The 140,703-nt window shown below is 50.1% G+C and overlaps 4 protein-coding genes, 1 long non-coding RNA gene and 1 other non-coding gene across 16 annotated transcripts; 1 reads left to right on the top strand and 5 right to left on the bottom strand.

Annotated features, from left to right (window-relative positions):
• Nucleotides 1-235: 235 nt before the first annotated feature.
• Nucleotides 236-30,818, bottom strand: SDCBP2 (syndecan binding protein 2). 9 transcript variants are annotated; one of them, XM_047852306.1, is made up of 9 exons: nt 30,454-30,818; nt 10,960-11,032; nt 10,253-10,307; nt 9,463-9,563; nt 4,220-4,378; nt 3,461-3,636; nt 3,242-3,383; nt 959-1,050; nt 236-720 (listed from the first exon to the last, which is right to left on the bottom strand). In XM_047852306.1, exons 1-9 carry the CDS (start codon nt 30,483-30,485, stop codon nt 666-668), a joined length of 885 nt encoding a protein of 294 aa, XP_047708262.1. In that variant the 5' UTR covers nt 30,486-30,818; the 3' UTR covers nt 236-665. The 9 variants fall into 9 exon arrangements, with proteins under 9 accessions (XP_047708262.1, XP_047708260.1, XP_047708267.1 ...); XM_047852304.1 differs by having other exon boundaries at nt 3,212-3,383; XM_047852311.1 differs by lacking the exon at nt 30,454-30,818 and adding an exon at nt 21,495-21,565 and having other exon boundaries at nt 3,212-3,383.
• Nucleotides 30,819-35,081: 4,263 nt separating this feature from the next.
• Nucleotides 35,082-35,154, bottom strand: TRNAK-CUU (transfer RNA lysine (anticodon CUU)). The gene has a single exon. It is a non-coding gene; the product is annotated as a tRNA-Lys (tRNA).
• Nucleotides 35,155-45,274: 10,120 nt separating this feature from the next.
• Nucleotides 45,275-71,304, bottom strand: FKBP1A (FKBP prolyl isomerase 1A). Its single transcript, XM_047851812.1, has 5 exons — nt 71,130-71,304; nt 70,999-71,046; nt 51,664-51,776; nt 48,291-48,460; nt 45,275-46,401 (listed from the first exon to the last, which is right to left on the bottom strand). Exons 1-4 carry the CDS (start codon nt 71,164-71,166, stop codon nt 48,332-48,334), a joined length of 327 nt encoding a protein of 108 aa, XP_047707768.1. The 5' UTR covers nt 71,167-71,304; the 3' UTR covers nt 45,275-46,401; nt 48,291-48,331.
• Nucleotides 71,305-71,404: 100 nt separating this feature from the next.
• On the top strand, nt 71,405-77,697 carry LOC125161764 (uncharacterized). 2 transcript variants are annotated; one of them, XR_007150740.1, is made up of 2 exons: nt 71,405-71,734; nt 77,454-77,697. It is a non-coding gene; the product is annotated as an uncharacterized LOC125161764 (long non-coding RNA). The 2 variants fall into 2 exon arrangements; XR_007150739.1 differs by having other exon boundaries at nt 71,405-71,693.
• Nucleotides 77,698-89,107: 11,410 nt separating this feature from the next.
• NSFL1C (NSFL1 cofactor) lies at nt 89,108-111,816 on the bottom strand. 2 transcript variants are annotated; one of them, XM_047851810.1, is made up of 10 exons: nt 111,664-111,816; nt 109,051-109,148; nt 102,884-102,958; nt 101,006-101,011; nt 100,231-100,396; nt 99,523-99,615; nt 98,073-98,182; nt 97,098-97,235; nt 90,542-90,706; nt 89,108-89,506 (listed from the first exon to the last, which is right to left on the bottom strand). In XM_047851810.1, exons 1-10 carry the CDS (start codon nt 111,766-111,768, stop codon nt 89,344-89,346), a joined length of 1,119 nt encoding a protein of 372 aa, XP_047707766.1. In that variant the 5' UTR covers nt 111,769-111,816; the 3' UTR covers nt 89,108-89,343. The 2 variants fall into 2 exon arrangements, with proteins under 2 accessions (XP_047707766.1, XP_047707767.1); XM_047851811.1 differs by lacking the exon at nt 101,006-101,011.
• A 4,898-nt stretch (nt 111,817-116,714) lies between these two features.
• SIRPB2 (signal regulatory protein beta 2) lies at nt 116,715-130,331 on the bottom strand. The gene is made up of 5 exons (XM_047854648.1): nt 130,136-130,331; nt 122,604-122,969; nt 121,075-121,416; nt 120,479-120,547; nt 116,715-119,216 (listed from the first exon to the last, which is right to left on the bottom strand). The coding sequence occupies exons 1-5, from the start codon at nt 130,329-130,331 to the stop codon at nt 119,086-119,088; spliced, it is 1,104 nt and encodes a 367-aa protein (XP_047710604.1). The 3' UTR covers nt 116,715-119,085.
• Nucleotides 130,332-140,703: the final 10,372 nt, after the last annotated feature.

Consider the following 140,703-nt stretch of genomic DNA (forward strand, 5'->3'; position numbering starts at 1 on the left):
ACACAGGCTGAGCAGGAGTGCTCCGAAGCCGGTGCCCCTCCTCCAGAGCCGCGCACCGCTCCCTGGCTCCAGTCACCCCTGCCTCGGCCCGCAGGCAGCACGTGACGGTGGCAGGCTCTCAGAGAACTGTGTGTCTTGAAAAAGCGGCGGTCTCACCACTGCTTAGAAGAAAACCAGGCCTGGTGGGTCACGGGACCAAGGATTCTGGAATTTTCAATTACTTTTGAAGAAGGGCTTCTGTTTAAAATCAAATCTTTATTCAAAAGAAGTGAAGGATTAGGACTCTGGCCAGTTTGTGACACACGGCAAGTACAGGAAAAAGAAAAAATCCTCTCAAAGAATGTAGTTCTGTTCTCTCAAAACGTGGAACTGTGTCTCTGGTGGAGGCGAAAATCTTGCAAGGGCCCCAGCTGCAACTTTAAGAAGTGTTGCGCCGACCTGCCTACGTGTCCGGCATCTAAACCCGCACAGAGGATCCCCGCCTGTGGGCCTCAGTCCAGCTCACGGAGGCCCCGAGTATCGGTGGCTGCCCCACGTGACCCTGCGTGGAACACGCCCCCTCCAGACGGCCCCGCCCCCGGCAGCAGGCCCCTGGAACCCGGAGGACGAAGGACGCTGCTCTCCTCTGCAGGAGGGTGGGAGGGCTGCGCTGCCCTCTCTTGGCGTCAGGCATCTGGGATCGAGTGGTCCATGGTGTGGTGGAGCACGGTCGGGGACAACCTAGATACAGCAACAATGACAGTCGCCCAAACCGGCAGCACCTTCTCCTCCCCACTAGCCCATACATCCCCCATGGGGTCCTTCATTTCCATTTCTGAGACTTTCAAATCGCCAGAAGCCACCAGCCCCTGGAAGGGAGGGCAGGGGAGGGCAGGCCGGGAGCCTTGAGGAGGCTGAGGAGGTTGGTGTGGCTGTGGGCAGGGGGGTGAGGGGGCAGGCATGAGGGGGGCAGCCTTACTTTTTGACCATGTGCTCGTAGATCACGGTGGGGATGATGGTCAAGGTGACAACGCTCCCGGCCGTGGCCAGAATCTCTGTGACCTCTTTGTCCTGGGGAGGAGGTGAGTGAGCAGTCACCCCCGGGGGCAGAGGAGGGGTCAGCGCGGCCCCAGCCGGAGGACCTGCTGCCTCTAGGTGAGAATCCCAGGCAGACACCCAGGACAGGCCCGGTGACTGAGGCCTGCTGACCTGAGGCCCACTGACCTGAGGACCCCTGCCCACCCTCACCCTGAAGGCCAGTCCTGTGGGCCTGAACATACCAGGGTGTCAGCACTGCTCGCCCCTCCCACCAGAGAGCTCCCAGAGCCCACATTTTCTATCCCATCTCCCTGACTCAGTCACACTCGGGTTCTGGCCCCAAGGCACAAGGAAAATTACCACGCGCGGGGACCACTAGGTGCACCCGTCCACCCAGTGGGCTCCTGGTGGCCAGCCAGCTGAGCCGAGCCCTCGCGGGACCTCTTCCTCTTACATCCGGTTGACCAGTAAAAAGAAAGGCCTACAGATACCATTCAGACCATGGAGAACAAGAAAGGACAAGCCTCCATGCAAAGCGGGCCAGACAGATCAAACTCTAAAGCTACGGCCACAGAAGAGCTTCGGCTCTCACTCTGAGACCGCTGACCTTTCACATACATCGAACCTGGCTGTGCACTTAGTTGTCGCGGGACAAGTGGAGAAGACATGTGAGATCAGACTGGTGACAGCCACAGGGTGGAACTAGCTCAGCTTTGAGAAGCAAACCATCTCAAAAAGCATAGCGACCTGGGGCCCTTCATGAAACAGACAGACCCAGTCCTCAGAGCAACCAGCACCATGGTCTGCCAGGATAACTAACAAGTTCATGACGATGCCTTGAGCCTCTGGCGAGGAAGAATTTGCCGCACATTTTAGACTGACTGTTCTCCAGAACAGTGAAGATCAAAGAACTGGAAGGCCTGGAAAGGAGTGGACCCGAGAGCAACGGCCACTCGCAATCCTTACTGGTGTAGTCAATTTTGGGGGCATAAGGCCTGACCCCCAAGGGAGGGGAGAATATGCAGTGGGGGGCATCTTAGACCCACATCAGGAAGAACTTCCTGGCCACATGCTTATGAGCCAAGAGAGCAAGCCTCCAAAGAACGGGGAGACTGTCAAGCGTGGAAAGCACATAAGGGACGGGATGGCCTGAGACGACGGCCCTTGACAGGGGCCAAGAACGGGCTGAAAAGCTTGTGCCCGCTGTGGAGTGAGAAGCCGCTGCTCAGGCCACTTCTGCCGGGGGCGGGGGCTTGGGGAGGTTGGAGCTCTGGCCTCGGGTGAGGAAGGGACCCTCACTCTAAATCACACCTGCGACAGAACTGCTCTCGGTCGAGGTGCAGTGAGTCAGGATCAAACCACTATTCAGGGTGACCTGTTCAAGCCACATGACTCACCATCTCTGTGCTCTGTTCCCTGAAGGTGCCCACCCCTCAGTCCGTGTCCACTAGACCCTAGACCCCTGCTCCTTCTTGCTTTTTAAAGTGATTTTTTTTAGAGAGAGAAAGAGAGTACAAGTGGGGGAAGGGGGGGGAGAGAGGGAGAGGGAGAGAGAGGGAGAGAGAGGGAGAGAGAGGGAGAGAGAGAGAGAGAGAGAGAGAGAGAGAGAACGAGAACGCATCCCAAGCAGGCTCCATCCTGCCAGTGCAGAGCCCAACCCGGGCTCAATCCCGCAAACCGTGAGATCATGACCTCAACCGAAATCAAGAGTCAAGACACTTAACCGACAGAGGCAGCCAGGCACCCCTCCTTCTTGCTTTTTAAAGATGAAACTCACCACACACACCCTCAAAAGATGAACAGAGGTCAGAGTGTATTTCCGAACAGTCATTTTCTAAAGCGTTCCTATTACTGACCGTGAGCCAGTGTGCAAGCAGAAGTGCCGAGGAGGGAGGTGCCCACGCAAGCAGCTGCCCAGCCCGGCGTCCTGTCCTGCACGTGCCCTCTTGCCCTCTCGCCCCTCCTTCGGCCTCTCCTCTGGCCTCCACGTGGTAGTGACAACAGGAATATTTACTGAGCACTTAGCCCGTGCCTGGCACTGTGCTCAGAGCTCTACCTTCCTTGTCTTACTGAACCGTCGCAGCAGCCTCAGGATGAGGAAACGGAGGCTCGGACGGGGCAGCAGCCTGCCCACAGACACAAGCCTCCCCTCCACCCGGCATCCTCCCGGCCCCTCCAGTCCCGTGTGGCCCACCTTCAGCCCGATGACGTTCTGCCCGTTCACCTCGCACACGGAGTGGTTGGTGAGGAGCCCGTTGCGGGCTGCGGAGCTCCCTCTGACCACAGAGACGACCTTTCCCTTCTTGATGACGAAGCCAACGTGGCCCGTGCTGTCCTTGTGCATGGTGACGGTCCGCTGGAACGGCCTGGCGGGCAGAGACAATGAGCTGCCTGGGACGTGGCTGGGGGCAGACAGAGAGGCTCCGGGGGCCAGGCCACTCACCTGTCCCGAACGACCATGACGATCTTCTCGGCCGATGCCCTCTTCAACACCCGGTGGGCTCTGTCTGTGCTCCAGCCGGCACAGTCACACCCGTCAATCTGCAGGATCTGATCTCCAAAGCGCAGCCCCACGAGAGACGCAGGGCTGTTGGCCTTCACCAGCTGCACAAAGAGCCCCTGGGGGAGGCGGGGCTCCACAGTCAGCTCCCTGGCCCAGTCTGTGCCCAGGTCCCTGTGCTGCTGTTCTCCTCCCGACCGCCTAGGAGCTACGGGGCACGGGGACCACAGTTCTGCGTGGGCAGGGCAGCAATTTTCCTGGGGAAACACTTTCCTGGGGAAGAAACGCTCCAGGCCGCGTAGCCAGGGAGCAACTTTCAACCCTGGCTGGAGGCTCTACCCCCAACCCCCGGACCGCATGGCTTCTTGTGATGGCATCGGCACCCCTGGCTTCCGCTGTGTACAGACAGCTGCCTGGAAGCCAGATCCCTGTGATGGAGGGGAGGGAGGGCTGGAGGTTCTGAGCAGCAGGAGCCCAGGAGGGACGGGTGTCCCTGCTGCTGGAACCCAGTGTCAGCCCTAGGGCCTTGCAGGATGGAGACTGAGAAGGAAGAGCCTGGGCTTGGGGTTGGGTGCGCCTCGGCTCCCCTGCCTGCTCTGTACCTTCCTTACCGCGGACAGGGCCCCGCGCTGCCCCATCTTGGGCCGGTGGCTGATGCATTCAGGGATGCCCCCTTCTCTCCTGCCCAGCCCCCAGCCCTACCTGGTCGATGGCCCTGAGCCGCAGGCCCGTCTTGCCATGCTCGTCCTTGCACAGGTGGATCTCACGCATTCCAGGCTTGATCTCTGCACGCCGCGCACCTTGGCTGTTCCCAGACACCGGTGCCACCAGCTGGCCCAGCAAGGGGCCAGAGCCCACCATCTGCACACACCAGGGTGGGGTCAGCTGGCCCCCGGGGCCTCATAAGGATGGGGAAAGGAAGATGTAGTGGTCCCTGGGCCCTATCCTATCCCCAGACCACACTCCTCTGTGAGGGCCGCTAAGGGACATGGCTCCATGAAGCCACTAGGGGGCATCAAAGTCTACACCGCTGAAAAACAGCCAGGGAAATGAGAGACAGAGAGAGGATGAGTATACAGAAAGGGGACCCTCATTTTGCAAGGTACATTGGCATCAGGAGAGGACCCCTTTAAAATCCACCTAAAAATAAAAGAAAATTTCACAGCAAATAGTGAGCAACTGGGGGTGTGTGGGGGGGAGGGGGGGAAGGCTCAATTTGGTTTTTGTCTTGAAAAAAATTTAAGCAAAAAGTATAAAAATGAACGCTTTCCCCCTAGGCCCAGAACCAGGCCGGATGCCCACTCTCACCACTACTGTTAAATACGGTACTCAAACAACTGGCCAGAAGAATAAGGCAAGAAAAGGAAATGAAGGCATACAGATTGGAAAAGAAATAAAATGGTCCCTATTTGCAAATGCTATGTTGGTCTACTAGGAAATTCCCAGGAATCTACAAATAAACTCCTAGAACTCATCACTGAGTTCAGAAAAGTCACAGGATACGAGATCAACACACAAAAATCAACTATATTTTTTATATACTAGCAGTGAACGCATGGAAACTCAAAAGTTCAATACCAGGGCGCCTAGGTGGTTCAGTCGGTTGAGCGTCTAACTCTTGGTTTTGGCTCAGGTCATGATCTCACAGTTTCATGAGTTCAAGCCCCATATCAGGGCTTGGGTTTCTCTCTATCTCCCTCTCTCCCTGCCCCTGCCCCACTCATGCTGTCTCTCTCTCAAAATAAATAAAAACTTTTTAAAAAGTACAATACCAACTATAAGCACTCAAAAATAAAAAACAGGAGCAGATCCAACAAAACATATGTAAGAACTGTATACTGAAAACAAAAACCAAGAAATGACTGATAAAACATATCAAAGCAGATCTAAATAAATGGAAAGGTATTTTCTATTCATGGATCAGAAGAACAAAAATATGAACCCTGACCTAAGCCTCACACCTTACACAAAAATTAACTCAAATTTAGATAGACCAGAAAGGCCTGATCAATGAAAGAAAAAATCCACAAATTGAACATCATCAAAATTAAAAAACTTTTGTTCTGCTAGAGATCCTTTTAATAGCTTGAAAAGAGAAGCTACATTTGAGAGAAAATTGTTACACAGACATGTCTGATGAAGGACTCTAGAATAAAGCGCTCTCCAAACTTGACTTAAAAAAACGAACAATCCTTTGAGAAAAGTGAACAAAACCTATGAACAGCATTTTACTGAAAAGAATTTATGGCTTGTAAACAGCACAGGAAAAGATGTTGAGCATCACGAGCCATCAAGGAAATGCAAACTAAGACCGTGATGAGACATCACTGCACACCTGTCATAACAGCTAAAATTACTGATGATGCTGGTGAGGAAGAGCCAGAGTGACACGTGTTGCTGGCAGGAAAATAAAATGGTACAGCCACTACGGTCACTCTCAAGATAGTTCAGAAGTTTCTTTTAAAAATGTAAACATGGGGCGCCTGGGTGGCTCAGTGGGTTAAGCGGCTGACTTTGGCTCAGGTCATGATCTCGTGGTCCGTGAGTTCGAGCCCCACGTCGGGCTCTGGGCTGATGGCTCAGAGCCTGGAGCCTGTTTCCGATTCTGTGTCTCCCTCTCTCTCTGACCCTCCCCCGTTCATGCTCTGTCTCTCTCTGTCTCAAAAATAAATAAACGTTAAAAAAATAAAAATATAGGGGCGCCTGGGTGGCACAGTCGGTTAAGCGTCCGACTTCAGCCAGGTCACGATCTCGCGGTCTGTGAGTTCGAGCCCCGCATCAGGCTCTGGGCTGATGGCTCGGAGCCTGGAGCCTGTTTCCGATTCTGTGTCTCCCTCTCTCTCTGCCCCTCCCCCGTTCATGCTCTGTCTCTCTCTGTCCCAAAAATAAATAAACGTTGAAAAAAAAAAAATTTTTTTTTAAAATATAAATATAAATAAATAAATAAATAAAAATGTAAACATGCACTTATAGGGGCGCCTGGGTGGCTCAGTTGGCTAAGCGTCCGGCTTCGGCTCAGGTCATGATCTCACAGCTCGTGAGTTCTAAGCCCCGTGTCGGGCTCTGTGCTGACAGCTCAGAGCCTGGAACCTGCTTTGGATTCTGTGTCTCCCTCTCTCTCCACCCCACCCCTGCTTGTGCTCTATCTCTCTCTGTCTTTCAAAAATGAATAAACAGTAAAAAAAAAAAAATTTTTTTAATGTAAACATGCACTTATACACCCTAGCAACTGCACTCCCGGACATTTATCCCGGAGAAATGAAAACGTATGTCTGCACAAAACACTGTATACAAATACCCACGATAACTTAGTCTATAATAGCCCCAAACTGGAAACCACTAAAACGACCCTCAATGGGTTAAACAAACCTCAGTGCCTCCATACCGTGGAATACTACTCAGCAACAAAATGGGGTGAACTAGGGGAGGTGGGTGGGGGGCAGGGGTATAGGTGATGGGGAAGAAGGAGTACAATTGTCGTGATGAACACAGGGTGATGTATATGGAACTGCCTGCTGAATCACTGTACTGTATGCCTGGAACTAATATCACACTGTAAGTTAACTACACTGGAATTAAAATGAAATGAAATGAAATGAAATGAAAGCAAACAGGGAGCCTGGGTGGCTCAGTCAGTTAAGCATCTCTTGACTTCGGCTCAGGTCATGATCTCACAGATTTGCGAGATCAAGCCCCATGTGGGGCTCCATGCTGACAACTCAGAGCCTGCTTAAGATTCTCTCTCTCCCTCTCTCTCTCTGCCCCTCCTCTGCTCATACACACATACATGCTCTCTCTCTCTCAAAATAAGCAAACATTTTAAAAAATAAAAACAGGGGCGTCTGGGTGGCTCAGTCGGTTAAGCATCCGACTTCGGCTCAGGTCATGATCTCATAGTTCATGGGTTCGAGCTCGGCATTGGGATCTGTGCTGACAGCTCGGAGCCTGGAGCCTGCTTCAGACTCTGTATCTCCCTCTCTCCTTCTGCCCCTCCCCTGCTTGTGCTCTGTCTTTGTCTCTCAAAAATAAATAAACATTAAAAAAATTAAAAGAAATAAAGAAATAAAAACAAATAAGTAAAATGGGATGAGCTATTAATACAGTCAATAACCTGGAAACATTTCAAGGGCATTATGCTGAGTGGAAAAAACCAATCTGGAAAGGATTCCATTTATATAACATTCTGAAACAAAATTATCGAGGCAGAAAACAGACTAGTGGCAGCCAGGGATGAGGGATGGTGAGGGGGAGAAGGTGGGCATGATTATGAAGGGTCAGCCCAAGGGAGACCTTTGTCTGTGAAATAGTCTGTGCCTCGGCTGCACTGGTACTTACGTGAGTCTATCTATGCAGGTGATAACAGTGACATCCCACTGCAGACACTCACTGTAGCAACACAAAAGACCCCCTTTCTTTATCCTGTAGTTATGCAGCCACTTCCCACATAACCACTGGGAAAACTGGAGGGAGGGTACAATCTTCTGTACCCTTCTCTGTGCTATCTTTGTGACTTCCCATGAATCTATGATTATTTAAAGATACAAAGTTTTAGGGGCGCCTGGGTGGCTCAGTCAGTTGGGCGTCCGACTTTGGCTCAGGTCATGATCTCACAGTCTGTGAGTTCGAGCTCCACATCGGGCTCTGTGGCTGACAGCTCAGAGCCTGGAGCCTGCTTCGGATTCTGTGTCTCCCCCTCTCTCTGCCCCTCCCCTGCTCATGCTCCGTCTCTCTCTGTCTCAAAAATAAATAAAGACATTTAAAAAAACCTTTTTTAGGGGCGCCTGGGTGGCGCAGTCGGTTAAGCGTCCGACTTCAGCCAGGTCACAATCTCGCGGTCCGTGAGTTCGAGCCCCGCGTCAGGCTCTGGGCTGATGGCTCAGAGCCTGGAGCCTGCTTCCGATTCTGTGTCTCCCTCTCTCTCTGCCCCTCCCCCGTTCATGCTCTGTCTCTCTCTGTCCCAAAAATAAATAAACGTTGAAAAAAAAATTTTTTTTAAAAAAACCACCTTTTTTAAGTAAAAATAATAATAGATTAAAAGTTTTAAAAAATTATAAAAATGAATTCATTTGTCATATTTTTATCAATATTTAGGTGAAACACACTCATGTCCTAATTACTGGTAACAGAGAGGAATCAAATCAAAGGCTTCAAACTGAAGTTTATAGAACATGACTTTCCTTGCTTCATGTCTGTACTTCACAGCATGACTGTCAAGGGTCACTGGGCAGAAACACCCAGGTGTCACCAGTTTTGCTCAGGGCCCCACACGCCCTCATCCTTATGGGTTTTCTCCCATGAGGCCCTCATTCGCCAGTGGCTGTGTGTGTGGCCGCAGCGGTTCCCATCATGGTTCTGCCACTGACTTTCACCAGTTCAGGGATGGACAGCAGACAAGCACACTGACCAAGGCCCAAGGAGATGCTGGAGCTCCTTGGGAGGGGGTTTCAGTGAGGACTGAGTCTCTAAGTGAACCTATTTTCAGGAGTGAACATTTCTGTGTCAAGGTTTCTCTTGCTCCCTAAAACCATGGAGAGAAGGAATCAAGCAAGCATTATGGTTTATTTGGGGACCGGAGCTGGGTGACCAGCTACTTGTCCCTCGGCTCTGCCGTCCATGCACCTGCTCTCAAGGCACAGGCAGCTCCTTCATTCGAAGCCTGCAGGCTTGGGCTGGGTTTAATGCCCTGCCCTCCCTTCTCATCCAGCGGGCTCAGGCCAGCAGCCTGAAGCCACAGGTCAAAGGGCAGGCAGTGGCCCTCTAGCACCCAGGTCTGCAGGAAACCCCACAGCACTTTTAATAATGGTTCAAAATGAAAAGTGCTATCAAGAAACAGAGCCACAGGCATGCTGGGGAAGAGGAGATTCCAGTTGGTTTGAATGCCAGACCAACAAGGAGGAAGAGTTGGGAGATTCTGTGCCGACATTAGGCAAGAGACAAATACCTACACTAGCACCTTCTGGAATCTGAAGCAGGTTCTGCTGGACTTCTTGGCTGGAGAGGGAAAGACCCATATAATTTTCCAATTCCGCCAGGCTTGGGTACAAAACTGACGGGAAAGGAAGGGAAGGAAGAGGAAAGGTGTTACTCAAGAGTGTGAGCTTGGCCACACCTGCCTGGCTCCCATGTGGTCACTCGTTTGTATTAAGAAACAGGGCCTGGGGATGCTTTTTACTTCCAAGAATGCACAGAACACTTGCTGGTGATGTGGGTTCTCCCCTCAGAAGGGCTGAGGGGCAGGGGTCTCCCCAGGAGCAGCCTGGGACACAGAATCCCTCATAGATCACTTTGCTGTTCAACTCAATGGACTTCCTTTGGCACTAGCTGGACATCCGACGCAGGGGTGGTGCTGGGGCTGTGACACCCCAGCTTCTAGGAAATCCACGGGCTGTGGGGGCTGTGGGAGGCCGGTGTGGGACCCCAGGGCAGCTCCAGGGAAACCGCACGGTGGCCAGGAGGGAGACAGTGGCCTGAAGTCAACTGAGCTGCTACAGGACCTAAATCACGACTTCCACCAACAACTCAAAGGACCACCACAAACATCTTGGTCTCCTCACTCGGCCACAGAAGGTAGCCCCAAATCAGGGGAGTTAGTGGCCTACGGGTCCCCCTCAAAGGGTTCTGGTGGGAGTAAATGTGCAGGAAGCCCACAGCACAGCGACAGACAAGAGGCAAGTGCCTGGAAGTGGCCACAAGAGGTCACTGTCAGTCAGGAACACCCCTGCCCCTCTCACTCACCTGAAGGCTGGGAGACTGGCAGGGCAGGCATCCTGGGCGCAGCTCTGGCCTGGGCCTGGGGACAGGTGGGGAGCACTGGTCAGCTGTGGCCTGGGGCTCCCTGAGGCTGAGGGTCAGGGCATTGGTTATGCTGGTGGGCCTAAGGTGGGGTGTCCATGAACCTGGGAGGTATGTAGATGCGGTCTCTCTAGGTGTTCCTGTTTCTGGGGGAGGTTCTCCCCACAGCCTGTGACCCGCCAACTGTCAGGTCCCACGTACTACCTGGGACAGCCAGAACAACTGAGGCCCCTCCCAACCGAATTCTCAGTCAAGAAGTCCCAAATTCCCAAAACCCACTGGAACCACAGGTGGATAGAAAGGAGCTTCTGTGGATGAGCTGGCAAAATGCCAGACCCCTGGGGTTTACTCTGGAAGCCTGTCTACAGTATGGAGTCTACCTGTACCCAATTGGAGGAAGCACTGGGACAGAGTGGGCACAAGAGAGGCCTGTCTGCTGCAGCTGCTTGGACTCTTCCATTCCTGCTGTAACTCCATTCCCTTAACCTCTGGACACCTGTCCACCAGCAGGCCCTACAGTGGCGACCTGCATGCCCAGGGGCCCTCAACACACAACGCCTTCCAAGACAAGCAAGCCTCCCTTACTTACCTTGGGGCAGTCACAAAGGCCCCATCAGGGAGCCTAGGCTAACACGCGCCCGGTGGCTTACCTGAATGGCTTGGTCCATCTTTAGGTCCTCCAGAGATGGGTACAGCGTGGACATGGCTGCTCCTTGGAACACTCTACAGGGCACAGAGGGTGAGGAGGGGTGACAGGAAGCATGGGCATCTACCTCCCATCCATGTGTACCACTCAGGACTCTCAGGATGAGAAAGATGATCGGGAAGGCATTGTCCCCGTTTTAGAGATGGGGGAGCTGAGTTTGAACCCAAGTCTGTTTTGTTCCCAAGCCCGTGATCGCTGCCCTTGCAAAATTCCATCCCACCATGTTCACCTGACTCTGGGCTATATTGGCCAGGAAGAGGAGGACTAGGGGCCAAGTCCTTCCCAGTCATGTCTCAAAGGTCAGGCGGGCTTATGAGGTCTGATCACTCAGGATCCAAGTTCAATCTGGCAGGTTCATAGCGAGTACCTTCTGCATACCTGGCCTTTGTTAGGGGTGTGCACAACACCATCCCACAGCTACACAGAATTCAGTCCAGGGTTAAAGTAGGTGGGGTCTTAGTTACAACACAAAGGCAACAGGGTACTTGAGAATCCCTCCCCCACCCTCCACACCCCTCTTCACCTCTAGGTAGTTGAGCTCCTACTGTATACAACCCATTTCCAGCCTTGATCTTAGCCTGGGCTTCCACTCTTCTCCTTGTAAACCTCTGATCTCATGAAATGCAGTGTCTTGAGTTTTGCACTTAGGCAGTAGCCCAATTTGAATGTATGAAGTACTCTGCAAGGTCAAATAAAATCTGTTTGCATCTGGCCTGTGAGCTACCAGTTCCAACCTCTGGAGGAATCAGAAGTCCATGTGGGCCACTTCAGGGAATGTGGGCTAGATACTGAGAGCAGTGGGGAGCCACCAGGGGGCTTGAAGCAGGGGTAAGACATCCCAGGCTCACGCAGAAGGCCTATTGGCTGCTATGTGGAGAACAACCAGAGAGGAGGCAAGGCCCACTGGCAGATGTTGTAGCCCCTGGGGAGAGGCGGGAAGGTGGGGAGGTCTGCACAACAGCCTGGGGCTTAGGGGTGGGATGTGGGAGAGAAGGGATTTGATACCAAATTAGAAGGAATGGTGTGCGTGAAGGGTCAAGGCAGCAGGTGCAGAAAGAGAAGGAGCAGTGATGCATGAGGATGACCTTGGCCCCTGTGGGTCACTCAGGGAAGATGCCCAGAGGATTTGCACCCGGGCAGGCGGGACTGGTGTCCCATCACCCCTGGCACACAGCCCACTCAGTTCCTGTGACCACCCCAGGCACCCCTTTACTGTGTACAGCTGTTCTGATGTCCTGATGACACCACCTTCCTAGGATGGACATGAAGACCAGGGGTCCCAAATATGTTTCGCTCACCTCTCAGTCTCGTTTTTTGTTTTTTCAAGTTTGAGCTAGGGCCGACCTTTTAAAGTCTGGGAAAATAAGATTCTTCACTTCTAATTTGTATTGAAAAAAAAAAAAATCAAAAACAGCTGGCAACGTGAGAGCAGAGATCGTGCATGGCGACGCCCAGTCCAGGCCGCATTGCAATCTCTGCCTCTTAGACGGGGCTGCCTGTATATTCTTGGTTCCCAAAGTTTCCAGCTGGCAATTTACACTTCCTGCTTGGCTCCTGAAGGCAGGCTGCTCCAGACCCTTGCCCTAGTCTAGTCTTTGGAGCAGAAATGATACCCTCAAAAGGAACAGGGATTGTCCCAGGGGGAGAAGGAGACTGGCTCTGCACCCCTTTAGACCCACTGGGGGAACAGACCCCTTTGTCTGTGGCCTTCCCCTGCACACACTCGGGGAGATTTTTATCTTGGGACAGTCCTCAGCAGGTACCATCTGTCAAAAACAAGTCACTGTTTCCAGGATCATGCATGAAGAGCAGATATGAAAGTAAGAGGCCAACCCTGCCCTGCTTTTTCTAACACTGAAGCAGCACAGCAGTTATATTTTTAGCGGCTGCCCTCTGGGAGAGCAGAATTGGAGATCCACTTCCTGGAAGTCACCCCCAGGCCAGGACCACACAACACTTTCTCTGCGTCTGGGACCTTTGCCACTGCCACCTTCTACGAGCCCCACCTCAGTTTTGGGCTCTGGGCAGAACCGAGAAGCAGCTATTCCCCCAACTTTTAACAGTTTATGATACAGCGGGGAATGGCTCCTAGCCAGCAAATAGGCTGGGTCTCATTCAATCATCCCTCTATCCACTGACAGCATTTGGGTATCTACGGCGTGCCGGGGACCCTGGGCCTGTTTTAATCGTCCTGGTCCCTCTGCTTGGCACACCACCCTTTCCTACGTGGTGGTCTTTAAAGGCTTAGCTCCAATGCTGTTTCTTAGGTTGTCTTTTTCAGGCCATCGGACCCCCTGCTAGTTGGCTGGGTCTCCATGTGTTCCTAATCCTGACCTGTGCTGCCTCTATCATCAAGCTATTTATCATATAACACGATTAACATCTGGGTATTTTCTCATACTAGACCCCGCCTCACGAGGGCAGGGGCTGTGTCTGTTCACCACACTGTGCCTCCCCACCACACATGCATGGTGGCAAAAACTGTTATTTGAATAACTCAGTGGTTTTCCAAGAACAGATTGGAAATTTGTGTGGGGATTTGGGGTGTCACAAGACTGAGGGGACACTAATAACATTTAAGACACAGCGAGCAGACACCTGGACCTCTTGTAAGGCACAGAATGGTTCACCATAAAAAACTGTCCTCCGTCCTGCGCAATTTTCCCAGTGTCCTTCCAAACCTTCATGTGGGCAAAAAAGCCTGCTTGCAACCTATCTTAGATGAGTTTTGGCGTGCCCGAGTGGCTCAGTTGGTTAGGTGACCGACTCTTGATTTCGGCTCAGGTCATGATCTCAGGGTTTGGGAGTTCAAGCCCCACATCAGGCTTTACACTGACAGTGCAGAGCCTGCTTGGGATTCTCTCTCTCTCCCTCTCTCTCTCTGCCCTTCCCCCACTTGCTGTCTCAAAAATAAAAACTTAAAAAAAAATACAGTGAGTTTTTCCTGGTTTTAATATGCAATATGTTATCCAGAAATGCATACACCAGGCTAATCAAGGGAGGTCGTACTCTGTTTTGTTCACCATTTTGGAAAATCAGTGTCAGTCCTTCTCACCACCGGTGAGCCACCAGAACACGCCCATGTGTGTCTGCATTGTGGCTGTCATCCGAATTACACATTTGTATACAAGTATCTAGCCTTTGACTCGAGAAGTCAAATACAAACTGTCGGCAAAATTCAAGTCCAAACTTACTCCTTTTACGTTAGGCACAAACATCACCTGGTGTAATCCAGTTCCAGCCTTTACAAAGTGAGGTGCATAGTCTTGTACTATGAATTACTTTCACTGCCCGTGTGTCGCCTTTATAACACATACGGGGCATTATTTTTTTCACCCCCGGGGAACCACCGTTCCGGACGAATCCGCCTCCTCTCTCAGACTCAATTTCCCCGACTTCCGCAGGTAGGTACAATCTCCACGCACTGGGGACCGGTGAAGGCCCCGCTGGTCGCGAGGGACTGTTCTTCACCCCAGCCTCAGTTTCCCAATCTGTCACACCGCTCAAACATCTCCAAACTACTCCCACGCGGCCGCACCATTCGCTTCAAACCGGGCCGGAAGCGACGCCTCGCGGCCGCTGTGGGCTACCGCGCCTGCGCAGAGACCCCGCCAGGCCGCGAAGGCTCGCTGCGGCTTCTAGAACGCATGCGCCTCACCCACCCAGGCCCGCGCGCCGCTCGCGATGGCTCCCAGATTGCCCCGCGGTAGCGGGGTGGAAAATGGCGGCCTCCTCTCTCTGCGCGGGTGGTAAGCTGGCTGGGCTGCTAGAATCCAGCCGGCCTCTCGCCTTATCCAGGTGCTCATGGCTGGCGCCAGCACCCACAAAAAGAAATCAGGTAAAGCTGCAGAGGAAGGGATGGGAAGGCTCGATCGGGCCCCTTGACCCCTCTTTACTGGACTGGAGGCTGCGCGGCTCAAATCGAGCTTTTAAAAGGAGCGCGCGTACCCCACGCCGCTGACCCCAAAGGGCCATTCACGGCCTCCAGAGGAGGGAGGAGGCGGTCGATCCGTTTCCTGCTGAGAAGATTCTGTTCTAAGGCAGCTGTGGGAGGGGAGAAAAGGGTAAAGACACTCCTGCGCTCCGCGCTCCCCGCTCCTCGCTGCCTGTTGCTGGAGAAGAAGGTCCCTCTTGTTCGCCAAGGCTGCCGAAGCAGTTCTCGAGTATTTCCTACCTGTTGTGACATCGTCGGCCCTCCCACTCTTTCTCTCGCCGTTTATTTGTTTTGTTGTTTTGTTTTTTCCTTGCCTGGCGCTGACTTCTGACCAGGTGCTTAGCTGCAGGTGTCCCCCCACCCCTACGCAGATTCACCTTGGGATCCCACCCGATAGTGGCTGAGTGAGCCCCGCTACCCAGGATAGGGGTTTGTGCTTGGCCGGGCAGATCACTTCCCACTGCCGAATTGGACCCACTGCTTCTTATAAGGGATTCGGGCAGTTTGGCTTATGGGATGCAGGACAAAAGGCTAAGGCAACCAGGAAAGCCCGATGGTTTGGGATGAATGATGAATAGGTGAATATGAGATTCTGTGGTCTAGAGAAGAGAGGTTTGCCTAATTCTGTGCGTGTGGGGGGATTTGGGGCAAAGCTTAGAATTGGGGGAACAGAAAGTTTAGAATTGAAGTTCACCAGAGGAACAAGGGGCAGGGAGAAGGCATGAATGGCATTCAAGACAGGGAACAGCACCTGAGAAGGCATGGAGGCATGAACTAGCAGAGTGAGTTTTAGTATCAGAAGGCAGTCTGGAATGAATGAAATGCAGCGTGAGTGTGGAAAGTGAGGAGGGGTGACTACAGATGGTACCAAGAGTCAGGTCATGGAGATGTGAATTCCACGTTGAAATTTAGAGATTTATCCTGAGGGCAGGAGTTGGGTATGGCTCCCAAGCGCAGAAGCTGAGGTGAACTCACACCAGATTTCTGGCTCAGGCCATGAAGTGGATTTGGTAGCCAGCTGTAGAGGGCAGCAAAGCTAGGAAAAAATGAGGTAGTAAAGATCTGGAAGGCAGCTGGACCCTTAGGTCTGGGCCTCCCTATCCCTGGAGTCCACTTCCACCCTCTTGAACCAACTTCCTACCTCCCTCCCTTCCCTCTTTCCTCCCTCCCTCCTGGATTGGATTTGTGCTGTGCTGTATTTGCCTATCTCCCTCCCCAGTGCCTGGCACACAGCAGGCATCCAGCTACTGTTTCTTAAAGGAATGGAAAAGACAGAGGGGGAAGAGAAAGCCCAAAAAAGTCCTTTGAAGAGAAACCCTGGGCCTAGAAAGGGAGGAAAAAAAAAAAAAAAACAACAACAAACCAGTGCCCTGATGAGGTAGATTGAAAGGCTGCCTCCTACGATCTGACAGTGCTCAGTTCAGTACTGGCTTCCTGCAATTAATTGGCTCCTCTGAAAGGAAAATAACCCATCTCTCTCAAAGGAATTTTCCTTCCCCCTGCGCTTCACAGAATTTCCATCCCTGAGTTTCTGTGCTTTTTTTGGATATAAGCAATACCACCACCCACAACAGTCCAGCAGTCAGGTCCTTGGAGATCAAGAGGGCTGACAAGGGTGTCAGCTTCCATCTTTGGACTTTGGGATGAGAACACTCCTTTGGCACGCCTTGTTCCAACCAGCTGAAACTACAGGACTCCTACTTGTTCCTGTGGACAGCTCATCCACCCTTCAGAAGACAGTGTGTGCGGGAGGGAAGCGTGGGTTAGTGTCAGAGGAATAGCTCCTAGAAGGCCAGATTAGCCCGGGGATGTGGGGAGTTAGAAAGGAAGAGGCTGTTGCTAGGCCACCAGCAGGTACCCTCCTCCCCCTCAGGGCTGTACCGAATGCTGGAGAAAAGCTGTGAACGTCTACAGGGAATGCAGGTGCTCCCGAATGCAGGCCCCGGAGAGGCAGAGCAGGAGCAAATCCTGGGAGGCAGGCAGGACTGGATTCAGACTGCTGCCTCTCGCTGGTGCAAATAAGCACGGACAAGTCCCTTTTGAGTGTCCTTTTGTGGTACAGGTAACAGGGTGACAGTACTTGCATCACAGAGTTGTCGTGGGGACGTAAAGATCCTTAAAAAGAGGGGCGCCTGGGTGGTTCGGTCGGTTAAGCGTCCGACTTCGGCTCAGGTCATGATCTCGCTGTCCGTGAGTTCGAGCCCTGCGTCGGGCTCTGGGCTGACAGCTCAGAGCCTGGACCCTGCTTTGGATTCTGTGTCTCCCTCTCTCTCTCTGCCCCTCCCCTGTTGCGCTCTGTCTCTCAAGAATAAATAAATGTTAAAAAAAATTAAAGATCCTTAAAAAGAGAGATCTGTATAGAGTGCAACTTGGCACGTAAAGGGCATGCAGTCATCATTAGCTATTCATTCAGGACCTTTACTGAGTAGCTACGTCCTTGGGCTGTTTTAGGTACTGAGGCAGGGAGCAAAAGGAAAATCTGTCCTTGAGGAGGGTTTCTTTCTAGCTGGATAAGTGTGTTTGCTGTGGTAGGAAGTGATGGGGAGAAAGATAAAGCAGGATGGAGGGTGGAGTGTCCAGAAGGGCCTCACTGCCAGGTGGGGGTGACAAGTGACTTGTGTAAAAGCCTAAAGGGGTAGGGAAGAGCAGGAAGAGTGACGAGGTGGAGGGCGTGGCCACTGGGGCAGTGGCCCTGAGGTGGGCGTGCCTGTTGTTTCCAGGTCATCTGGCTGGTGAGACTGGAGTCCGTCGTTCGGAGGGGGAGCAGTGATGAAGAGGTCACAGGAGGAGTGAGCAGGCCAGTTCCCCAGGATTTACCATTTACTCTGCTGAGATGGGAGCCACTGGAAAACGTTGAGCAGCAGAGGGACATGGTCCAACTTAAATTTTAACAGGCCCCCCTCTTGTCGACGTTTGGAGAACAGACCAGAGGGGCAGGGGTGGACGCAGGGAGCCCCGGTAAGCAGCGATGGTGCTGTCAGAATCGTTACTGGTTTGGAAATCAACATTTTTAGACAAAGAAAAACTAGGTAAAAACAAAAAAGAATTGTTTTAGTTTGGGCCGCCCCAGGTAACGAGCCAGTGTGGCAGCCTCGCCTGAAGCACCATTTTCTGAGACTGTGCTGTGCGGAGGGCACAGACTCTCCCCTCTCGGCCATGAGCTCATTCAGTTCTCCCAACGGTGTGGGGGGTGGGGGGTTCCCAGTCTCCACAGGAAGAAACCAGTTCTGAGAAGGTCAGGCCTAGCTCCCCAGCAGCTTTTTCCTTGCCGTGGTAGGGAAGTTGCTAGAAACCGCTTCAGACAGAGAAAACAAGTAACAGAAACCGAGGCCTGCACTCCCAGTGCCTTGTGGAAACCCACTCTTTGCCTGGCCTTCCAAAAGCGCACTTCAAGGAACAGGGCGGGGGGGGGTCCCATCTCTCGAACACTGGCACAGGCCGTCAGAAGGAGCCCGCAGCCCTCACCGTGTCTGGATAAAGATCACTGGGCCCTCGAACTGACCCAGGGCTGGGGTGAGAGAAGGAGACGCCAATTCACACTGTGCTCCCAGAGGGAGGCACCTTGAAAGGAAGCTGCCTGGGAACCCAGGAGGGTCAGGATAGCGGGAGAGCAAGCCTGACTCGGTCCCAGTCAGTACGGGCCCCCCGCTCTTACCTGCCGGCCAGATGCTGCCGAACGTCCTTTTCCAGCTACTGCCAAGAGTCTGTTCCCCTCCCTGGAGGGTGGTGGCCCTTGTCCCAGCCAGGTTCTGGCTCTGGGAAGGGTGGTGCCCGCCCCGCCCCCTGTCAGCTGACTCAGCCGGGTGAACCCAGGTAAGAGCCCCATGAGCCTGTGAACCAGGCAGGTCACAAGGCCCAGAGCACGGCTTGGGCCTTAGTGCAGATGTGGAGGCGGGGTCAGGGGCACACAGCTGCTGTTGGGAGGGGTAGGAACCGAGACTTCTGGGCCTTGAGGAAATCGGAATCGGATTGGACGCCCGTCCTGCTGAACATGAAGACGGTTTGATGGGTATCCGGGGTCTTAAAAAATGGCCATAAGTTGTGACCCAGCGTTTCCCCTCTAGGAATGTGTTATAATAAACTAGGCATTGAGGTCCCATCACCACACTGCTTATCACAGGGAAATTTGGAAATCCCAAATGCCCATCCCTGGGGTCTGGTTAAACACATCCATGCTTTCAGAAGCTCACAAAACTGTTAATGTCATTTAAGGGAAGACAGCAAGGAAATGTTCCTGAGACACTGGCAAGATATTGAGAAATCAATGTGTTTGGTTTTCGGTTTTGTTTTGTTTTGTTTTTTTAAAGCGGATATGCGTTGCCAACAGTCTGGGAGGACATGTCCTAAAATGCTAGAAAGTCTGGATGGCGGGGTATGTGTTCCAAGGTGCTAAGGGTGGGGTGGGTTTGCTTTTAAAGTTAGTTTTTGCTTTGAATGCTCATGATTTTTGTAAGGCGGGGAGCAAATTAAGTTTGTTTTTAAAAAAGTATTTAGGGACGCCTGGGTGGCTCAGTCAGTTAAGCCTCCACCTTCAGCTCAGGTCATGATCTCATGGTTCACATGTTCGAGCCCCGCGTCGGGCTCTGTGCTGGCAGCTCAGAGCCTGGAACCTGCTTCGGATTCTGTATCTCCCTCTCTCTCTGCCCCCTCTCGCTCGCGCTCTGTCTCTGTCAAAACTGAATAAACATAAGAAAAACATTTTTAAACAATAAACTTTTCAAAATAATAAAAATAAAAAGGAATTTAGATAGGTTGTCTCCAGAAAGAGCAACAAAAGCCATGTGCTGGGGTGGGAGGGGATTTTTTCTAGTACATTCTTTGGTACCTCTTAAATTTGGAAAGATCCGACTGTATTACCTATCCCCCCAAACAGTCAAATAAAATCACATAGCAAAGTGGGAGGAAATTAATTCAGGTCCTATTGGGTTTGGTTGGACACAGGTGCCTGTCACATTTGGTGCCTGGAGAGGGCCTGGGGACCTGCGTGCTGGGCAGTCCCGTGAGGAATGACGCAGGGCACCCACCCAGGGTGGGGTGAGTATCGAGACCGCTCACAGGACAGGCAGGCTCACGTCACAGTCCCCATGACGGGCCTGGGCAGAGCTGCACTAGCCTTGGGCGTCTGTCACATCCTGACTGGGGACCCAGCTGGTGTTCAGCCCCACAGAGGAGACACCACCAGCCTCTGGGGGGCTTACAGCCAAGAGTCCTACACAGGAAACAGAACAGGAACCGGAGCAAGAAAGGCAGTTGCCACTAATCGAGCACTTACTGCCCCCTGCGTTTTAAAGGCATCGTCTCAATGGCTCATATCCTCCCTGCTAAGTAGGTGTGACAGGCAAAGTGCCTCTCAAGTTACACAGCTGGAAAATGGCTCCAAGGTCATGTTTTCTCTTCAGTGAGACAAATGCCACTTGAAGCTGAGGCGTGGACATACCTGAGGGCTGAGCCATATGGGTCTGAAGCAATAAGCCATGGGGGATGGACCAGGCCAGGTCTTCAAGGCAAAGAAAAGTAGGAAATAGGGAGTCTAAATGAACCACGTGACCGCCCCCCCAACACACACACACACACACACACACACACACACCTCAGTTCAGTCGGTCACAGTCTGAAAGGGTCTTTGAGAGGAAGCCAACCCAGAGGGTAAGGGACTTGCCTGTGGTCACACAGCACGTCAGCACAGAGCTGGGGCAAGAACTCGGGTCCCCTCACCCCCACCTGCGTGCAGGGGCTTCGTTCCGCTCCGCGGTGTCCTGGCCACCCCCCTTTCCCACGTCTCCCCACATCCAGCTACCCAGGAGGATCTCTCGGGGTCATGCCCCTGCCCACAGTCTTCAGTGGCTCCCTACCAAAGGATCAAGACTGAACTCCCAGACCGGACATGGGGCCTCCACGGCCTGTCCCGTTACTGCCTTTTCAGGCAGAATCCCCGCCCCCATCTCACGTGCACTTCACACGTCCGTACCTGTGCCTGCCTGCTACTTCTGGAACGCCTCCCCTGCCCCACCAGACCACTCCTCTTCCAGGAGGGCACCCTGGTCACCCGCATCCGTGGGGCCTTCCCAGCCTCTGAGCTCCAGGTCAGACTCTTCCTGTGTACGTCAGGCTGCCAGTTGAACCCAAAGCTCCCTGAGGACAGGGCCTAGTTACTAGATCTATAGCGGCTGTTTTCAGGATAAAAATGGGAACTTGTGCTCCGGCCAGGATACAGTTCTGCTGTTACACATGCGTGTGAACAGTCTTCAAAAGTCTAAGACACGGGTATCCCAATATGCAGCTGTACGCTCAGAAACCCCCTAACAGCGCCCTGCGGGCCGTTCCCGCGGAGCCTAGACGTCGCAGACAGCCACTGCCACCTGGATTTAGCCTGTGGGGTGAAACCTCTGTGCCGTCTGGAATGGGCACTCCAGGAGGGCAGGGGCCCGGCCTGTGGGGCTCTTGTCCCTAGGGCCCAGCACTGGGCCTGGCGCACGGTAGGCTCTTTGAAGTATTTGCCGAATGAACGAATGCCCCCTCCATCAGTTACAAATGCAGTGGCTCACCCTTATTTAGCAGATGGGCTGCCTTGGGGCATCTGATCCAAGGCCCAGATCTGTGACGTTGAGCACGTAGTACACTTGTCTCAGCTTCGGTTTCCACATCTACCGATAAAAGTAGCGGTACCTGCTTTACAGGCTCATCCTGAAGGTTAGATGTTGCCAGCCTAAGACCCAGCTCCCTCCGCACATGTTAAGTTTCTGACTTCCTCGTGGGATCGGTCTGGCTGTAAGTTACCGGAACACAAGTCATCTGGCTCAAGTGAAAAGGCAGGTGCTCTCTCTTCCTGGAAGAAGGAGGAATGGCTGCTGAGCAGACAGAAGCACCAGCTGTGGGCCCCTACCCTCTGCGTGGACTCCGGATGGTGGCGCCCCGCCGCTGCACCCACGCCACTGAATGCTGGCTGCCAGAGATGTCTGTGGAGCTCCTCTGCATGTTGGGCATCTCCGATTCTTCCCAGCGGCCCCCAGATTTAGAGAGCGAAGTACCTTGCCCAGGGCCACACAGCCTGAGTGGTAAGGCCAGACCTTGGCTGTGAACTGAAGAAAGCTGCCTGGTCTCAGAGTCTCCCATTCCTGCGCAACTGGCCATAGATGTTCGAGGTGGTAGCTGGCGGTCCTAGGGAGTCAGAGGTCCAGGAGGCTGATGTCCCACACTCCCTCGCACTTGTACCCCGCTTGGTCCCACCCACCATTTCAGCCCCTTTCCTGGAAACACAGGCACCTGCCGGAGACCCCAACCTCTAACGCCCTCACAATACCCCAAGGTGATATCTTATTGTATGGATGCAGAATCCCACTCTGCCTGGGTTTAAATCCCTACTTGGGCCACGTGACCTTACACAAGTGACTTTACCTCTCTGGGCCTCGGTTTCCCCACCTGAGAGATGAGGAGAAAAATTTCACCTTGTATTTATTAGCATAGATAAAGTACTTGCATAATGCCTGGCTCATGGGAAGGGCTAACTAAACTTGGACTATTCTAGTATCTATGTTATCGGATTACTGCCTTGCTGAAGTGAGAAAAGGATCCATTACTGTTGTAAATGTGATCAAAGATGAACCCTGCAGAGGGGCGCCTGGGTGGCGCAGTCGGTTAAGCGTCCGACTTCAGCCAGGTCACGATCTCGCGGTCCGTGAGTTCGAGCCCCATGTCGGGCTCTGGGCTGATGGCTCAGAGCCTGGAGCCTGTTTCCGATTCTGTGTCTCCCTCTCTCTCTGCCCCTCCCCCGTTCATGCTCTGTCTCTCTCTGTCCCAAAAATAAAAATAAATGTTAAAAAAAAAAAAAATTACCAAAAAAAAAAAAAAAAAAAAAAGATGAACCCTGCAGAAACTCCCTGCATCCTTTCTGGAACATAAGTCCAAGTTGGACTCTGCCTGAGAAGGTTACTGTAGAAGCTTCTGGTGAGAGTGAAACCAATGTCAGGGGCCCCACTACTGTGTTGGCTCAGCCACATGGGCCCTCATCACCCTCCATTCTGCTTCCCAAGAACAGCGGCCCCCGCCACCGGCAGCACAGACCTCTAGGGGGGGACATGTGTTAAAAATACAGATCCCGGGGGCCCCTTCAGCCTCGCCACGTCCAACTCTGGGAGTGGGGTCCACGAATCTGCCTTTGACTCCCCTCTCAGGTGATTCTGACGTGAATTACACGAACGCTACCCTCTGCCACGTCTTCCTGACCCAGTTTCTTCTCAGTCCCATGCCAACAACACGCTGGGTGCGGGGCTTCCCTTCCCCGACCTCCTCTGACCCCCCAAATCTATCAAAAAGCGACCTCCAGAGTGTTGTAACAGGAAAGGAAACTAAGGCTCAGGGGTAGGCCGTGGAGCCAGGGTCACACCGTCGGAAAGTCACAGAACGGGGATTGGAACCCAGAACCTGCATGCTTTCCCCTTGCGAATGTGTATCCTTAAAAAAAATTTTTTTTAACGTTTATTTATTTTTGAGACAGAGAGAGACAGAGCATGAATGGGGGAGGGTCAGAGAGAGGGAGACACAGAATCTGAAACAGGCTCCAGGCTCTGAGCCGTCAGCACAGAGCCCGACGCTGGGCTCGAACTCACGGACCGTGAGATCGTGACCTGAGCTGAAGTCGGACGCTTAACCGACTGAGCCACCCAGGCGCCCCATCGAATGTGTATCCTTAAAGGTGCTAGTGCCAACCCTAGATCAGGGCCTGGGTCTCCTCTTGGGATTTCCCAGCAAAAGCTGGTTTTGCTCCAGCCAGGCTCTGGCTGGAGGCACAGAGAGAGCAACCAAACACACAGGGAGCTTGGGGTAAGGGAAGGCCAGCAATTCAGGGAAGAGCCTCAAAAGGGAGGGTCAGTACTTGGGCGCGGGGAGCAGAGCCAGCGGGGGTTTGTGGTTGCAGTCAGCAGCGACCGGCCGCGGGTTACATAAGCAGGAAAGGAACTTACCGAACACCACTGGGGAGCCAACGGGCTAGAAGAGTCAGAGGGCCCAGCTTGGAGTTCTCATGGCTTCAGCCCCCTGCGTGGGGCACTGACCGGGCAGCCCATCCCGCTGACACCCAGCCGTGGTCAGTCCCTGCAGACCTCTGTCCCTGATGACTCCAGAAACTGGACGGAGGCACCACCAGAATGGGCCTATGTGCCCCTGCCTGCTTGGGTCACGGATTCCTCCAAAGGTCTGTGCAGGGGACTGTGGCTGGTCGCACCTGGGTCATGTGCCCAGGCCCTCACCGCAAAGCATGCTGGTACACTGGGGCTCCTCTATTGGAAGCATCATTAGGTGGGGGACTCATCTGATACGGGAAGGGACTTTGAAAATAGGGCAGCCAATAAAAATGACAGGTGTCCACTAAGACCAGGGGTGGGGCTGACCCACCAGTCATTGAGGGCTTCTGTGCACCAGCCACTGCATTAAGTGGTTCACATCTGTTACTTTAATCCCTGTCTACAGGAATAATGCCCGGTTTACACATGAGAAAGCTCAGGCTCGTGCGAGTGACGGGTCACACTATTGACCCCAAGTCCATCAGACACGTGGCCAGGGCTCCTGACCACCCACGCATATGTCATTGCCTTGTGCCTCCTGGGACTGAGACTAGCCCACAAAGCCCGACTGCACGCTTGCCTGACCCCTGCCTCCAGCCCGCCTCCTCACACAGAGGAGGATGATCCCCCAGCACTCTGGGAGGGGCATGGGGCTGGTATTGCCCCATTTTATAGACGGGAAACCTGAGTACAGTTGGGGTGCTTATCTGGCTCACGGTGGAGTCAGTGCAGAGCTGGGGTCTCTCCCCACTGGGCAGCTCTCTCTGCCTCACATCCTGGCCTCCCTTCTGCAGGCTGCATGGAAACCCAGGTGGGGAAACCACCCCCTACAACGAATGTTTGCCTGGCAGAGCAGTAGCCCTGGGGATGGCTGTGGGGTGGAGGTCTGGGGGACTGGGGCAGAAATGAAGGTGAAGAAAGTTCTAGAAGGCATGTTCAGAGCCCCACTCCCCGGGCTGTCCAGTTGTTCTCCTTCATGGCTGGAGAAAATGATCCCAGTCCCCTCAACCTGCCCAGAGATCCCTCTTGTCAAGGCCCTTCTGTGACGTACCTGATACCGCGGGCCTTCTCTAGCTGGGCCCCAAACCACGTGAGACATGTGGCGCACCTTCCCGGGGAGTCCGTTTTTATAGGATGTTTTGTCAAGCATTCATCCTATGCCACGTCTCCCTGCCCTTCACAATTGTCACGCTCACTGCGTATGACCTACACTGTCCAGGACGGCGGCCAGTGCTGCGGACACGACAGCTACAGTCCAGCCTGCAGGAGGGAGGGGGAGGGACAAGAACGACACCTCCCGCTGGGTCAGCTTCCTACAGGAAGCCCACCTGGAAGCAGACCTCAACTTACTTAGGCAAGACTCTAGACGCACAGCCACACAGCTGCATGCGGATCTGGGAATGGAGTCTGCCGGCTGGGCACGCTGCCAGGTAACACTGGGGTTCTGTTATGAAGGAAAAGGGGGAACGTGGATATTGGGTGGGCAGCGATCTGTCTCAGCCGCTCATGCCCAACGTGCTAAGATCCAACAAAGGGCCAGCCCAGTGTCACCCCGGTCCCTGCTGGTCCTGGGGCACCACGTAGAGTCGGTTTGGGCATTTGGTATTCTAGACCCGCGCCAGACCTCCTCTCTCAGGCCTGTGAGCCCCAGGAGGCAGTATTCGTCTCCTCGATCACCCCAGAGCCAGCTATCAGGCAAACAGAGACCACCCATACAGCTCAGAGCCCCCCGAAATCATTCAAACTAGCCAATCCTAAACTGTCCGCCTTGCCCTGTCTTGCCTTTCCCACGGAAACCCCAATAAATGCCATGGCCCAAGCCACACCCCCTCCTGTCTTCTGCCTCCCGCCTACCCTGGTGTATTTCCACGAGGTCCTGCATGGCCTGTGTGCCTCCTGCCTCCTGTCTCTAGGACCTGTGAGTGTTAGAAACTCCTCTGGGGCGCCTGGCTGGCTCAGTCGGGAAAGCATGCAACTCTTGATCTTGGGGTTGTGAGTTCGAGCCCCACACTGGGTGTAGAGATTACTTTAAAAAATAATACTAATAAATAACAAGTCTCCTCTGTGTTCTCACCAGACTGACCATCTCGTGAAAGAACACAAAACAGGTCTTTAGGGACAGAATGTCCCCCACATCGTTTCTCACTTCCACTTTGGTTTTGCTTTCTGGAGATTTCTGCCAGTCTCGGTAGTCTGGGTCACACTGCACTAACAAACAGCCCCACATCCTAGTGGCTCCTAACACTAAGTATTTCTCATGCACATGGCATGTCCACATAGGGCTGGAGGGCTCTCACCCGCTTCCCATTCCGGGGCCCAGGGCAATGGAGCAGCCACCATCTCAAAAGCTGTCAGTAGTCACGGGGTCTCCACCTGGCAATAATGTCCCACCCTGAGGTGACAGATGTCACTTTTCACGCTTCCTTGGCCATGGCTAGTCACATGACCCCACCTAATCTCAGGGGACAGAAACGCGTAGTCCCACCACATGCATGAAGGGCAGAGCATGGGAAGGAGTATGGAGAATGACATTAACAAGGACCTCAGGCCTCCGTCTGGGGTGACTGCCAGGCAGCTGTGACCACCAGAGCTCGGGCAGGGGGAGCAGCTGTGCCCTGCGGTGCAGCACACAGCCCAGCTGAACCTACCTAGGGTGAGAGGGAGCTGGAGAGAAGGAAAGACACAACGTTCCAGAGCCCGGGGCTGTGGTGCCTGACAGTCCTACCTTCCAGTTCCAGCCACTTTTGCAAAAATCGGAACAGCATTTCCCAAAAGGTGGAATTTTAGTGAAGATCACATGGGGAAATGTGCCTTTATACTCCCAGCGGCTGTCCCTGGAAGGTGATACTTTTTTGGTGGAAGAACTTTTTGCCCTACTAAGCCCTTTGATGAATGAGGGTAAATGTGAGAACAGAAGCTCGGCTGAGAGTGGCTTGGGGGGAGGCATTATGGGGGGCAGTTACAAAAGCACAATATATTCCTAAGATTTCTTTGGGAGTGACTTTATTTGGGACGGCTTTGAAAGGGTTGATGGCGATTATGGGGGTATCCAAGTAACCCGCGCTGCCCCCATAGAAACTGGGAACAGATCAACCGTTCGGCATAACAGAGAGGGTTTGGGGGTTTCTGTGGCAGTCCACAAGACCAGGGGGCAGATAGAAAAGGGAGCAGGGGGTAGGAAGGCAGCAAGAGGGTACTCTAGGAACAGGTTTTGAAAGCCCCAATTCCTTCTCATTCCTTAAATCCCGAGTAAACTTCCTCTGTTGACGGGTGGCTCACTCCTGCACCATCAGCACTGAAAGCCATCCTGTGGCCACAGAAGCCCCTCTGCCTCCTGGGGCCGGGGCATGGGGAGAACCCATATCAAAAGCCAGCCGTGGTCCTGCCCAGTGCAGAGGGACAATCCTGAGGCTGGGGTTCCCCTTTGGAAGACCCAAATCGCCTTCTGAGCAGAGAAACGGGGCAGAGGGCAGCAGAAAGAGGCATCTCAAGATCAGGTGTTATCTGCTGAATCTGTGTGGGCACAACAATTTTGCAGAAAAGATAAACTGAGCCCAGGGGATCAAACTACTTTCCCGTGGTGCCCCAGGCAGCCAGAGGGGCAGCCAGGGTGGGGGGCCACACCTGTCCTCCCGTGCCATTAGAGGAGGGAGGCTGGGACTCAGAGAGGGAAGGCCTTGCTCAAGGTCACACAGCAATTCAGCAGCAGAGCCAGGATGCAAGGACTCCAGATCCTGGTCTCTGCCGGCTGCCAGCCTGGGAAAGCTGCCCAGCCCTTTCACCCACTTTTTGCCTTGTGCCGGGGAGAGGTTGAGCGGGGTTAGCAGAGGCAGGATATTCTGAGAAATTCACTCAGGCCCAGACACCAGGAGCTGCATCGGTCCCCCTTGCACCCTGGCGGGCGGGCGAGCAGCATTCTCAAAGTCCACGCGAGCAAGACAGTATCTGAGGACAGACGTGCTCAAGGTGGGGAGCCAGGCCAGGTGCCCGCCCGGTGCACCCGCGATCTCACTTAACCCGCGGGCGGCCCTGGAGGGTGGGCTTCTCCGCTGTTTTCCGGGTGACCAGAGACGCTGGGCCGAGTAGGACTGAGGCCCCAGGACTCGCAGTCCAGTGCTCTGTCCCCGGGCGCTGGCGGCGGGAGGGGCTTGGCGGAGCGCCCAGAACGGCGCGGGGAGGGCGCCCGGGCCGGATGCTCCCCTGCCCCGGCCCCGAGCTGCCCCCGGCGGCGGATCCGCAGAGCAGGAAGGCGCAACAATGGGGGGCCGACAGCGGCGGGGAGCCCCGGTTCCGGAGCCAGGGTGCGGCCCGCCCCGCCACCGGCACTCTGAGAACGGGGTCCCTGCTCAGGGGACGAAAGAGATTATCGGATGCCACCGTCTGAGCCCTTACTGTCTTCCGGGACCTGCCTCCACCGTACCTGGTTTATCTCATGGGATCCTCCTCTTACCCCTATGATTTAGCCCCAGTTTACAGATGAAGCAACGCAGGCACAGAGTTTTAAGTAAAATGCCCAAGGTAAGGAAGAGGTGAAAGTGAGATCTGAACCTAGACAATCTGGCTCCAGATGCTGAGCTCTTAGCTATTACCCGCGTGTGCGCGCACCCACACCCCCACCCACCCACCCACACCCCCACCCCCACACTCATGGTATATATACTTTCTCATATTTTTCCTTTTCACTTACATCATTGGCAGCTTTCTGTGCCATAAATACAGCCCTCAGCGATCCTTGTTCAAAGTCCTGACGTGCTAGGGAAGATCTCGTCCTGTACCCCGCCCCACCCCATCTTTCCCACCCGCCAAGGGACTTGGATTCCCACCACTGGCACCCTGTCATCGAGTTAAGGTAGGCTTCCTCTAGTCTAAATTGATGGTGACCATGGTGGCACCAAGGGGTGGACGGATGGGTGCTTAACCCCCTCCTCATGTCCATCAGGAAAGCCCTTCTGCCAGCCAAACAGATGCATCTTCTGGATAGAAGTTGCTTATTATGCAAAGGAGGCTTAAACGCAGGCCCCCTCCCGCACCCACATGAGATTGCTGCGCCCAAGCCCCTCCCCCAGAGGAGTTCTGGAGACAGCCTGGCTGGTAGGTTCATGCTCACCAGGTGTCCTGCTTTGAACACAATATGTGGACACACTGAAGGTTTCTTAGAATCGGGTCCGGCCCAGGGCCACGGAAAACCCGTAAAGGCCCAGCCTGGCTGGGTGGTGGGGGGCTCCAGAAGCTCCAGAAAGGATGGGACAGCTGGAGCTGGAAGAGGGGCTGTGCTTCCTGCATTTTACGTAAGATCAAGGGCTTAGATCAGCGTCGTCGATGACTGAGAATGCCTGAGCAAATCTAGGGCACTTCTCACCCTTCCATCTGAGGCAGACTGGGAGACCCCAGTGCCGTGGGGGTGGGGGGAGAGCAGGAGGCTTTTTATTTATTTTTCATTTACTTTTATTATTGTTATTTTTATTAATTTTTTTAACAGTTATTTATTGTTGAGAGAGCACAAACAGGGGAGGTGCAGAGAGGGAATCTGAAGCAGGCTCCAGGCTCTGAGCTGTCAGCACAGAGCCTGATGGGGGGCCTGAACCCACCAACCGCGAGACCATGACCTGAGCCGAAGTCGGATGCTTAACTGAGCCACCCAGGTGCCCCTGTTATTTTTATTTTAGAGAGAGAGTGTGCACGAGTTGGGGAAGAAGGGCAGAGGGAGAGAGAGACAGAGATAGAGATAGAGAGAGAGAGAGAGAGAGAGAGAGAGAGAGAATCTTCAGCAGGCTCCACACTCAGCACAGAGCCCAACTCAGGGCTGGATCTCACGACCCTGGGATCAAGAGTCTGATGCTCAACTGACTTGGCCATCCAGGTGCCCCAGGACACTTGTTAAAGACACTCCACTAAGGCTGCTGGGAGAAACTCTCGGGAGAGGTGGAGGGGCTTCTCATCCTAGAGTGATGAACCAGCTGAGGTCCCCTTCCAGAGCCCCCTTTGGCCCTCACAGGCCAGCTGGGAGCACTGGGTGTGGAACCAGGATACCTGAGATTTGTGTTCTGGTTTCATTCCCAACAATGGGCCGTCTTATGGCCTTGGACCAGTCCTTCCCCCCTCTAGCTTCCCAATCCTACCTCGGCAGGGACCTCCAAGGGCTCTTCCCGCTCTGATGGGGGCCCTGGCAGTGGTCCTTTTTCTTTCTGGGGTCACCTGAGCTGTCAGGGGGATGGTCGGGTAGAAGTCACCTCTCTGAAATTTCCTTTCACCGGTAATTACTGCCTTCCAAGGACGGCTGCTACTTGGGGGTCACCCAGCATCCACTTTCCCATCTTTAGGGTAGCAGCCCCCAAGTTTCCTTGGGAGGAGCCTCCCTCCTCCACCTCGGCCAGGTACAGTGAGTGGAGTGGACTCCATGCCTGAGTCCATTGGGAGGAAGGTGACCAGACGGGGCAATGCCTACCTTCCGTTCCCTGAGCTGTCCAGGGTAGTCATGTGACCCAATGCCAGCCAACGGCGTCAGGTTCAGGTTTGGTCCCAAATGCTGAGGAGTCTGGAAGCGTAAAACCTGGGAGGGTTGGCGGCTGGCGTCGCTGGCATCCGTTCTGCCTCCACGGGGACTGGAGCCGAGGCAGAGAAGACAGAGCTTGGGGGCCGAGAGATCTACCTGCTGCCGTTCGCTTCCTCCCGCCAGTCCAGCTGCGCCCGAAGCCAACTGCCCTGGGCTTTTCATGACCGGGAGCCAATACGCCTTTGCCACTTCCAGCCAGTTTGAAGTGGGTTTTCTGTTGCTCACAACCGGAAGCATCATGACTGCTTTGTTGGATTTTTCTTGACTCTATGGCGCCATCAATAGGAAGGTAATTTTTTCAAGGCAAATAGGATACCCATTTAAATAAGAGCTTTTTTGATGAAAAAAGCGTAACAAAGCCCTTCAAAGACTGACAGTAGTATGTTTTTATTTATGAAATCGTCTCCTTTGGTGATCGGATCAAAGTTCTTCACATCCGGAGTCTAAACTTTCTTTGGGTCCATTCGGCACGTGGTACTTCCAATTGCACTGCCTGCCTGGCGATAGCCTTCTGTATAGTTCATGGCCTTGTATTTCCATGCGGCATCAATTTAGAAGTCATGTCAAGTGACATCTAAGGATCCAATCTGGTAAAATTCCATCAGGCTTGACTGCAGCTCCCTGAACAACCCGACAGCAGACAGCGAAGTCCCCCGGTCACCCTCCGCCCGCTGACTCACATGTTCCTCGGGCATCAGTTGTGGGGCAACATCCTCATTCCAGAAACGTTAAGATGCCAGCGTGGGGCCCATGTGTCAGAACTAGTTCTGATGGAATTACCATTTCCTGCGGGACAGGCACCAAGCTAAGCAGGACAGAGATATGACCTTGGGCAAGTACTATCACCACTCTGGTTCTGTGTTGCCACATCTGTCAATGAGAATAACAACTTCACAGAGGTGCTGGGAAGATTTATTGAGAAACATCAGTGTAAAACTCTTAGCACAGCGTTGGCATATAAGGATTGTCCGATACGTATCAGCCATTGATATTTTAGTTCTCACAACTACCCTTGGAGGTCAACAGGATAATCCTACTTGGTGGTTTAGGACCCTGACATCAGAGGCAAGAAGAGGGCATGTCCTAGGTCACCTCCAAGGGTGTAGGCTGGGCTGGGCCAGGGGGACTTGGGGGCCCAGTTCTTAGACATGGGGCAGGGTAATGTCAAGCTCACTCACCAGCCAAGCCCACTGCCCAGACCACGCAGTGTCTTGGTCTGATTTGTGGAACCCTAGGCCTTTGAAAACTCCAGAGAGAAAACACCAAGGCCTCGGAAGAGATAGGACTTGTCCAAGGCCATGTAGCCAGGGAGTGACAGAGCTCAGGCTGGAAGTGCCCGTTCCCTGACTCTTCACATGTCCTCATGCTTCACTGCCCTCCCCTGTGGGCATCTCTCCTGCCACCGCATCCTCCGAGAAGCCGTCCCTGACCACCCACCTCCCCACACCTTGCTCCGGCAGGATCTCAACGTTTGCTGGCATTTCGGACGTGCACTTTGGAGTCAGGCCGACCTTGGGTTTGAATCCCCCTTCTGCCACTTAGCGTCCTCCCTTGTAAAACGGGCTACAAAAGCCCATCTCATGGGGTCAGCGTGAAGTTTCTGGAAAGGTCAGGGCTGATCACAACCTGGCACAGAGCCTTCGTGCAACAGCCATTTCCTCCCTCCCTTGCCCCTATGCGACATAATTATTGACCTTAATAATCACGAAATAAAATGAATAAGGAAAAAAGCAGAAAAAAAAAGCAGATTGTGATTTTTTATTGGACTTCACACATATATAATGGTGGCAGTCAAAAATAAACTAAATGCGGGGCACCTGGGTGGCTCAGTTGGTTGAGCGACCTACTTGGGCTCAGGTCATGATCTCATGGTTTGTGAATTTGAGCCCCGCGTCCGGAATTGAGGTTCCCTGTCCGGAACCTCTGCTCCCTTCCCAGTTTCAAGCTGATGGCTCTCCAACCCGCCGCCGCAGGGCTGTGGGAACACCGGATCCCCTGGAACAGCACACTGACTCAAACGTACACCCTAATTTCTACAGATTCAGCTAAGGGTAGATCTCGGGGAAGCAAGGTGGCCCCAGGGGAAGAGCAGGCACAGCAGGTGGTGGCCCCCCTTCGCCCTTTCCTTAGGGTTCTCGGTGGGGCCTCCCAGTTGCTACTTTCTCTGAGTAGGTAGGATCCTTCCAGAGCAGAGGAAAAAGGCCGAGTTCTTGCTGTGCTGGAAAGTCTTTTGTACTCAGGATTCGTTCCAGGAGAATGGACATCACCATGTAGGCAGTTCCTCAAAAGGAATGTTTACTGAAGTTGAATCCCCTGGTTCCTGAGGCTTCAGGACCTCTATTTCCAGCCCTCCGATGACCTAGATCTCTGTTTCCCCACCTCCCAAGGCATTGAAGGATTCTCCAGGTCTTTGTGCGGCTGGATAGCTCGTTTCTTTTTATTGGGGAATAATACTCCATTGCCTGTAGCAAAGTTTGTTGACCAACTCACCAATTGAGGAACATTTTGGCTGTTTCTGGTGAATGAAGAACCAGAATGAAGAAAGAATGAAGAACATTCATTCTTTCACGAAGTTGAAGTTTTTACTTTTTTTTTTTTAAGTTTATTTTTTGAGAGAGAGAAAGAGATCCTCTACGAGCAGGGCAGGAATAGAAAGACAGGGAGAGAAAGAATCCCAAGCAGGCTCCGGGCTGTCAGCGCAGAGCCCGACTCAGGGCTCGATCTCTCAAACTGAGATCATGACCTGAGCCAAAGTCAAGGTTTGGACACTTAACCCACTGAGCCACCCAGGTGCTCCTAGACTGGTGTTTTTCTTTCAACACTTTGAATATTTCATTCCACTCTCTTCTTGCTTGCATGGTTTCTGATGAGAAGTCTAATGTAATTCTCATCCTTGTTCCTCAATAGGTAAGGTGCGTTCCCCCCCCACCCCCAACTTTGGCTTCTTTCAAGATATTCTCTATGTTTTCCTGCAATTTGACTTTTCTTTTCTTTTTTTAACGTTTACTTTTCTGACTCTCCACACCCAATGTGGGGCTCAAACTCATGACCTTGAGATCAAGAATTGCATGCTTTTCTGACTGAGCCAGCCACACACCCTTCTTTTCCTGAAATTTGAATATGCTATGCTTAGGTGTAGATTTTTGGTACTTTCTTTTCTTTTTAATTTTTTAAATGTTTTATTTATTTTTTGAGAGCAAGAGACAGAGTGAGTGGGGGAGGGGCAGAGAGAGGGGTGACACAGAATTCAAAGCAGGCTCCAGGCTCTGAGCCGTCAGCACAGAGCCCAACGCGGGGCTCGAACCCACGAACTGTGAGATCATGACCCAAGCCGAAGTCTGACGCTTAATCGGCGAGCCACCCAGGTGCCCCTGCTTGGTACTTTCTGAGCTTTCTGGATTTGTGGTCTGGTATCTATCATTAATTTTGGAAAATGTAAGCCATTACAGTCTTCTGCTTTCTCTTCTAGTTTTCCTGTTTTGTGTACGTTACACCTTCTGTAAATGTCCCACAGTTCCTAGATACTCTGTTCTAGGTTTTTTTAACTTTTTACTTTTCACCTCATTTTCTTGTCCAGCTTTGCTGAGATATAATTGACATGTAGCAATGTGTAACCTTAAGGCGTACAGCGTGATGATTTGACATCCTTATACTTTGCAAATTGATTACCAACAATAGGGTTAGAAAACATCTCCATCGTTTTGCATAATTACTTTTTTTTTTTCTGGCTAGCGAAGAACATTTAAGATCTACTCTCTTAGCAGCTTTCAAGTACACAATACAGTATATTGTTAACGACAGTCACTATGCTGTAGGTTAGATCCCCCAAACTTACTCATAACTGGAAGTTTGTAACATTTGACCAAATATCTCTGTTTTCCTTCGTCCCCAACCTTGGAAACTCTGTCTCTTTGACTCTACTTGGCTGTTAGCGCACACTATTTTAGGATTTTTATGACTTCCTGGTTTGGGATTCACGCAGCTTCTTAAACCCGTAGGTTTATGTCTTTTGCCCAAAGTGGGAAGCTTTCAGCTATTATTTGAGTCTATTTTCTACACCGCACTCCTTCTCTTCTCCTTGTGGGATTCCAGTGACATACACGGATGTTGGTATTTTCCCACAGGCCCCTGAAGTTCTGTTCATTTTGTTCATTCGTGGTTTCTTTGCTCAAGTTGTAGAAGTTTTAGTGATCTATCTTCAAGGTCACTGCTTCTTTCCTCTGTCATCTCCGATGGCTCACAGTGTCCATCAGTAAGTTTGTTGGTCCTGTTACTGTATTTTTTAGTTTTACAATTTTCATCTGGTTTTTCTTTATATCTTCTTTTTCTTTGCTGAAATTTTCTATTTTCCCGTTTCTGGAATGCTCATGGTTGCTTGCTGAAGCTTTTCTTTTTCTCCCTTTCTCCTTCTCCTTTTTTGGGGCTAGCTACTTTAAAATCCTTGTCAGATAATCCCAACTTCTGTGTCATCTTGATGTTAGCATCTGGTTTTTGGTTTTGCTCTCATTAAACAGGCTCTACGCCCAACATGGGGCTCAAACTCATGACCCTGAGATCAAGAGTCACATGCTCTACCGACTGAGCCAGCCAGGCCCCTGATGTTAGCATCTGTTGACTGCCCTTTCTCATTCCAGTTCAGTCTTTTTCTGGCTTTTGGTATGATGCATAATATTTTATTTTATCCTGGACTTTTTGGGTATTATGTTCCCACTGGTTCCCTTTTGAATCTATTTTAGTACGCATTCAACTTGTTCAAGTTCAGAATGAACACCACGGCTCGCTCTTGTGGTCTGTGAGCTTGAATGTCAATGTCATACCAATGTAGTTTTGAATCGGCACTATTTTGGTCTGTCCTGCTGTGTGCTACCCAGAGGCCGATCTGGAACTGTACAGTATTCCACATTGTAATTCAGTTCTCAAAGCTTTTGCTGCTAATTCTGGGGGGGTTTCACTTGTGGGTATGCCCTGGACCTCAGACGCAAATTCAAAGGATCTCTTCCTACAGCTCCCCCTTCTCTGAAACCCGCCCCACACAATCTAGCTGTGTGGGGGTGGATACTGTCTCTTTGTTGGCTTTGCTTAGTGCTAAGCAAGGATAGCAACAGGGTTCCACCCTTCAGTCACAACACTCCCTTGGGGACGGGGAAGGAGGGCAGGGGATCCTCGCTGATCACATTTGTGCAGAATGGGGCTGACTGATGGACCTCCACATCACAGTCGTCACCGGTAAGGAGAGAGAGGACTACCTACCTGGTAGTGCACAGCAGGGGTGGTGGACAAGCCCCACACCAGTCTGTCTCCCCAAAGCCTGCTGGGAGAGGGAGGGCTGTGGCTTATTTCATGGTGTTCACCTGGAGAAAGGCAAACATTGTCAAAAGGAATGTCTCTCATTGCTGTCCCTCCCAGCCCTTTGACTCCGGAAGGCGGGCTTTCTTTGGGACTTTGTGCTTGGTAATGGTTTTCGGTTTCACCTTCTCTGGTGCTCAGGCTGGGATCTAGGAAGTAGTAAAGCCCATGAGGACTCCCAGCTAAGTCATCCCTTGAGACCCAAGTTGTCTCGCCAGTTCACCTCTTTTCCACCGTCAAAGGAGTCTGGTAGTTGCTTTCTATATATTGTCAAGTTTTGGGTTTTAAGTGGAAGCAACAGGGTGGAATCGACTGACTCATCGATTGGAAATGGAAGCCCTGTATATATTTTTTAAGTCAACTTTTTGAAGTATAATTTACATGCAATAAAATGTCTCCATTTGAAGTGTGCATTTCCATGAGTTTTAACAAAGGTGTGTGCCCATGTAACCACAGTCAAAATATAGAACATTCCCATCTCCCCAAAAGGTTCCCTTGTGTCCCTTCCCAATCAATTCCCCCATCCCAGGCCTCAGACAACTACTGATCTATGTCACTATGGATTACACTTATCTTTTCCAGAGCTTCAGATAAAATCGAACGTGTCAAAGAACGTATTCTTTGATAAAAGTCTGCCTTAAACAAATTTTTTTTTTAATGTTTATTTTTGAGAGAGAGAGAGACAGAGCGCAAGAGGGTGAGGGGCAGAGACAGAGGAAGACACAGAATCTGAAGCAGGCTCCAGGCTTTGAGCTGTCAGCACAGAGCCCGATGCGGGGCTGGAACCCACGAACCACGAGACTATGACCTGAGCTGAAGCTGGATGCTTCACCGACTGAGCCACCCAGGTGCCCCCCCCCTTATGTATTTATTTAAGTTTATTTATTTATTTGAGAGAGACAGAGGCAGCACGAGTGGGGACGGGGCAGAGAGAGAGAGGGAGAGAGAATCCCAAGCAGTCTCCACACTGCCCACGGAGAGCCCGATGCAGGGCTCAAACCCATGAAGCCTTGAGATCATGACCTGAGCCGAAACCAAGAGTCGAACGCTTAACCAACTTAGCCACCAGGAGCCCCTACATTTTTTTAAATGTTTATTTAGTTTTGAGATTCATCCTTATCACCAGGTGTAACGGCAGTTCATTCTTTTTATTGCTAGGTAGAAGTCCATTATATTTTTGTATGCTTTTGTTTGGGCTGTCGCCATGTTCTGCCCTTACCTGGCAAACCCCAAGAGCCAATGGACCGCAGTAGCTCCTGCCGTGTTTTCTGCTCTCAGAGCTCCTTCTCTTTGATCCAAGGGAAGACGAGATCCGTCACTTAGTACTCACTTCAAGGCATGGGTAGGGTACGATTTCAGAATAAAAGGATGGTCTCTTCTGGATCTACCTGCATCGATCTGTCGTGTACTTACTCATCACGTGCTCAGACCAAAGTACATGAAAACAGTCACTCGCCTGGCAGAGTTTAGGGGGTTCTAACTTCGGTCTTACATTGCTGTCTGTGTCCTCTGAATTAGTAATAGGAGTATGAATGTGCTCTCCATTTTATGCAAGAATAACTACCAGATCACAGGGATGCCTAACTAATGCCATCCCTCCGTGTTGAATTCCTGGTGCCTTGTGATGAGTTGGGTACCTCACCAATGCTCTTATCCACACCCTCATGTCTTCTGTCCAATCCATGCACTCATATCCTCGGTAGAAGACATTTGGTACTCCAGGTGGCTGATTCACTTTGTGATGGCAAGTGACACGCTGGCTATGGTGGGGAGGGGGGGGGGGTGACCTGACCTTACAGATTCTCTCCTGGCTAGTTAGTTACGTGTACAAAGTGGATTCATGATTTCTCTGACTGCTATCTTCACATACTCTATATTCAGACTCACAAATGAAGGGCTAAGTGGTTTTGATACAGGAATACAGAGCCAAGTTTTGTTTTCTACCAGTGCCAGGTTGGCAATATTTTTAATTTTTTAATGTTTATTTTATTTTTGAGACTGACAGAGAAATGCCACCCTTTTAATATGTTTTGGGAGAAAATATATTTGTGGAAAATTTAGCTCTCCAAGAAAGAATGCAAGAAAAACTTCCAGACTAAAGGACACATTTGCAGGTTAAAGTCATCTTCTTCGAGTGGCCTTGAAGTGACCTCCTCTCATCTTCTGGATTAGAGACCACAATGGAACTGAGACCACCATGCTGTGAAAGCTGGGCACATCTACTGGAGGATGAGGCCACATGAGAAAATATCTCAGAGTGAGGCATTAAGACACAGCGGTGTGATGTGAAATTCTTGGAGCAAGTTCATGGTGTTTCTATTGCCTTTTTCTTTAGAATTGTTTATATATTATTTATTTTATATATTTACTTTATGTGTTTTACTATATTTGTTTGCATATTATTATGTATTTAGGGCAGATTTTTTTGTATTTTGCAAATATTTTCTCTTCATTATGGCTTATCTTTTGTTTATGGTGTGTTTCAGGGTAGAGAAACTTTGGTTTTTTATTGCATTTCGAGGTGGTCACATCTGTTAATAATTTCCTTCGGGGTCCCTGGGTGGCTCAGTCGGTTAAGCATCCGACTTTGGCTCAGGTCATGATCTCGCGGTTCATGGGTTCGAGCCTTGCATTGGGCTCTGTGCTGACAGCCTGGACCTGCTTTGAATTCTCCTCCTCTCTCTCTGCCCCTCTCCCGCTTCTGCTTTGTCTCTCTCAAAAATAAACGTTTAAAAAATCTTTTTTCAATTTCCTTTGTGTTGATGTCTTTTTTTAAAAGAAGATTCTTTCAATTCAAAGACCTGATCTTATTTTCTTTCTCAAAAACAAAACAAAACAAAACAAAACAAAACAAAACAGGGGCGCTTGGGTGGCTCGGCCGGTTGGGCATCCGACTTCAGCTCAGGTCATGATCTCACGGTCCGTGGGTTCGAGCCCCTCGTCGGGCTCTGTGCTGGCAGCTCAGAGCCTGGAGCCTGCTTCGGATTCTGTGTCTCCCTCTCTCTCTGCCCCTCCCCTGCTCACACTCTGTCTCTCTCTGTCTCAAAAATAAATAAAAAGATTAAAAAAACAAAACAAAACAAAACAACCCTCCCCGAACCAATATAAGCAGTTGGTGCAATATGGCCCTCATTGTCAAAGAGAGAGCTAAGAGTTTTAAATAGTTGTCTCTAGGGAGCCGTCCGGAGTTAGGACAGCCAGGCAAGGAGACACACTGCTTTTCTACTGACTTTTCTCTCACAGTCCAGCCTCAAAGTTACACTGATAAAATGTGTCCTGAATCTAACTGCTTACTGTCTTCACTTCTAGCAGTCTCCATCATCTCTGGCCTAAACGACTCCAACAGCTGGCTCACTGGTGTGCTGTTTCCACCCTTGCCCCCATTTCCGTTATCCGCTGCTAGGAAATAAGCTACTTCAAGACCAATTTATTAAATCTTGCAATTCTTAGGTTTTCCTGAGCTGAGGGAGGTGGTTCTTCTAGTCATGCAATGTTGCTGGGGCCATGGGCATCTGTGGGCAGAAGGTCCAAGTGGCTCCCTCAGCCTGGCTGGTGGTTGGTGCTGGCGGTTGGCTGGGTTCTCATCTGGACTCTGGGCTGTAGGCCTCAATTCTCTACCATGTGGCCTCTCTGTGTAGACTGGGCCCAAGAGCTAGTGTTCCAAAAGGAAGGGAGTGGAAGCTGGCAGTTCTCTTAACGCCTGGGCTTCGAAGTCTCAGAACATCTTTTGCACTGTCTTCTATAGGTCAAAGCAGCCACGAGGCCAGCCCAGACTCCAGGCGAATGGAGGAATCACTGGGGGCCAGCTTTGGAGACTACCTACCATGACAACAGCCTTCAGTCTTTCTTCCACTTTCCAGAGACCTCTTTTAAAAACAAATAGGCATTACTCCCCTGCTGAAATCCACCAATGACACCCATCATACTCATGATACCTGTCACATTTAATGCCCTGCCTGACCTGGTTCCTGCCCAACCCCGCCCCTTACACTTACTGGTCCTTCCTACCTTCCCAGCACCCCTAACTCATCACTCCAAGCCTCACTGAGCTGCTTCACACTTTGGATATCTGACATTATTTATTTATTCACGTTTTGGGCTCTCCACTAGCATGTAAGGTCCTCGCCAGCAGTGCCCTTCTCTGTCCTAGCCTGTGTTTACTCCGGGCACCTAGAAAAACGTTAATCACAGGGCTGGCATACCATAAATCGATTCTGTGGTTAGCTGAATTTATATCCCTAAATCTTGGGCATGTGCTGCCTTGAGAAATGGATGAATTAATTTTAGAATAGGCAAAACTACAGTGGTAATTATCACACAGACGCAATAGTGTACCCGTTCCACAAACCCACTGGCAAACATTTCTACCTTCCTAATAAAGCAGACAGCTGTTTTTCCCTGTGTGCCCTGCCGGACAGCTGCTGCAAGCCCAGCCTCCGATGGGTCCGTCGTCAGTCTGCCCTATGCATGCATGGAACTCATCAGACACACTCTGGGCGGAAGCCAGGGGAGCGCTGCCCTTGGCATTTTTATTTTAATCCATTTTGGTGTCAGCTGTCCCTCACTAAGTCACCGAATTTAATTAGAGGGTTGAGTGAAAACCCCGAAACTATGGCTTCTTGGTGATTCCTAAGAAGCCACGGTAGTCCAACACCGTAATCAAAGTGAATCCACATATATCCAGGGAGTAGGCACGCGGTAAGGGAATTATTCTTACAGACACACATCCCACACGTGTCAAAGATAAATCTGGGTCCAAGACAGTATTAACAAAGCTGGTTTACACATAAACTTGCAGAGAGGACCCTTCTGCCCCCACCCTTGTTTCGGCAGGGGCTCAACGGTGTCAGGGAGTATGTTTTACTAAGAAGGAAATACTGTCTCCTTGAAAACTGATCTGCAAGGGTTAGGATTAGTGGGGTGAAGGGGCACTCGCTGGTCTTCCAGTACATTTGGCCATCCTCGGTTGGCTGCAAGGCGGGCCCGCGAGCAGTTGGGGGACATTTCAAAAGAGGAAAGGGCGGAGGGTTTTCTGTGGCCAGCAACTTCCTAGAACAAGTGGGGGTCGACAGAATGGTTTTTTGTAATCAAGCTGTCATCATGGTTATTGGGAGGGTGGGGGGTGGCTGCTTTCCTGCAGAAAGTTCCTCACACGATCAGCACATTTAAAATCATTACAATTGTAGAGTTGAAAGTGATCTTAAAATGCATCTGCTCGTTTTGACCCATCACCCCGTGGTCTTCACCCCAAGTGCATTCAGTGAATGGAAAACCTCAGAAACAGGGTGATCCGGTGTCTAAGCCTTAGCAATGGACAGAAGCAGAACTAGAAAGTCTTCCTGAATCCTAGCACCGTGGATAGAACCGCCACGCTTCTCAAAAATAAAACAAGAAGGGGGCGCCTGGGTGGCGCAGTCGGTTAAGCGTCCGACTTCAGCCAGGTCACGATCTCGCGGTCCGGGAGTTTGAGCCCCGCGTCAGGCTCTGGGCTGATGGCTCGGAGCCTGGAGCCTGTTTCCGATTCTGTGTCTCCCTCTCTCTCTGCCCCTCCCCCGTTCATGCTCTGTCTCTCTCTGTCCCAAAAATAAATAAAAAACGTTGACAAAAAAAATTAAAAAAAAAAAATAAAACAAGAAGGAAAACAATGAGAATATGGCCAGTAGCAGCCTAAACAAGCTCTGGCTGGGCCCAAAGGATACCCCCTGCTTCCTTACTAACAGAGTCCTGACCTCAGGGGCTCTCGGCTTGGGCGGGGGGGGGGGGGGGGGGGGGGGGGGAAGCGGTGGAGGGGCTGAGCCCTTCCCCAGTAAAGGGATGAGAGTCCTCAACTGGTCCAAATCAGCCAATTCTCCAGATTTCATTCTCACCAGTGAACATGAGGGAAAAGTGGGTGGCTGGGAGGGCATCTGGAAAAGAAAGTTTGAGGTTTTTTTTAGGAGCTGATGGAAGTGATATTTTCTGCTGTGGGACACGGGTGGGGTTTGTTTTCCATGTGTGGGAAAAAGGCTTATACAACTTGGCAACGGGAACTGAGAATCAAAATCTCTTTTGACCCTCTGATCTCCCTTCTAGTATGTTATCCTATAGAATCAAGGTTATTTAGGAAAGAAAAAAAATGAACACGTTCAAAGACATACTGGCTTTTTGTTTTAAGAACAGCAAAAAATTGGAACTACTCCAAGTATCCAAGAACAGGGTGTCAGGAAACACTGTGGCGAGACTTTGAAACAGGTCCCCCCTAACCCGTCTGCACTTAACGGGGTGTTCAACGTAGTCCCCACACTCTTTAAGCAACTTTATAATGATGTAAATTGAGGGAAACAGATCATGTAGATGACTCTTGTCCACACAGATACAAATTGTACACTCTGAAGTCCTAAATGTAACCGATTATTACTGTGTGGATATTGGCTGATTTTGCCAGTTTTGTGTCTACTAAGCAAATTCATTTCAGCATTCCTACTGGGCTTATTATATTTTTATTTCCTCTTTGGATTCCCCTTGGAACAATTAAAACATCTTACTAGTTCTCTCACTAATGAACAAGTTAAATAAAATCTTTAACATGTTTGTTTTGTACTTGAGTCATGATTTGACTTTCTAAAAAATAAATATCCTTTAGCAAGGTAGTTAAATTTAGTACATTCGTTTGATCTTACTTACAGCCCTCTTCAAAATAGTTATAAAGACCGTATGGCAACATGGACAAATCCTCTTAATAAAACAGTACGTGGAAGGAAAAAAAACCAGAATGCAAAATTTGTACTAGGCTGTGATTAGAACTAAAAATTCTAAGTGCCCAGGGAAATACTAAAAGGGAAGGAGAAAAAAACTAAAGTGTGATTTGTTAGGGTGGTAGGACCCTAGAGATTTGTTTTTTGAATCCTGACTTTTTATTATTCTGTTCTGTTATACATTAAAACTAAGAGAAGGGCACCTGGCTGGCTCAGTTGGTAGCACATGTGACTCTTGACCTTGGGGCTGTGAGTTCAAGTCCCATGATGGATGTAAAGATTACTTAAAAATAAAAATCTTTAAGGGGTGCCTGGGTGGCTCAGTCGGTTAAGCATCCAATTTCGGCTCAGGTCATGATCTTGTGGTGAGTTGGAGCCCCGCATCAGGCTCTGTGCTGACAGCTCGGAGCCTGGAGCCTGCTTTGATTCTGTGTCTCCCTCTCTTTCTGCCCCTCCCCCATGCACATTCTGTCTCTCCCTCTGTCTCTCCCTCAAAAATAAGTAAACATTTAGGGGCGCCTGGGTGGCGCAGTCGGTTAAGCGTCCGACTTCAGCCAGGTCACGATCTTGCGGTCCGTGAGTTCGAGCCCCGCGTCGGGCTCTGGGCTGATGGCTCAGAGCCTGGAGCCTATTTCCGATTCTGTGTCTCCCTCTCTCTCTGCCCTTCCCCCATTCATGCTCTGTCTCTCTCTGTCCCAAAAATAAATAAACGTTGAAAAAAAATAAAAAAAAAAAAAGTAAACATTTAAAAAAATTTTTTAAATTAAAAATCTTTAAAAAAAAGTTAAAAATAAAATTAAACTAAGAAAGAAAGGGCCCATTTGAATTTCGTATTGTTGCTGTAACAGATTACCACAAAGTTGGTGACTTAAAACGACACACATTTGGGGGTGCCTGGGTGGCTCAGTCAGTTAAGCATTTGACTTCAGCTCAGGTCATGATCTTGCATTCATGGGTTCAAGCCCTACGTCAGGCTCTGTGCTGACAGCTCAGAGCCTGGAGCCTGCTTCAGATTCTGTGGCTCCCTCTCTCTGTCCCCTTCCCTGCTCATGCTCTGTCTCTCTCTCTCTCAAAGATGAATAAATGTTAAAAAAAAAAAAAATACAACACACATTTATCATCTTAATACTTCTGGAGGTCATAAGTCCCAAATGGGTCTCATCGGGCTAACAGCAAAGTGCTATTAGCCAGGCTGGTTCCTTCCAGAGACCCCAGGGGAGAAAGGTCTCCTTGTGTTTTCCAGCTTCTAGAGACCACCACAGTCCTTGGCTTCTAGTCCCTTCTTCCATCCTCAAAGCCAGCAGGCAAGGCATCTTCAGATGTCTTTCCCCTGACTCCTCAAGACTCTGTGATTCTACTGACCCACCTACGTAATCCACGATAACCTCCCACCTCGGGTCCGGAGCATAAGCACATCTGCAAAGTCCCTTTCAGCTTGTAACCTTAGTGACAGGCCCCGCCTAACTAAGTTCCAGGTGAAGGGACGGCTTCCCTGTCGTTTCCAAGTGAGCGTACCACACTGAGTGCTGAGTACAAGAGCACACAGTGCAGGATCTCATTTAAACTGAATTCCCAACGGGCACTACTGTAATAGGAAAATAAAATGACAGTTGCCTCTTGAGGTAGGGTGGAGACTGAGAAAGGGCAAAAAGGAATTTCCTGAGATGACGGCCCTATTCTGCATCTTGATGGTGTTTCAAGGGACAAAAGTATAAACAGACGCTAAATTCTAATATGTATTTGGGGGAACTGTAGTGATGTCTGGCATTTATTCTGAAAGGTGATACGAAAGGATAGACTGGGAGAGGGACAGGGGGATGTGTGAGGAGTAGGTACAGTAAAGTGTTCATGGTAGAATCTTGGCGTGGGGGGGGGGGTATACAAAGGTTCACTATAAAAATCTCTCACTGTCGTTCGATGATTTTTATAAGGGAATTTTGGAAAAAACGAGCTGTGACCCCAAAATATTGCTCCAGTGACTTCAAACAAAGAGACAGATTTGGAAAATCGTCAGGCAACTCCTTGAACAAGCTCTCTCCAGAAAAATCTCTCAACCAGGGCACCTGCGGAAGGTGTTTATAAAGGTGTGGGAGTATTACCGATGGTCTCTGTCACAAGGGAGGAGGGGGGTGTTGCTCATACACACAGGGTAGGGGCCGGGGAAGCTAGCAGCCAGCCTCCCACCATGACAAAGAACCTCCACCCCAATGTCACCAAGGAACACCAATTCAAAGCCCCGGTCTTCCCTTCGTCACCCTCCATCACTTTGCTGCAGCACATCCTCAACTGGGTGGTGGCTCATCTCCTGACAGCTGGTCGCCGCCTCCCACTTCTTGGTAACTCCAGAGAACCCGGCTGAGCACTCTACTCAGAACACATATTGGGTAAGACATTTGAGGGTGTGCAGCAGGGGGAGGAGGGCGCTCCCTGATAGTTCTCTCCACCAGTGGAGTTACAAACGTACCACTGCCCCCCTACCCCCAGAGGGGCCAACAGGGAAGGACATCCCTGCGGCAGTCCTTCTGCCAAAACACAACCTCCAACACGACATCCCCGCTGTCACAGCCCCTACCCCACCCCCTGGACCAAACGGCCCGAGGAGGCACTTGAAAGTAACCGCCATCACACAGCGCTGAGAAAAGCCAGCATAAAGCACTTTTATTGCAATAATAAAACTTGAAACTTATACATAGTGCAGGGAGGTGGGGGTGGGGGATAGGCAGCAATAATTTCTCTCACCAAATCACTACACAGGACAGCAAAGGGGTGAGAGGGGGGGAGGAAAAGGCAGGAAACTCTGAGATCAGCAGGGGGAGCTGAACATCAATGCTGCACATCAAAAACCAGGAGATGCTGAAGCTGTGATGACCAGCATCATTTTTCTCAAGACAACACTCAAGGGTTTGTCATGATGGCTGGGCTTTCATCGGGTGTTAAGTGTCTACAAACAGCACCTTCAATTTAAACTTTCGATTAAAGTTTCTTAAAATTTAGGAAGTGGAGCTTGGATAGCTATGAGATTACAAAAGTCCTGAATATCCGTTAGAAAAACCACAGGATGGAGGGGCAGGGGGGGCGGGGGGGAAGCCAGGCCACGAAGAAGGCTTCAGAGGTCCCTGCTGGCCTGGGGACAGATACCTGTAGTGTCCAACATCGCAGTGAGAACCATCTGCTTCCAAAAGGCAGAGGGTTTAAGGGGAGGGTGGGGCAGGGCAGTGGAGGCAAAGGCTCTCCTCCCCCTCCCCATTTCAGTTTTGGGTAGGGCTTTTAATTCAACCCAAGGACATCTCTCAACTTGGAGATAATTCGGCCCTCGACAGCGCCTCAAATCTGCTATGGCTTTGCAGCGCAGCAGCAAGAATGTTTAATATATAATAGATAAAAATTTCATCCAAAAAAAAAAATAAAATAAAATAAAGATTCTTGCAACCCCCCCCACCCCCACCAATTCCTATTCTAAAATTAACCCATTACTTGTGCTGTTAATACTTGACTAATACTTAAGTGGAAACCTAGATCCAAAAGACTGAAACTGAACCTTCACCCCAAAACGAAAACGAAATAAAATGAGTAACTTGAGGTTTATGGCATATAGTTTAGGTCAACACACATACGAGGAGAAAGGGAAAGAGCGAAGCCGGGTGACAACACATTCAGTCGGGGTCGATGTTTATACAAAGAGTGTAGTGGAACATCAGGAGAAGCTCCATACGGATTCGCGTGTGCGCATCTGGAGGCGCCACATCCCTCCACGGCACATCTGTTGGGGACAGAAAACCTGTCAGTTCCAGCAGCACACTGTCCTGCGTGCGCGGCGGGGGCGGACTCGAGGCTGTCTGCCATGGCAGGTCCCTTCCCCCAAGAGTTCCCAGGTCTCCCTTTGAATGAGCCACTTCCGCTCTGGCCGGGCTTGGCCGGGCTTGGGCTGGATTCCCAGGTGAGCAGTCTCCTTCCTGCCTCAATTGGCAGTTTTTTTGTTTTGTTTTGTTTTTAACCTAAGCTTATGTTTACCTGCTGAGGAGAGCAGTGACTGTACAGTTCCCCAAGGTCACTGGGTCTCCAAGCCGGACACATACAAGAATCACTTGGGGGACTTTAAAAAACTGCCAGTAATTGTGGTTAAGTGGCCGAAGGTGTGGCCTGGGCATCAGGAGGCTTCCCAGATGACTTCCGTGTGTACAACCCCACGTTGGTATATCCTTCATGTTGAAGGGATGTAGACAATGTCTGCAGTCTTTATTCATCTACTCCAACCTATAACTTTCCAGATCTGCCCTTGGGCTTTCCATCAAGAGCTTTGCAAGAGGGTCTGAGATGTTCTTTGGCTGTGTGTGGGGAGGTGTAGGCCAGGGTGACTCACAGCCCTCTCTCCCCTCCTTCCCCTCCCTCCATTCGACCAGATTTATAGAACGCTGGTATCCAAATCAAGATAATGCCAAGGCTCTCCTCAAATACTTTTACGTCCAAAGGGCTTAACTCTCAGAGAACAGGAAAGAGGGTTTAGATTAGGTATAGACCTTTGGGCAGACAGAGGCTCTGTAAGGAGTTCCTTCCTGGTAAGAATGACAAGTACAGAAGCCAAGGCCAGCAAACTGGCCCGGGTCTGTATGACCCAGGTGTAGGGCTCAAAGCACAGGGAGAGGAAAAGAGCTAAGAATTTCAAAAGCCCTTGTGCTTAACGGAGTCCACAGCAGGACAAGGTTAGACCGTAACAGACAGGCTGGCAGCCACCTATGACCACTTTCGAACGAAGGCATTCTCCCTCAGGCCCCAGTTGTGGTCCTCTGGCTCCAAGGGCCAGGAAGGGGGCAAAAGTAGAGGTCTGGGGCCAGCTGGAAAGATGACACCATTCGTGTGTTTTATGATCCTAAAACCCACATGAAAAGTTATGAGTCATTACGACATGGAGTTTGGCTTCCTAGAAATGAGGGTAAAGGAAGGAAAACAAGCCCAGGAAGGGGTTCTGGTGCTAGTCTGCCACGGTCTGGAAGTGACCTCAAGTAAGGTCTTTCTCTCCAGGCCTCGGTTTCCTCACCTGTGACGCAGGAAGGCTGATCGGTCCCTAAGGTCCTTTCCTAGGAGTGTCTGGGAGTGTCCTCTACATTTCAAAAGCACGCCCTGGCCTCAGCTTCCCATGCACGGAAAATGAGCTGGCCTGTGCACTCCAGGGTCCCGGACTTGCCCCTGAGGCAGCTGGCTCGGGCGACAGTGCCTCTCTCACACCCCCTGACAGGCAGTGACCACACTCTACATGGCGAGGGGGCTGCACACACTAGGGCGGGGTGTGTAGTCCTCAACGGTCTTACTTCTACAGAACCAAAATGCTAGCGTTATAAATTTGGCCGTATTTCCGGTTCCCAGCTCGGTTTTAGTTTGCAAATTATATACAAAAACATACTTTATTTCAACAGCTACTATCAGCGGCCCCGTCCCAGTGAGTCTGCTCGACAGCACGTGCCTTTCCTTTCCCCAGGACGACCAGCTGTGGCATCTGAGGTGTATACCAGTAACTAAAATCGAAACACTACCCAATAGAGCAAGAACGTAGGGGGAAAACCCATGGCCTTTTTGGTTCTGCTACCCAGCAAACAGCCGGTAAACGGGGGGGTGCCAAGGCGGTAGGAGGCCCTTGGGCACTCAGCTCCTCACCCAAGAACGGGGCGCAGGGGGCTCGAGGGGGGCTGTCCCTGTCATTCCAGTTTCAGAAGCTCCACGTCAAAGACGAGGGTGGCATTCGGTGGGATGATGCCTGGGTGGCCGGTGGCACCGTAGGCGTAGTCTGGGGAGATGGTCAGTTTGGCTCTCTGACCCACACTCATCTGTAAAAAGAACAAAGAGAGAGACTCAGTTGGACACCCTCCCCAGCTGTCCCTGTAAGAAGCAGGGCCGTTTACCGGGGTGTGCTGGTACAGCATAGCGGGACGAGGACAGCGACCGTGCGGAACATGGAGGCTGACAGGCTGCGCGATCTCTGCATCTGGCTCTCAGGGGCCCAATGGCAGATAAAAACCACCTTTCTGCCCAGGGCTTACTGACCCGGCTCTGGGCAGCCAGCGCCACAGAAGTGTCACCACTCAGTCCTTTGGTGGCCTGTCACCCAAAGCATATATGTGTGGCACCTACACTCTTAAAAAAGTATTCTGATCAAAACTCCGCTTTAAAAGAAAACACATACACACAGAAGGTAATATATGGGGTAGTCTACTTTTTCTGTACTTTATTGATACTTCTAGTCAGACATATAGAAAACTTTTTAAAAAACATGATTTTACAAAGAAGCATGTATGGCATGTTACCAATAGTGTAAAAAGAGGGAAATATTTATATACTCGTATCTTGCCTAGATAAACAGAAAACACCTTTGGAAGGACACAAATAATACCAGGTTTTTCATGGGGAGGAGACAGTACAGTGGCCAGGGTGGAGGGAAATTTTTCACTTTAAAAAATACATTTGGGGGCACCTGGGTGGCTCAGTCGGTTGAGCGTCCGACTTCGGCTCAGGTCATGATCTCACAGTCTGTGAGTTCAAGCCCCGCATCGGGCTCTGTGTTGACGGCTCAGAGCCTAGAACCTGCTTCGGATTCTGTGTCTCCCTCTCTCTCTGCCCCTCCCCTACTCTCACTCTGTCTTTCTCAAAAATAAATAAACATTAAAAAAAGAATACATTTGTCCTTTTTCATTTCCAAATCAAAACTTACATTAAGTGAGTTTCAATATATATTTTCTGAACGGTGAGCAGGCTCTCCGCTCTGCCCACCTTTCCAGCACTCTCCGCTAAGCCCTCCATTGTGCACTCCTGGCTCCCTGACCCAGCCCAGGAGACAGCAACTAAGGACAGAGCTGCAGGCTGCGCTCCTCTGACACAACTCAGAAACCGTGTTCCCGTCTCCTTTGGCAAACAAGGACAGGCTGAACTACGGTGATAAGGGTAGTTAAAAGCATTATGGCTTAATCTAATGAACTTCAAAACGTTCGTGTCCTGGGGCGCCTGGGTGGCTCAGTCAGTTGAGCATCTGACTTCTGATTTCAGCTCAGGTCATGATCCCAGCGCTGTGGGATCGAGCCCTGCCTCAGACTGCCCTGAGCATGGAGCCTGCTTGAGATTCTCTCTCTCTTCCTCTGCCCCTCTCCCCAGCTCACGCTCTTTCTCTAAAATAAAATAAAAAAATTTTAAAAAGATCATGTCCTTTTACTCAGCAATTCTACTTCCAGAATCTTCTAACAACCCGAAATGCTCATTATAAGGGGAGTGGTTCCACTGGCACATCTGCAACATGGGTCAGCCACCAGAAAGAACACAGTGGCCTTAAATGCACTAACACGGAAAGATGGCCCAGACACAGCTAGAGGAAAAAAAGCAAGCTGCCAAAGCAGTACCTGTGGCAGGACTGCGTACCTGGAAACATGTAAAAGCAAAACAAGGATCTCAGAAGAAAGGGAAAAGGGGCACAAGGTAAGCCCCCTTCTTCCTGTGCTTTTAACTCGCTCAAACAAATACCCCGTGGAGTTTCAAAGATGCTCTATGCAGGTGTCAGACCACTCAGACTTCTCACAAGTGACAGAGCTGTGGGTCCAGGGGGAGGCTGGGCATCTCCCCAACGCCTGCTAGGCCTCACCAAGCCTGGGATGTAAAATAGGCTGATAACATTATCTCGGGGGCAGCTACGGCTCTTGGAACACAACGCAGTCATTGTTCCAGTGCCGGAACAGCCACAGAAGATGGCTGTGGTGTGGACAATGGGTGGCATGGTCGCTGGGGGATGGGCTACAGACCAAGAGCCAGCCAGACGAGGGCAGTGGGGTCAGAGATCTCCAAAGGGAAGTAAACCATGAAGATCCTCTCTCCTTCTCGCACTGCCAACCCTCTGCCCTGCAGGAACAGAAATCTAGATGCTTGGGGGGTGGGGTGGCTTAAAGTTTCTGCAGGTTAAACAGTTCATCTGGAGATAAATCAGTGTGTACTCTGGAAAAGAGAAAGACAGAAATCTTTCTCTCCACTTTGGTTACATTTCAGTTCTCTTTGGTGGAAGGAAAGAGACTAATTACTTATGACACAGGGCTGACATAAAGCCCCGAGTCTCAGGACGCTGGAACCTGGTCAGCGCCAAGAAAAAACCTGCTGGGCTCGATGGAAGGCTAGAGCCCAACTGAAATCTGGCAACCCTGGGTCCCCTGTTGTCCACTGGGAATTCTGTCATGTTGGCAGAACAAAAGCTGTTTACACTAACGGGGAGGAAGGGCCGAGGAAACGGACTCAAGACAAACAAAATGACTCTCTCCAGGAGTATGACCTCTCGGAAGCGGTCTGACACAACAGGGCCAATAATAAGACAAATGCAAATTAAAACCACACCAAGACCACATTTTTTTTTCACTCGCTGTATTGTCCTGAATCCAAAAGTTTAACGACACACTGTGCTGGAGGGGCTGGGAGGAGACAGCGCCCTCACAGCCTGCTGGTGGCAGCTCGGTTTAATCCCTACGGACGGCAACTTGGCAAAGTGTCAAAATACAGCGTGCACAGCCAGTGAAGCCCTCACCCCGACTTCTGAGAGTCTGCCTACGGCAACGCTCACACAAATGTAAAATTAAGTCCGCACAAGACTGGTCACCGCGGCACTGTTTATGACAGCAAAGCACTGGAGATGACCATCAATAGGGTACCGATCAAGTCAATTACTGTCCACCCACCTAAGGGAATGTGGTAAGAGAGCCTCCTCCCCTCTTTATGTGCAGATAGATATATAAAGCGTGAAAGAGAGATTCAGTGAAAAAGCAAAGTGCAGAACACTGTGTGGGTCCACAGGGGGGAAAAAAAAGTACGTGCTTGAAAAAACTCTACAGAAAACGTTAGTAACATGACTTGCTGGGGGCGAGGGGACTGGCAAGACGGGGTGGGACGGAAAGTGAAATTTTCCACTTACACCTTCACTGATTTCTGAACCACGTGAATGTCCTAGCCACAAGCATCATTTAAAAGGTAAACACTAGGAAACAAAACAAAACAAACGAGAGCATACCTGGGCAACCCCTTCTTCCCAGCCTCGGATCACCTCCTGCTTGCCTAGCATAAACTTAAAGGGCTTGTTTCTGTCCCGGGAGGAATCAAATTTCTTTCCATCTTCAAGCATCCCTGTGAAAAAGGGCAGTTGTAACATGAGCGACAAGGAGTGACGGCGCGACCGGTCAGACGCTGGCGGCAGAGTGGCCGTCCCAGACGCCAGCGCTGAAGGGCCCGACAGGGCGTCCCGCGTCCTCCGGGGGCCTCCGCAGCTGGGACGGGCCCTCCGCCCGGGTCTGCGCATGTTCTTCCCGCCTCCGAGCAGTGGGCCGGGCCCCAGAGGCAGGCGGCTGTCTACCTGGTGTGAGAATGGGGAACTGCGCGCTCCTGATGGGGCTTCCCGGCACCCCTGCCCCCGGGCTAAGAGTCGCCGTGGGCCCCAGAGGCACACGCGACAGCTAAAAGTCACACACAGCCCAGGAGCCAACAGGCCTTCCTTGATGGCGGGCGGCGGCACAACCGAACCGAACTGGAGGACACCAGTGGGCGTCGGACGGCCAGAGAGGCGGCTGTGCAAGAGCCACCGCAAACCTCTCCCGGTGGCCCCCAGGCAGCTCCAGCCGAACTGCGGGCAGGGCTTCCACCCGGAGTCAGCGACGTTGCACGCACTCAATCCTCCACCAGTGCTGTCCCCATTTCACAGAGGAAGGAACTGAGGCAGAGGGAAGGGAAGCCGCCTGCCCAAGCTAGACTAGCAGTCCAAACGCCACGTTCATTGGACTACCCACGTGTCCCGGGAGCCGGACAAGCCACAATGGCAGCCACTATTCAAAGGGGGACTTGCAGAGGTGGAGACGCCAGAGGGTGAATGCCACAACAGGGACATACACCTGCAGCCCCTCCTTCAAAGACGACCGTCTGCGGTGGGTTCTTGGGAAGCCAGAGGGACCGACGGGAGAGCCGTCCATCCCAGACTGGAAGGGCAAGCCAGTTGTTGACATACAGCTAACAGAGCAGGTTTCACTAGGGGCCGCGGGGGGGGGGGGGGCTCCATGGTTCTAAGCATCGCTCAGGCGACCCCGTGAAACACAGAATTCTGTTGAGTTTGGCCACTTCTAGAGGAGGAGGGAAACCCTAACAAAATCCCAACTTAAAAACAATGTCAAGACTTGTAAGCGGGACGGGGAAGCAGAGAGCAGTTGAGAGCTTTATCAGAGCCACCAGACTAGCTGTACTTTGACAAATAGGAAATGGGCAGTGGCGGGAACGGGAACTGCTGTCCTCACGGAGCAGGAAGGCAGACAGATGTCCCAACCAGAGCGGGTGCTGACCCCGCCGGAAGCCTAGAGCTGGGAGCTGAGGACCATGAGGCAGACGGGAGGACGGGGCCCCACCCCTGCCAGGTCAGTGCACAGCCAGCAACTGAGGCCCCACGACCAGCAAGCTGGGGCGTACACGGAGCTCATCTCTCCACCAGAACACAACTACCACCAGATGAAAGAAGTGACAAATGACAGGACTTGAACAGTTTCCTATAAATGAGTAGCTGGGAGAATAGGCGTCCACCTTCACTGTAGACAATCCCCTGTGGGCTCTACTGCACACACAGAACCCAGCCTAACTGAACCCCGCATCAAGGGTGAGAGCAGACAAGGAGCTGGATTCTCAGAATCCGCTCTTTGACCAGCCAGAGAGCCTTTCCATGCACCCACCGAGACGGCTTGCAACAAAAATAAGGAAATCAACTCCAAGGCTTAGTTAACTCACCCAAGGTCAGAGTCAGTGGGTAGTGGGGCCTGGCTCCAGCAAAAGGCTTTCATTTAGCCCAATGGGGACTGAGAGCTATGAAAGAGACCAAAGACCAGAAACAGCCTCTTCCTGGTCTGTGTTCTTTTAAGGAGACCTTGAATAGAGCCCCAGGGCTTCCTAAGCAGCCTTGATATGTAAATCACTAGGTGAGGAAGCCCCCTGGGAAAGAGCCTAGAAGACAGGGTGGTCCCTGACCTCTGAGCCCTGCCTGTGAAGGCTGGCTGGACAAAACACACAGAGAAAGAGGCGCCTGGGTGGCTCCGTCGGTTGAGTGTCCGACTTCGTCTCGGGTCATGATCTTGCAGTTCATGAGTTTGAGCCCGTGTCGGGCTCTGTGCTGACAGCTCAGAGCCTGGAGCCTGCTTCGGATTCTGTGTCTGCCTCTCTCTCTGTCCCAACCCACTCACATTCTGTCTCTCTCAAAAATAAATAAACATTAAAAAGAAAAATTAAAAAAAACAACACCACCACCACACATACACTCACACACACACACACACACACACACACACACACACACACACACACAGAAAAACCTTAGAGGGCCATCTGGAACCCAGGCTGTTGCACATTCCACACCCTTGGAAAATCCAGACCAAGTACTCCCATCCCTCTTTCCAACTGAACAACTTTCCAGGAGCAGCAACAGCATGGCCCAGGAGATGAACTGGAATCAATCTAAGCCTTTCACCAGGGTTGGTGTGGAGTGGGCACATGGGCCAGTTTGGGCACTAGGATCAACTGCCAAGTCTACTGGAGCCCTGCTGGAAAGACCTGCCTCATGGGTAAAAAAAAGAAACCCATTCAGGAAGAAAGCTCCTGCCCTCCCTTCCTGTTGAAAACCATCATGTGAGGCTGTGATGTCTGGAGCCTTGGCAGCCACTCTGTAACCATGAGAAGGTCAGGAGTACCACAGAGTAGTTGTCCCATTGTTATGAACCAGCCCCACACCGCCTCCCTCAAGCTTTAGGTTCTGAGGTGGTTAAAAATCTGCTTTGCCTTAAGTCAGCTGAAATATTACTGAAAATAACCTAACAGGTATGAGGTGACCCTTTACTGGATATGTACACAACACACACCCCACTGCAGTGCTGCCATGAGGGGGTAAAACTGGAGCTCAACAACTCACACCACAAAGAGCCGTCACCGTTCTGACAGCAGACCAGCATGCCCTGCCAGGACCCAGGACACATAAATGTTTATCAACAAAACAAGACTTACACGTAATAGTTACGACATGCGATGCACTTCTCATTTTTAAAAAGAAAGCTGATTGTGACCCCCTAAATTTATGTCATAATACACTACTGGCTTGCAACTCACAGTTTAAAAGATATCGTAAACCTGGGTGCCTGGGTGGCTCAGTCTGTTGAGCGTCTCACTCTTGATCTTGGCTCAGGTCATGACCTTGTGGTTCGTGGATCAAGCACCACATGGGGATCAATGCTGGCAGTATGGAGCCTGCTTGGGATTATATCCCTCTCTCCCCCTCTGCCTCTCCCTTGCCTGTGCTCTCTAAATAAATAAATAAACATTTAAAAAAAATTTTTAAAATACAGTGTATCTACAAAAGAATCAGCCTCTTTCAGCCAAATATGAACATGACCCCAACCAGGGCAAGATCGTGTTCTGACTGCAATGAAAACCACAGGGTATGGGGACAGACTCCCTACACTTCCCTTTCATACCTGATCAAATGCATTGCCAAGCTATCTCCAGATGCTTACTGTCTGACCAGTTCCAGGCCAAACACACAAGGTGCTACCTGCTGTTGAGCCAACCTGGAGAAATGGATGCTCTTCAGTGCAGAGACTGTGGGTCTGGGAGCATGTCTGTCTAGCCCCAGATCTCTTCAGGTTTTCTGGGACACTGAAGGACAAAGCCTTTCCCTACTATTTTAAGAAACCAGAAAAACCAAGAAGGATTTCTAAGTAAGGGGGCTGTAAGCAGGAGCTTTGCTGAGGATCCTTATTCTCTTCCCCTATTTCAGATGAGCTGTTTCTCCTGGGACAAGGACATGAGCCTTGCTCCAGAACTTCAGACTACCGTTCCCACCTATCAATCGCACCTACTCCCACTTCCTTGGAGGAGAAATCTTCTTAAGGAAGGGTGGGTGGTGGTGTTGGTAATGGTGGGGTGCCTTACGCCCGAGGAGGGGTTATTTTATAATCTAAGTCTGAAGGGTAAACACCACCTCTAGAGCTGAGCAAGATGTCACGCAACTGGCATAGGCTATACAGGCAAGGAGGGGCTAGAAGGAGGGCTTCCCCAATGGGGAGGAAAAGACCACCTTATATATGCCTGTAAGCTGTCAGGCCAGGTGAGGAGGTGATGTAGAAGAGGAAGCAGTGTCCATTAAGAAGGAGCAATGGATATGTGTACAGTGTTTTCTGGAGCGGGAATTAGGTTGGTCAGTGCCAAATGCAGAATATGACAGAAGCTGTTACATCAAAATAGCTTTGGCAAAGGTGGAGTATTGGGGATCAGATTTACCCTCCCACGAAACAAACAAACAAAACCTACACAGAAACAAAAACAAAATGAAATGCATGAAATAAACACATGAAATAAAACACAAAACAAAACCTCCGTCATGAAAAGAGAGAAAGATGGGAATGCAAGCTGGTGCAGCCGTTCTGGAACACAGTATGGAGGTTCCTCAAAAAACTAAAAATAGAACCACCCTACGACCCAGCAATCGCACTACTAGGCATTTATCCATAGGATACAGGTGTGCTGTTTCGAAGGGACACATGCACCCCCATGTTTATAGCAGCACTATCCACAATAGCTGAAGTATGGAAGGAGCCCAAATGTCCATCGATGGATGAATGAATAAAGAAGATATGGTATATATCTACAATGGAGTATTACTTGGCAATCAAAAAGAATGAAATCTTGCCATTTGCAACTACGTGGATGGAACTGGAGGGTATTAGGCTAAGTGAAATGAGTCAGTCAGAGAAAGACAAAAATCAGATGACTTCACTCATATGAGGACTTTAAGAGACAAAACAGATGAACATAAGGGAAGGGAAACAAAAATAATATAAAAACCGGGAGGGGGACAAAACAGAAGAGACTCATAAATATGGAGGGTTACTGGAGGGGTTGTGGGAGGGGGGATGGGCTAAATGGGTAAGCGGCACTAAGGAATCTATTCCTGAAATCATTGTGGCACTATATGCTACCTAATTTGGATGTAAATTAAAAAAAATAAAAAATAAAATTAAAAAAAAGAAAAGAAAAGAGAGCAAGAGACAGAGAAATAACCCAGATAACAGCTAAACATGGTTTTTAAGACAAGACTCTGGACACTGCAACAAAGGACAATGATTCCTGAGAGATGGGAAACTAGCAAGGCGAGCCGAGCCCTACGACTGCCCAGCTTACAGCCTTGGGCATTTCCGGGGAGAGGGACCTGGATGGAGCTCAAAGCAGCTGGGAGTCCAAAGGACACAAACCAGGAAGGAGACAAGTGTAGAGTGAAATCCCCGGAGATTTACAGAGGGTCCCTCTTGAGTATTCAGCAGAATACTAATCAGCACATATGTTTAAGGAAACTACTTAAGGCCAGGAAAAGAACCATCTAAAGGATGGATTAGAAGGAACAGTGCCCAGTGCTTACACAGAGCTGGGATCAGTGACTGTTCCGCTAGCCAGACTGGAGAAAATCATGGTTTATGAGGCACTGAGTAGGAGGATATCCAGAAGATCTCATCTCAGGAGTGGGGGATAATCAGCCCCAAACTGAGCACTGCTCCAGACCCACCTAACAAATCGTAAAAACAAGATCCAAAAGGATCAAACTGCTTCCAAGTAACTTCAGTGCTTCTCAGTACAAAAGCTCAAGAAGATTTATAGGAACAAAAATAGCCAGCACCTCAAAAGGTAAAATTCACAATGTCTAGCATCCAGATTAGCACACATGCAAAGAAGCGGGAGGACACGACCCACAGTGAAAGAGACTAACCAATCAACTGAAACTCACCCAGAGCTGACAGAGTTGTCAGAATCAGTAGAGAAGGGCAGTAAGATTCAAACCAAAGGTCCAAAGATGACAATGACAGTGGGACGGAACAAATGGACACCCACAGGCAAAGAAGTAAAAACATGGACCTATACTTCACATCAAGTATCAACCCAAAAACTGTAAACATGAAACCTATAAAACTTCTAAAAGAAAACACAGGGAAATAATCTTTGTGACTGTGGGTTAGGCAGAGATTTCTTAGACATGAGGCCAGAAAGCACCATCCATAAAAGGATAAACTGAACGTCATCAAAACTAAAAACTTCTGCACTTTAAAACGTACTTTTAAGAGAATGAAAAGTCAAGCCACAGACTGGGAGAAAACCTTTGGAAAGCATGTATCTCATAAAGAACTTGTGTCCAGAATATAGAAAGAGCTCTCAAAACTCCACAATAGGAAAAGAAAGAGCTCAATTAAAAAGGGACAAAAGATTGGAACAGATACTTCGCTGAAAAAAGGCAAATTAAAACCACCAGGAGATATGACGACTACTGAATTAGAAAGAGTACAACTAAAAAGACTGATCATAATCACGCACTGGTGAGGATGTGGAGGAACTGGAATTCCCACACGCTGCTGCTGATGGGAATATCAAGTGGACCGACCACTGTGGACAACAGGCCGGCCGTTTAAGTGAAACATACACCTCCCATACGACCCAGCCATTCCGTTCAGCCTGGATAAATATCAGCCTGTGTTCACACAAAAAGACATATACATATATGCACAGCAGCCTCCCTTGAATAGCCAAAAACCGGAACAACCCAAACATCTGCCAACTGGTGAGTGAACAAACCACATCCACACAGTAGGAAAACTATTCAGCAATAAAGAAGAATGAGCTACTGATACATGGAACAGCGTATCTCAAAATAATTATGCTGAGCAAAAGAAGCCAGACAAGGGTGCATGCACTGTACAGTTCCATATATACAAAACTCTAGAAAATACAAACTCTGCTGACAGAAAAGCGCACCAGTGGTTGTTGGGGATGGAAAGAGGAGGTTTCAGAGGATGACGAAGGGACATACCAAAACTTGGGAAATTGTACACATTAATTGCAGTTTATCGAACATCAATGAGGCCTCTACAAAACTGGGGGGTTTTTCCGAAAGGAAAAAAAAGTGAAAAAAGTGTGCTTCACTGGAATCCTATGTGTGTTTACCTCCTACACCCAAGCTGGCGGCGGATGGCGAGGGACTTCCTCTGTTTAGGGAGGGGGCAAGGAAAGCAGGCGGCCTGTCAAGTCTCAGCAGTTGCTCCCAACTCTGGACATCTGTGTGCCAGGACCGGGAGCCCTTGAACGGTGAAACCACCTGCCAAGTCAGTGCCGTAATTTCCTAGAGAAAGCACGCTCTGATGAGAGAAGGCAACTGAGGTTACAGTTCAGACCTGACAGCTGACACTCTAAGCTCCAAAGGGCACTCCCAGCAGAAACCAGCAACGGCATGGCCCTCCATTTGCGGAACCGACTGACGTCCCTTCCGACTACACACAAACCTGTGCCTCATGGTCCACAGACCGCCTGGGATGGCTCCATATTCTCCCTCTCGAGAATGAATTTTTGTCTCTCCTGACTGAACGCAGCTTAAGGTCACAGACCTGGACGCAAAGTGCTATGTCCCTGTACGTGCTGTGTACTCAGTTCCACCCCTGGCACCCGCAGTGCTGGCGGCACTCGCGACTACTTTAAGATTGGCTCTGCCTGCATGATTTTTAAGAATCAGCAGGACAAGCAAGAGGCTTCCATATTTAGACCTCTTCCCTGTACGGTAGGAAGGATCTGAGGGGTAATCCCAGAATGGCAGCTTTTACTTCCAGCACCTCTGAATTAGTAATCAGTGAGAAAAAATGTGAAAATCTGGGGGTCTCCAGTTAAAAGCACAAGCCTGTGTGAAAGGGTTGCAGGAGGGAGTGTTAAAGCAGCCTCTGGCTGCAAGACCGTTTATGTCACCTTTGTCTGAGTTTCCTCCCGAACGATTTAGCTGTTCCTTTGGGGAAGAACCAGACTCCAATCCCTGGGGAGGGAGCAGGGCTTAAAAAAAAAAAAAATGTGGGGAACAATCTCAAGTTCACCTCCCCCACAGCAGCCTGCTCTTTCCTGCTGCTCTTCTGTTTCAGGGTGTGCTCGCTCAGAAGGAACCAGCGAAGGCAGACCTGGCCAGCAGCTGCTGAGGAGCACGTGCCCTCGGACTCTGCTCCTGGTACTTGGTCCGAGTCACTGCCCAAGAAGCAGGGATTAAGACCCAAGGCCAGGACGTGGAGACTCGAGAGGACCGCTGGGTTATTATTTCACTAATAATCCGACAGAAATGGAGCTACCTCCAGGGCTTCAGGGGGGCAGCACCCCCATTTCCCCCCTACAGGGTAAGGGAAGTGGCTGCACGAAGCACGGGTAGTGAGGGCTCCGGCACCTGTTGCAGCTCAAGCTTGTGACTCACAGTGTGGTTTTCGGCTGCGGGTGGAATCTTTGCAGGTGGTTTTCATAGGCACTTTGCAGGGTGCAGAATTTATAAAGTTTTTAAATTAAAAACAAAAAACCCAAAGCTAAATCACACGATGACAACAACAAAGAACATCCCAACCTCCAAACAAAACAAAGCTCTTGCCGTTTACAGTTGGAAGAGGAGAAAGGATTTCTATGTTCAATTCGACACATATTTTCTTTTATTAATTTTTTTAAATGTTTATTTTTGAGAGACAGAGCACGAGCTGGGGAGGGGCAGAGAGAGAGAGGGAGACACAGAATCCAAAGCAGGCTCTAGGCTCCAAGCTCCAAGCTGTCAGCACAGAGCCTGATGCAGGGCTCGAACCCACGAACCAGGAGATCATGACCTGAGCTGACATCGGCCGCTTAACTGAGCCACCCAGGTGCCCCTCAACACGTATTTTCTTAATTTTTTTTCCTTAACGTCTACTTATTATTGAGAGATAGAGAGCATGAGCATGGGAGGGGCAGAGAGAGAGGGAGACACAATCCGAAGCAGGCTCCAGGCTCTGAGCTGTTAGCACAGAGCCCAACGTGGGGCTGGAACTTACAAACCGCAAGATCATGACCTGAGCCGAAGTGGGAGGATTTAACCGACTGAGCCACCCAGGCGCCCCTCAACACGTGTTTTCTTAAGTACAAAAGAACAATGGTTGAATGGAGGTGGGGAAACTGAACTGAAAGTCACCAATTTTTCTGCAGACGTGCATTTCAAAGCCACCTGGAACATTCTCAAATGGCTGTACTGACCTAGATACAAATGGATGTACTGACCCAGGCTTAGCTGTTTCCTTCTCCTCCTTATGTACAGAAGTTTCCTCAACAGCCTTTAACTTAACTGCCCCACCAAAGACTCCTACAAACCGCAGCACGCACAGCCCCAGAGCGGAGAAAGAGCCTGTATCTCCTAGTCTCTAGTGATGCTCGTTTCTTTTTTCCCACGTGAGCTTTATGCTTAACCAAGGGCTGGTCACCTATGCTGACTCCCAGACTCACTTATGTTAGTTATACTTACCGAGTAGAGAAAACATAATCAAACAGTATGCAAAAAAATGAAACAGGAGTGTGAACAACAAAAAAAGAGTGGTCCTAGCTGTTTGGAAAGACTCAATAAAGGCAAGTCACTGAAAAATACTGCTCGTGAGTAACTGTGTGGATGAGACGGATGTATGTCTGAAGAAAGAAATCTTAAGAATATAGAAAGGTTGGGCGTTGAGATGACCTCCCAACAGTCCTTGCTGTTTTGGCTTTAAAAGAATCCAAATTAGTTTTTACAAGAACCTTGACGGGAAACTCTACCAGAAGAGCCATCCTAACAGAAAGACATGGACCTTGAGTAAACGATTTATGTTTGGATTTGAAATAAAATGTTTAGAGAAGTCATGTCATTTTTACGATCAACTACCCACTTGTCCCCATCATGATGAATGAAAAGAGACTCTACACCTGAGGTAGCTAAGACACATGAATTCAAAGTTTATGTCTCATGTCCATTTCCAGGCCTCTGGGTTTGCACTCCCAGGGCAACCTTCCTGAACTGGGAGCTCTGACAGCCCCATGAACGTGGTAAGACTGAAGGCCAATTGCCTACCCAAAGAGAGAGCCGGCTTCTTCCCCACCATTGCACAAACTGAGCACAAGAACACATCCCCTCTGTTATCTGGAAATGCTCCTAAACTTTTGCTAAATCTCTTTAGATTCTATGACCAGAAGTGTATTTTCAAAGGAGATCCCATGATGGGAAGTACACAAACCAGAATAAAATCCTTGTGGGCATGCCTCTCCATCTTCCACTTTATCATAATATGAGTAAAAATACCGCCACATTGTATCTCATGGGGCGGGGTGGGGGAGAGCACACAGAAGGAAAACAATACTTAACAGTGGCTATTTGGTAATGGTAGAAATATGCATGATCTTTAGCTTTTCTTCTTTTCCAGAAAACACGGAGGCGGGAGGCTGTAGGGTATAATGGCGTGAGTTCTGGGGCTTGGGCCCAGATGACTATAGTAATCCCCTCCCTGGTATCCCTGGGTCTGCCCTTTCTCTCCTACAGTTTAAACTTGACACGGCAGCTAGAGGGACATTCTTTTAAAATACAAGTCACACCCTACTACTCCTCTGCTCAAGACCCTCCCACGGCCCCCCGTCTTATTCAGAACAGAATCTCAAGTCCTGAAAATGGCCTAGGAGGCCCTGTAAGAGCTGCCACCCCACACTGCCATCCCTCTGACTTCATCCCTGGTGACTCTCATACTTCTCCACTGCAAGAACATTGTTTCCTTCTGTTCTGTAGACACACCAGGGATACGCCCACCCCAGGGCCTTTGTGCCTGTTGTTCCCTCTGCCTAAAATGCTCTTACCAGATGGTCACATGGATTACTCCCTCACATCCTTCAGGTCTTGGTTCAAATGTTACTCTCTCATTAAAGTCTTCCCTGGTCTATCTAAAACTAAACCTTCTCCTGCCCCTTCCTTCGCACTTACTGGTTAACATACAATATATCTTCGCTTATTAATCACTTTCCCACTACAGTGTAAGATCTACGAGGACGGGCACTGTGTCTTCTTCAGTCCTATGTTCTTGGTGCTCGGAACAGTGCCTTGCACATAATCGATCGTAAGTGATTGTAGAGAAACCAAAGGCACCCTTTCCCCCTCCAGGCCATTGCACACACTTGGCAAGCTCTCCCCTCCTGCCGGCCCAAGCCATACACATCCAAGACCACGTGGCCCTTCCACTCCAGGTGGGGGCTGCTCAAGGCCCTTCTCTCGAAAAGGTAGGCGCAGGGGAAGGCACTCCCTCAAGGTAAGCACCTCAAGGGCAAGGCTGAAGCTTTCCCCAGCTCCTAACATGTTTGCTGAATGACTGAGGGAAGGGCTTGGTGTGCTGCCCTGTGTGTAGTAGGCGTGAGAGAAAACAGTCACAATTTTATTAATCCACGGGGATTGGGCAAAGTGCAGAAGGTAGATTCTTGCTCTTATTCTAGCTTAAAGGAAACAGAAACATTATACCAGATGTAACAGGAATGTGGCCTTTCTCCACTCCAGCTAGAGTCCTAAGTGACCACTATTCAAACTGTCCCTGAGAGACTCCATGCCAGGCACTGATGGGGAGAGGCCCTGGAAAACACCACCACTAGGCCTCTGGCCTCCTGAAGCCTGCAGTCTACTGGGGAAAGGGTGGGTATAACTGTATACAACCTGACCGTGAGGAAGGCCATGAAGGAAATGGACAGATGCCTTGCCGGAGAATCCAAGGTACGTGTGTGATGCATTTGTGAAGAACCACTTTAGCCAAGGGTCAATCGGGGAAGACCCACTGAGGGGGTGCCATGTAAGTGTGATAGATAGGAGTCTGCCTGAGGTGGGGAGTGGTGGCACCTAAGCACAGGGCCAGAGAGTTCCCGGGGTGGGGTGGGGGGGGGGCTTGGTGTGTGCCAGGAACTGGAGGTGGGCCAGGGTGGTCTGAGCTCCTGGGAGGGGAGAGTAAAGGCACTGAGAACAGAAGACAGCACCCAGGAGAGGGCTGTTTCTCCCCACTCCCTTTCCTCCTCCTCCTCCTCCTCTTTCCACTGCTAGTATTTATCTGGCCGAAGTTAAAGTGAGCTAGGGGAAGGCACACAAGGACTCGGTTGAGTTCTTCAAGTAGGTACAAGAACAGGAGAGGAAAAATAGAAATAAAAATAAACAAGGGCACCTGCGTGGCTCAGTCAGTGATCTCGCAGTCGTGCGAGAGTCAGGTCATGATCTCGCAGTCCATGGGTTTGAGCCCCAAGTCAGGCTCGGTGCTGACAGCTCAGAGCCTGGAGCCTGCTTCAGATTCTATGTCTCCCTCTCTCTCCGTCCCTCCCCTGCTTGTGTTCTCTCTTTCTCTCTCTCTCTCAAAAATTAATAAACGGTAAAAAAAAAATAAAAAAAATAATGAAAATAAACAGCATCGTAAGCACCAAAAGGGAGAACTGAATAGTACATGCCTAAGTTATCCAAAGTACCCCCAGCCTTTTCCAGGAGAAATAAAAGGTGACAATACTATTTTTAGAGAAAATCCCAAAGCAGACAAGCAATTCCTAGTTTACAGATACAATGAACCCATTAGCACCTCATAAAATCAGTTATTTAAAAAATGTTTTATTTATTTTGAGAGTTGGGGAGGGGCAGAGAGAGAGAGAGAGAGAGAGAGAGAGAGAGAGAGAAAATGCCAAGCAGGCTCCACACCGTCAGCTCAGAGCCTGACATGGGGATCAAACTCACAGACCGTGAGATCACGACCTGAGCCAAAAAAGCCAGAGTCAGACGCTTAACCAACGGAGTCACCCAGGGGCCCCCCAAATCTGTTTTTAAGTAGGCTCCACGCCCAATATGAGGCTTGAACTCATGACCCTGAGATCGAGAGTCACGTGCTCTACTGCCAGGTGCCCCATAAAATCAGTTTCTAACCACCAAAAACATTCAAGTTAAAAAGCCTATGTTAAATTTTTATAGTACATAAATTATATCCAATAAAGCTGTTAATGAAAAAAAAAAAAAAAAAGCCCATGAGACCTACTGAAAGGAACCAGAGCTCTCTGGAGAGAACAACTGACGCCAGGACCAGAGCAGGGAAACCAAGGAGGTGACTAGGGAGTAAGGCGAGCATATCAAAAAGGTACCAGAGCCAGCCCAAAGGGGCTCCTGCTGGCCAAATCTGGGACAACCTGAGTATCAAGAAGGATAATGAGTATCAATGATTTTAAGCCCTCGGGAAAATTTATTATGAGTCCATATACTAAAAACAAACAAACAAACAAAAATACAAGTAAGTGGATAAAGGGGGGAAAAGTCTCTTGCCACCCCTGGGAAAGATGACAAAACAAATTCTTTAAAATGAAGATTTAAATTAAAGGGAAAGAATTAAGCTCTACCCTATCTTATGGAATGGCAGCTGATAAATGTGGAAGGTATGAAGGAATTTTTAAAACCACCTCTTTGCAAATGCCAACGAAATGGAGACTTCTGGCAAGAATCAGCAATGATGTCCATACCAGAGGGGGAAGGTGGAGGAGACCAGGCACGGGCAGGATGCCCAGGGCCTCACTAACTGCTGCTAACTGCGAGGGGGGAAATGTACCCTTATAGAAAAGATCAAATTCGGCACCACCAATAACGCTGTTCCCCACGGTGTGCTGAGTATCGAGCACACAGCACCAGATATGACGGGACGGCAGACGACACGAGGAGGAAGCGGCCAGATGACACCGGGAGAAAATGAGCAGACGGACGCAGGGAATTCTTTCGGTAAGATCACAAGACGGCTCTCTTTGAAAAACCAGGGCCATTAAGAAAAAACCAGCACGAGGCCTCTCCTAGGTTGGCAGTAGACACAACATCCAACTGCAATGAGTAAAACTTGAAAGAATTCTGGTTTAAAAAAAGAAAAAACACTTTCAGGACCACTGGGGGGGGGGGGGTTACAATATGCATCTGGTTTTAGGTCACTTAAGTCATTTCAAATTTTCTTAGGTGTGACCAGTAGGAGGATAAGGAGAATATCCGTATTCTTACAGCATGCTCGAGTGTTTAAAGTGTCATGATGTCTGCGGCTGAAATGACTCCGTGAAAAACCCACAGATCACACACACACACACACACACACACACACACACACACACGCATATTCTGTAAGGAGACAGAAATGGCAAACTCGACAAAATGTCAACCATCACAGAATCTCGGTGGTGGGCACGTGGCTATTTGTTTAGATTTTTCTCTATGTGTGAAAACTTCGCAAGTAAGAGTCACACATACACATACATAAGCATCCTACGGGGCCTTCGGTTCACTTAAGACCGGCGAGCCTCCTACTCTTACCGGTGGAAGGAGGAAACGGCACCTGCAGGATTCTGTACTCTAGTAACCACAATCCCAGAGGAAAGAAAATGATGCTTCCGTAGCAAGGTCTATTTCCAAAATGTTAAAACCCCATTATGTTAAGGAAGCTCGAGGAGAAGAGGAACGGACACCCCCGGATACGCACGGACTTGTCGCATCCCCGTGTCGTACACCTGAAACCAACGAAGCGTCGTGTGTCAGCTACGCTTCCATGGAAAAAAAAAGGACCAACACCTCGGCTTACGCAGCCAAGCTGCCACGGCCCAACTCTTCTCGGCTCATGCCCCTCAAGACACAAGGAAAGGAAAACAAACACCAACGACCCCCCTTGGTACCCACATTTAGCAACTCAGCTACAACTTTCTTAGCCAATTTATTCTATTCTGTAGGCAAGGTTAGACCTATTTTATCTAAAAAAAATTTTTTTTATAAGTTTATTTACTTTGAGACAGAAAGAGAGAGAGAGAGAGAGCGTGTGCACGACTGAGCACAAGTGAAGGAGGGTCAGAGAGAAGTAGAGACAGAATATCACTGCAGAGCCTGATGCGGGGCTTGAACTCAGGAACCATGAGACCATGACCTGAGCCGAGATCAAGAGTCGGACGCTTAACCGACTACGCCACCCAGGGGCCCCGAGGTTAGCCTTTTTTAACCTGAATCCTCACTCAGACCCATCTCTCTTATAAGTGCCCATTTCCCTATCTGTAGAGGAACAGAGGCTGAGGTCTCAGGGCCAACCCCGCCCTGCGTGGGAGTTTGGGCCACTCCAGGAACTGAGGGCTGACACCGGGGCTCTGCCTTTCTCCCACTCGAGACATCACGGGCAGTGCTGGTGGGAGGAAGGGCCGGGGGAGGGGGGGGGAGGAGGGCGGGGAACGCATCACCCAGTGCCTGGGACACGAGCAGCCTTCATACAGTGCGTATAATAACAGCAGCACTGTCACTGCTCCTGGCAGGTGTTCTTATTCCCATTTTACGGATGGCCACGGAGGCTGAGAAAAGTGGGACAATTCGGCTGAGCTCTCATAACATGTTATCCGGCAGGGGCAAGAGCCGAAACCTAGCCAAGGGCCCACTTCCTCTTGGGGGATCATTGTCCACCTGGCACCACCTCTCCCCACCTGCCCAGGCTGGCACGCCACACACCCAGGATACAACCGGAACCCTGTTTCTGTCCCTGCCCTCAGAAAGTTCAACGTCCACACAGGAGCCAGAAGGGAGCGGGCCTGTTAAAATCCAGGTCAGCTCACAACCCTCTGAGGGCTGCCACCTCACTCAGAGAGAGAGTCACCAACCTGCAAGGCCCCCCCATCACCCCCTCCTCCCACCGCTTTCCCCTCACGCCCTCCGGTCCAGCCACACGGGTCTCCTTGCCGTTCTCCCACCACACCAAGCACGCCCCAGCCTCGGGCCCTCTGCCGGCAAGACTCTTGCCCCGACACCCACACCGCTCACTCCTCAACTTCCCGTGGGTAAATATTAGCGTGTCATTTTGTCAGAGGCCTTCGGCAGCCACTCTCGCCAAAAGCAGCGACCCCCTGCCCACGCCTGCACTCTGCTTTCACCTCTCCACAGTGCTTCTCACCACCTGACATTCGCACCTGCCTGGGCCTTGCCGCGCAAGGAAGCCCCACCACATCAGGTGTCTGCCTATGTAGTCCACTGGCCACGTCCCTAGTGCCTGGCTTGTCACTGCTGCTCAGTGAACACCTGCCGTAGGAAGGAAAGAGGGTCCTGTTCCAGCCCTGCCCGAACGGTCACAGCCTCTCTGACTGAAGTCAGCACCGAGTGGGGGCCCGTCGGAGGAGCCTCTGCTGGGGGTGAGCCTTCCTCCAGACATCCCATCAGCCGAGATCTCGGCGGGGGCGGGGTGGACGGAATAAAGTAGAGAGGAGAGGGGAGGGGAGACAGAGGTTAAAGAAAAGCAAGGGGCTGGGGAGGGGGCTGCAGGACAGTGGTCACCTCAGCTGCCCTCTAAGTGGACCTTCTGAGGAGACAGGGCTGGAGGACCCTTGGTCCTCCTCGTTTAGAAGCCAGGCTGCTGACAACTTAAACCCAACCCCAAGGACATGATGTCAGTTACTTTTCAAGAGGATAAAACCAGAATTCCTTCAATCCACCTAAGGTTGCTCTGACAAAGGCAGGCATGTGGCCTGCTGACATGAGTAAAAGGGACACAAGCCTGGCTATGTGTCAGGACAGGCTCAACAATACAGATGACGAAGCTACTGGAGGCAAGGAGGGAGCTGTGAGAAGCCACTTGGTCCTCAAGGCACATACTTGGCAAGTTACCCTTCCACCTCCTTCCTCCCACCTCAGTGCCTGTCATGCTACTGGGAGGCGCTGGGCTGGTGGCAGCAAAGTTTTCGTTTTCCCTTCTGGCGCCACAAAGAGGTGACGCAGGCCTTTCTTTGAAGCGGCATGCAGGCTGTGCTCTGCTAGAGGCCACAGAAGGCACCAGAGGGAGCCTTGAGAGTGGCATCAGGGCTACGACTGGCAGCCACCAGCGGCACTTAAAACGTCCATGTGGTCAAAGTCAGCCTGGGCTATGCATGTCTCTGCTGGCTGAGACCTTACTTCCACTGCTCTTTCTTTGGACCTGCCCCCAGTCAGCAGCAGGGGATACCAGGCCAGAGCAGGCTGGATCAAGAGTGTTCTCCTGACCTGAACCTGGGCCAGTTAGATTTCTCCCTCCTAGGAACTATCATCATTGGAGTCCCACAGCCAAACAATGAAAGCTGGATATTCAAAAGGAGATGGAGACACTGGGCATGGGGTGGGAGGGGCGGGGCACACAGGGGCCTTCCAACATCCAACATCTCCACTTGGGAGAAGCAAAGAAAAACGAATCCGACAAGGGAATACTGGGGCAACCAGGTAGAGAAAAACAGGGAGAAAAACTAGGAGTACTATGAGAATTTCTTCTCCCTTCTTGAGCCCCAGTGGGCTCCCTGCCTGGGAAGACCCTCAGGTCCTTATGGTAACTCTCCCCACCCCCATTATGTTCCATCAAGATGAATTCTGCTCCCACTGGCTTGAAAGCCTTCACTGCTACAGATGAAATCTCAAAGCGCCTACCCATTCCTCTCACGCCCCCACAGGCCTCAAACAGGTTCTTCCTGGGAGGCTGGTGGCAAAGACCCACAGGAACAAAGCCGCCTGCCCAAGAACAGCCTATTCTGTGAGCAAGGGGCAGAGCTGGCTCCTCACTGAGGCGTCTTTGTAGAGCTTATCAAAAATGACATAAAAAAGAAAGCTTTTGTCCTGATGCATGCCAGGGTCCTGCGGCTGTTCGGGGAATGTGTGGGTGGGTGCCACCCTCAAGGAAAACACAGACTTGGAGAAGAGGCACTGGGAGCCCTGGTGGTGTTCTGGGTCCCACGACCATCTGTTCTCTTAGGAAAGGCTCCAGACGTGCTGTGTGGGGACATTTCACCAAAAGGCAACAGTGAGGCATGGTTCTGTCGACATGCTGTGGATCCAATCCCGCCATGAGCACTAAAAGACGGGTAAGCCAAGGCTGAGGGGCACAGACTCAGGAGTGAGACAGATAGAGCCAGTTATCCTAGTATGGCTAACTTATAAAATGGGGGTGGGACAGTCACCTCATTACCTCTCCGAGTCCCAGGGTCCACACCAAGTTGGCGGCGGGAACCGCATTAACTGCCCACTCACCCCAGCACTGCAAAAGGCAACGCTTACTCTTCTCATCCCACCGATCACAAGCAACCAAACTGACAAGCTTTCCTCCATTAGACCTCCCAGGCTCGGGTGCTGACCATGGCCTAAAAAAACGGCCATTGAAAAACGTCAGAACCACTTTCCAGCTTCGTTTCACAGGCACGAGAAAGTTCCCTATGAAGATGGGTTGCAATACCTCCTCCTTTGGGAGCCTTTTAAAAGGTTCTAGTTCTTGACTCCCTCCACCCCTGCCCCCATTTCTGCCCACGGAGAAGGGCCAGAGACACAAAACAGCCAAGTAAGTCAAAACGCCTGGGAAAGGGGATGTTGGGTGCCTCCTTCTCCTTCCCAGTGAAAGTCATTTCCCTTAACAGAGGGCTCCCCCCATAATCTGGGAGGGAAGGGTAAAGCTTATGCCTGAGCAGCTTGGTCACAACTGCCTACAGCCTACTACCCAGGAGGAGGAGGAGAAAAAAGAGAAGGGAGGGAAGGAGAAGAAACAGAGGAAGGGGGAGGAGGAACAGAGGAAAGGGTGGGAAGGAGGAGAAAGGGGAAGAAGGACGGGGAGGGAAGGGTATTCGTATCTACAGTGCAGCTACACCAATCACCACCCCCCCTCCAGCCCACAGCCACAGAGTCTCCGCCTGCTTAGCCTCCACCCCCCTCCCCAATACAACCCAGGAGGACCTTGTAAGGGCATGGAGTTAAAAGATGGTCTCAAGGCACCAGACTCTGAATTCTGGCTGAAGGGCTACAATCTCCTTTGGTTTTCATTACTGTTCGTTACCCTAACTGGGCCTCAGTTTCCTTAACTTTCAAATGGGGATGAGAAAACCTCTACTCCTAGAAGGGTTGGGGGGCAGGGGCTGAGGGGCGAAATTACACATTCAGGCAGCCCAGGCCATCGTGGCTACCGAGGCTTGGATTTCAAAGCGGCTCAAAAGTAAGATGAGCGGATCTAGCTCATCCAAGGCCAGGCTGAAGTCAAAGCCGTGCCTAGGGAACCAGGATGAATCCCGACTTTGGAAGAGGCCCCTCCGCAGACTGGAAATTACCTCGCCCTTCTTATCTCCATCCAAGGGAGGGCCGGAAGGGGAGGCTGGGTGTCACCCGGGACACAGAAATGGTACAAATCCTTTGATGGTCCCGGGCCAGGGCTCTGCCCGTTCCGGAGCATGTGACCTTGCGCCGGCGACTTCGCCTCCCCAAACCTCAGTTTCCCCATCTGTGCAGTGGGCACAGGGCTGCTCGGGAAGCGCGAAACCGCCGGCTCACACCGTCCCGGGTTCGGCAGGCGCGAGGCCGCCCCCTCGGGGGCGCTGCCACCGCCCAGGCCTCCGCCTCGGGCCACGCGGGCCCCGCCGCCGCCGCCGCCGCCGCCACGCCCCGGGCCTCTGCCCCCAGGCGGCGGCTACAGGCCACCCGGGGCCGGACCCCCCCCCCCACCACCCCGCGGACCCGCCGACTCACCCGTGTAGTGCACCACGCAGGTCTGGCCGCGCTTCGGGAAGGTGCGCCCTAAGGAGACAGACAGACGGGAGCGGTGAGCGGATGCGCGCGGCGGAGGGGGCACTTTGGGAACGGCGAGCGCGCCTACTCACCGTCTCCGGGGGAGATGGTCTCCACCTGCACTCCCATAGCGGCGGCGACGGCAGCGGCGGCTGGGGACGCTGGGCTGGCGGGCGGCGCGGCGGGCGGCGTGGACCCACAGCGGACCTGGCGGCAGCTCCCCGGCTCTGCCTTGGCCCTGGGCGCCTGGCCTGCGCACGCGCGCGCCCCCGCACGCCCCGCCCTGCGTGCGCGCCCCACACGGCGCGCACGTCCCCGAAGCCCGGGCCGCGGGGCTGGGGGACCGGAAGCCCGGCCGCCCCGCGGCCTCCGGATGCAGCCGTCTGGAGCGCCGTCCTGCTGCCCCCGCCCTTCCTTTCTCGTGCTCCCGTCCGGCGGGCTCCTCTTTCCCCAAGTTTCCGCGTCTGGGGAAATGGGGGTAATGGCCGGGGTGTCGGCCCGTTCCCGGCTGGGTGACTTCGGGCAGGTTCACACTTCGAAGTGCACACTTGCGTGAAAAACCATGGTTGTGGGAGGTCAGCGCATGTGTGCGTTCACGTTAGCGGTCAACAAACGATTCAGGATTCTGAGCTCTGCTTTTCTTCGTTGGAAGAGGAGTAGGTATTCACACCGCCCTGCATGAAGCCTGTCCTGTCAGGTCGGGATCCATCCATTCGTTCATTCATGCCTTATCTACTTATGTTCTAATTGAGCGTCTACTATATGCCCATCACTGTGCTAGGTGCTGGGGAAACAACAGTGAAGGAGATAGATTCAGTCCCTGACGTCGCCGAGCTTACAGTCTGGTGAAGGCGAGACCATCAAATTACCACTGAGATAAATACAAAGTTTCAAAGCTGTCAGTACTGTGATACATGGCTTATGTATCACATGTCAGTAGAGTGACACATGGCTTATGCTCTGAGGCATGTATAACAGAGATGCCTTACTCAGTCTGGGGTGTGTGGAATGCTTCCCTGAGATTGCCAGGTTTAGCCAAGGTCTGAAGGAGTTGGCCAGCTGGGTGTATGTTGGGGTAGAAGAAATAGGCAGAGGCACTGTGGCCCCAGGGAACATTGTGACACAGTGCGGGACCTGAGGGAGGCAGATGTGGATAATCCTTTAGGTCTTCCGCGGGTTCTCCTGAGATTTTTTTTTTTTTAATTTTGTAAGTTTATTTTATTTATTTATTTATTTTAAAAAAATTTTTTTTTCAACGTTTATTTATTTTTGGGACAGAGAGAGACAGAGCATGAATGGGGGAGGGGCAGAGAGAGAGAGAGGGAGACACAGAATCGGAAACAGGCTCCAGGCTCTGAGCCATCAGCCCAGAGCCCGACGCGGGGCTCGAACTCACGGACCGCGAGATCGTGACCTGGCTGAAGTCGGACGCTTAACCGACTGCGCCACCCAGGCGCCCCTATTTTATTTATCTTTGAGAGAGAAAGAGAGCACAGGAGCGGTAGAGAGAGGGAGAGAGAGAGAGAATCCCAAGTAGGTTCTATGCTCTAAGCGCGGAGCCCAGTGCGGGGCTTGAACCCCCAAACCGTGAGATCGTGACCTGAGCCGAAATCAAGAGTCAGATGCTTAACTGACTGAGCCACCCCAGTGCCCCACCCCCGAGATTCTTTAAATGTCAAAGTCCTTTGACACTCTTCCTGTCGTCTGTGTCCCCTTCCCTAGAATCTCAGGGAGCTCGTGACTGCTTTGGCAATTTTTGTGTTATTTAGGGTGCGGGCTCTAACAGAAACCAAATTAACAGTGGCTGAAATGAGACAAAAGTGGCCGTCTCTTTCTCATCACAGTGCAGAGGCATGTAGGGCGGCTTAGCTTCCCAGGCTGATCAGGGACCCGTGATCCTTCTGCTTGTGCTTCTCCATCCCTATGCTCCTCCTGTTCTGCTCGACCGAGCGGGTTTGCATCCCAACCAGTGGAAAGGGGGGAAGGTGGAACGTGAGGGCATGTCCCCCTCCCTTTAAGTGCGTGACCTAAAAGTCGCCGGTATCTCTTCCCCTCACAGCTCATTGGCTGCTACCTAGCTGTGCGGTCAAGTTGAGCCGCACGGGAAGCTGGGAAACACAGTCTTCATTCTGGGTGTCCCTGTGCCCAAGTAAAAGTAGGGGTTCTGTGCCTATAGAAGAAGGGAAGAATGCATATTGAGAAATAAAACTAAAAAGGGAGAGCTCAAGAGGGGCCAGGACTGCCTCCCACCCCACCCCGACACCTCTCCCACCACCTAGAGGAAGTCAGACTGCAGGGTTCCTGGTCCAGCCTTCCTGGAAGCCCCCAGCCTGCGGCTTCCCTCACTTTCACTCTGTGATCTGGTGGTTCTCTCATGGTTCTGGACGGGACCTCAGTTCAAAACAGAGATCTGTCTTTGAGACAGTGCCCATCCTATCGATCTGTGTCAATCCACAGATAGAAGACGTCACCTTTTCCTAGGGGGGATTCTCCAAGAGCCTCAGGTTTGCACGCCCTCTTCTTCACCGCTTTGGGGAACAGAAACCCGTGACTGCCATTTCGGCTATCAGTGGGGGCGTGTGATACAGACCTGAGATGAACCCAAGACTGGTATGTGCTGTGTAACACGAGGGACGCTTATTAGACATTTGTAAGACTTTTTTTTTTTTTAATGTTTATTTATTTTTGAGAGAGAGACCGCATGCGCGAGCAGGCGGGGGAGGGGCAGAGAGCGAGGGAGACAGAGAATCCGAAGCAGGCTCCAGGCTCTGAGCTGGCAGCACAGAGCCCGAGACGGGGCTCGAACTCACGGACGGTGAGATCATGACCCGAGCCGAAGTCGGACGCTCGACCGACTGAGCCGCTGAGGCGCCCCTCGGCAGCTAATTTTAAATATGTCACTGCTGCTGACATGATGGTGAGCCTGTAAAAGACCTTTTGTCTTTCCCAGCGACTTCCTTCACTCAGTGTGATACATCAGCCCCATCCATGTTGTCACAAATGGCAAGATCTCACCCTTTTTTATGGCCGAGTAATATTCCACTGCAAATATGTCTATATATATTTCTTTGGGTAAAAAATGCCCAGTAGTGGAATTAGGGGATGGTACGGTACTTCTGTTTTTAATTTTTGGAGGAACATCTGTACGGTTTCCCACAGTAGCTGTACCAGTTTGCACTCCTACCAAAAGTGCACAAGGGTTCCTTTTTCTCCACATTTTCGTCAATACTTGTTATTTCTTGTCTCTTTCACTCTAGTCATTCTGACAGGTGTGAGGTGATCATCTCATTGTGGTTTTGATTTGCGTTTCTGTGATGAGTGATGTTGAGCACCTTTTCATGTGTCATTTGGCCATCTATATGTCTTCCTTGAAAAAATGTGTATTCGTGTCCTCTGCCCATTTTTAATTGGAGTTTTTTTTTTTTTTGGTGTTGAGTTCCAAGTTGGTTTTGATTCTATGTTCGTACATAGCCGATTACTGATTTTTTTTTTTGCAAAATTATGATTTATTATTTTTTTAACTTTTAAAAAAGTGTTTATATTTGAGAGAGAGAGAGAGAGAGAGAGCGTGAGCGGGGTAGGAGCAGAGAGGCAGAAACAGAATATGAAGCAGGCTCCGGCTCCGAGCTGCGAGCTGTCAACACAGAGCCTGATGCGGGGCTTGAACCCACAAACCATGAGATCGTGACCTGAGCTGAAGTCAGATGTTCAATCGACTGTGCGAACCCAGGCACCCCATGATTTATTTTCTTATAAGACTTAATTGGTTAGCTTAAGCCTGGTTATTCATTAATAAAAATGATAAGCGTTCAAATCTTTTTAAATCAAACTTTAGCAACCAGAAGAACTTAAAACAGAAATAGGGAGTGACCCTAAGAGGTGGGACTGGGAGAAAGACAGATTAGACTTTTCATTTAATATCATTCTGAACTGATGGAATTTATTTTTGCTCTCTCTGTGTATTATTTTCATGGTTTTTTTTTTTTAATTTTTTTTTTCAACGTTTATTTATTTTTGGGACAGAGAGAGACAGAGCATGAACGGGGGAGGGGCAGAGAGAGAGGGAGACACAGAATCAGAAACAGGCTCCAGGCTCTGAGCCATCAGCCCAGAGCCTGACGCGGGGCTCGAACTCGCAGACCGCGAGATTGTGACCTGGCTGAAGTCGGACGCTTAACCGACTGCGCCACCCAGGCGCCCCGATTTTCATGGTTTTTAAAGGACACAGGATGTCATTTGAGTCTCAAGTTATAAGCATCCCGGGTGATGGGGAAAGTGATTGCTTCCTTGCAGCTCCAAAATCTGAAAAATGGGGGTTTATGTGGGTTTATCCTGTTTCTGTTTCATTCAGCTTCCCGAACATGTATGTTTATATCTTTCACCCACATGGGAGATTTTCAGCCATTGTTTTTTCAAATATTTTTCCTGCACCACTGTTTCTCCTGTTCTTCCCAGATTCTGATGACCCAGACATTCACTCTTCTGGAATTGTGCCACCATTCCTGGAGTTCTGTTCATTTCTTCCCCATCTTTCTCTCTGTTGTCAGATTGGATACTTTCTGCCTTCAAGATCACTGACTTGTTTCTCTGCCATCTCCGTTCTGCTAGGCACCCATACAAAGGGTTTTTAAGTTTTTGCTTATTTTATTTTTCAGTTATAAGATTTTCATTTTGTCCTTTTTATGTTCTATTTATTGGCTTAAAATTCCTCCCTCCTCCCTCCCTCCCTCCCCCCCTCCCTCCCTCCCTCCCTTCCTTCCTTCCTTCCTTCCTTCCTTCCTTCCTTCCTTCTTTGTAGGCTCCACATCCAACATGGAGCCCAATGCAAGGCTTGAACTCATGACCCTGAGATCAAGACCTGAGCTGAGGTCAAGAGTCAGATGTTTAACCCAGGTAGCCCTGTTTGCTTAAAATGTCCCTCTATCCGTTTGTTTCTAGGTGGTTTGCCCTTATTTGCTGGAGGGTTTTTATAATATCTGCTTTAATGACTGTCAGATAATCCCCACGGCCGTGTCATTTCAGCACTGGCAGCTGTTGGCCGTCTTCTCCCATGCGAGTTGGGATTTTCATGTTTCCTCATATGTCAAGTCGCTCTGGAATATACCTGGACATTCCGGGTATCATTAGACTTTTCTAAAAATCCTGCGGAGACTATCGCCATATTGTTCTAGGAGGCTGTGGACCAGCTTGGGCTCAGGCTGTGAGTTCCAACCAGCCTCCCGTGGCTTATGACTTCAAGGTCATTTGTATTTTCAGAGCCTTTCCCAGGCCATCCGATAGTAAATTCTCAAAGTCTGCGCGAACTGTTTCGTGTTTAATTCACGTACACGAAACAGGGGGATGGGTGCAGAAGTTTATTGTTCCCCTACTCTGAGTATTAGGAGACGTTTTCCTAATTTAATCAGAATGAGGGGGGCCCTAGAGCTTTCTCTGTCTGCCCTGATGTGCACTTCCAGGCTGACAGGTGCATGGAGTCCAGGCTGGGAAATACTGGGGGGGAAGGGGGGGGATGGTCAACTCATTGCTAGCGTGGCTGTACGTCCGATGCTGGTCTTGTTCCTCCACCTATCTGCTACTAAGTTTTCAGAGTTCTTAAATAGCTACTCTGTTTTGTCCAGGATTTTTTTTCTTTTTTAATGTTTATTTATTTTTGAGAGAGAAAGAGTGAGTGCCAGTGGGGGAGGGGCAGAGAGAGAGAGAGAGGGAGAGAGAGGGAGGGAGACACAGAATCCGAAGCAGGCTCCAGGCTCTGCGCTGTCAGCACAGAGCCTCATGCGGGGCTCGAACCCAGTCTGATCTAGATGTATGGGGAGCATCAGCAAACCTTGTATGCCTCACCTAAGATGTGGGGCTTTACCTCGTGATGTGACCTTCTCCGGGGCTCTCGGCTTTCCCCTTAATTCTAGCTAACTCTGCCTTTTGTGGGATTTGTGCCCTCAGTGGGAAGCCTGCCCTGCCTCCCATCCTTTGTGACCCCATCCTTCTCCCATGGTGGAATCTTTTTTCCCATCTAGCAAGGCAATAGATAGCGGGCCTGAGTATAAGAAATGCAGTGATAGCTGTTCCGTATACACTGGTTTATATAACCTTCATCTCAACATCACTGTTATTAACCCCCTTTTACAGAAGAGAAAACTGAGGTGTAGTTTTGGGGCAAGTTGCCTCCAGTTGTGGGTGGTAACCTAAAAAATGGTGTCCCAAAGAAGCCAGATCCCTGGGACCTGTAAATCTACCTTACATGGATACAAGGCCTTTACAGATATATTAAGTTAAGATCTTGAGATGGGGAGATTATCCTGGATTATCAGGGTGGCCCTAAATGCAATTACATGTATAGGAGAGGGAAGCAGAGGGAGATCTGTCTCTCTCTCTCTCCCTCCCTCCCTCCCTCCCTTTCCCATCCCCACCCCCCACAGAGAAGAAGGTGATGTGACCACTGAGCTGACACATTTCAAGATGCTGGCATTAAAAACCAGAGCGATGCAGCCACAAACCAAGGAGAAACAGCCAACACCAGAAGCTGGAAGAGTCAGGGAACAGTGTCTCCCCTGGAGCCCCCAGAAGGAGTACAGCCCTGTCAACACCTTACTTTGCCCCAGTGATACTGATTTTGGACTCCGGGGCCCCAGAACTGAGAGAATAAATTTCTGTTTGTTTTAAGCCACCAAGTCTGTGGTAATTTGCCACAAGAGCTTTAGGAGACCAGTCTACCATGTAGAACCAGCCACGTGCCCCCATCTGTCTGGCTCAGGTAGGCAGCCTGGGATTGGAGGGAGCCTCCCTGCCAATGTCAGGTGAGCCCAGCACTGCTTACAGTAAGCACTCAGGAGAAGCACCCCCCTTCCCCCCAGGGAGACATGGGGGTGAGCAGGTAGAACAGCCAGAAAGGGACTTGGCAGAATAAGCAACCACAGCAGGGCTGACACTTCACTCCCTACCACGAGACACGGGGCAGCGAGGCCTGGGGAAACCCCTTCTAGCCCCCGAAGACCCAGTGATACCAGATAAACCACAATGAGCAAAATAATACAGCGAAGGCTCTGAACACTAAGCTGTCGTTGGAACCACAGCTCACCAAAATAGTCCAGGACCTGCACGGTAAACCTGAACAGGGTGCCTGCCTGCTAAAATAAAGGGTTTGAATAGGACCCGGGGTTCCCAAACATAATAGACAAGGTGACAAGGATATGCCTAAAATCACCCACCCTAATAAGAACCCAGAAAACCGCAAATTGAGTGAGAAAAACAAATCGATTGACTCTAGTACTGAGATGAATCCGATGTTGGAATTATCCGAGAAGGCCTGAAAGCAGCCATCATTTAAAACAATATTTTTTAATGTTTATTTACTTTTGAGAAAGAGAGAGAGAGACAGAGCACAAGCAGGGGAGGGGCAGAAAGAGAGGGAGACACGGACTCCAAAGCAGGCTCCAGGCTCTGAGCTGTTAGCGTAGAGCCCGACACGGGGCTCCAACTCATAAGCCCTGAGATCGTGACCTGAGCTGAAGTTGGACGTTCAACCACCTAAGCCACCCAGGCGCTCCTGAAAGCAGTCATCCTAAAAATGCTTCAACAATCAATTAGAAATTGCCTTGAAATGAAAGGAAAAAATAGATAATCTCAGCAATGAAATAGACATTATAAAAAAGCAGTAAAAAGAGCTGTTAGTAAGAACTATGTTAAATTTAATATAGATACAGATGGTTACGTGCAGAAATATTTATGGCTGTGTGTATATTACAGATTAGTATACACACATATATTTCTTTGCTCTGTTGGCTGCCAGGGCCTAAAAGAAAGACACGCAAAGAGCAAGAACACACTTACACCCAGACCTTGGTTTCTAATACCATAGTCCAGTGAAAGGAACCTGGGCTCCTTGAAGAAATACCCGATTCTAGGACTGGGGTAGGAAATATACCACATGAGCCTGGAGCATCTTGTAGTGATAGGAAGTAAGAAAGTGCTCAAAACCAACCAACCAACCAACCAATCGACCGACGATCCTGCAAAGGAGGCTGGGAAAGGCAGGTGGGTGAGAGCAGGGCCTCTGGAAGCCCTGAGGTGGAGGCTATATGGAGGCTGCCGGGAGGACAAGGGGCCAAAGCAGTGGCCAGTGGACGTTGGCGGTGGGGAGGTGTTGGTGACCTTGACAGAGCAGACAGGCAGGAGAGAAAAACAACTGTCACACCTGGGCTGCTCCATCCACACCAGGGCAAAGTGACTGGCCAGGCTGGCCTCCGCTCTGCCACCCTTCCAGGGTTTGGCCAAGTTCAGGGTAGGACTGAGCCTCACTTGAGAGTTCTGGTGCATCTCTTCTTTGTCTGGGTGTCCCCACAGTCTCCTACAGTCCCCCGGGGCATGAGGCCACTCCCACCCTCTTAAACCTATTAGCTGCCATACCAGCTCCCTTACGGGGCTGTTCCTTCAGCCCCAGAACCAGCACCAGGCAGGAGAGGCAGCTGAAGGTGCCCAGCCATCGCGTGCACTCTCTCCAAGGGGGGACAAGAAGGGAGAAGCACACTTAGGCCCGTGTGCTCCGTCCTGCCTCCGTACCTCTGTGCAGAGAGGCCTGTGTGGAGACCCTTCCCTCCCCAGCCCCCATCGCTCCAAATCCCACCCCCCTTGAGCCCTGGCTCAACACACACTTTCTCTTTCATGCGTTCTCTGCCCCCGTTGATCTCTCTGCCTGCTCTGGGAAACGTTGGTGTCTTGCTGTCATCCATATGTGTCTTCCTGACCCATCTACCACCTCCTTGAGGGCGGAAATAATGACTACCTCTATCTCCCTGTGGCGCCTAAGGATGACAATCGCAACCCTAATGATAATAATTACTGAACAGTTGCTTTTTTATTAGCTCATGGCATTTTTTAAAACTTTTTTCAAAAAGTCTATTTATTTTGAGGGGCGCCTGGGTGGCTCACTCGGTTGAGCCTCCGACTTTGGCTCAGGTGATGATCTCGCGGTTCGTGAGTTCGAGCCCTGCATCGGGCTCTGTGCTGACGGCTCGGAGCCTGGAGCCTGCTTCGGATTCTGTGTCTCCCTCTCTCTCTGCCCCTCCCCTGCTCGCAGTCTGTCTCTCTCTCTCTCAAAAATAAATAAACATTAAAAGAATTATATTAAAAAAAAGTCTATTTATTTTGAGAGAGAGCACTCGCGCACACATGCCCTGGGGAGGTGCAGAGAGACGGAGAGAAAATCCTAAGCAGGCTCCGCACTGTCGGTGTGGAGCCCGATGCAGGGCTTGAACTCACAAACCGTGAAATCATGACCTGTACTGAACTCCAAGAGTCGGTCACTTAACCGACTGAGCCACGCAAGTGCCCCTCAGATTTCATTTTTAAAAATTTAATCTCTGCACCCAACATGGGGCTCAAACTCACGACACTGGGATGAGGAGTCGGACGTGCTACCCACTGGGCCAGCCAGGCACCACTGCCTCATTTTGTTTTTGCAACAGCCCTCGTGGTGGGGGCTCTGTGATTAGCCCAGTTTTACAGACGGGAGATCGGAGGCTCAGAAAAGTTAAGGACTAAGCCACACGGCTCATAAATGGAGCCGGGATACAGGCCTGCTGTTAGGAGTCAGTGGAATAATGTCTGTTTCCCCGAGGGCTTCAGTTCTGTGAGGGTGGAACCTGTGTCTGTCTTTTCCTCACTGCAGCCCCAGTACTCAGAACAGTACCTGGCGCACTGGAGGGCCTTGCTACGTAAGTGAAGGGATGAATGACCATGGCCGGTGGTAAACATGGTTATGAAGCAAAACAAAGCTGGTTGAAGGGGGTGGGGATCAGGGGAGGCCTTCCAGGAGGTGGCATTTGATCAGAGACCTACATACAGTGCGCGCGTGTGTGTGTGCGCGCGTGTGTGTGTGTGTGCGTGTGTGGCGGTGGGGGTGGGGTGGGCTGTGTAAAGATCTGGAAGTGTGTTCCAGGCAGAGGGAAAAGCACGTGCAAAAGCTGGGAGGTGGGAGCATGCCAGCGATGCCTGAGGAACAGCAAGGAGCCTGGTGTGGGGAGGAAGAGGGGGGATAAGGGGGCAGGACAACTCATCTTACCGTCTGTGCCTCAGTTTCTTCACCTGTAAAACAGAGAACAAATGGTACACACTTCACAAGGCTGTTTTGAGCGCCACAGTTATAATTCCGTTGTGGAAAGTTTTCGTCTGAAGGGCTCGGAATTGTTTGGCAGGAAGTAAGCGCTCACTGATGGCTCTCAACTGTCATCACGGTGAAGAAGTTAGGAAGGATCTGCATTAAATGACATCATTATCTTGGGCGGTGACGGTGGATCATGGAGGACAGTAAGTCTTGTGGGTTCAGATGTTTCAGATGATCGGGGATAATCAGGAAAAATTACTGCTAATATCTTTCCTTTTTAAATTTTTTTTAACGTTTATTTATTTTTGAGAGGAGAGAGACAGAGCATGAGCAGGGGAGGAGAGAGAAAGAGGGAGACACAGAATCTGAAACAGGCTCCAGGCTCTGAGCTGTCAGCCCAGAGCCCGATGCGGGGCTCGAACTCATGGACTGCGAGATCATGACCTGAGCCAAAGTCGGCCGCTTAACTGACAGAGCCAGCCAGGTGCCCCCACAGTTTGTGATTTCGAGTCACACAAGCCCCGCGCTTCGGGTAAAACGCGAGCTCTGGGTGAGCCCTGCTTCTCTCTCTCAATCTCCCCGCCCCTTGTCACTTGCCCCCCGACCCCCAAAAAAGTGCATGGTACAAAATTCTAAAGCAAAAAGCAAAGAAAAGGCAATATAGATAAGTCCCCCTCCCACGCCATCCCTCAGCCACCCAGGTGTCCTATCTCCCCATACCCACAATTGCTGTCTGGTGTGTTTTTCTGGAATTGGGGGGGGGGGGTGTCTATGTAGATATAATCAAATACATATTTCTAACCATTTTCTTTTACATGGGTGGAAGTGAAGGAAACCAGAATATGTCAGCCCAAAATATGCCTCTTTGACTTAAAAAGTATTTTGAGCTGAAGGCAGTTAAGAAGCAGCAAGCCCAGGAAAAAAAGCTCCCTCTTTTCTGCCTAAAGGCAGGGTATAAATTCTTCTTTTATTGGAGACAGACATAAATCTAGAGATGACACCAGAGGAATTTGCAAACCTTCCTCCATTCCCTCTCATATATTTACCTTTCCACAGCCTTCTGACCTCAGAAGCCTTAAGCCATTTCCCTTTGCCTTGTCATTTCTTGGCAAATTTATTGTTCCTTGTTGAAGATGCTATCTAAGCTGGAATTCTAAGCTGCCATTTTGGGTTACTTTTCATTACGTTTCCCCGTGTAATGTGTGCTGCATGACTTAATAAAAGTTTTTTCTCTTGTTAGTCTAAGTTTTGTTCAAGTCCCTGCTGAAAACTAAGATGGGTAGAGGTAAAGTTTTGCCTGCCCTACAGAAGCAAACTGCACATTCCGAGGGAGGGAGGGGAAATGGTCCAGCACAGACATTGGATCCAGTCCCAAGTTCAAATCCTGCTTCCTCCACCTACTGGCTGAGTGACTTTGCACAAGTAACCTATGTTGCATGTTTCTCTTTTCCTTTTCTCGAATGGGGTTGGTGTAAGGATCACGAGTTAATATCCATCAAATGCTGAGAACAGCGTCTGCCCCGTGGTAAACCCTATTCCTCGAAATGACTTACCAGGTACCTTAGAGAACATCCTTTTCCATGTCCGGAGAACTCAGTGGTTACAAATGGCTGTACTGTGTCCGCTGTATGAGTGTATCCATAATTGACGTAACCATCTGGGTTGATGGGCATTTAAATTCATTTGGAAAGGTCTTACGAAGACCGATTCAAGGCCGTTCACTCATTCATGTGTGCACCACACTCTCTTGAGCTAACTGGCCTTTGTGTCTTCTGTTCCTCCTCCTAGAACATTCTTCACCTACTCTCTGACCACCTGGTTGATTTCCTGTGCAACAACCAGTTCTCACCCCCAAAGTCTCCTCCTTGGAGAAGGCTCCCTGGGTCTCCCCATCCCCCCCCCCCCCCATCCTTGCTGTCCTTCTCTGCAGACTGTACATGGGATGGGACCCTGGAGGAACCTGGTGGCCGACCGTGAACCCTTGGCCCCGGCACCAAGCAGGTACTCACCAACCCTTGCTGGCCAATGGATACCGTGGTCTACACATCTCTCACTTGTTTTAATATATTTTTTTTAAATTTTTTTTTCAACGTTTTTATTTATTTTTGGGACAGAGAGAGACAGAGCATGAACGGGGGAGGGGCAGAGAGAGAGGGAGACACAGAATCGGAAACAGGGTCCAGGCTCTGAGCCATCAGCCCAGAGCCCGACGCGGGGCTCGAACTCACGGACCGCAAGATCGTGACCTGGCTGAAGTCGGATGCTTAACCGACTGCGCCACCCAGGCGCCCCACTTGTTTTAATATTTTAAATCTTCAAGAGATCCGGATTTTAGAAAACGCATTTTCTTGTGCTCAAGATCCCAGCTGCCCCTGGTGAAAACAGAGGGCTGTTAGCAAGCTCACTGGTCTCAGTTCACAGTCTCTACTTCCTGCCCCTGATCAAGTAACACTGGGTGCTCAAGTGTGAGCCTCTATGGACTGTTTCACTTAATCCTCACAGTAACCATCTGAAGAAGTTATAATGACTCTCTTCCTTTAGAAACGAGGGCATTAAGGGTGCCTGGGTGGCTCAGTGGGTTAAGCGGCCGACTTCAGCTCAGGTCATGAACTCACGGTTCTTGAGTTCGAGCCTCGCGTCGGGCTCTGTGCTGACAGCTCAGAGCCTGGAGCCTGTTTCAGATTCTGTGTCTCCCTCTCTCTGTTCCTCCCCTGCTCGCACTCTGTCTCTCTCTCAAAAATAAATAAAGATTAAAAAAAAAAAAAAAAGAAATGAGGGCATTAAGGCTCAGAGAGGGGAGAAGCTGGTCCAAGGACACACAGCCAGGAAAGGACACACAGCCAGGAAAGGGTGGGGTGAAATTCAAATCAGGTCTAGCTCAGGGCCGTGGGAAAACTGTCTCTTGCTTACTTCTACCTGAGCCCTTGGGGCTTCAAGAACTTGGTTTAGATAATTGTTGGGCCTTTGTGATAACTCTTGTCCCCAGGGGCTCTCCCCCTCCCCCCTCCACTTCAGATCTCTGTCATCTGGCTGGTGAGCTGAGAGTGCTCAGACTTCAAAGTCTCTCTCGAATTCTGGCCACCACTTGGGATTTGGGGACCTGTCTGGCCTGTCTGGAGGGAAAGCTGTCTCATCTTGGGATCAAGGGATCAGTGATAGCTCACCTGGTAAGAGCCTTCTGGGGCTCAGCCGATTGGGACCTCGACTTTCAGGTTCTTGGCTGAAAAGGACATACCCTGGGCCCAGAGAGAGAGGGTACAAGGGTCACCGGAGCTGACCCACCACCTTGTCAGTCTGAAATCTGACAAACCCTATCACTGGTGGGGAGTTTGGATGTCCCCATCTGCCCTGGAGGTGCAAGCGTGGTGGTCAAAACCAACGGTACTGGCTGATCTGGGGACACAGGAACTCAGAGGTTTGGGAGACTGGTCCTGACAATTCAGGTCACTGGCCTGAGAGCATTAGGTATGTTGATTCCTTGAACTCTGCGGAGAACACACTTTACAAATGAGAAAACCGTGGCGAGGAGGAAGGGCTTGGACCCTCGCTGCTGCGGTCCGTTCTTGGTTTCATCAGTTTGTTCCCATCTCACAAGTCTGACCGGGGCGGGGTGGGGTGGGGGGGACCAACGACTTACTCTCACTCCTCAGTAGGGGACCAGATGCTGTCCCTGGTACTGGCTCCCTCTCAGAGTCAGCCCCATCTGCCTACCCAACACCACACATCCTCCGGGGTTGTCTCTTAAGGAAGGAAAAGCCTTCGTTCTTTGTCAAAGAACCAACCCTTGATCACCTTTCACAACCCAGCTCAAGGGTGCCCTCTTCTTTTTTTTTAATTTTCTTTTTTGTTAATGTTTATTTATTTTTGAGACAGAGAGAGACAAAGCATGAACAGGGGAGGGTCAGGGAGAGGGAGACACAGAATCTGAAACAGGCTCCAGGCTCTGAGCTGTCAGCACAGAGCCCGACGCGGGGCTCGAACCCATGGACCGTGAGATCGTGACCTGAGCTGAAGTCGGCCGCTTAACCGACTGAGCCACCCAGGCGCCCCAAGGGTGCCCTCTTCTAAGAAGCCCTCCCTGGTTTCCCCTCTGCCCTAGTCATTCCCCCCTGCCTCTGTCCTTGGGCCTGCCTTCTCCACAGTAGTTTGGTGGTCAGACAGTTGGGGATTCAAATCTTGGTTCTGCCTTTTCATCAGTGTGGGCGGTGGGACTTGAGGTTAGTTCCTTTACCATGCTGAGACTCTCATAAAATGAGCTAACCATAGTACCTTTGGGTCGCTGTCAGACTACATGAGGTAAGGTACATACAGGGCCTGGCACAAAGATATTGCTCAAATAATGGATGTGGCTATTATCATCAGTCGTAACTAAAGACCTGGTCTTGACATTGAAGGCCTGAGGTGCTCAATATAGAGGGTAACTGGCCCTTGCTAAACTCCCTAGTCCAGCTCAGGCAGGGCAGAGAAAGTGCTAGAGGGCATTCCCTTCACACCCTGCCACCGCCCCAACCCCCCACCTACAAACACGGCTGTCTTCAGCTCCACCTTTTTAAGTGGCTTTGCTGGAAGCAACAGGTGCCCTTTGCAACGATGCCCCCCTGTGGCTGAATGAGCACCTGCTTTGGGGGGAAGGGAGGGACCGCAGTCACTGGAGCACCTACCCCATGGGGCCTTGCCGAGCAGCATGGGTTGGTCGTCATCCTGTCATCCTTTAGACCGGGAGGTCTTATCTTTGTTTCGCAGGTTCATCCAACCAGTTATTTGTGGGGGACCTGCTATGCATCAGGCACCATGGCAGGTGCTCAGGGGACAAGAGTAAACAGACACATAGAACATACAACGCACCAGAGGCAGGATAAGAAGGAAAATAAGGCAGGACAAGGGGATCACGAGGGGCCAGCCCTGCAGAACTCTTCAGGCCTCAGTGAGCAGTTTCCAGAGATTGGGGCGGCGGGGGGGGGGGGGGGGCGGCGGTGGAGAGCACCTGAGAGCTTTAAAGGAAAGAAGTGACAGGTGTGGCGCCTGTATGTGAGCAGACTGCCGGGCAACGGCAGCAGCAGGGCATCAGTGGGGTAAGGGCAGTTGTCACCGGCAGAGATGACAGCGCCTGGGCTGGGGCACTGCAAGGGGAGGACAAGCAGCCTGATCTGGGACGCGTGTGCAGCTGAGCCCAGAGGACTTGCTGATGAACGGGACGTGGGGTGAGGCTCGGGCCGCGGAGAGAGAAGTCACAGACGCACAAGCTGCTCAGCTGGTGACCGGGTGGGACACTCGAAGTCCACAGCGTAAGGTTTCTGCTCTGCTTCCCTGTCCTGGCCTGAGAAGACTGGACCCGGAAAGGGGGGGCGGGGCACAGCTACCACCCGTGAACAGGAGCAGAACCCATTTAAAGAAGGAAGACCTTGTCTTTGGCCCTGGGAGGCAGTCCTGGAACAGTCAGTCCCCTCTGAACATGCTGCTGGCTGGCTAGGGCAGAGGGCGGGGAGCAGCGAACCCACCTTTCTGCACCAGCTGCTTCCCTCCGTGAGCTCCAGGTCAACCTTAAGGAGTCCCTGGAGGGCACTTTGTCAATGCCACCCAAAGGCGTAGAGCTGCGCCCGGCCTCTGGCCCGCGTGCTCGCTTTTAAGCCGAACTCGGTGAGGAGGCATCATCAGCCCAGTTAACTCATGTTTTTCGTTTGGTGTTGAATTTTATTTATTTTAGGTAGTTTTTAAGTTTTATTTATTTTTGAGGGGGGAGGGGCAGAGAGAGAGAGAGAGAGAGAGAGAGAGAGAGAGAGAGAGAATCCCCATCAGGCTCCGTATGGTCAGCATGGAGCCCGATGTGGGCTTGAACTCACGAACCGTGAGCTCACGACCTGAGCCAAAACCAAAGTCAGACGCTTAACTGAATGAGCCACCCAGGTGCCCCATCACTCGGTGCTGAATTTTAAACATCGTTCCATCAGGACACGTCCCATGCTTTGCGATACGTCCTTGGCCCGTGTAATGACAGGAGGTTCCCTTACCAACCAACCAATTTTGGCGAGGACTAAAAATACTCCCATAGATGAACGGAATGTCTAGTTGAGAAAGACTGCCCTGCATTCAGACCCCCCAGAACCAGTGGTTATTTGTTTTTAAACCTGTGAAAGCCTATCTGGGTGACTGGACCTTTCCACCTGAGCCACCCCAAACAGAAAACTAGGGCTAAAAACGTCTTTGCCCGGCCCGGATCTGGACCAGGGTGATCCCTGGCTTGGTGGCCATAGTCCCTCTGACCTTGGGCCAGACACCCAGTGTGTCTGAACTGGGGTGGCTGCAACAATTACAACTACGTCAGCTTCCTCACCCACTTCCCAGGGCTGGTTGGGAATCCTAAGAGCCCTTTGTAAACTCTTCTAGATGATGCAGGTTCTAAGTGGTGTTTTGATGATCTCTTTGGGTGTGTGCTCATTCATGCAAGCAGAATTAACGTAAGCAGAGTGTATGCGTGCAGGGCCGGCGACTGGGGGAGGGAGTGTATGTAGAGGGCAGGGTGGTTAAGAGCACGAGCCTAGAAGCAGACAGCACCTTACCACTTACCAGCTATATGACTTGGGCTTTAGATTTTGCAGTAGTTATTACACTACTGGGACTACACTTCTTCAGAGCAACCCATTAGAAGCTACCAAACTCCACTATCCTCATTCTGGTCTTTAACGGGCAGGGGGACGACAATTTAGTTTTTCCAGACCCACACTTAGTTTCCACGGTCACCTCCGTCTGCCGGACACGCTATGGATGTTGCTGTCCCGGCAGGCCCCCTCCGCCAGTGTGGGATGGGGAACACCAAGCCACGTCCCTTTCCTGGGATGGGCACGGGGTGGAACGCCAAGCCCTTCGCTAGCCCTGGCTGGGTGTCGTGTTCTTTGCTCGCCGCAGGCGTAAAGTGGGAAGAGAAAAGCGTGTGGTGATGAGCGCCTGGGAAGAGGGCTGAGGCACATTAGGTTTCAAGACCGGGGGACTTTGAGACAGTGGCGATCCTGTCTGTGGTTCCTCTGATAGGGAGGTGGAAGGACTTCCATCTGAAGACCCCGGCGACCTCCTCTCCCAGCTTCGCACAGGAAGCACACTTACGGGAGGGGGTCTTCACGGGGGAACTACTCCCTGAGTTGCTGCCCGTTGGAAGTCAGCAGGGCAGAGAACTGTGGACGGGACCTGCACACCAAGGCCACGGACACTGCTCTCCCCCTCAAAACGGACTCAGCGGGAGCCTCCTACAAAGGCTAACACCGTAAAAGGGGCTTGTAGCGCAGGCAACTCGCCCTTTCTTCACCATCTGATTTGCCCCTTCACCACTAGTGGATAGATAGCTCGGTGACATTTTGATTCTGTTCCTCTTCCGGGCCAAGGCGCCCTAACCCTGCACTCGTGTGGGCTGGTGTGAGCCATTTCCCAGTGAGAGAACACCTGATCTCCCAGGTACAGATCTCTGCACGTGGAGCGACCAAGGCAACGGCAGCGCAGCCGAGAACGTCAGGGTGACAGTCCAGACGAGGGAGAAGGGCTGGGACAGAGAGGCATCACTAGAATCTCAACTGGCCAAGGCCCGGGGAGCTGGAATCTCCCAGCGTCTGAGTGAAAGGAGTGCAGGGAAGTATTCTCACTTGAAGGGCTCTGTGCATCCAGACCTGACCTCACACTCAGGCACCCCTGCTGCTGCCCAGTTGTATCCGGGCAAGAGGCATGTTCTTGTGGGAGCAAGAGGCTGCAGAGCCTCTCTCTACAAGCGCCCGACCCCCTTCCCAGTAATGGGGGAAGCCCACCAGTCCTCTCGGGGCTGGTGGGTGGATGCCAGCGGATGGGTGTCGTGTGCCACAAGCAATGTTTAAGCAGAGACGGTGGAAAGCAGGCTCCTCCCCGCACGCCCTGGAGAGTAGTGTGATTTTAAAGCAATGAAAGCCGGCTTCTGTGGGAGACGTTCCATACAACGTGCTGGTGATATCCTTCCATTTTTTTGGTCATTTTTATTTTTTTCTTTAAAGTCCATTGATCGTCACAAAAACCCAGGAAATGCAACTAAGGAGAAAACAAATGTCCAACCGAGATCTAAGAACCCAGAGCTACGGAGGAGACGTGGCACTGGCCTGCTGGGTGTGCGGGAGGGGGCGGGAGGGGCAGTCCCCGTGGGGCGGCCGGCCAAGGGGGACGCAGGAGGGAGAGGAGGCTGCCGGCCAGGCGGGCGGTTATGTTAACCGCTGCACGATGACGGCGTTGAGCAGGTTGGCTTCCTTCAGGGTCTGGCTCTCGTCAGCCAGCTCTTTGTTCGGGAAGGTAGTCATGAGGACAAAGCTGGTGGCAGCCATGGCCGGTCGGGCGTCCACGATGAAGAGTCGGATGTCGCTGATCCTGGTAGAGCAGGGGGGGGTGGTGAGTGAGGAGGGGGGTGAGCAGGGCCTGCCTCTGCCGTCCATAGCCCCCGGCCTTCCTTCTCCACAGGGCAGCCAAAGCACTCACGTGGAAGCACGTCAGATCACGGCACTCCCTTGCCTAAAACCCTTCACGACTGCTCCCAGTTTCCGTGGGATAAACACCACCTCCTTACTGTGATCCCAAGCCCTACCTAATTTGACCCCCATGCTCCTTCCCCTTGCTATGTCCCGCCTTCTAGATTTTCCTCATGCTGTGCTTCCTGCCAACATTGGGGTCCCTCGAGGCTCCTCTGCCTGATTCCTGTCCTGTAATCCTAATCAAACCTTTTCAGGACTTAGCCACACGTGACCCCCTGTCAGCACTCAAGGATTGTCAAGCCGTTCCCTGGGCCCCACACGTGCTTCTGGTTTAGTTGGCCTATGCCTAATGAAATATGGATACTGCTATCCTAGAAAAAGGCGTTTGCCAAATACCTAGAATACTGGTTTAACAGTCCTCCCCTAATCTCTGCAATCTCTCCATGCCTCAGTTTCCCCATCTTTCACATGGGGTTGGCAGTTTGCTTTGATCCAGCCCAGATGATCTGAAATAGTACAGCAGGTATTCTAGAATTTTCGAAGGGCAGATCTAGAAGAGACTTACACAGCCCAGTGGTTTTCAGAGATCCCCTGGGGGGAGGGACACCCAATTGGAAGGGAGGCTGGTGCTGTGTCCCCTTCTCCTCTCCATTAACCACAGCAGTTCAGATTTTATTGTTCTGCACTCAGGCTCTGCCATGAAATTTCCTGTGAACACACACTGTGGGGGCTAAAAAGACCCTGAGAAGTCCAGTCCCCTAACTTTATAGGCACGAAGTGAGCAGTCGCTGGCCGCACTTAATAGAAGAGTGGGGACTAGAACCACAGGCTTCAGACCTTCCCATCCCGCTGCCCCCTTCGGGGACCGCATGGAGCGCCCGCTGGTGTTTAGGGAGCCCTCCCCAAGCAAGCGAGGCCAGACGGCGCAAGGCACCTGTGGCTGTGGTTAAACCTCTGCACCAGCCTCCCGCCGTCGGCGAGCCGTATCTGGATGTTTGTGGTGGGCTGAGACTCGTCGATTGAGACGGAAGAGCTGGCTTTGGCTTCGTTCTCTGCCTGTTGGGCTGGAGAGCTGGTATTCAGCACCTGGGGGGCCGTGCTGAGGAGAGAGAAGCCTGTCAGGCCGCACATAGCAACAAGGCCCCTGCAGGAGGGCAATCCCGCCTTGGAGTCAGCCTGAGCACGCGCTGTGTCCGGGACTCTGCTCGCTGCTGTGGCTACAAGGAGTGACTCAGACAAGCCCTGCCTTCGCGGAACCTACAGGCCTGGCAGAAGGCACTCAGGCCCCAAGCTGCAGCTAGCTTCCAAACTCCTGAGTAACCTGGGGCAAGTGACTCACCCCTTCTGTTTCGGTGCCCTCACCTGGACAAAGGCCCGAAGGGAGGAAAGCAGTATGCATGACAGCCTGTGGCGGGACCAGATCAGGATGGGTTTTAGCCTCAACGAGAGAGGCCAAGGGTACTCCAGGTCCGTAGCGGAGGCAGGCCTGACAGCCGGGCAGGTGACTGCCGGGATGCAGGGACCAGTCCAGACTCCTTCCTGGTTATGGAATTGTCAGGCCTGTACCCCCCAGTGCAGCCTTATTCGTGTGCACATTCATCCTCCTGTGTCAACTACCAGAAGAGGACAGAGATTTCCCACAGGTCAACTCAAGCACCCTGCACCACAGGGATTATTTGCACAGTATCAACAGGACACGGCGTCTGCTACCGATCTTCCATCAAGTGGACCGGCGTCTGAATGCTCCCACTAGTCGGGCGGCGCTGGGCAAGTTACTCGAGCTCCCTTGGTTTCAACAAGGGTAGTAACAAAGCTCTTTAACAAAGGTTAAGGCTACCTGACCTGCCTTGCTCAGCTTTTGTGAGGGATGAAGGAGAGAAATACACACAGCGCTAACACACAAAATGTACACAGAACTCCCGATTCTTGACAAGTTCTGGAGGCTTCACCCCTCTCCTGTAAACACCTGTGTGTCCCCCTCCCAGCCTTTCACTGAGCAGCCGCCCTCACCCAGACCCCTGCAGAGAAGAGAGGCCAGGAGGTGGCAGCCTGCCTGTTTCCCCCAAGCTTCGGATTACATCAGTTCCTACACCTCTCCCTCTCCCCTGGATCTTTACAAGCTAAAAATGGTACTCCTAATAAAGCCATCGGAAAGTGCTTTCCCAAGTGTGTTTCCTGAGACCCTAATCCCCTGAGAGATCCCCAGGAAGGCTGTGGAAATGCCACACATCAAACCGGCAGTACCAGAGGCCACTTGCATATTACAGGTCTTGAGAGGCTGTGCGGTTAAGGCAAACTTATTTGACTACCTTGTCCTTTTTTCAAGCTATACTTGTTAAACCTCCTGCATATAGAGTATGTCCTGGAACTCAGTTTGTGAAACACTGCCCTAGAGCATATAACTAGCAAAGAAGAACGGAAAAGTGAACTGTTTTCTGTGACTGTTAAAAAAATGAGGGCTCAGAGAATCACAAAGCAGAGCTCAGGGGAGAACCCAGCTATGAGAGGAGCTGCTCCTTTCTATGCATCAGCCTCTCAGCGGGTGGGACCCAAATGTGGGCCAACGCATGCAGACATCACACCATCACAGACTTCAAGAGATGCTCAGAGACAGTGGAGGGTTCAATATTACACCCGTAACTGCCTAAGACTGACTCTGTTCATTAGTTTTATGGGCATGAGGTCAACTCTCTAATTAGACTATAGACAGCCTGTCTCTCAACTGTTCAAGTAACAATTCCAAGGACAGAACAGGTACTCCGTGAAGCTACTGCCTGCCAGAAAGGGAACTCTCACATCTTCAGTCAGGCTTGCAATGAGAAAGAAGCGAGATGGCCCAGAGAACCAGTTTCACCTAGGGTGGGGGCGGGAGGGAACCAGGAATGACGTTGACTTTGCTCATGCGCTGTCTAGGGGCGGGGCGGGGGTGGGGGGGGGGGAATTGATGTCCACAGCCTCCCGGACTCGTCACAACTGTCCTTTGAGATGGGTGCTGTTTCCATCCTACAGACAGGAAAACAGAAGCACATGCTGTACAGCAGTTTTTCAATTGTTAAAAATTCATGTAATGAACGAGCTTTTTTCCTGTACGTTCTGTGTGTTCCTCCAGCCAGGACTTTGTCAAGTGTCAAACTCTAGGGTTTATTTTAGGAAACTAATATATTAAAACTGCCTTCTCAAACTCCTCCCCGGCTCCCAGAGGGTCTGATACCCCCCTCTCCTACAAGCTGCCTGATGCTCAGCAAGTTAGTGAACATCTGGGCTTCTCAATTTCCTTTTCTGTAACAGGGCAATACTATCTCTACACCTCCGCACCTTTTAGGGCAGGCAGTCCACTAAATGGCAGCCCGTACTACTAAGGAGAGTCACTGTGCTCCTGGAGCCATCGGGTCCCAGCTCTAGCACTCAACTAAACAACAGAGGTGGCTGTGGCCAAGTTACTCAACTTCCCAGGGCTTCACTGTGTGCACGTGCTACACAAGGAACTGTTCTGCCGTGGGGGTTAGCTGACATACCGTGTGCAGGCTGGACACAGACCAGACACTCAGCAAGTCCTCCACACAAGGAGGCAAGTGAGGTTTTGGCTCTCTTCCCAGCACAGCCTCTCACACGGAGCTGGTGCTCATCACCTGAGGGTCAAGGAAAGCCTGATGTGCACACTTGGCCGTGTTGCTTCTGTTTCTCTTGCACACCCTGTGAATCCGGTGAGCTGGGGAAGTGTGTGGGACACGCTGTATGTTTATGATGCACTCATCACCGAGCTGGGCCCCGTGCTGAGTATTTCACATGTAGTAGTTCATTTAATTCTCACAACAGCGGGTGAGGAAGGGATTCATCATCCCCGCTTTATAGATGAGGGAACTGAGGCATAATGAAATTAAGCTACGTGCCCAAGATCCCGGTGTTGATTTGACGCGAAGCCAGGATACAATCCAAGCTGCCTGGCTCTTGTCATACTTTCCCTCCAGGCCTTGGAGTCAGGTAGACCTAGACCTGGATTTCAGGAACACTGTCCCAAGACACAGTTTGCACGTCAATAAAAAGGGAGTTAAATGAAATTTCCCTTGGTTGGGATAACAGCTAAAAATAATGCACCGTACCCAGCAGGTACTAGAAGCACAAATGCCTACGTGGCTATGTAAGAACATCCAGGATGCAATGCAGCGTGGTAGGGAAGAGCAGAGACTGGAGGGAACCATCTCTGCACTGACCAGTAGTGTGACCTGGATGCGATCTGACCTCTTCAAGGCTCAGAGTCCTTATTTCATCCCCTTATTTGGGGGTGAAAACAGGATTAAAGGTGATAACACATGTGAAATGCTTACTACAGTGCTTAGCTAACAGCAGAAAAAACACTCTGTAACTACTGTTTCCTATCATTCTTCAAGGTCCTGCCCTACTTCTATTTGTCTAAATTCTGGACCCGATGCTAGTGCCTGTCCAAGGGCTGTAACTGGAAATCCCCTACAGGCCACTCCCAACCTACGCTGCCCTCAAGGACTGGAGCAGGAGGAACCGCAACACCGGATCTTAACGGCCCTCACACTCGGACAGTAGTAGGTCCAAATTGCTCGTCACGTAGGACAGCCACATGCAGTTGCCCAAAGGAGCTCAGCCCTGGGTCTGGCGCTTCCTGCGCACTGCTCACACTCGAACCACTCCTTTCCAGGGGCGGCCACGCCATCGGCAGCAGTGAAGGCACCTCCCCCGGGGACGGAACGGTCCGATCAGACATCTACAGGAAGTTTCTTTACTGTCTCCCTGCAGACACCATACACCTCACAGGGAAACAGCCTCCCCCAGATGGAGAGCCTGGATCACTGACTGCTCATTTCCTTTGTGGCTGGGAATTAACTGGGCACGAAGGTACTTTGTTGTCACCATTAAGTGCTGACACTTTGTCACCTCTTTACAAAAACGACCACTGCAGAAAGCACGGTGAGTAGCCGAGACTCAACATGGGTAGCAGCAACCGCACACCCCCGGGGCACTCTGGGCGTCTGCTACTCATAACTGAATAAATGCAGCCTTTCTGGACCTTCAGATTAGGTCCCATCCAGACAAACAACTGTAAAACCTAAAACAACAAAGTTTAATACAACTGTAAGAATTTCCTCAAATTTTTGAACTGAGAACAATTTATACATTCAGCTAATTGGAGGAAAAAAACCCAGGACTGACTAATTCTTGAGGCAAACCTGAGAACATTTTCTTAAACTTCTGGCTCTTGATCGTTTTAGTTGACAAGATGACAGTGGAAAACGTTGCAAAATTTATGGGAAAAACTAAAAAAGCTATCCATCTGGTTTAGATTGAAAAGCTAAAACCTCATCTCACTTAGCTATATGAAACTTGTCTTTTGCTCACTTTTCATAGAAAGCCAGCACTGAAATAAAATGAAAATGGAACTGACAAAGAATATTTATTTAGCTGACAAAACCAAACTGTGTCAACCCTGATTATCAAGATCTGTTTCAACTTGTTGGGTGCATCCTCCACACTAATAAAGTTATTTATTTCCCATCCTGCTAAAACAGACCTCCTTAAATATATTTTAATTTTGTGAGATGTGGAGTCTTGCACAAATCCTATAGACTTCCCAGGAGTAGCATTTCTCATTAGTATCATGAAACCAACCAAGCCCAAGCTACACGGTATTCTGAGTTCTGAGCCAGGAGAGCAATTTGACACCATCTTAAAAATATGAAGACCTTTCAAGACAGCAATATTACTTCTAGCCCAAAATTAAGGGGTATACAAAGATTTAATTAGAGACACTCACTGCAATGTTGTTCTTGAAACTGGCAGCTGTCTAAATGGTTAAAGCAGGGACTAATCAAACTATAGCACATACGTAAGATAGAAAATCATGTGAGCATGACAAATAATATTGCAGAAATACAATTACTGACATAGAATGACAGCCATGCTTTCATTAGGCAAAACAGCAAATGATAAAACAGCATGTTTATAAGACTAGAAGGATACTAACCACATATGTCTGGGTGTTAGGTTTAGGTTTTTTCTTAATCTGTACTTTCTATTATTTAAAAAAAAAAACAAACACATTTTGTTTTAATAACAAAAAAAAAAAAGAAAGAAAGAAAAAAGAAAAAAGAAATTACCTATTGCTCTACAAAGTTGAGCACAGATGGCAGGGAAGCCAGACAGGGCCAATCTGAGAACAGCTGTCCTGCACTAACCGACTGGCCCAATGTGGGGGATGAAATGAGAACAGGGTGAACTTACTCTCCTGGTTACGGTAAATCAATCTACTAGAGACCACTCTAACGTCCTGAGCTATTATCTTTGCTCTTGATAAGGCACGAATGGCTGACGGGAGTCTCCTAGAGCCCCCACCCAAAGCTCAAAGGCAGAGCTACTGGCAGACCACACTCCGGATCTCTGCCGACAGGGATGAGGGGAGACGGGCAGTGCCTAGCTCAAGAGCTGCCAGATCGGGCTCAGAGAGGGTGCTTGCTGTGCAGGTGTGGGAAGGAATGCCAATCACAAGGCCTCGGTTCCAGTCCTGGCTCCACCACATACCAGCTATATACCCAAGGATAACCCTTAGGGTCCAAGAACCTCAGCTTTCCTTCTGTAAAGTAACGAATGTACTTGCAGGGAGGGTCACTATTCCCTGCATGCGTCTTCTGCACACAGTTCTCTCTGGAGAATACTGACCAAGTGACCCATCACACAGAGACGAGTGGGCTTCTGAGAGAAGGAAGCCTGCTTCTGGGTGGGCCAAGGTCTGGTGGGAGAACTCTGCCTATTAGAGGCAACAGTGACTTCAACCGATCAGATCCCATCAGGAGTCTAAATGGAAGATGGAGACAGTGGCAGAGGACACAGGGCAGAAAAAGGCACAGGAGGTGACAGTGAGTGTCATGCAGGGCCAAAGTAGTAGAGACAAGAGCTGCAGTAATGGTGGAGAGCAGCCGGCACAGGGCAACGATGTCCCCGAGCTTCCCTGGATCCTGAACAATGCTGCCGCAAGGCTGCAAGTCTGGCTGGGCAGAAGAGTCAGAGATTTCTTATCCCTCTGCATCCCCATTTCAGGTGACTCCTGAGAACACATGTGTCTGTCCTGGCCTTAAGCTACGAAGGAGACCACTGCTGCCACGAACGTGCTAGATTACGGAGTCAAAACAGCAACGTGTTACCCTTTGTGCTCACACTGACTGTGCACTGTGGGGCAGTGCTCTGCGCTCCTCACAATGATTAAGGAGTAAGGACCCTCAGTTCCATTTTACGCTTGAGCAAACTGAGGCTATGTAGTCCAAGGTCATATGGCTAGAAAATGAAGAGATTTTAAACTCAGGTCGTTTAACGCCAAAATCCACGTTCTCCACACTTTTCCACCCCTAAAGATAAAATCCGCAGTGCTCGGAAATGGCAAAGAGCTACGTGCACGGTGATGGTACCCAGGGTCTGGGGGGCCTGGCGCAGTGACCGGCACGTCCCACTTCCACCTGTGCTGCTCTTACCTGCCCAGTTTCTGACCCTCGCCAGTGAAGGCTTTGAAGGCTCCCTTGGGCTTCACAAAGTCCTCATCCCGATGGTCCTCCATGTCCAAATTCACCTGCCCGCCATGAGCTAACCTCCGCAGCTCTGCTGGCACCTCCCTGCAAGAGAAAAGGCAATGCTGGGTCCACACGGAGCGGCACGGGAACAGCAGTGATGGGTGCGAGGGGAGGAGAAACGCTGTAGTTCCAAATGTGAAAATCACTGGGTCTCCCCAGGGCGCGGCTACTTTAGTGGCGATGGTCTGCCTCCTGCTGGCTTCTCACCTGCTCAAAGTCATGGCTGAGACCTCTATCTTATCTGGTCACTTGGTTCTGCCCCAGGCCCAAAAGGGAATAACAGACACACAAGGTTTTAGATCTGTGAATCTGTCAAATTCACTTAAAATTTTTACTTTTTAAAAATTTTTTAAATTTCTTAAATGTCTGTGTATTTTTGAGAGAGAGAGAGAGAGAGAGCGCGAGAGCATGAGCAGAGGAGGGGCAGAGAGAGAGGAGGAAAGAGGATCCAAAGTAGGCTCTGCGCTGACAGAAGCGAGCCTGATGTGGGACTCGAACTCACGAACCATAAGATCATGACCTGAGCCAAAGATGGATGCTTAACTGACTGATCCAACCAGTCACCCCCAAATTTACTTCTTTCTAAAAAAATTTTTTTTTTAGGTTTTTATTTTTGATAGAGAGAGACAGAGCACAAGTGGCAGAGGGGCAGAGAGAGAGGGAGACGCAGAATCCAAAGCAGGCTCCAGGCTCTGAGCCGTCAACGCAGAGCCGGACGCAGGGCTCGAACCGTGATATCATCACCTGAACCGAAGTCAGACGCCCAACCAACTGAACCACCCAGGTGTCCCCCAAATTTACTTCTTAAATCAGCCTCTTCATTCTTATCTGCCATTCTACTCACTAACATGGAACCCAGAGGAGGGCTCTTCTGCTCACCCTCTGCGGATAGACTCCAGAAACTGGGCATTGGACGGGTCTTGGTAGCTTCTGAGTTCACCATTGTCCAGGCTGAACCCACTCTTCCAGAGCTTCAACACTACGTGAACCTGTGACAATAGGAGGTAAGCAGTCCATACATTATCAGGGAGCTGGCAAGCACATCAATGTGTGCAGTAGTAACACCAATCTGTGTTAGCAGGTTTTTACCATTTTACTGTGTCATTATCCAAACGCAGAAAGACAACATCACACACACTCACGCACATACACACACACGCGTGCGCGCATGCACAAGGAAATCAATCAACAACCAAGTATTAACTTAAAATAAAAAGGTGATATGGCAATAGGTTAAGAGCATGGGTTTTGATTTAAGCAGACCTGGGTGTGTATCTTGATTTTGCACTCACTACCTAAGTGGCTCTGAGTAAGTGACTAAATCAAATGTGTGGCTTATCTGTAGGGTTGCCAGTGTGCCTGGCATGTAGCTCGTGCTCAACTAAACTGCCATGGCAAATTTACTCATGGGATTACTTTGCAGTCATTAAAAATGATTATTTACAATTTGTGTTAACTCCCTAGACATTTTCACAGAAAACGGTCCAGGTTACAAACCAACATATTAGCAGCTGCCTCAGGTGGATACAATTTTAATTTTCTTCTTGACTTCATTTTGGAATAAACCCAAAATGATTAAAAACAAATATATTATAAAAATATAATGTCCCAAGGCCAAACATCTGTTTAGGGCATAATATTAAATTTTAAAACCTCACAATTATCTATATAGTCTGAGACACTGATTGGAGAGGGACCCTATGCACAGGAAAAAAAGGGTTGGACAATAGTAAATTTTTTCAAAGTTGTGCTTTGGGTAGACTGAAGCTCTTTTTTTGTTGTTTATTAAGAAAATTTTTTTTAATGTTCATTTATTTTTGGAAGAGAGAGAGAGACAGAGCATGAGCAGGGGAGAGGCAGAGAGAAAGGGAGACACAGAATCTGAAGCAGGCTCCAGGCTCCGAGTTGTCAGCACAGAGCCCGACGCGGGGCTCGAACTCACAAACCACGAGATCATGACCTGAGCCGAAGTCAGACGCTCAACCGACAGAGCCACCCAGGCGCCCCTGAAGACTAAGTTCTTTAGCCATGTCTGCACCACCAGAAAACCTCAGAATCATGATCCCTCCGCCCAACATTCATGGAATCCTCAGAAAACTCCTTCGTTTGCCCATCCCCTCTGCTCACTCCTTCTCTTGAGTGCCCCTGCCCAGCCAGGTGAGAGCTGACTTTTGTTGTCAAGTAAGCCTCTCCACTCCTGGCCCACAGTGATGGCACTGCCTCTTCCTTTCCAGAGGCTGCTGGTTCACACATAACATGTGACCCATCCCTTCTGAAAACTGGCAGAACACGCTTTGAGCTCCCCTAAGGAAGGTAGATGCGCACTCACATCCTGGCCGGAATGCCGCCTCCTTTCTCCCGCCACATAGGCAGACTCTTCCTCTGGTGCTGCCCCAAGGCGATAGCCACCCCCTGCAAAAGGCTGTAAAAGACACGTTTATAAACACTTGAGGTGTGGGGCCCTCAGATACAATGATCTTACCTACTAGGTACACCTTCTCTGGTACTGAACTCACAGCTACAGGGCCAAGCAGTACGGTAGATGAATTAAGTGGCCAGGAATGGTGAGAAATGGAAGGGGGGTGGGGAGGGGCTGCATGGCTAAAGGGAACAGCTGCTACTAAGCTCTACTTAATCATGGCCACGTAGGAATCTGGGTGCAAGATAATAGCAAAGACTTTCTGACATTCCCAAAGAAGACAGAAATCTAGAATTTACGTAACACATTAATTCAATTCACTACAATTCAATTAAAACAAAATAAAGCAAAATACTAAATAAGTCAAGTTGGTTTAGGCCAAATAAAACATGTCTGCAGGACCTGTTCCAGCCCATAGGCTTGAAAGTTGCCCCAAATCTTGATCTCATGTTACAAGGTGAGAGAAAGTGCACCGCTCTTCTGGATACAAGAGCAAGTGAGCAATAAAAGAAAAGACGAAACAAAAACAAATTCAGTCACTACTGGGATGAGGAAGGGCTCCTCCCAGTCTCCAGAACCAGAGTCCTGTGGACACAGACAATGATCCCCTGTGCTCACTCTCGGTTTACTGGTTTCTCCGGGACTCTTGGTCACTCGTTCCACAGCCACAGCTCCATGCTCCTTGGCACCTTTAAAGAGATCATCCACCAGCTCGTTGGGACTTTTCTTCCTGGGAGGGCCAACAATCTGCTGTCCACTTCTTTCTGAGCCCCCAGCATAAAACCTGTGCAGAAAATACATGTCTAACACTAAACACACTTGGAAAACATGAATAGAGCACATGCCACACTCCGGGCTGGGTGCTAGGCACACTGAGGCAATAATGGGTGCAACGCCCATCTTCAAGGAATTTACCGTCTAGTTGGGGAAACATGTAAGCAGGCAGGCAGGCATAATGCAGTGTGAACAGCAATGGAGGTCAGTAAGGGATGCTCTGGAGCACTGAGCTATGGAGGACAATCAAGGCTTCCTAGAAGAATGTCTTCTGGGCTGAATCTTGAGGATGAGGACGAGGACAAGTTTATCAGGTGAAGAAACCAGGGAAGGGCATTCCAGGCATGCACGACAGCATGCCAGCTCCAGAAAGAGTCCCAGCTGGGAATTATTCATCCAGGGGCCGGCACCTTTCTAGGAGATAGCAACTGTGGTCACAGTCAGAAGCAGCTACCACTAACAGCTCTGGGTTAATAGTGGCAGTGGCGTCGTTAGTACAAGCAGCCAGGCTCCAGTGTCGGCCCTGCTGCTGAGTGACCCCGGGCAAGCCAGTGCATTGCCCTGCATGTCATTTTCCGTATCTTTGAAATAGGAGGGAAGGACCACATGCCCTACCTACCTGCTCCTTAAGTCAGGGCCATGAGGTTCAAATCAGCGGATGTATGCAAAAGAATAAGCAGAGTAATGCACACATGTAAGGTGGTGTGATACAGCACCGAGAGCTCACCCGAGCCTCGCCTCACCTCGCTATTCTTGTGACGTACACCGGGGGCAATGAGAAGAGGGCACTGAAGAAGGTCAGGGAAAGCTAAATGCCAGCCCCAAGATACCCACACCAGGCTCTGCAATGGGCCAAGCACAGCTTGAAATGGAGTTAGCAGTTTTTACGCCGGTTCTGAAAACCAGTACTCACGCAGCCTGGCTCATCACTCCTATTCACTGCCAGGTCAACAGCATGTCGCTAAGTGGGGACATTGAGAACCTACAAAATTAGTCTCAGCCTTCTATTTCCTGACATTCCCCACTGAATGCAAGGCAAGCCACAGGCCTTGACAAGGATGACAGCACCAATGTCATCAGGTCTGAAATGCTGAGGGGCCGAGGAGGTAATCAGGATGTGAAATAAAGGAAGGTCATCACCTGGAGGATGTGACAGGACAGGAAAAGGAGGCAGCGGCCATTTAGGAGTTGGGCATTCACATACTTGATGGCATTGCCTTTCACTCAAGGAGTGTAAAACTCTGAACCTTGAATGTATCTAAAAAGAAGGCTGTGAGGCAGTGTAAAGGTCACTATATGGATGAAACAGAGAATAGAACACATGTAATTTCTCAGCCCACTTCCCAAAGAGTGACCATGATGAGATAATTACATTTCTATAATGGTTACTGTAATGTTCCTTAGGAATGTCTGACAGACCGAGGCAGGGCCCATGGGGAACTAAAACCCGTGAAATGAGGCTGCAGATGAAGTTCTGCTCGGTGGTCTTTATCATAGAATCTCAAAGCCTTGGCTTGTGAACTGAGAGCGTGTAATCAAGTGCTTAAAAATATTCACTCCCTTGTCCCTTTCATGCCTAGAAACTCCACTAAGAAAAATAATCTGAAATGCAGTCAAAGATTAATACACAGAGATGTTCAAAGCACTGATATTTAGTGGTAAAAAAACTGTAAACAACTTAAATGTTGGACAACCCATTTGATGAGTTATTATAGTTGTTGAAAACACTAACGAAGAATCTTAATGGCACGGAGAAGTACTGAATATATAGCCTTAATCCAATAAAACCAAGACACAAAATTGCCTGACCAACACCATGTAAAATACAATACAAAGCACAGTTATATATAGAACACTGAACAGACCTATGCCAAAATGTTAACTCCAGTTACCAAAAGGTGGATGAGTGTCCTATTTTTTTCAGTACACTATTCTGTTTCTTCTACAATGGGCACTATTTTTATTATAACATTCATAATGGTTAAAAACAGACAGACAGTATATATATGTGTGTGTGTGTGTGTGTGTGTGTGTGTGTGTGTGTGTGTGTGTGTGTGTTGGAGAAAAAACACATTGATAAGCTTTTACTCTGTTCATTATGCGATATACTGCCTTTTTAATTAAGAAAAAGCTAGAAAAATATACACCCAAAATGCTGATACCTGGTTAGCACTAGGTTGCAGTATAAAGAACAACTTTTTTCCTTTTTATCAGTTTGTTTCCCTTCCCTTAATACTCCTCAACAAATATGTATTAATAGTTAAAAATAGAAAAACAAACCCAAACACCCCAAAAGAAAGAAAATAGTAACAGGGGAAAGGGATCACTTCTAAGCTACAGGGAGTGGGAGATTGTTTCTAGGATATAACCCACCTAGACTAGCCCACAGTAGTAATGGCTAATGAGAACTGAGCATATTATCCTTTTGGGTCCTTCTAGATGATTTACACATTATCATGAACTTGCCTGTGGACTGTGCCCCCTAACAAAGACTCACCTCTGGCCCTCCTCTTCCTCCTCCTCTTCGTCTTGGTCATGAATGAGGTCTCTGAAGGATGTCACCCTATTATCGCTGGAGACACAGAAAGGAGCAAAATGACCTCAGGGAGAACTAAAAGTAACTCCCGTTATCAGCTGCTAAGGAGTTGAAAACATAGGGATTAGATATTTTTGGTGGGGCAGAAGAGGATCTATGTGAAAGAGGGTTAGCCTTTCTAAGTCTAAATGCAAAATAACGTGGCATTTACTTCTTCAAAGTCCACAGGACTACTAATAAATTAAAAAGGGCTATCATGAAATAAAATGGAGTCCCAATTTAAGCTCTCCTAGGGGGAGGAGAGGGCAAGAGTTTGGGGTGTGTACTAATTTAAAAACCTACTCTTTTCATCATTTAATTTTTATTTATTTATTTTACAGATTTTTATTTTATTTTTTTTCAAAAAATTTTTTAAACGTTTATTTATTTTTGAGACAGAAAGAGAGCATGAACAGGGGAGGGGCAGAGAGAGAGGGAGACACAGAATCTGAAACAGGCTCCAGGCTCTGAGCTGTCAGCACAGAGCCCGTTGTGGGGCTTGAACCCATGGAGCGTGAGATCATGACCTGAGCCGAAGTCGGACGCTTAACCGACCAAGCCACCCAGGCGCCCCAGATTTTTATTTTTTTAAAAGTAATCTCATACCCAATTTTTTTAAAAGTAATCTCATACCAATCTCATACCCAAGGAGGGTCTTGAACCTACAATCCTGAGATCAAGAGTCACAGGCTCCACCAACTGAGCCAGCCAGGCAGCCCTCATCATTTAATTTTTAAATACTGAGGGATGCTTATGTGTTAGGCACTGAACTGGATACTAGGTCTACAAAGATGACCAGACCTAGACCTAGTTCTTTTTTTTTTTTTTTTAACTTTATTTCTTTATTTTGAGAGAGAGTGTATATACACCCCGGGGAGGGACAGAGAGGGGGAGAGAGAATCCCAAGCAGGCTCTGTGCTGTCAGTGCACAGCCTGATGCGGGTCTCAAAGTCCTGAACCGTGAGGTCATGACCTGAGCCGAAATGAACAGTCAAATGCTCAACCACTGAGCCACCCAGGCGCCCCCAAAGTTCTTATTCTTGAGTTGCTTATAGGCTCATTGTGGCCCCTGGGCCAGGAAACCCTCTGCTAAATGGGGGCTGGGGCACATGGGATGTGTGGGTACAGAATGTCCTATCCCTCATGGGGTGGGGATGGGGGAACATCGAGACAAGTTTCCCAGCAAAATGGACATTTGGACTGAGTGCTGAAGAATGAGGACTGTCAGGTGGATAAAGGGCAAGGGCTGGTGGGAGAAGGGGGCAGCAGCGCACTGCAAGAAAGAGGTATATGCACACACGCAGAGTAACACAGTCGAGGAAGGGTGAGCTATCAACAAGTGAAAAGGAAATGATTATGTGGGTGGAGGCCTCTGCTTCTGCTGTAGGCTAGTCAAGAAAGAGTCTTTATTGGTGTTTAGGAAAAAAGCAGAGCTGTGTGTGGGGTTGGAGAGGGTACACTAAAAACGGGCGTGAGAAGGGTCACCTTCCTCTTCTGACATTGTTTTACACTGCCACTTTTTTCCTAGCTTAGACTGTCCTCAAGGAACTTAGTTTCTCAAGGAGGAGGCATTTGATAAAAACACTTTTGGTATTTCTTAGAGTAAGAAGGTAACGTCTCTATAAGAAGAAGGGGAATACAGGTCTAGTGAGGCTAGACCAAGAAGCCTCGAGGAGTTATTTTCTAGAGAAAAGCTGCAGATCCGCCTTGAAGATTTATACCAAAGAGATAATCAGAGGACAGAACAAGGCTTTGAAGTTGCATCGACTAGAAATGAGAGAACAAAGACCAATTAATGTAGCAAATACACTCCCTGCTGGAGTTAACTGAGGCAATCTCCTGGGCATTCCTGGATACTCTACGACATGGTTCAAAAGGATCCAAGTGACAGATGTGCACCAGTGCCCCAAAGGCTAATTCCACTCATTAACCTTCCCAGGGGGAGTTTTCCACAGATGCTCGGCCTAGCATCCGTGGGAAAAAAGCCCCCCCCCCCCCCACCCCACTGTTAACACCTTCAAATACACACACATACACATGCTTGAGCAAACCACTTGCTCTGCCTACAGGTTTTTCTCCAAAAAACCTTACATCCGGACTCTGACACAGACTCTGGTGTCCACATACCCGGTTCTGATCCCAACTGAGCCTCCCACCCTGGGATCCTGGGCATGCTAGCGAAGCGCTCTAAGTTTTCCCATTCCCAAGTGAAAATGAGGACAATCACAGCACCAACCCCACGGTGCAGCACATTTCAAGTGCTGTGCTCGAGCAGTGGTTCTCCCAGTGCCGGTCCTTAGACCGAGCGCATGAGCATTACTGGAGAGACTGTTAGAAATGCCAATCCCCAGGCCTGCCTTAGAGCTCCTGAGTCAGAAACTCGGGGAAGAGTGCCTGGCACCCTGCGTCTGAAGCGCTCTCCAATTGTGCCGCACACGCTCAGATCTGAGAGCCGCTGTGGAGTAGCGCTCGGAGAGTTGCCTTATAGCATGAACGTCAAGGGGACACCACCAATTTTAGAACACTTTGTCCTGTGTCCTCCACAAAGTGGCAAAATGTCTCAGAAATTTCAGCACCCAGACTCTATCTCCCAGGTACCCTGGCACCCTGAAGTGCCACAAAAGTCCTTTGTCAGATCCGTTTTCCACAGTGATGGAAATGCTGTACCTGTGCTGTCTAGTACGGAAGTCACGGTCACATGTGACCTATGGAATATTTGAAATGTGATTAGCATAAATAACTGAATGTTCGTTTTATTTAATTTTAAATAATCTAAACAGCCACATGAGGCTATTGGCTCCCACACTGGATAGTACAGTTTTAGAGAATCAGAAAATGGCAGCCCCAGACATCCTCAGAAAGCACAGTTTAGTTGGGAGAAGAAGAAGAAAAGGAAGAAACTCATCGCTACCTCTTGCTGTGCTAGGTACAGGGGTGGGAGGAGCTGGACAGGGAGTAGCGTGTGGCAGAAGCAGCTCCGGATTTACACAGACTTGGCCTTGGATCTGCCATACCAGCAGCTGGGAGTTACTCAATCTTTGTAAGACCCAGCACCCGGACCTGTGAACTGACAAGAACCCTACCTACTTCTAAAGTTGTTGAGGCATGACAACGTAGGTAAGAGTATCTGGCAGAGCCAGACAGATGGTGGGTGCTCCTGAAATCCCAGTTCTCCCACTTCCAGGAACTTATAATTTACTGAGGGACAAAAAGTTAAATATCAGGAGAAGAGTTCAAGACAGCCCACGAGTGATGTCACCGAGTAGTATGTGGATATGGGTCAAAGTGAACAAATCATAGGTGGCCTGGATTCCTGAGGAACGGGACGGGACTGTGGCACGTTGCCCACGGGCTGGGGATGATGCTCTCGACAGAGAAGGCGGGCACAGAGCTAAGCCTAGAAGGACCCATGGGGTTTGGACAGGTAGAAAGCAAGACAGCAGGCACATCCAGTCAGGTGAGAGGCTCAAACAGAAGCAGGAGAACCAAAAAGGAGGTCAAATTAAGACACCAAAGAGATTGGTTTGGTTGGAATAAGGATGTGAGAAACGAGGGTAAGACTAGGAAGGTAGGCTCAGGGCTCACTCGGGAGGACGCTGCATGTCCACAAAGGGGACGCTGGAAACAGAAACAGACCTGCATTTAAATCCTTGTTTTACTCACTGTGCATCTTGGGAAGATGCCCAGCTTTAGTATTTTCATCTGTAAAATGGCTACAGGGACAATACCCACACACAGGGTTGTAGTGAGGACTAAAGAGATGTACATGTAAAGGCTTAACCCAGTGCACGGCACCTGGCAAGTGCTCAATAAATGACAGCTGTTACTATCGAGGAGTTTAGACTATCTTGTAGCAGTGTTAACCTCTTATGCCCCATAGACCTTGGAAAATCTGTTAAAAGCTATGGATATCCTTGCCAGAAAAGACACACACACAATCTGGCCGGTGGTTTCAGGTAATTTATAAACCTTCTCACATCCGTTGCAGACTTATCCTGGGGGTTCAGGGCCTCCACATTAAGAACCCCCTTCTAGAATCAGAGCAGGACCCTGCTAATTGAGTGTGGCTCCAAGGAATGGTGAGGACACGAAAGAGTACTTGAGGAGGATGGTGGGGGGTGGGGTGGAGTGGGGCGAGCCGGGGGCAGGCTAAGTGTCCTGCAACAGGTCAGTTGGGGTGGGGGCGGAGGCAGGTCCACACAGAACTCCTCTGAGGCGCTACTGTAAAGCATGGCTTCTCCTGAGAGTGCACTCAGTGCTTTCTTTCCAGACAAGGACAATGACATCAAACCATGCCCTTCCTCTCTTTCTTGGCTTCCCCGAAGCAACAAAGCAAGACATCCAGGCCTGCATGTGCCTTGGTCTTAACATTAAACTCTATTTCCTCGATTGCTTTACTAGTAGGTCTACTTTTCAATCTACGAATTTGTTGTGGAAAGAGCCAGGGAACACATAAAAAAGAATGAGGAAGACAAAAATGGATGCTGATAATAAAAACATGACAACAGCAGCAGCTAATATGTATTATGTTCGAAGTGCTTCGTAAGTTATGAATTCATTTAATCTCCCCATGGTAGACACTGCTATTGTTCCCATTTGATAGGTGAGGAAAAGCGAGGGACTGAGATGCTCAGTAAACTGTTCAAGGTCTCAAAGCTCCCAGGTAGCAGAGCTGGGACTGGAATGCAGGCAGTCAGGCTCACAGGCCTATGCTCTGATGAACCACGGTCTTGACAGGACTTTGGGGCTACTAGAGGAGCGAGATGTGAACATCTCACCAGAGGCCCCTCTCTGTGTGTCTGACACGCTGATGTCCCACCAGTAACCTGGGGGGCCTGTAAAAGACTCATACCCAGGAAATCAGCTATCTTCCTAACAACCACATTCCAGGCAGTAACGTCCAGATGAGCCATCACCCACACCTTACAGGTCAGCCCCTGTGAATTAAAAGATCAACTGCCTACTACTACCTCTTTTCTCTGGACGTGGGAGAGAGGGAAACAAGTTAAGGAAGCAACAAAATCTGGTCTGGGATTAGAGTTCCTTCTTCAGAGGGAAGAAATGTAGTTTAAAGCTTGGATGCCTTTAGAGAGAAACAAAATTTACCATTTCACTGTCAAACACTCCATCTGTATTCTGGGGCTGATTTAAAAAAAAAACCACACAAATTTTCCTCGTGAAAACGTATACCAGAGAGTAGAGACAAATCAGGCTGGAGTAGAGAGGGAAGCTGTGGTTCAGACACCTTTGTAGTAAGAGGCCCTGCCTGTCTCCTGGAGATCAGCACTGTCTTACTCTGCAGATCATAGCAGCGGTCCGCCATGGGAACCCTGCAGCCAGGTGTCTGGGATAGGGGATGCAAACGGGATCATGAAGGTCAACTCTGGTTCACCGAATAAGGTCTCCCTCATCAATCTGGGGAAGAGTGGGCAACACAGGTTTATTTTCTCTAAGACTTCTTAATAGGGTAATGAAAATTACCTACCAAAAATATCAAAAGAGCCCTTCTAAAGTTATCTAATCTTTTCCATCTACAGCACCCCAGAGAGGAAGTCCTTTGCTTTCTACTTAAAAACTTCCAGAGGGGGTGCCTGGGTGGCTCAGTCGGTTAAGTGTCTGACTTCGGCTCAGGTCACAATCTCACCACTCGTGGGTTCGAGCCTCATGTTGGGCTCTGTGCTGACAGCTCAGGCAGCCTGCCTTAGATTGTGTGTCTCCCTCTCTTTCTGTCCCCTCCCCCACTCACTCTCCCTCGCTCTCTCAAAAAGAAATAAGCATTTAAAAAAACTTCCAGAGATGGAGAGTCACTCCTCACATTCATAAATACAAGACTCTCAAACATCTTCAGAGTAGGTTCCATGGATTCCCCCGGGCCTGGACCATAAACCACACTCCACCTGAGTGTGTCGTCCACCTCTCTACAGGAAAGGAGCAAATCTTATGAGGTACTAATTCCCACCAGTTAGTCTAACTTTCTCACTGCAATCTATTGGCTCATATCTCCAGGCCTGAACCCTCCATCAAGTCAGGAAATTGCTCCTCACTGCTGGAAGCACACCCGTGTAGCAGTAATTGAAGTTGGCCCTTACCTGGGGGCTGTGCCTCTGGACACTGAACTGGGGGTTGCCTGCGAAATGGTCACAATGTCTTCGTCCCCTCCATCCTCATAAAAGCTTGCTAGGGCGATCTGAAACAGAGAGGTAGTAACCTGGGTTCTTAAACAGGCCTTCGTCTGACATATTTCCTTTGAGTGCAACAAAGCAAAGTCACGAAGGTATGGCCCACACTTACGAGATGGTCTGTATCTGGGGACCATGGAAAATGAGATCAAAAGGTAGCAGCCCGGGGCACCTGGGCGGCTGACTTCAGCTCAGGTCGTGATCTCGCTGTCGTGAATTCAAACTCCACATAGGGCTCACTGCTGTCAGTGCTGAGCCAGCTTCAGATCCTCTCTCCCCTCTCCCTCTCTGCCCCTCCCCAGCTTGTGCCCTCTCAAAAATACATGAACATTAAAAAAAAAAAAAAAAAGGTAGCAGCCCAACTATTTCTCCTCATATCACCTGAAACGAATTCCATATCCTAAGGGGAATAGAAGGCAAGAAGGCAGGCCGGGATGGAGACACTCCTCATTCTCACATTACCAGGAAAGGTGGTCCAGTGAAAGCAGTGTACATTTATTGAGCATTTATTTACGTGCCACAACGTTCTGAGCATTAACTCTACATGTGTTAACTTATTTAACCCTCAAAGAACTCTATGTAATTATTATCATTGTCTCATTTTATAGTGGATACGGAGACACTGAGAAAAATATTGCCCAAAGTTAAACAGTGCGTAAGGAGAGGAGCCAGGTTCCAAGCCAGGGGTCTGCTCAGGCCCCTACTCTCAGCTTTTACGGGACGACCAGGAGTCAGGAACGGTGAGGTCAGTTCAGATGGCTATTGTTGCTTTCCCACTGAGGCCCAGTTTCCTCATCTATCCAACAGGGACACCTGGCCCACCAACCCTGCACGATGAATGAGAGGACCCATTAGCATTTATGCACAGGCACGTCTTAGCTCTATACATACAGAAGGTCTACGGGAGTCTTTTGGCCATTTGCGAGTGTTTCTCTCGCTGACTCAATGGTGAAGTATTTAATCACTCTGTACAAAGATACGAGCACCTAGGTCTATGCAGATGAAAGAGGCGTGGTTCCTGTTCTCAAGATCACCAGCCTTATAGGAGGCAGTATGCTGTCATAGGACACGCACTGAACTGGTATGGGGGTGGGGGAAGGGGGGCCTACATTCAAGTCCTGGCCCTGCCAGGCAAGTCATGTCGAACGTGGGAGCCTCATATTCCCTACCTGTAGTGTGAGGAGACGCACTGAATGACCCGACAAGTGTGTGACGTTAGTCTAGGCTTTCCAGGCTGCCTTGCACAGGAACTTCACACTGTGTGTGTGTGTGTGTGTGTGTGTGTGTGTGTGTGCGTCCACATGCACGCATACAGGCGCGATGCTGTACCTAACTCTTTTACTTTGGGGAAGCAATTTAAATGGGTGAAGTCAGCCCCAATTCAGATCCCAACCTCACTACTTACTGGCTGTGGACCTCGGGCATGTCACTTGCCCTCTGAGCCTCCCATTCCTCATCTATACAACGGAGCTGGTTAGTCTTCTTTACCTCAATGTTGCTAGGATTAAACACATCATCACATGTAAAGTGCCTGGCCCTTGGTGGTTCAGAGCTTGGGCTCTGGAATCGGACTGAACTGAGTTCTAATGCTATTGTTCCCACTTGGTAACTAGCGAGGCCTCACGCAAGTCACTTAACCTCCCTAATCCTCAGCTGCAAAATGCAAAGATTAAATAACTTCCGGCACGGAAAGCAGTTAGAACAGCACCTGGCTCCACGATAAGGATTCAAGAAATCACTAATCATCATCACCTGCCTAAGACACAGGCTGGCCAATGCCATTTACGCCATTCTTTCTACAATTAATTGCCGAGCGTCTACGATGAGCCAGGACCTGCGCTCGGCACTGGGGATTCAACAGTTTACAAAAACCCCTCCCTCGTGTAGCTCATCTTCATGACTTAGCTAACAAACATTTAATGAATACTTAATACGTGCCAGCGAACTAGACGATAAACTCCTCGAGACTCCCACTGTACAGATGAGCTAAGACAGACATTGACACAGGCCCCAAGCTGGCGCCACCACCTCGGAGGCAGTTTCTCCCAGCAATTTAGGTAGGAGGGGGCGTGGGCCAACTGCGGGGCTGGGCTTCTCCCTCTACCGGCTGCCGGGGCGGCGGAAATGGAAATGAACGACCCCCTCGGCCTCACCGCAGCTCCCCCCAGGACCCGGTCCTTCCCACCGGCCAGGCCCTCAGCCGAGCCTCGGCGCGGCCGCCACGCCCCCAGCTCCCTTCTCCACGCGGGTCGCGGCAGCGCCCGAAGTCTCGCTGACCCCGCCAGCGGGCGAGGCAGAGGGGGGTGCCAGGGCCCGCAGAGCAGGGCCGGGGCTGGCACGCCTTTTCCCACGCCCAGGCCGAGCCGGCGACGCGTGGCAAGCGGCCCCCGGACCCCGAGGCCTGGGTCGGGCCGCAGCCCGGCGGGATGACTGTGCGCTTCGGCCACCGCCGGCTTGGTGCGCCAGACGCCCGCGTCCCGCAGCCCCCCGGCCGGCCCAACGCACCCGGCCCCGCGCCGCTACCTGCAGGTCCCAGCCGGCCGATTCGAGGAAGAAGCGGGCCCGGTCCTCCTCGGCCCCAGTCACCGCCACGAACTCCCTCAGCGCGTCCTGCCGCTCCGCCGCCATCTTCGCTCTGTGCGCCGCCCGAAGCGCTCCGCCCGCCGCCGCACAGCCTCAGCCCCGCAGCCGCGTTCCGCCCACCGGTCGACCCGGCCCAGCCGAGCGGCGCCCGCCCGCAGGCCCCGCCCCATGCGGTGCCTCACGCAAAGTCCTCCGTGCGGGAAACTCCCCCGGCTCCGCGCCCTCTGGCGGCCGCGGCGCGGACTTGCAGCCTAAGGACGGGGTTGGAAGCCCCGCGGAGGATGTGCGGCGGCGGGGCGGATCTCCACGCCTTCGTGGAATAAGAGATCTCCCAAGGAGTCCGATTCACAATTATTCATTGGCTCATCCCTTCATTTTATTCACTTATGGATTCGTTCATTCACTTACTTGTTTCCGTATTTACCGAGTACCCTGGTGCTCTTCCAGGGTTGGGGATGGGCAGGAGCAAAATAAAGTCCCTGCCCTCTGGTCCACATACTAGGCAAATAGATCTGGAGCAACAGGTTATTCTCTGCTCCCAACGCTTCGTGCCACCCCATCTCACTCCGCCTACCAGACACAATCTCATGGCCTGCAAGACCCATGTGAAACGTGCCAGCCTCTCCGTCTCATCGCCCAGGCTTTCCACTAAATTCCTCTGTTTCAGGCACACTCCCTTCTTGCTGCTTTCTCGGTGTGCCAGGCGTGCATTTTCATCAGAGGCTTGCCATCCGCGACTCCCTTTTCCTGGAACGCTTTTCCTTTGCTGGTGTGCAAGGTGCTCTCCCACTTTCTTCAGACTTCTGCGCCGAGGGCACCTTCTGAGATACGATCTCGTGTTTTGGGCCCGCAGCTCCTTTGCCCTCTTGCCTCTTGGCCCCGGGCCTGGGATTCTCTTCTCTTTTCCTTCCCTTTGTCAGCCTCTGCACACCCCCTCCTCTTAGTTTAGATATTCCCTCTTCAAGGAGGCCTTTCTACAGCCCTGGGTTCCATCAGACATCCTTGTGCATGCCCTGTGAGGCCATGTCAAGTGCCAGCCTTCCCCAAAGGCCACCATCCCTGTGACAGCAGAGGCTCTGGCTGTCTCCAGCATGATATGGCTTATCAGCATGCACTCTGGACTGAGCCTGGGGTTGAAGCCCAGATATTCCTGCTTGCATGATCTTGGGTATATTACGTTTCCAAGCTTCCGTGTCTTGATAAATGAAGCTCCTTGCAGTAAGTGAAGCTCCTTACAGTCCTTCAGAGGGATGTGTGAGGATGCAGGGTGCACTGCTCAGAGTAATGCTTGACACTTTCTAAGCCCTCTGCTTAGCTGTCATTTTATCTCCTGTGATCTGCAGTTGCTGGCACTAAATAGCCACTTAATAATCCTTTGCTGAATTAATGAAGGAGTGCATGAATGAAATTCAGGGTCAAGGAGGCAGACCCCTGATGAGTGTTGAGCTGACTGTGGTATGTGATCCAATTCCAGTAAATAAAACTTTTCCTTTTCCATAAAACAGATGCTTTCACGGTGGGGAGAAACGGCCTGAGCCCTCGGACCCATAAACATGCCTTCCCCAAGTGTAGCGGCTGCAAAGACATTGTCCTCAGTATTCATCATGGTTGCGACTAGGCTCTCCCAGACAAGCCGGGTGGCCAGGCCAGGCCTCTGCCCTCTCTGGGCTTCAGGGCCTACTTTTATTTTTTATTTTTTTTTTTAACATTTATTTTTATTTTTGGGACAGAGAGAGACAGAGCATGAACGGGGGAGGGGCAGAGAGAGAGGGAGACACAGAATCGGAAACAGGCTCCAAGCCATCAGCCCAGAGCCCGACGTGGGACTCGAACTCACAGACCGCGAGATCGTGACCTGGCCGAAGTCGGACGCTTAACCGACTGCGCCACCCTAGGCGCCCCCAGGGCCTACTTTTTTTTTTTTAATTTTTTTTTTCCAACGTTTATTTATTTTTGGGACAGAGAGAGACAGAGCATGAACGGGGGAGGGGCAGAGAGAGAGGGAGACACAGAATCGGAAATAGGCTCCAGGCTCCGAGCCATCAGCCCAGAGCCCGACGCGGGGCTCGAACTCCCGGACCGCGAGATCGTGACCTGGCTGAAGTCGGACGCTTAACCGACTGCGCCACCCAGGCGCCCCTCCAGGGCCTACTTTTAAAGAGGGGGTATGGGAGCTGGGCCGGCCTGGCATTCAAAGCCTTCTCTGACCCACCTCGCCCCCTTTTAAAAATTTTATTTATTTATTTATTTAGAGAGAGGGAGAGAGAGAGACAGAGCATAAGTGGGGGAGGGCCAGAGAGAGAGAGAGAGATACAGAATCCGAAGCAGGCTCCAGGCTCTGAGCTATCAGCACAGAGCCCGCTGTGGGGCTCGAACTCATGGACCATGAAATCGTGACCTGAGCTGAAGTCGGATGCTCAACTGACCGAGCCACCCAGGCACCCTACCCCTTTTTCATAAAAAATATTTCCTATTGCCCCTTTATACCTTCAGTGGAATTCATAGATCATAAAACTGACCTATACATATTGAAAAAATCAACATCATGCCCTAACTGGTGAGATAAAGAGGAAGTAATTTGGAATAAAATGATCTGTATTTCAATTCTCAGGTATAAATGAATCAGGTGCTTGACTCCACGTACAGGGCTGTTTTATGTGTAATTAAGATATTGTAAATGTGTTGCTTACAAAGTAAGTGGGTGAAAATAAAGTTATTTTTGAAAAATGTTTGTTTATTTATTTTGAGAGAGACAGAGCCTGAGCAGGGGAAGGGCAGAGGGAGAGAGAGAGAGAGAGAGAGAGGGAGAATGCCAAGCAGGGTGCATACTGTCGGCACAGAGCCCGACGCGGGGCTCGAACTCACAGACCGAGAGATCATGACCTGAGCCAAAGTCGGACACTTAACCGACGGAGCCACCCAGGTGCCCCAAGTTCAGGTTATTAAAAGCAGGTTTTCAGGGGCACCTGGGTGGCTCAGTTGGTTGGGCGTCCGGCTCTTGATTTCAGCTCAGGTCATGATCTCATGGTGCAGGGGATCAATGAGCCTGCTTGGAATTTTCTCTCCCTCTCTCTGCCCTTCCCCCCATGTGTGCACGCATGCGTGCCTTCTCTCTCTCTCAAAATAAATAAATAAATAAATAAAAACATTAATAATAATAATTTTTTTTAAAAAAAGCACAGCTTTTCAGCTGCTCGAGGTCCCGGAAGGACATGTGGGAAGAGGGACCTTTCCTTGTGGCGCAGACTCCCCTTTCTGCTGCAGGGACACCAGGCACCAGCCCTGGTCGTGGACCCTCCCCTTCCATTGTTGTGTCCACCTGAAATGCCCCAAAATTTCCCAGGAAGCCCAGGGGCCTGGAGACTCGCGGGCGTCATGCTTGCACTCAGCTGCCGGCATGAGAGATCTGTGCGTGACCAGCTCCCCAAGCTCCAGTTCTTTGGCTGGTGGACGAGTCCTCGAACCCAGGTGTCACCCCTTCTTCGCTTTTTTTTTAAAATTTTTTTAACGTTTATTTATTTTTTTGAGACAGAGACAGAGCATGAACAGGGGAGGGTCAGAAAGAGAGAGACACAGAATCAGAAACAGGCTCCAGGCTCTGAGCTGTCAGCACAGAGCCCGACGCGGGGCTCGAACTCACGGACTGTGAGATCATGACCTGAGCCGAAGTCGGATGCTTAACCGACTGAGCCACCCAGGCGCCCCCCCCCCCTCTTCTTCGCTTTTATCCATGATTTGTTTCACCTGCCAGCACACCCTGCACTTCTTTTGGGGACTGTTCCCCCCTCCCCACATCCGCTGGGCCTGGCACAGTTAATGCCCAACATGCACCCATGCGTTTTATTCTCAAAATCGCCTACGAAGGGAGACGCTAATGTCATTACCGGCAGATGGATAAGGAAGCCGGGACACTCTAAGAGAAACCAACTTACCCAAGAGATGAGTAGAACTGGAATTTGAATCTGAGCAGCTTCCCAAGGCTGTGAACTTTACCTCTACCCTCTATTCCCCCCTCAGATGGGGGGATTGCAGGGGTCTAACACGGGCCAAGAATCTGCTTGGGGCTTATGCTTCCGGTGCCATGTCAAGCACACTCCTGCCTCAGGGCCTTTGCACTTGCTCCTCTCCTCAGACATCTACGAGTCTCTGTACTCACTCCTTTCAGGTCTCTGCTCAAATGTCACTTTACCTGTGAGGACTCTTCCGACCACCCTAAATAAAATACATCTCCTCTCCCTCGCTCTGGCACCTCCCCCTGCCCACCTGCCTTCTTATTCCTTTAGCACTCACCACCATGTGACACGTTACTTATTACGTTTACTTGCTCGTTGTCTGTCTTCCCCCAGTACCAGGTGTGCCCTGAGAGAGCGGACTTTACTCTTTAATCCTCAGCACACTGATTAGTGCCTTGGCCTTCACCCACTTTGTATGACTGGATGGAAGGGGCGACATAGGGTGAAAAGTTAGCTTCCTGTCCTCGGTACGCTCGAATTCCAGAGGAGACAACTGGCGGTCGTGAAGGAAACGCACACGTGTTTATTTCAGGCCACGGTAGCGCTGCAAAGAACAGGGAGGGGCGTGAGGGCCACCAGAGGGATGGAGACATCGTGGTGGACGGAGCAGTCCGGGAGCCCTTGCGAAGGGGAGCCTTGGATGAGTTAGGGAATGTGTGGCCAAGGCCCGGGTGGGTGCCAGGGCGGAGTCAGTTTAAGGGGTGGTGGTGGGAGATGATTGGGGATGGGGGTGGTTTGCAGGGACCAGATCCCGCAGGGCCTCGGGAGGCGAGGAGGTTTGGGAGGCCGAGTGGTTCTTTCAGATGCTCTGTGCCTGCAGACCACAAATGACCACAAACCTGGTGCTTTATTTATCTATTTATTAATTTATTTATATTAGATTTTTAAATATTTATTTATTTTGAGAGAGAGAGTGTGTGCAAGTGGGGGAAGAGGCAGAGACAGAGAGAGAGAGACAGAGACAGAGACAGAGACAGAGAATCCCAAGCAGGCTCTGTGCTGTCAGCACCATCGATCCCCCAAACTGTGAGATCACGACCTGAGCCGAAACCAAGAGTTAGACGGACGCTTAACAGACGGAGTCACCCAGGCGTCCCACAAACCTGGGGTTTTACAATAATGGAAATTTACCCTCTCGTCGTTCTGGAGGCCAGAAGTCTGAGATCAGTAACATGGGGCAGGAATCAAGGTGTCCGTGGGCCCGCTCCCTCTGGAGACTCTGGGGAGAAGTGATTCTGGCTTCTTCCAGCTTCTGGTGGCTGCCGGCCTTCCTTGTGGCCACATCACTCCCATCTCTGCCTCTGTGGTCACGTTGCTGTCTCCTTCTCTGTGTCAAATCTCCCCATCTGTCCCTCATCAGGGCACTTGTGATTGCCTTTAGAGCCCCCCCCTGGATAATCCAGAATAAACCCCCACCTCAAGATCTTTAACTCCAGAGGCAAAGTCCTTTTTTGCCATGTGAGGTCCAGAGATTAGGTTCCGGGTTCCAGAGATTAGGACGTGGTTATCTTTTGGTAGGGGGTTATTATTCTGATGACTGGTGATTCAGTGATTTATTCCGTCCTCAGACTAAACTAATGTCCCCTTTGGCTTAGGTTTTTCAAGCTCTTTTTCTGTGCTTATAATGAAAAACGGCCAGACGAATCCACCGCCCCACAGAGTAGATCTTAGTAGATATTCGCGTGGAAAGCAAAAATGGGGTTCACAGATACTGAACGCACACAGTGCACACAGCACATGGGAAGCCCTTAGTAAATGAACCGAATTAGTTTTCGTACAATGCGGAGAAGTCCACGTTGCCATCCTTGTCCACGTTCTTATCCACGAGGGTCCAAGGGGTGAAGCTACTGATTGGTTAGTCACTAAGGGCACACAGGGAGGGAGTGGAGGTTCGGGCTGGGAAGTCAGGCGTGTCGCACTTTCCCCCACATCGGGCTTCTCAGCCCCAGCACTCCCGATGCTTTGGGCCACACAACTCTATGTTGTGGGGGATGCCGTGGGCCTTCAGCAGCATTCCTGACCTCTACTCACTAGAGGGTGATAGCCAGTTGTGACACCCCTCAAGTTGTGACAACCCCCGAGTTGTGACAACCAAAAGTGTCTCTACACATTGCCAAAGGTACCCTGGTGGTGGGGGGGAACCCTCCTCTTCTTGAGGACCACTGTCTTCATTATACTATCCTAGGGGAGGGGGTGTTACAGAGGGGTGCTGTTTCAGCTGGGAGTTGAACTCATGTGTCACGCAGAGCAAGGAAGAGGCTGCCTCTATGCCCCTGAGGCTGCCTCTATGCCCCTGGTTATCTATTGACATTTAGCCTCTGGTTCCTTTAGTGAGAAATTGCTGCTGGGCACCTTGCTGCCAGAATGAAGACTACATTTCCCAGCCTTCCTTGCGGCTAGGTGTGACCATGTGACCACATTCCAGCCAATTGGAGGTGATGTGGGCAAATTTCTAGCTGTGCCTTTGAAGGGGAGGGTCATACGCCCCTTTGCTGCCTTCTTCCCTAGCCTTGCTGCCTGAGATATGGACCTGGTAGCAAAGAGATCGAGGAATCCCGGGTCTCACTACAAGGGAGTCCCCCTATTGCCTGGCCTGCTTGTGCTCAGTTATTACTAGCGAAACCGATTCTCTTCTGGCTTAAGCCACTGTTATTTAAGAGTTTTGTTACAGTTTCTGAGCCTGCATTTAACTATTGCAGCCACCCAAGCAGCCATAGTAGGGAAGGAAAGAAGGCAAGGAAAGAAAGGAAAAGAAAAGAAAAGAAAAGAAAAGAAAAGAAAAGAAGGGAAGGAAGGGAAGGGAAGGGAAGGAAGGAAGGAAGGAAGGAAGGAAAGAAGGAAGGAAGGAAGGAAGGAAGGAAGGAAGGAAGGGAAAAAAGGCAGGAAATGAGGAGAGAAGGGTGTAAATGGAGAGGCCTGAGCAGTCTGGCTGTGAGCTTAGAGATGCTTAGGAAAATCTTCCGGAAAGGACTCTGAGTTGGATCTTGAAGGATGAGAAAACGAGGAGAGGGGGTGGAAGGGGGCGGGCACTACCGCAGGAACAAGGGCCTTGAGAAGAGAGCCCGGCAAAGCCTTGAAGGACAAGGAGGGCTTGAGCTGGCTGTCAAGAGAGAGGACAGCACATCAGAAGGGAGCCCAGTCAGTGCCAAGTGGGGTACTTCGCCAGGTGAATGGAAGCCAGGTGTAGGGATCCTGGAGTTCGGCACGAAGCCTGGGGAGCATCTGGAGGCTGGGGTTGGAGGCGGTGAAGTGGCTGGGGAGCCTTGACCTCTCTTCGACTCAGAGGACCTACTTTGAGGTCGACCCCCTCACCCACGCCCCACGCCCCGTGCTGCATGCCCCGTACAGATTACAGTTCTGCTGAGTCTGGGGTCTTGGTGTCTTCTTGCCTTCTCCGGCAGGCAGCCCAGGCCAGCAGGAGTGCAGCCAAGGTCATGGCCTTCAGCCCCAGGACCACAAGTGTGAGCACAGACAGGAGGCCTGGAGGACACAGAGGAGAGCTCAGGAAGGACCCTGGGCGATCCCCCAACAGTCCAGACCTCAGTGTCCCCACGGGGAGGCCTGGCCCAGCTGCTGTAAACCTCTGGGGCCACATTCTTTCTACACGAAGACCTCCCCTCCCTCTGTCCGGGGCCCAAAGAGGCTTTGCCCAATATCCTACCCATGTGTTTAGTCATCCTCACAGCATCCCTGACCTCTGATCATAATAGAAAACTGTTCATTTACTGGCTGCTCAGCTCCTCTGCCCCAGACCTTGGGCTAAGCACTTCCTAATTGCCTAATTTAATCCTTAAACGTATGCTGCAAGGCAGGATAATAATGCCATTGGTACCGATGAAAAGGCAGAGCCAGAGTCGGGAAATGATTTGCTCAGGGGCACGTACGTTAGAGAAGTGACGGGACCAGGTGATCTGGCTCCCGTGAATGGCAGGAACAGGGCTCAGTGACAGGGAGCATCTGGTGCCGCTACCCCAAGTCTCACCCTCAACCCCACCCTGTTGCCAAGTGCCCCTGAGCGTTAACAGGTGATATGATATGCACAGTTCTGGGCGCTTGGCACGTGTGATCTCATGGGGTCTACGCACCAGCCTCATGGGGTACGCTCTCCGACTCTTATCCCCTCTCCACCCCTAGTCCCCAGGGGAGGATAACAGAAATTCGGGGAGTGAGGCAAGCTTCCTGGAGTCACACAGGTAGAAAGGGACTCAATCCAGGAGGCTACAAAGCCATGATCTTCAGCACTGTTATGTACAGTTTCACAGTGTCTCCTTGCACTGAATCATGGGGAGCTCACTACCTGCCAAGCAAGGCTGCCCACTGAACAGTCAGCTGTTCTTTCTTTGGTCAAGCTTTTTTTTTTTTTTTTTTAATTTTTAACGTTTATTTATCATTGAGAGACGGAGCACGAGCAGGGGAGGGGCAGAGAGAGGAGGAGACACCGAATCCGAAGCAGGCTCCGGGCCCTGAGCTGTCAGCACAGCGCCCGACGGGGGGCTCGAACTCACAAACCGTGAGATCATGACCTGAGCCAAAGTCAGACGCTCAACCGACTGAGCCAACCCAGGCGCCCCTCTTTGGTTGAGCTTTAACGTGGTTCTCTGAGTTCCTGGTTCTGATGTTGAGATGAAGTCCTGGGGACTTTCTGGGTGGCACATAGCCCTAGAAAGCAAGGACTGCTCCCTTCCCATGGCCAAGCCTTGCCTGTGGGGACTGGTTACCTTCCCAAGACTAGGTACACTCACCTGAAGGATATGTCCTGCCTATATGTTCATTGGTGAGTTCTTTCTCTTGGGGAGTGGTGATGGGCTTTGCTGTAAGAAAGAGAGACAGTCTCACATTCCCCTTTTCTTTCTGGCTTGCCCCTTCCTGAGCCCCTGTGCTAGGACTTAGGGTCATCGAGAGGAGTGTGCCTGGAATGGGGGCTAGAAGTCAAACCCTGTGACTATGAGGGACTAGTTAGACCTGTCTGAACATCCCTGGGGTGGGGACAATGTCTGATTCACTGCAGTATCTACAGCACCCAGTAGAGTGCAGAGCAGTAAACAGGCACTCAACAGATACTGTTAAACCATTAATGGTCTATCCAAAGTTTTGAGGAGCCCAGAATGGGGAGAAATGAACTCTGCCCGGGAGAAGCAGAATGTTTCACAGAGGAGGGGCTATTTCTGCTGGGCCTTGAAGGATGTGTAGGAGTTCGCCAGAGAGAAGGAGAAAGCATTCCAGGCAGAGGGAACGGCTTATGTAACAGCTGGAGGCTGAGAAGAGCTGGCCTATTTGGGAATTTCCTTGTGGACCCCCTGCCCCTCTCCCCCAGTGCCTTCTAGACCACCTGTCTCACCTTTTACTCGAAGCCTGGTGCCCTGTCCGGACAGGTATTGTCTGTTGGGTTTCCTGTAAAACTTTACACAGTAGTAGGTGCCTGTGTACTCAGGGGACACGCCTTGCAGGAGGATGCTGAAATCGCTGTTGGAGGCCCGGACGGCTGTCACGTTGGGGTGGGAGAGGCCTTCAAAGTTGTAAATGGCCTCGCGGCTCAGACCAGCTCCCCGAAACCACCTGATGGGGCCCGGGGGACCATGTCCAAGCACTGTGCAGTTCAGGAACACAGTGTCTCCGGTGGCTGCCAACACCACCTCCTGGGGCTGCAGGATCCAGAGGTTTGGCTCTGGGGCTCCGGCTCCTGAAGCCAAAGAGAGGGTCCTTGTTGCATTTTGTGCCTTCCTCCATTGTCCACTCATTTCCTCCCTCATATCTTCCCTCCCTCCCCACTGCCCTGATTTCCCTACTCAGCTACTCCCTCTGGATCTCCATATTACGCTCAAGTTGGTTCACTCAGTAAAGAAGTTCTCAGGACCTGCTGTGTGCTGAGGTTACGACTGGGGGAAATGCAGCTCAGCAAGACATACAAATGTCCGGCTGGGAAGAAGTTTTCAGTCCGGTGGTGGAATGGTCCAGAAAATCCCCTTGAGGTTGGAAAGCCAGAGGACTGTAGGGCCAAGAGGGGGCACCTGTCACGGCATGGGAGGAATCGGAGAAACCTTCCCGAAATGCTTGCATCAAGTTACAATGAACCCTTCCCCCCACCTCCAACTGCCACACACAGATATTCTGTCTGTTAACAGTTCTCAGGGTGGGGCGCCTGGGTGGCTCAGTCCGACTTCAGCCCAGGTCATGGTCCCGCGGTTTGTGAGTTCAAGCCCCACGTTGGGGGCTGTGCTGACAGCTCAGAGCCTGGAGCCTGCTTAGGATTCTGTCTCTCTCTCTCTGCCCCATCCCTGCTCGTTTTCTCTTTCTCTCTCTCGAAAATAAGTAAGACATTTAAAAAAAAAAAGAACACGCTCCTATTGAATGGCAGACCCAGGATGTGAGTGCCCAGGTCACCACTGCTGGGCTTACAGACAGCATGACTGATTACGTGGGGAGTGTGGTAGATTAAATTATCAGCCCTAGTTCTGGACTCCCCTACGGTGGTGCATCCCTACTCTTGCCTCGTGGTGGGTGGCTACGCATCCTGGTCTCTTGACTTTGCCTGGAGCGCATGACTTGCTTTAGCCAATGGGCTGTTAGCAGATGGTACGTGATTAGAAACTTGAAACGCGCTTGGGGGCACTGGGGCTTGTCCTCTTTGCTTCTGCCATCTCCACGACCCAGGTGTACTCTTCGCAGCTGCAAGAAGACACGGGCCTGGAACAAGACACGTGGAGCAGAACCACTCCGGATGCCTGTGCACGTGTGGGTGAGACACCCTCGCGTTGTGCGCCAACTGGGATTTTGTGTGGACGGTATGGGTGTGGATGGATGAAGGCAGCTGACGCAGGGAGACCGGTCCGAGCTGAGCGCCTAAGACCCACAGAGCCTGATACTCACCCTTCACAAACACTGAGGTGCCCTCCTGCAGCTTCTTTTCTGGGTTCTCACTCAAGTCATCAAGCCCCACACAGTGGTACGTTCCAGCATGCTTGCTGGTGACATTGTGGATATAGATGGAAAAGTCACAATGAAGGGGCTCCAGGGTCTGCTGGGTCACCGGCGTCACCCCCGGGAAGAAGCCGTGTTTGAAGTTATAAATCTCCTGCTGGTCCCCATCGCTCACCTTGACCCATTTAATCCTGTCGTCAGTGCAGGAACCTTCCACGGTACACCGCAGCAGCAGCGTGTCTCCTTCCACCACCAGCAGGGGGCCCTCGGGCTGCAACACCTGCCGCTCACTCCCATCGCTCTGCCCAGAGGCTCCTGCAACAGAGGAAGACTGGCTTTGTGCTGAGCCGGAAGGACCTGGAGCCCTCAGAGGTGAGCTTACCACAACCTAGTCATTAGCTGGCCAGCAACAATTGCTCAGGACGCCGGACGGATGTCATTGGGGAGGGAAGCGTGAGAGATGAGGAGGTTGTCTGGAGAGGCAGAGCAGAACTTACAAATAATGGAGAACTTGCAAATAATAGGTGACAGCATTCTTCCCGTCTTCACAGAAGTGCTGAGAGCCCAGATGACCAGGTAAGTTTCCCCGGATCACAGTTTATGGGCTGACTGGTGTCTTCCCGGCTAAATTCATATGTCAGAGTCCTAACCCCCAGTACCTCTGAATGTGGCTGCATCCTGAGACAAGGTCTCTAAAGAGGCAATTAAGTTAACATGAGGGGCGCCTGGGTGGCCCAGGCTCAGTCGGTTGAGCTTCCGACTTCGGCTCAGGTCATGACCTCGCAGCTTGTGAGTTCGAGGCCCGCGTCGGGCTCTGTGCTGACAGCTTGGAGCCTGGAGCCTGCTCCGGATTCTGTGTCTCCTCCTCTCTCTGCCCCTCTCCCACTCTCTCTCTCTCTTTCAAAAATAAATAAATATTTTTAAAAAAATTTTTTAATTTTTTACAAAGTTAACATGCGGTCATGAGGGTGGACCCTAATTCAATATGACTGGCATCCTTAGAAGAAGAAATTAAAGGCATGGAGAGAAGACAGCCAAGGAGAGAGGTCTCAGGAGACGTCATCAACCTTGCTGACACCTTCGCCTAGGCTTCTAGCCTCCAGAAGTGTGAGATAATGCATTTCTGTTGTTTAAACTGCCAGTCTGTGGCACTGTGTCATGGCCCCCGAAACTAATATGTCACCCAATACGAATGTGACAACCTGTTTCTGGAGCCCCCGCTCTCAGCCCTCAAATGTATCGCACAAAGTAAACATCATCTGGCATCCTGTGAATTCTTTTTTTTTTTTTTTAATGTCTTATATTTTAGAGAGAGAGAGAGGTGCGGGGGAGAGAGCAGGGGAAGGGCAGAGAAATGGAGACAGAATCCGAAGCAGGCTCCAGGTTCCCAGCTGTCAGCACAGAGCCCGATGTGGGCCTCGAACTCACGAGCAGTGACATCATGACCTGAGCTGAAGTCAGACGCTTAACGGACTGAGCCACCCAGGCACCCCCTGAATTCTTTTTGACTTTTAGTTATTTTTTAAAGTAATCTCTATACCCAATGTGGGGCTCAAACTTACAACCCTGAGATCAAGAGTCACATGCTTTACGGACTGAGCCAGCCAGGTGCCCCCCTGCGAATTCTTTTTTTAAAAAACTACTTTATTGAGATATTATTTACACACAGTAAATACCAGAAATTTTATGTCCTATATGCAGTTCTATCGTTTTGAAAACATTTTTAAACTTCAAGTGGAGTTGATATATAATATTATATTAGTTTCAGGTGTCTCTTGTGAATTCTTTACCAGGCTGCAATGCTTGTTGGTGCTTTGGGAAGTGGATCTATTTTGGGGGTCTAGCTGCTGAGTTTGGCCTTGGAGTGGGCACGGAGAGAGGGGGCCGAGACCTCCCATGCAAGTTCTTTTGCACCTGGGTTATGAACAGGTGCTCCCCTCAAGAACTCCCTGAGGTAGGTGTTATTATCATCTCCATTTTTGAGAAATCTGATGGTCAGAGAGGGGAAGAAACAGCCAGTGTCATGGCCAGGATTTGGACTCAGATCAGGTGACTTAAGGTTCTGCTCCATGCGGGTCATCAGTTTTGTGTCCCAAGTTTCCCTGGGTGTGTGTGACCGTCAGGCCTGGTGAATGACTCAGTCTTGCTCCGAGATGTAAGTTTGCAGGATAGCATGGTGTTTCTCAGTTGTCAGTGAGGCGAGGGAGTAGGGAGGTGAGGCAGACGTTTCCTTCTAAGAGGATCTGGGGAGGGGTTGTGGAATTCTAAATTCCTTTCCTGTGTGTTCTCAGCTAGGCATGTGCTAATAATAGCCTCTAGGGGCGCCTGGGTGGCTCAGTCGGTTAAGCATCCGACTTCGGCTCAGGTCATGATCTCACTGTCTGTGAGTTTGAGCCCCTCGTCGGGCTCTGTGCTGACCGCTCGGAGCCTGGAGCCTGTTTCGGATTCTGTGTCTCCCTCTCTCTCTGACCCTCCCCCGTTCACGATCTGTCTCTCTCTGTCTCAGAAATAAAAACAAACATTAAAAAAAAAATTAAAAAAAATAGCCTCTATAAGAACTCCCTCACAGTTGTGACCAAGGGATACCTCATGTTCAATCCTAGGGATTGCTTTTGCCCTCGGTGTCCTTAGCTCCAAAATGTTGAGCAACACCCACCTTCAAACACCATGAGGGGAGGCAGTCAGATCTGTTCTCTCTAATCCTTTCTGGTGGTTTGTTCCCTGGCCTCTCAGGTGGTTTCCTCGCTCGCAGGCACTGAACGGTGCCCATCCGCTCAGCACAGGGCTGAAATATTGCCTTTCCCCACCCGCCAAACCGGAAAACCTCATGTTTGACAGAGCAATGGGTAGAACAGACAGAAGAGAGGACGGTACTCAGAGAGAAGTGTTGTGGTCCCACCTAGCGATTCCGAAAAGCCAGGCCCGGAAATGATAAAAACAAGTAACAAACAAGTAACACATGTCTGAGTGAAGTTCTGACAGCAACACAACAAAGGCTGGGAGGAGGGAAACCCTAGTATACTTTGTAAGTCTCTTATACGGTATGGGAAATGGTATGCTGTCACTGAAAGGTAGATGGTGTGAATTGCACACTTAAGGGGGAAAGTCCAGTGGACTCTTCAGTATTCACAGGAAACTATAGAACTTGTAAACTGATGCTCATTTCTTTCTCAAAATAAAAATATACTCCCAGTGGGATCCTAGGAACACAGGGAAATTCTATTATTCTTATGAATCAGTTAGGATCAAATAGAAGAGAGAAAGTATTGGGGTGGGAGAGCCCATGACCCCCCTTTTTTTCCATCTTGGAAAATTTGAAACTTCTAAACCTTAAAGCAACCACTAAATGACAAAATAAAGAGTAATAGCTAATAAGCCAATAAAGGAGATAAGATAGCGTTATAAAAATATTCAACAACTGGAACAAGACAGAAAAAGAGAAAAAAGGGAACAAAGAACCGACAGGACAAATAGGAAGGTGATAAGACCTACACCTAATCCTATAAAAAGTCACCTTGAAGGTAAAAGGTCTAAATACCCTATGTAAAAATTAGAGATTGTCGGCTTGGATAAAAAGTAAGGTCTTGTAGGCTATCTGTTGCCTACAAGAAATGCACTTTAAATATTAAAGCTGCACATATGTTAAAAGGAAAATGATAGAAAAAGGTAGAGCATATAACACTAATCAAACGGAAGCTGGAGTGGCTATGTTAATATCAGATAAAGTAGATTTCAGAGCAAAGAATATGTCCAGGAATAAAGAATGCCACTTCATAATGGTAAAGGAGCAAATTAATCAAGAAGATAGGGGCACTTAGGTGGATCAGTTGGTTAAGCATTCAATCTCGGCTCAAGTCATGGTTCAGTTTGATTCATGGGATTGGGCCCTGGACTGGGCTCTGCACTGACAGTAGGGGTCGAGGGGGGCTGCCTGCTTGGGGTCCTCTGTCTCCCTCTCTCTCTGTCCCTCCCCTGCTCATGTATGCTCGCTCGATCTCTCTCTCAAAATGAATAAGCTTCAAATAAATCAAGAAGACATACAAATCCCAAATATTATGTGCACCAGATAACAGAACTTAAAAGTGTATGAAGCAAAACCCAATAGAATGGCAAGGAGAAACAGACAAATCCACAGTTATGCTCTGAGATTTCAATATCCTCCTTTTCATGATTAATAGAACACGTAGGCAGAAAATCAAAAAGAATACAGCACTAACAACTAACAGCCTAATTGATATTTATAGAACACTCTGTCCCCCAAATAGGAGGATATATAGTTCTTTTCCAGTGCACGGAGAACTGTTACCAAGAGAGAGCATATTCTGAGTCATAAAATAGTCTCAACAAGTTTAAAAGAATTCAAGCGTCTTCTTTGACACAATGGAATTAAATTAGAATCAATAACAGACAGAGGCCTAGGAAACTCCCAGATATTCACAAGCCGAATAACACACTTTCCGATAACACACGAGTTAAAGACAAACAGAAGGGAAATTAGAAAGCAATTTGATCTGAATGAAAATAAAAACACAATATTAAAATTTGTAGGATTCTGCTAAAGCAGAGGAGGATATTTATTGAATTAGATGACTAGATTAGGAAAGAAGGAAGGACTTAAATGAATGACCTTAGTTTCTACCTTAAGAAACAAGGAAAATAAGAGCAAATTAAGCCCAAAGGAAGTAGGAGAGAGGAAACCACAAAGACCTGAGTGAAATCAATAAAGTAAAAAACAAAAACCAGTAGAGAAAAATCAGTATGAGTGAAATCTTTGAGAAGATCATTATAATTGATAAACCTGTAGCCATACTGAAGAGTAAGAGAGAGAGAGAGAGAGAGAGAGAGAGAGAGAGAGAGAGAGACTCAAATTACTAAAATCAAAAAACTAGGGAGGTGACACAAGTACAGAGTTTACAGATATTAAAGGACAATAAGGGGATGCTGTGGAAAGGTCATGGCTGCATGTATTTGACAAAGGGACAAATTCCTTGAAAACCACCAACTACCAAGACTACCTCAAGAAGAAATAAATTACCTAAATAGCCCTACTATCTATTGCAAACGTTTAATTTGTATTAAAGACTTTCCCACAAAGAAAACTCCAAGCCCAGATGGTTTTGTTAGTGAATTGTGCCACACATGTAGATACAACACCAAAATCATGATCCATAAGAGAACCACTTAATAAATTAGACTTTATGAAAACTAAGAACTCTTGCTGTTCAAAAGGCACTTGCGAAAGAATGAAAAAGCCACAGAGTAGGAGGAAATCTTTGTGAAGTATCTATCTGATAAAAAGTTTGTAACCAGAATATATAAAGAGCTCTCAAAACTCAATAAAGGAAAACCAATCGAAAAATGGGAGTTGAACAGACACTTTACCAGACAGGATACAGGATGCACGTGAAAAATGTTTAGCACCATTATATATTAGGGACGTGAACATTAAAACCACAATGAGATGTTCCTACGCACCTGTGAGAATGACTAAAATGAGACAGGTTGATCATACCAAGTGTTGGCAAGGATGTAGAGGACAATGTCATCTTCATACACTGCAGATGAAAATGCAAAATGGTACAACCTCCTTGGAAAACAGTATGGCAGTGTCTTAAAAGTTAAACACACACCTATCATATGATACGGTCATATTGTTCTCAAGTATTTTCCCAAGAGCAATGAAAGCGTAAGTCCACACAAAGACTTGTACACGAACGTCTGTAGATGCTCTATCTGTGACAGCCGCAAATGGCAAAGCAGAAAATGTCTGCCAACAAGTGAATGGAGAAACAAACTGTACTTTATCCACACAGGGGACAGAAATAAAAAGACATACGTGAGCTATTGATATGTGCAACCACATGAATGAAGCTCAAAATAATTATGCCGAGGAAAAGAAGCCGGAAAAAAGGGGTACCTACTGCATGATCTTGTATAAAGTTTCAGAAAATGCAAACGAATCTATAGCGATGGAAAGCGGATAAGGGGTTGCCACGGGAGGAGGAGGAATGGAAAGGATGAATCACAAGGAAACTTTTCAAAGTGTTGGATATGTTCATTATATTGATTTTGGTGATGAATTCACAAGAGTGAAGCATATCCAATGCCCCCAAAACTTACCGAAGTGTACATGTTAGATATGTACAATTTGTTGTACGCCCATCAAACCTCAATGAATGAAAGCCCTGTGCCCCTCACCCCTTCCCACTCTCTGGAAAATGTCCTGGGTACCTTGTCCGCGGAGCTGGGCACCCCTTGGCCACAGCTCTGGGATCCCTTCCCGCCTGTCTTCCACCAGCAGGCCCTATCCTTCACGATCCCTGATGGTGGGTTCTCCTCTGGAGGCCTGGTACAAAACCCCATTTTTCAAAACCTATTTGATCCTGAGTAGTTTAGACATATGACCTCCTAGCCGAGTGCCTAACACGTAGTGGGCACTCAGAATTATTTGTGGAGTGAGCAACTAGGAGCTACAGTTCACTTTTTACGATCAGGGAAACCAGCTCAGAGAAGGGAAGTGGTGCCCCAAATCACAGCTGGGGAGCGAAAGAGCAGCCGAGTCTGGTCTCAGATCTGGTTCCCACCAGGGCCTCTCCAGGAGTGACCATCTTGGAGGACCCAAGCAGGGGCTGGGTCTTAGCAGGGGCTGGGGCAGGGGTCCAGATGGACAGGAGGTGAAAGCCGAGTCTCTTGCCTGCTGGGTCAGAGGGTTCTGGGCTCAGAGGCTAAGCTGGACCCAGGAGCCCCAAGACTCAGGAGTTAAATCGGCCTGATCCTGACTTACAGTAGACATGGGTAAGAAAATCTTTATGTAAATCTTTACACCGTTCCAGGTACCAACAGGTGTTGTCTTGTCGAATCTTCCAAAGTCATGAGGTGGGTCCCCGCGATTAGCCCCATTTTACCGAGGGGGAAACGGAAGCTCAGAGAGAAGTCAGTGGTGAGGTTTGAGCCCAGTTTTCTCAGGCTGAGCCGGCGCTGGCTCGTGGGTGGTTGATTTGTATGGTCACACAGGGCCCTGTGCTTAGAAGGGCCCCGTGCTTGCGATAATGCTCTGCTGTTGCTGTCTTAAAGTTCTTACCACTTTCTGAAACCGCGTTTACGTTTTGCACGACATAGGCCCCACAGATTATGCCCCTGATCCTGGGCTGTGAGCCTCACCATTTTTGTATTTAATACGCACAGCACCCCGTTAGCAGCCCTATTCGCTGAAGAGGAGAGTGAAGTGGCCTGTGACACGAGCACGCGGGTATCTGAGCAGAGCCCAGCTTGCAAGATCCCAGAGCCTGGGGGCTTAACTTCACTGCGCTGCCTCCCGAAAAAGTTCTGCTTCTTGGGACACTGGGATCAAGAAAGTTCTCGGCTACCCGCTCCCATTCCCTCTTGGTGGGCTCGAGCCCCTCCAGGCCTGCCAGAGCACCTGGGGCTCCTCTCTGGGACCAGCCAGGGGTGGGTCCTATCATGTCCGGGGTCCCACTCACCCAAGAGGACAAGGGACAGCATCAGCAGCCAGGAGCAAGGAGGCGAGTAGGCCGGCTGGGTCGGGGTGGTCATCGCGAGGGGCGCATGTGCCTCCAGTGGCTCCCAAGACTGGCTGTCGTTCTGCAATCCGGTGGGTGTCTGAGCCTGAAACGGGGCATTCCTTGGGGCCAAGGCTACTTGGGGAAGTGTTTTCATATGGCAAGACGAGGCTGCTGGTGCAAGAGGAAGGAGCTGTTTGGAGGGGTTTCCGGGTTCCGTGTCTGGGCAGCGAGTGTTCCTGTAATCACTCTGTCAAAACCTTCATGACCCCTTTTGCCACAGGCCCTGTCCTGGGCACCCTGGCAGGAAGATGAGCATGCCTAGTGTGTCCCGAGTCAGCCAGACGTGGGGTCAAGTCCTGGGTCTGCCTCTTCCTGGCTGCGTGACCTTTCACGCACACCTGCCACCTCGGAGCCTTTGTTTCTTCATCTGCAAAATGAGGACGGTAGCAGTCCCCTCCTCAGAAAGGTATTGCAGGGGGGCGCCTGGGTGGCTCAGTCGGTTAAGCGGCCGACTTCGGCTCAGGTCATGATCTCACGGTCCGTGAGTTCGAGCCCCGCGTCGGGCTCTGTGCTGACCGCTCAGAGCCTGGAGCCTGTTTCCGATTCTGTGTCTCCCTCTCTCTCTGATCCTCCCCCGTTCATGCTCTGTCTCTGTCTCAAAAATAAATAAACGTTAAAAAAATTAAAAAAAAAAAAAAGAAAGGTATTGCAGGGATTACAAGATACGTGGGCGAAGGCTCAGCACGATGTAAATGCTGAACGTACCAACCATCATTGTTCACGATGTGCAGGAAACAGAGGAGGTGGCGTTTGCTTAGGAAGAAGGATTTGTCATAAAGCAAGCCCCGTGGAGGCCTCCTTTTGGCAGTGAGGGGAGGGCACAGATCCCGTTCCTAAACGCATAACTGGGGGCAACTCTTGAAACCTCCATTTCCTGGGGTCCAACGGTAACACAGCTGGATCATATAAAAATTTGCTTTTGGGGGCGCCTGGGTGGCTCAGTCGGTTAAGCGTCCGACTTCGGCTCAGGTCACGATCTCGCGGTCCGTGAGTTCGAGCCCCACGTCGGGTTCTGTGCTGACTGCTCAGAGCCTGGAGCCTGTTTCGGATTCTGTGTCTCCCTCTCTCTCTGACCCTCCCCCGTTCATGCTCTGTCTCTCTCTGTCTCAAAAATAAATAAACGTTAAATTAAAAAAAAATTTTTTTTGCTTTTGTGGCATCTTAATTTTCTGTAACTTCTTCAGGAGTCCCTATCATATGATCTGTAAAACAGTAATAGGAATAGGGTCGCGGGTTGAGCGTCTGACTCTTGATTTCAGCTCAGGTCATGGTCTCGCCGTTCGTGAGTTTGAGCCCCACATTGGGCTCCACACTGAAAGTGCGGGGCCTGCTTAGGACTCTCCTTCTCCCCCCCGCCCCCGCTCGGTCCCTCCCCTGCTCACACTCTCTCTCTTTGTCTCAAAATAAATAAATGAACTGAAAAAAAACTATGAGGTGAAGTGAATATTGTACATGTTGCCATCGTACTCTTTTAGGTTAACTCAGTTTTGTTTTGTTTTGTTTTTCTAGAAAAAAAAAATAGCTCAAGCTTTCTACCCTTCCCTCCCTCCTGGGTGGTCCTGGGTGCAGAGGAGGCTGAAGTTTCTTTCTGGGCAGGATGGCGGGCCTTGGGTCTGAGTCTTGTCTCGGGGCCTGGTATCTGCCATGGGGGAGGTTGGTCTGGCCTAGTCCCTGAGCACTTTGCTCTGGGTCTGCTGAGGTGTGGCTGGTCCTGTCTTCTCAATCCCATTGCTTCTTCTACTTGTTCTCCTGTTGAGGAGACCCATATATTGGAGTCTCTTTGAACTGACCACAGGCCTAGAAAATTCCACCAGACCCTCAGCGCCTCCATATCATCCTCCCAGCAGAGCTTCTAAATCACCGGCTCATCTGCCTGGGTTCCTTTGCAGCTATTCCTTTCCTTCTCAAGAGTTTCTTAGCATTCATTTTATTTGTGTGACTAGGTAAGGTGTCGTGATAGTTAGCTATTGCTGCATAACAAACCACCCCCCAAAATGCAGTGGCTTAAAACAATACCCATTTATTTGATTTGTGATTCTGTGGGTTGACAATTTTATCTGGGCTCAGCTCCATGGTTCTTCTCATCTCAGCTGATTTTGACTCAGCATTTGAGGTCGGCAGCAGGCTGGCTAGGAACTCTTTTCTGCTGGCGTTGGCTGACTGTCGCCTGGACCACCTCAGCTCTCTTCCATGTGGTCTCTCATTCTCCAGGAGGCTAGTCTGGCTTGTTCACACGAGAGGGGCGGCGTTGAGAGGCGGCAGGAGTTGCAAGGTGTAGTGTCGCTTCTATGGTCCGGCTTTTGGCCGGAGCAAGTCATAGACCGGACCAGATTCAAGGGATGGAAAATAGACTCCACCTCTTGATAGGAGGAGCTGTAAAGTTATATTGCCGAGGGTGTGGATGTGGGGAGGGGGTGAAGAATTGTGGACCTACTGGTAATTTATCTACCACGGCATCCACAGGGTGCAGAATTCACAGGATTCAAAGTCTCCTCTGTAGGGCTCCCAGATACCACTTTCCTGAGGGTTGACCATAGTCACCACTTTTGGACACATTCAATTCCGGCACTGTTGCCTATCTGCCTCTCGGAAGCCAGGTTGGACATGGCCCCTGTGGCTTCCTGGACACCGTGGGAGCCGGGCCATGGTCCTTTCTGCTCTAGGAATCTCTAAACATACCTGAGGCTTCTATATTCCCTTCCCACCCCAGCCCAGAGTTCTGACCCCAGGGACTGGCAGTGCCGGGCCCCTGGCACCTCAACTCCTGCCCTTTTCCCTCTTTCTCTCGTCACCCTCCACTGAAGTCATGAGGGGAGGCAGTCCCCCTGTTTTCTTCTGTAGGGACTTTCCTAACTTCGGCCCTCTTCTGGACTCGTGATCTTCTTTGTTCTAGCTGGATTCACTCCCGCCCCTTCCCTGAGACAACAAGTCTCAAGGTCCAGTTTTGATAAGGGACAAAGCTGCTTGGAAGGGATGAGACTATAGGGACAGAGAAAAATGCACAAACAAGTGCTTCAATAATATTAGTCCTGTCCAACTCGCCAACTGCAAGGTCATGACCTGAGCCGAAGTCGGATGCTCAACCGACTGGGCCACCCAGGCACCCCAGCAATACTGGTGTTTTTGCAGTCAGTCTTCATCTCCATTCCTTTCTCTGTTCTCCTCCTTATCAGAGGACTGGAAGCCTGGGAACCGCATTTTCTAGAACTCCTTGTTTTGGATTGGGTTCTGCCGAGGAGAGGTGCGTGCATTAGAATTGGAAGGTGGAAGAGGAGAGGCATGGCTGGTTTCCTTCTCTAGAAATGGAGAAAGGCAGAGCAGGGGCAGGAGCAGATGTGAACGTGAAGTTTGCAGAGGTCCTCAGACTCTCCTCCATAAACCACCTGTAATCCACAAGCAGCTGTCATCACTGGTGGCAGTACCTGTGTGTTTTGCAGATTCCTGATTCTCTAGGAGCTAGCAGTGAACTTGGGCACTAAGGCAGTGAGGATTTCCAGTGGTCTCTGAGTAAGCACCAAATCCCACAATTACCTGGGGAAGACATCAGGGATGCATGGCTTTTTATGGCCTAACCTTGGAAGTCACCTCGCATCATTTTTGCCATTCTCTTCATTTAGGAGGAAGGATTTGATGTCTCCTTAATAATGAAGCCTCGGGGCGCCTGGGTGGCTCCCTCGGTTAAGCGGCCAACTTCGGCTCAGGTCATGATCTGGCGGTCCGTGAGTTCGAGCCCCGGGTTGGGCTCTGTGGGCTGACAGGTCAGAGCCTGGAGCCTGCTTCGGATTCTGTGTCTCCCTCTCTCTCTCAAAAATAAATAAACATTGGGACGCCTAGGTGGCTCAGTCAGTTAAGTGTCCGAGTTCAGCTCAGGTCATGATCTCACAGTCTGTGAGTTTGAGCCCCGCGTCGGGCTCTGTGCTGACAGCTCAGAGCCTGGAGCCTGTTTCAGATTCTGTGTCTCCCTCTCTCTGACCCTCCCCTGTTCATGCTCTGTCTCTCCCTGTCTCAAAAATAAATAAAATGTTAAAAAAAAAAATAATGAAGGCTCTGGGGTCCCTGATCTGACTTTCTGCAATTTGCAACTTGTCCTGTTCTACAGTGTCGTTTGCCTTTCTTGTTTCCTTTTCCTGTTTCACATCAGATCCCATGACATGCTTATTGGTGTTGTCTGAAGGTTTTATTGACGTACGACATACGTTGTGCTGTATGCAACTGCACAAATATTACGCGCGGCTCACTGAATTTTTAGACTTTTTATGTCTATGTGCACCCGTGTGGTCACCACCATGAGACATACAAGGTTCCTTCTTGATCCTTCCCATTCAATCTCTGTGTAAAGCCCTGCCAGTTTTGTAGGGGGAGCAAACTGTCTCCTGTCTCTTCTCACAGCGGCACTAATTCCATTCTTGAGGACTCCCTCACTCAGGACCTAGTCACCCCCCAAAGACCCCACCTCCTACCACCATCACACTGGGGAGTAGACTTCAGCATAAGAATCTGGGGGGCGGGGTACACATTCTGTCCGCGGCAACTGGCAAGTGCAGTGGGAGTGTGAGCCACCCAAGCCGACAGCAGGTGTGTGTTTTCAGGAAGTCGGGGAAGGTCATCAGAAGGATGTGACCACCCATTGACCCCTGAGCTGGACCTGGGCACTGGGAAACTCCATACCTCCTCCTGTCCTTGGAATATGGGTTCCACTTGCCTTTCCCCGCTCCCAGAGGCTGCTCCAAGCCGATGAGTTAGTGACGTGGTGTTGAGAACATCTGTATGACACCTGTGTCTAACGCAGCCAAGATCGCTATAGAAACTTTTAAGTGTTGGCAGTGGAATTCGGGGAATCTGTTTGTCCTGCTGCTGCCCAAGACAAGCCTGCTGTGTAAGTTCCTTTTGCTCATTAAACCGGCCAGGTTGGGGTGGCCTGCCGGTCTCTTCAGCCTCTCCGAGCCCTCAGTGCATTTGGGGGCCAGTTTCAGATTACACCCAGGGCGTTCCCCAGAGGGTTGTGAACTGACAATTGTTGCTTTTTTTTCTCTTTTGTAATGCAACTGCCCGACTTAGGCTTTGATTGCGAAAGCATCCGTTTCAAAGAGGCATCCACATCTCAAATAAACACAATGCCAGCCCCAGGGCTGGGTAAAGAGCCAGGCCACCTCCCCCCACGGACTCCTTTGTTTTAGAGACTTTGGTCAATTTCCGTAACTGACCCTCAGGTCCTCTTGCCTATTCACTTTCCCCCTTGAAATTCCTGTTTTAATGTTTGTTTTAGAGACAGAGACAGAGCATGAACAGGGGAGGGGCAGAGAGAGAGGGAGACCCAGAATCTGAAACAGGCTCCAGGCTCTGAGCTGTCAGCACACAGCCCGACGCGGGGCTCGAACTCACGGACCGTGAGATCATGACCTGAGCCAAAGTCAGATGCTTAACCGACCAAGCCACCCAGGTGCCCTGAAATTCCTGTTTTAAATTCACCAAAAAAGAGTGAGCCCTCCAAGCCTAGCCCCCCCCCCCCCCCCCCGTCCCCAAGAAAAACAGAACTCCTGGCCCCTGCGCAGCACTCGCTTTCTTCCCGTGACCTTGCTGTGTGGCCCCAGGTGTCCTAAGTAATAAACCTTTGTATGGTTTCAAAGTGTCCCGATGGTTGTCGCTAAAGTGCATCTTGCAATCGTAAGAAGAGCCACAAGGGTGAGTCCTACCACAACATTTGGTTATTAATAGGCCGGGACGGGCACACAGCACTGTGGCCTCGTAGGCAACCAACAATCTGATTTCTATGGCCGTAGATTGGTTTTGCTGGTTCTTGAATTCTGTATATATAATCATTCAGTGCCTGGCGATGTCTGGCTGCTTTGACTCCTCTCAAAGCTTAGTGTGTGTAGATGTCTTCTTTTTTCTTTGTTAGGGTAAGAGAGGGAAACAAAAATATGATAAAAACCGGAGGGGGACAAAACAGAAGAGACTCATAAATCTGGAGAACAAACTGAGGGTTAGGGGAGGGGTTGTGGGAGGAGGGGGATGGGCTAAATGGGTAAGGGACACTGGGGAATCTACTCCTGAAATCACTGTGGCACTCTATGCTGACTAATTTGGATGTAAATTTTAAAAAATAAAAAATAAAATTTAAAAAAAAGTTAAAAAAAAACGGACACAAGTAAGTTACAAAGAAATAATTGGACTAAAATTGACCATGCAACACTTAGCATAAAAAAAAAGCAATGTCCATATTTTCATGAAATTAGACTTCAGGATAAGGAATGTTTCATACACAAATAAAGGGCCAATTCGTCAAGAGGACATCATAATCCTAACTCTGTATTCACCTAATCAATATGTTCGAGCATGGATAAAGTGAAAATTGATAGAACCAAAGAGAGAAATACAAAAATTGACAATTTACATTTGAGATTTCAGTACTCGTCTGTCACTAATCAAGGGAACAGAGAAAAAAAAGGCAGGAATGGAAAGATTTGACCATCACCGCCCAACTTGACCAAAGTGTCATTTCTACAGCACTTCACCCCACGCCAGCAAATCCATGTTTTGTTCAAGTCCATATGGACCATTCATGGAGATAGACCATGTTTGGTCCATACAACAAGATGAATAAATTGAACAGGAGACAAATTACAGAATCTGTCTTTTGACCACAAGAGACTGAATTAGAAATCAGTAACAGCTCTCCGCAAAGGTCCCAAATATTAGGCATATTTCTGTCTCAAGGCTGTACCCCTGGGACAGCTTCTGGGAGTGGGGAAGGCAGGTGGAACACACATTTCCACGACTGGGGAGGGAGTGAGGAGCCTCCAATTGCCTGGGTCCAGTTCGCGGGTCAGCCAGTGGTCATGTCTTTTTGATGACCTCTTCCAACACCTCAAATCCATAGAGTGGCTCTTAGGGGATAGAGAATATAACAGATGTAAGTCAAGGTCCTGCTCACAAAAAGCAATAAATACTCTGTAAGCCAAGGGAGTATATTTTTCCTTCTACAACTTGAAGCTTTATTTGGGATATCATATTCATGGCCCATGCACGAGTGAGAGCTGCCATGATTTTGTGAAATGACTATCAATCAGGAAGTGTAGATAAGCTCAGATATAAGAGACCAGACCCTGCTATCATTTAACCCATCTGACCAGACGCCAGGATTCACACACGTGGACAGGGGCTGCCTGAGGACCCGAGGTCTGATTTCCAAAGCCATGGTGATGAGTATTCTCTATGCCACACAGGCAGAGGGCAAGTTTTGGTGGCTCTAGCGTCAAGCCTGATTCACATCAAATTCTGTCATCTCCTGCCTGGGGGACACTCAAAGTCCTGAATGCCCTTGATGCTTCATCTGTGAGATGGGAAAACACGTCCTGCCTGCAGGGTTGATGGAAGCATCAGATGACGAGTGGAGGGTTGACATTCCTTCTGACTGCCCAGCATCTGAGCCCCCTCGTAGCACAGAGACTGACAGCAGCAGACCCACCCACCCAGGCTCCTTTGAACCCAGACAAGGGCCTGTGATTGAGTCTCTGGTGCATGCTCTACACAGAGCTAAGTGTTTAAACGCAATAACATTGAATCCACACAACAAGTCCTCAAGTGGTTACCCTCATTTTTAAAAGCAGGGTTGGGGCACCTGGGTGGCGCAGTCGGTTAAGCGTTCGACTTCAGCCAGGTCACGATCTCGCGGTCCGTGAGTTCGAGCCCCGCGTCAGGCTCTGGGCTGATGGCTCAGAGCCTGGAGCCTGTTTCCGATTCTGTGTCTCCCTCTCTCTCTGCCCCTCCCCCGTTCATGCTCTGTCTCTCTCTGTCCCAAAAATAAATAAACGTTGAAAAAAAAATTAAAAAAAAAAAAAAAGCAGGGTTGAGAGGTTCAGTGACCTGCCTGTGCTCACACAGCTGGTGGAAGAGTTAGGACTGGGACCAGGATTGACTGGATCTCCCAAGATTTCAATTACTTTTCCAACACACATTTATTGAGTACATGCTACTCTTCACCACACACTACATTCCTCAGTGCTCTACCTTCCAGAAAAAGCTCAAAGCTGATAATACAGGCTCTTACATTACAAACAGGTTTCTTGGAATCATTAAAACACCACCTATGTCATAAAAAAATTTTTTTTAACGTAATCTCTCTACCCAACATGGGGCTTGAACTCACGACCTGAGATCAAGAGTTGCATGCTCCACTGACTGAGTCAGTCAGGCACCCTGATGCACAGAAGTTTCCAGGTTCGATGTAGTTCCGTTGGCCAGTTTTGCTTCTGTTGTCTCGGCTTTGGTGTCACCCAAAAGATCATTGTCAAACCTCATGAAGCTTTCCCCCATGTTTTTCTCTAGAAGTTTATAGTTTTAGGTCCTATAGTTAGGTCTTAAATCTCTTTTTTTTTTTTTTTGGTTAATTTTTGTTCACAGTGTAAGCATCCAGGTTCATTCTTTTGCATGTGGGAATCCACTTTCCCCACCATCATTTGTTGAAGAACCTATCCTTCCCCGGTTGAGTGGTCTTGGCAACCTCGTCAAAAATCACTCGGCTATGGGGGCGCCTGGGTGGCTCGGTCGGTTAAGCGTCCGACTTCGGCTCAGGTCACGATCTCACGGTCCGTGAGTTCGAGCCCCGCGTCGGGCTCTGTGCTGACAGCTCAGAGCCTGGACCCTGTTTCAGATTCTGGGTCTCCCTCTCTCTCTGCCCCTCCCCTGTTCATGCTCTGTCTCTGTCTGTCTCAAAAATAAATAAAAGTTAAAAAAAAATTAAAAAAAAATCACTTGGCTGTATATGGGAGGGTTTATTTCTGGGGTCTCTATTCTATTGTGTTTGGTCAATATATCTGTCTTTACACCACTACCGCACTGTTGTGAATACTGTTGCTTTGTGGTATGTTTCGGAATCAGGAAGTGTGAGGTCATCACCTTTGTCCTTCATTTTCGACTTAGTTTTCGTTATTCAGGGTCCCTCGAGATTACATACGAATGTTTAAAATGTTTTTTTCTGGGCGCCTGGGTGGCTCAGTCGGTTGAGCGGCCGACTTCGACTCAGGCCATGATCTCGCGGTCCGTGAGTTCGAGCCCCGCGTCGGGCTCTGGGCTGATGGCTCAGAGCCTGGAGCCTGTTTCGGATTCTGTGTCTCCCTCTCTCTGACCCTCCCCTGTTCATGCTCTGTCTCTCCCTGTCTCAAAAATAAATTAAAAAAAAAAACGTTAAAAAAAATAAAAATAAATGTTTTTTTCTATTTCTGAAAAAAAATGCCATTGGGATTTTAATAGGAATTTCACTGGATCTGTAAAGTGCTTTGGTGAGTATGGCCATTTTTTTTTTTAATTTTTTTTTCAACGTTTTATTTTATTTTTGGGACAGAGAGAGACAGAGCATGAACGGGGGAGGGGCAGAGAGAGAGGGAGACACAGAATCAGAAACAGGCTCCAGGCTCCGAGCCATCAGCCCAGAGCCTGACGCGGGGCTCGAACTCACGGACTGCGAGATCGTGACCTGGCTGAAGTCGGACGCTTAACCGACTGTGCCACCCAGGCGCCCCTTTATGGCCATTTTAACAATATTAAGTCTTTTAATCCAGGAGCATGGAATGTCTTTCCATTTAATTGTATCTTTGATTTCTTTTAGCACATTTTGAAGTTTTCACTGTATTGGACTTTCTTTCACCTCCTTGGTTAAGCTTATTCATAAGTATTTTATCTTTTTTGATGCAATAGTACAAGTAATTGTTTTCTAAAATTCCTTTTTTAATTTTTGATTGGTCACTATTAGTTTATAGAAATGCAGCTGGTTACTGTATGTTGATTTTGTACCTTGTAACTTTGTTGAACTCATTTCTTAGTTGTAAGTAAGGTGTGTGTGTGTGTGTGTGTGTGTGTGTGTGTGTGTGTAATCTTTATGGCTTTTTGTAAGTAAAATCATGTCATTTGAGAATAGAAATAATTTTCCTTTCTTTTTTTTTCCAATTTAGATGCCTTTTATTATTTCTTTTTCTTATCTAATTGATCTTCCAGTTAGAAGGGCATCCTTGTTCTTGACCTTAGAGGAAAATCTTTCACTCTTTTACCATTGAATGTGATGGTAGACTTTTATTATGTTGAGGGCTTCCTTCTGTTCTTAGTTTGTTGAGTGTTTTTATCATGAAAGGGTGTTGATTTTGTTAAGTGTTCTTTCTGCCTTGATGGAGAAGATCACGTGGTATTTGTCCTTCATTTTGTTAATGTAACATTTATAACATTTCATATGTTGAACCATCTTTGTATTCCAGGTACAAATCTCAGTTGGTCATAGTGTATAATGCTTTCAATATACTGTTTGGTTTACTTTGCTAGTATTTTGTTGAGGATTTTTGTACCAATATTCATCAGAGATATTGCTTTGTAGTTTTTTGTTGTATCTTCATCTGGTTTTGGTATCAGTAATGCTGACCTCATATCACGAATTTGGAAGTGTCCTTTCCTCTTCAATTTTTTTCTTTAAAGAGTTT

This window comes from Prionailurus viverrinus, chromosome A3 (genome assembly GCF_022837055.1).
Source record: "Prionailurus viverrinus isolate Anna chromosome A3, UM_Priviv_1.0, whole genome shotgun sequence".
NCBI lineage: Eukaryota > Metazoa > Chordata > Mammalia > Carnivora > Felidae > Prionailurus > Prionailurus viverrinus.

Bases quoted from the DNA above. Each gene is read 5' to 3' on its own strand.
- SDCBP2 (XM_047852304.1), bottom strand. From the start codon at position 30,485: ATGACTACCCTGGACAGCTCAGGGAACGGAAG. The intron at 3,384-3,460 runs GTGAGTGGCCTG...TCTGCCCGCCAG, and splicing joins GTCATGGTCGTTCGGGACAG to GCCGTTCCAGCGGACCGTCA. The intron at 1,051-3,211 runs GTGGGCCACACG...CCTCCTCCCCAG, and splicing joins AGAACGTCATCGGGCTGAAG to GACAAAGAGGTCACAGAGAT.
- FKBP1A (XM_047851812.1), bottom strand. From the start codon at position 71,166: ATGGGAGTGCAGGTGGAGACCATCTCCCCCGGAGACG. The intron at 71,047-71,129 runs GTGAGTAGGCGC...CTGTCTCCTTAG, and splicing joins GACCATCTCCCCCGGAGACG to GGCGCACCTTCCCGAAGCGC. The intron at 48,461-51,663 runs GTATGCTCTCGT...TTCTTTTTACAG, and splicing joins GGGAAGAAGGGGTTGCCCAG to ATGAGTGTGGGTCAGAGAGC.
- NSFL1C (XM_047851810.1), bottom strand. From the start codon at position 111,768: ATGGCGGCGGAGCGGCAGGACGCGCTGAGGGAGTTCGTGGCGGTGACT. The intron at 109,149-111,663 runs GTAGCGGCGCGG...TCTCTGTTTCAG, and splicing joins CGGCCGGCTGGGACCTGCAG to ATCGCCCTAGCAAGCTTTTA. The intron at 98,183-99,522 runs GTGAGTGCGCAT...CTATTGTCACAG, and splicing joins GGCGGCATTCCGGCCAGGAT to GTTCACGTAGTGTTGAAGCT.
- SIRPB2 (XM_047854648.1), bottom strand. From the start codon at position 130,331: ATGAAAACACTTCCCCAAGTAGCCTTGGCCCCAAGGAATGCCCCGTTT. The intron at 120,548-121,074 runs GTGAGACAGGTG...TCTTTCTTACAG, and splicing joins CACCAGGCTTCGAGTAAAAG to CAAAGCCCATCACCACTCCC. The intron at 119,217-120,478 runs GTGAGTGTACCT...TGTGTCCTCCAG, and splicing joins AGGCAGGACATATCCTTCAG to GCCTCCTGTCTGTGCTCACA.